The following is a 102,775-nucleotide window of genomic DNA, read 5'->3' as shown; positions in this document are numbered from 1 at the left end:
CCTGAGGTAAGGGTTAATATTAATGACACTGACATTTTCATAACTGTTGCTACTTGTTTCACTTTACTTGAGATAAAAGTTAATATTAATGACACTGTAGTGACACTTAATGACATTTTCATAACTGTTGCTACTTGTTTCACTTGATGTGAGAGGCATTATTAATGACTCTGCTATTAAATCATTTTACAGTGTAATAAAGCTTAATGAAATCTTTATTGTTGGTCCTATTTGTTCCGCTTTATTTCAGTTAAAGGGAAATATTAATGACTGTTTTGTTAAAGCTTTGTACAGTGTAATAACACTTACACTACTATTATGACATATTTATGACATTAGATGACTCTAGGTTAATGTCAAGTTGTCATAACAGAGACATTTTGAATAATGTCAACTTTGTATTAAAAGTGTCATAATTCACCGAATCACACTTTATGACAACAGTCATAAATATTCATGAAGACTTACTCATGTTCATGACAGGTGTTATGTCATGTTTATGACAGTGTCATGACAGTCTTATTCACAACCCATCAAATAAAGTGTTACCAAATAGTGCAATAAAAGTAATTCTTCAACCATTTGTTTTGTTTTTCATCCTCCTAATAAACTGTGAACTGCATAAATAAACTGATCAGATTAGTGGACTTTGTAAGCTTACATTTTGATTATTTACTTGTTATGCAATAAATACAAAATTTATTGTCAGGAAAATAAAAACAAAAACACAAAAGATACACAGTTTGGTAAAGAACCTCTTAATCAATATAGTTTAAGTGCTTCTTCACTTCAAAGTGCATCATTGGAAATCAGGCCACATAGTGTGCAAATATAATTTGCTTGGTCAAACCACATTCTGCTGCTGATGTGACAGGAGACAAGCAGGCTTGCTGTCCCTGCCCTGTAATGGCCTGTAGAGTTCTAGTTTAAGGTCTAATTGACAGAGTCATGTGTTACCTGACAGTATTTTAAAGCAGCACAGAAAGATCCTCCGTGGCTCTCAAGCTAATTTATTAAGCAGTTCATTGAGCACTCTGTTTTGAACTACACAAAAGGGAATGTTTTCTGGCTCAAATTCAAATGTGGGAGAGTTTCCATTTTTTTATTCTGAAAAGGTTTTTTTATTATTATTCTGTCATTTGAGCTGTTCCAAAGACACCATTTTGAGATTCTGTTTTTCTGTTATAATTCAATCTTCATTATGAAACATTGCAAGCGAATGTAGCTCTTCCCCTACATTGCCCAGCTGTTGAGTGTAAAGGAAAATACAGCTAAAGACAATTCTCATTTTCTCACAGTATGTGTACAAAAATATTGGCCAAATAAAATTAAATACATGTTTCTCCAGAACATTGTGGCTCATTGAATTTTGTCTGTTTTCTTTCTTTCCTGTAACCATTGAGAGATGATCTCTCCACCAGCCTTCATTTACTTATGGGATACATGTCTTGTTATAAGTGAAATAGTCTGCCAATAGAACAAACACATTTTCATCAGAATTAAGGAATTATTTACGTAAAACAAGCTCCCATATCTTGCTGTAAAGTTACGTGTAAGTTAGTTTTGTCTTATTTCAACTGTACTGAGAAATTTGCACTAGAAAAAAAAATACTTTGTGCGATTTTGTATTTTTGCAGAGCAGGTTCCAGATTCCTGCCAATTTGATTACAGTATGATTGACAGGCTATTTATATTTGTGCAATATACTGGATTTCCATCAGAAAATAGAATACCTGAATTCATAATACTCTAACCAGCAAATTTGGGATACACAGATGGTGCTGCATAATGATGACAATCACCCTGAATGCTTTTTTTTCTGCAATATTTTATTACAGCCCAGATATCCTGCTGTAGATGGAAGGAAATTATGAATCACATTACATAGCCTACTCCTCTTTCCCAGCACATTTTAAATTATTTTATAAATAAATCCTAAACCAAAGTCTAGATGAAAAAACAATACCTTTGTTTGATTGCTTAATGTCAAAGCATGGTGCAGGAAAACTTGTATTTATATTTTGAGGACAATACGTATTTGAGAGGATATGTGTAACAGCTCAGAAAATTACAGCTGTGGCATTTTACTGTGAACAATTCCTGTTTTAATTTACTGTCACTGAAGCAGCTCCAGGACTGGCTTGTGTTCACAAAGAGAGACTTAACTGTCTTGGATTACACACAAATAACAAGCTGGGATTCTTTTCAGAATTTAATTTAAGAAACTGAAGAGCGACCTAAAGTTCAAGCAAATGAATGAGCGTTAAGCCACAGCACAGCAGCAGATTTCCATTCAGCTCTTTATTGAACAGTATTATGAAGTTTATTTTTCTGAAATGCAAGATGTTTGTGTCTTATGTAAATTAGGATAAGAAAGTGAAACGGTGTGTTGAGATGATACACAAGCTGTGTCTCTTATCTCTGGTCCAGTGCACATACTTCAGCCACATTTGGTTATAATATTACCACAATCAAAATTATATTAGTCGACTGCCTTGTACAGAAGTTAGACGTAGAAACCCAGGAGGATATAGCTTCTGAATTTCAGAAGCACATAAAGATACAATCCATCAGAGCTTGTTTGTTTGCTGCTTAAGTGAATTATTAGAAATCTCTATAAAAACTAGAAAAATGTTTAAAGGAGAGATTTATTAACCCATATGCTACATGACTAATCTATTTTAAGGAATCTGCTTAGCATAGTACTCTGCACAGTGTTTCGCAGAATACATTTGACCTTCATATTATTTCAAAACTAACATCTTTGAAGTTATAATGTATTTCCCTTCCATTCATCAGCTTCGGATCATCAGCTCCTCTTAGAGTGGGTGTCATTTCATACATACATATCCTCCCTTGTTTGCCTACAGGTAGCCTTAAATGCATGCACTCATTTATTATGAATCAAAGCCAGTGTGCGGTAATCTTGTATGCTTCATATCTACATCCCCCATTTCCCACCCCACCCTAGCCACCTAATGGGACAGTTTTGAGCATCTATAAAGAAAAATCTCCATAACACTACCATATATAGAGGGGTGAAAAACAAGTTGTTAGTAAACAAAACCAAGAAGTAAGAAAATAGGCACCCCAACATAATTTTTCATTTTGTATCTTTCATTTCTCATTGTAATAAGTTTAGTGTTATTTCAGTTAGTCCGTGCAATTCTACACATGGCCGCTAGGGGCGCTGACGCGTTGGTGGCCTAGAAAAGATTGAGCACACCAGAAGAATAAATCTTCCTGTTGAAGGTAAAAGGAGCTCAACGTGTGTCTCGTCTTTTCTATATCGCAGGTCAGTAAAAATGTATGTTGATGCATAAGTGTGGTGTCCTTTAAGAGTTTAAGAGGTTATAGACTCGAGAGTCAACTGGTGGGTCACTTTGTGCAGCTTTGGATTGACATTGTTTAGAAAACTGGACGTATTTCTGGAGGCTAACTAATGCTAATGCGAGCGAACATTGTACATACGGTATGTGTTGAGCTAGCTGAGAAACAGTTGAAGGACTATTGAATGCACTTTGAACTTATTATATTTTTCACTTTTGAAACGGTAAAAGACATTTTTCTGGTGTCTTTTCTCTATGGGTTATTTAAAAAAAACACAGAAACAATGTTGTTGTCAAACTCAATGAGTAAATGGTTGCATGAAGAGACAGTATTAACGGAGCAGTTTGTAGTTTTTTTTGTGTAAGAGATAAAATACTGTAATGTTGTTAAAACAGTGGATACAGTTAAAAGCTACATTGCTTAAATATTAAAGTATATGTTGTGCAAAATAAAAATTGTAAAAGCTATTAAAATAGTTAAAAGCAAATCCATATGTTTTTATTTTGACAGTTAAAAGTACAAAAAGTCTGAGGAAAAGGGACAAAATATTTGAGTTAAAACAAAACTAATTGGTTTGGAGAATTAAAAGCTATCTAAAATATTTTGTCATTCAATAAAATTCATGATGGAGCGTGTTAAAATAATTCTCGTTCGGTTTAAAGGGATATTGCAGTCATTTGTAATGTACTGAATCGAAGGGTTGTTTGTTGAAGTTATACAGTGATACCTGAAGTATTTGATATGAAGTATTGCATATGTAGTGTTGTATATGAAGTACGGTAATCACAAGAAGAATAAATCTTCCGGTTGAAGGTAAAAGGAGCTCAACGTGTGTCTCGTCTTTTCTATATCACAGCATCACACGTTGAGGGAAGATCATCTGCTACATTACCCTCAGCCATCCGAGGTTGCAGGGTAACACTTACGACATTAAATCAACAGGATCCAATAAAATATTAACTCTAACTGTCATCAATATTTAAACATTTTATACATGCAATACCCGTATTGTAAGAACAGAAGCACACCATTAAACAAATGCACAGGTGTCTTGTTTTAATGTAAACATGTAGAAGTGCTGCAATTCACTGTTTAAAAGTACCTAAACAAACAGCTGTATGATACTGTTCTTAGAACCGTCTCACTGCCAATGGCTTAAATATACTAAAAGATCTTGATTGCACATGTAATCCAAACTTTAGAAACAGCTTTTTAAACTTCTTCTGGGCCCACAATGGTCATGTTTGATGTCAGCAGTGTTTTTTTTGCTATGTCTGTAAGGTTGCATCTATCTAATTGCTTATTAAAGACACTCATGCTCAAACTACTCATAAAAAAGTAGTATGGCATAATCATATTGCTTTTTTGTAAATGTTCTTTAAGGCCATTTTGTAGAGTGTATTACACAGTCAGCACAAAATTGTAAGCAGAAATGTTTGCTTAGAAATGAAAACACATTGCACTGGATGGGAAATTAACACTATGAATCATGTGAAACTTTCCTCATGCATAAGATATAGGAGTTGTTAAATGATATACATGTACTCCTAAGTAATGCTGAGTCACAAAAAAATAAAAGTTTTATCTGGTTGTATATTTAATGCCTTGCTGCTTCTCCAGACATGCTCTAAACAAGCTGTATGTACTGTACTACTGCATAACTTTAACCCTCTAATTTAATCATTTTGACATTTGAAAGTAATCCAGTCAGTCAGAGGTAGACCGTCAGACATGCAGTTTCTTATCTACAGCAGCATGTGTTCAATCAGCTAACGAGGGTATTGACTTAATGTTCACACTGTTATTAAAGATGGCGGATGTCACTGATTTGTTTAAACAGCAGCAGCGTGGGGGCAGGATTTAATGGCTCCCTGGGTGCATACTTAGTAAAAACTGTCATGGTGCCCAATCTCTCACACCATGCAGTTGCTGATTTGGTTGCACTCTATAAAGATTTGTCATTTACATCAAATGGAATGTAAGCAGGGCATTACTCTACTGCATATTTTCACCTGTACATGTGAAATGTATGTTGTAACGTAAAGGCAAACTAAATCTGTACAGTTCATTTGAGAAGGATGGCAATATTTCATCTTTTAGTTACAGTAGGTACAGAAATATTTGGTTATTTGCACTTTGACTACATTCTTTTAGTAGCCAGAGTTTCAGGTAAAAATCCGTCTGGATTGCATGCCATTTTTCCACATTGTTTACATTATTAGCTACAACAAAGTTCCTTGTTTTTAATGTCTTGTGTCTTTAAATGCACATTATGACTATACCTAGTGAAAGAAACGTTTGATATTCATACACTAAATGAGTCATTTTCATTTAAAAAATTGCTACTATTCATTACAACAGAGTTCTTCTGCTCTAATAATCTAAAAATAGCAAAGACTCTTTTTCATTTTTCTTCCACCAAGTTCTCTGACTTTTGTAATAATGATATCTACACAGACCTGCAAGATTGGAGTCTGCTTGGTTTAAGGAATAGATGGTATGATTTTGTTAAGGTCCAACACTTCTGGTTTAAACCTCATAACACAGAGACAAAATGTCTATCGTCATTAGCCACACTGTAGCATCCTGTTGACAGGCATCTATAAACCACTTAAAGAAATACTAGTTTCTACTTTCTAAGCTCTGCTTCTTGTTGACACTAAAGTTCGGCCCAAACAAAAAATATAACACATACCGTATTTACTGTAGTGTCTTTTACCTTGGCAATCTCTCATCATAATGGCTCAGTTAATCTCAAGCGTTCTCTTTCAGTCGTTCCCACTTAATGGTTTGATAAGATCAGTGCGATGGGATTGATTTTTGCGATTACTGACTTTTACTGTTAATTGAAACAATTGAAATTGAAAGCGTTAAATCTGAAAAGACTGATAAAGTCTGTTTCATGTCTTGGCAGTTGGATAGATAGATGTTGTTGTTGTGTTTAGTTCTTCCTAACTTCAGCTTGTCAGTACTTAAAAACTTGCAAATATCTACACTTAAAAAAGAAAATGGGATAAATTGAAGAGATTACAAATGCTGACAAGGATGTGAAAGCAAAATAAAGCCAGTCTGACAACTGTTCCGGAAGGAAAACTATTTAACAAATGGGACCTGAACTCATCTGGGCCTAAAAATATCAATTACAGTCGGATACATGTTCATAGATAGACAAATAGCAATAAACAAAACAAAACACAAATATCTGCTCCATTCTGTTATGAAACTGGAAGTGAAAGCCCTAGCGTTCCTGCACCTGCAGAACAGACATCACTATTATCACTACTGGCAGCATTCCAGCCAACACCGGCGGGAAATGCAAAAACAACCCAAACAAAAGCTCATCTGGAGCGAAGCTGAATTAAGTCGTCTGGGTAAACAGTATTGGTATGAATTTAAATCTGAAACAATTCACAAAAGGATTTTGACTATTTGGCATACATTATGAAGCATCCTAAAACCAAAATACCTGCCAACATTTATGCAGTTGTGAACCTTCCTAGCTTTTAGCCGAAATGTTAACTTTAGTTTTGAGGTAAATACATTTAATTTAGTCTTTAATCTTGAGGCAAATAGATTTAAAGCTTGAGAAATGTTCAGAAATCTACTGTTTCTTTTTTTACATACTGGAAAGGTAAATAATTCATCATTGATTGATTGGGATAGATTATGAGACTGGATGGGATATGAACAGTAATATAACCTCATTTTACTTAACATCAGTACATTCGGCTGTGTTATCGTTGACCAATATTAGTGAAGAGGAATACACCAGTTGCTGGTATCTTTGGGTGATTGTTATTAACAATGAATTTTGTGTTTTTTCTTGTAAGAATTTGTGCTCAGCAACATAGTAGAGAAGTATTTTCACACAACTTGAGGTTAAGAATATATGGACGATGCTGACAACAGTAATGTGTATGAAACGATTATCGTGAAGTGCTTTCCTCTGTGATCCTATGCACTAAGATTTATGGCGGATAAACAGGTCTCTTTAAACCACCTTTACATATCCACTTTAGGTGTTTATGCTGGCATTCAGGAGACTTTCAAATCCCTTTTGAATGCAAATTCTGCTCAGTTGGAAATGTCAAACGGGTTCCTTTTTAAGCTAGACAGGTAATGTTGAATAAATGGTGACAATAACAACAAGAAATCTGGCTTTAAACAGACTGCGAGAAAAATGATCATTTCAAGTTCCAGAAATATCTGGATCTAAGAATATGTGAAAAGTGTGCTGTCACTCAGAGAACAGCGCACCTGGCTAATGAAAACCCCTATTTCATGATCCCATTTTGCTTTAAGTGCTTTATTCATCTTAGTGTAAACATGTGTTGATGTGTCTCTCCTCTTTGGCGGCGGATGTCTCTCTGAGAGCAGGTGCAGGTCCTGCCAGGATGTGGAGGAGGAGCAGCCGGTGTCTGGAAGAGTTGGATCAAAAGCACAGGGACTCTCACTGATATTTAATACTTTGAGAAACATCCCCGATGTGAGATACCATGGTAACCAACCCAAATCTCACTCATTCCCTGTGCTCATTTTATCTTTTTAACTATTTTTGCCCTCATTAAAAAAACAGTCATGAAAATACCTGAACAATGTAGCACAAGCAACTGGTTAAGAAGCCGTAACAGCCTAATTTTACCGCACTGTATAGGATTGTTGACAAGCCATGCTGATGACAGAGTTCAGATCACGGTCATGTTATTAAAGCAATTTCTGTGGGAGCTGCTCCTTTGCTCCCCTCTTGCTCACTCTTCACTTTCTTCCTTCGCTTTCTTTGATGATAAGCTTAAGTAATATGAAGTTGAAACACAATGCTGTGCTGTCACAGCAGAAATGATGAAAAGAAATGTCAAAAAGGGGCTTTTGGGTCAGATATTTAAATCATATGTGAGATTAGTAAAGGAGATACGCATTTATTTTTTATTGTACATGATATTTTCCCGTGAAGCTGGTGGCTCTGTGTTTTCTGAGCTGCTTCTTGACTGCCTGTCCCTACAAATTGGCTTCAGCCTCAGGATCCTCACTATCCCAGTGACTTTATTTAAAACACAGCAAAGGTAAACAACACAGCAAGAAAATTTAACTGAATGTTACTTAACAGAAACCACCTCCATTTTATCTGTTAAAAATAATGTTTTCTAAATAAAGTTTTGACATTTTGAAGTCATGCTCAAGTTGAAGAGGATGCTTGATGTATGATGTCATGAGCTCATCTCTGACTGCAGTGCCTTGTCTGATAATGCGCAGCATTTCCCAAATGCCTCGCAACATCAAACGCATTTCGACAATCATTCCTGGAGGATTACTGGGTAGCTTAGCTGAGAAATCTGTTCCTTGTTTTGCAGTCTGATAAAATGCAAACAGGATTGTTTACTTTGCAACCATCTAGAAGTGTGAAGGGACACATTTATGACTGGACTGAAATTACAGTGCAGTGAAAAGTATTTCGCACTGACAGATTTCATCTGTTTTAATATTTTATTGCACTTAACTATACAAAATTTAACAAATGTAAAACATGCAAAATGTCCGTGTGAAAAATTAATTGCTGAACTTAAATCTAATTGAAAATGTGGAAAGACTTTCTAGCCAATCATTCACAGTCGGAAATTATGTGGACTGAATTTAAACAATTCTGCAAAGAAAGGTAGGCCAAAATTCTTCCTCAGCAAAGATAATTTACTTTTCATCATTATAGAAATAAACCAATTTGACCAATTGTTGGTTATTTTAACTCTAATGTTGTTTTCATTACTTACCACAAGATAATCCTCCCTTTGTTCTGATGGAAGAACCAAATCTTTTTCCTTCCTCTTGTCCAATATTTCCTGTGTTATATAAGGAAGCAGCATAAGCTGACTGTTCAGAACGAAAGGCTAAACAGATGCTACTAGCATTGCTACATTAAATTAGCTTGACAACACAACGTGTTTATCACATTCACAGAATCTGCAATAATTGTACATTATATTCTGTGAGGAAAATCATGTTAAGTGTATGAGTAAGGAATGTTTTGTTCCTATGATTCCTTCAATGCACCATCTCCAGAATGTAAATATTAAAGCCACAGATACAAATCAGCAGTGGATTTTCACTTTTTCTTCCAATCACACAAGGGTTATTGGACCTAAACTAAGAAAAAATATATCTTCCCAGAAAATGTGTCATGAACAAGTTGTCCAAATCAGGATTCACTATTTTTGCAGAGTAGGAATGTCAAACAAGGAGCACATATTCTTAACCACATAGTCAATAAAAATGAGATAAGAAATTTATTTCAACAAAGAATACACAAGAAAGGTCTTGCTGGCAAAAGTCCATTAACAAAATCCCAAAAGTCCAAACTAAAAGTCCAGTGCAGGCAGAAAACACTGGACTGAAACCTCCATATTTTTTGAGATGTTTCCTTTCTGGCTTCACTCCTTTGAAAACGTCTTCTAAAAAGAGAAGGACGGTCAGCGTACTCATGGATTGGTAAGGGAGAAATTGTTTGGCAAGCTCTGGGTACTTCCTCCCGGGGAAGAAGGCTGGTCTCCACCCTTCCCCTCCCATCGGGTTGCCGATTCTTGATGTTGCTGCTTTCCTGATTCTGTTATGCTCTTCCTCGGATATCAATCATTTTAGCTTTGGCACCTGCATAGTTTAGGAACCATGGCAGTGTCTGGACTCTGTATTTTTAAAATGTCAATACACGGAGCTGAGTCTACAGTAGAGACTGACACTTCATTAATAAAAAAAGATTTCTGTCATGTAGCACTATTTTGGAGGATGAGAGATGACATTTGCTCAACAGAGGAAGAATATCTAGTGATTGAGGAAGGTGCGAACAGCCATGTGGTTAATGTGACCTGCTGCCAGCAATGGAACGAATGCAGGTTGTTGTAGCAAATAAACACAAAGTTTAATAATCTCCTTTGAGCTACTTTTGTTCTGCTCATGTTGCATTTATCTGTCAGCCACACACCTAATCCTGCACATCACTTCACCTGAATAAATCAAATACCTGACTGTTCCTACAGTGAGAGTTAGCAACTGCCAGTGCTTCGGGGAAGGATTTATTGAATTGACAGTTTTTTTGTGTGTTTGGAGCAAAAGAAGACGAATACAGAGCAAAAACTGAGGGAGGCGTCATTTCTCCCATTACACCGCCTTCAGGATGGTCTCAGCTTTTTTACGGTTCACATATCTTTTCTTTCACCAGACTGAATATCACAGATTAGGGCATTTCCCTCTAAACTCACAATCCCACTTGGGGGAAACACCTTACGTAAGGGCACAGATGGACTGTTATGCTCCTGAAAATGAGTCCCATGTGAGCTAAGACATCAAGATCTACTTAATGCAGACTTTCCCCAACCTTTTAATTTCATCCAGTATCTCTCCTTTATATCCAAATCTTGAATATTTCTGTCACTCAGTTGAGTCATTTGTCAAGCTTGCAGGTTGCAGCTGTCCTGAGACCTGGATGGATCTCTTTAAAAACTGAAAACAGTTTCCTTACATCCTCTACTTACTCTGGCCTTGCTTGGAAAGTGTTGACTGCCTGCTGTATTCTGTCACACTTGCTCATTCTGTGTTATGAGGTCATACTGCCACCCTATTATTGCTTCATTCAGTACATGTTTGGATCAAGGTTTCTGATAGAAAAGTCCACTCACAACCTGAAAACATCATTTCTTCAATTCTCTGTTTACAGAAAATTCCTGCTGAATGAGGATTTTGATACAAAGAAAAACACATTTATATTTATTGCTGAGACGGGCTTTAAACTGAATCAGCTTTTTTTGCCCACTTCACTTCACAAACACTTCAGAATGTGAAACATGCACCCAAAACCCCACAGATCCTGGGGGCGCAGTTCTCATCTTGATCTGTAAGATGCTGTGGGAAGATATTGCCAACACATCCTGTGAACAGACAGCCTCTCTGCAGCTTACAGCAGATGCAGAGACATCAAACTGAAAACACTGCTGGGTGTAGCCTATTAAACCTACATTGTGTACTTTAGCTTTTTTATGTCGAACCAGTATGTGCTATCACAGCTGTTTTCCATTTCAGCTGCAGAGAAAGGGACGTTTTGTTGCATAAATGATTAAATGACTTAGATTTCAGGGATGGTATGAGTAGTTCTGGTGTAATTCAGTAATTCAGTTCTGATGTAGTGTTTTATGTTTAGAGTTTGTCCTTGCAACATATTTCCTATAAGTTATTGTCTCTGTTTTGTTCTGTGATGTTTTTGTCCTTGGAGTCCTGATGTAGACAAGTTTCATGACCAGCAATAATTTAGAGCGTCAAATGGACAACCAGCAAGGACAAACATCATCTTCTGTTTACATCAGTGATTCTTTAGGAGCAGTGAAGCTGTGCAATGAAAAGGTTATGTATGAAAGAGCAACATGCACTTTGCAATGGTAATGTCCTGGATGGAAGAGTTGATGTAAAAGTTTAAAAGAAATGCATGCATATCACTTTGACATCACCAGTGAAACTGAGCTTATTCAAGTTCAGTCAGAAAGGATGAAGGAGTTTGACTTACTCAGAGATTCTGTTGGTGCTTCCCTGAACAGCTGAGCTAGGATCTGGAAAGCTTGTCTTTCTCATCATACAAATGACTTCTCAGTGCAACTTTCCTAAGAACAGTTGTAAATAGCATAATGGAAAGGCATTGTTGTGATGACTGATGGAATATCAGGAAGAGAAGGCGCTTCTTAAAGAGACAGAGGCCAATTTCAAGGCATCAAATTGCAAAGTCAAATTTCTTTTAAGTCATATTTGATATATGCAGCAATTTTATAACAACTAAATTTAATGTAGTTACTTTATTGTGCTATAAAATGGCACCATGTGCCTGCAAAACACATGATACCACCTCTTTAAATGCAGCTGCATTCATAAGGAATATGCATTTGTTAGAATCAGTCGAGTCATAAACTACCACAATAAGCTGTCACCTTATTTTCGTCTGATAATTATTTGATTGACAATCTAAAATGTTGCAATTTGAAAAAATCAAAAGAAAATCTGTATAAGGTCAAATCATTTTTCACATCATAAGCATTGAGGCATCTTTCATATTAGGAGTTGGTGAGTAAATGTGCATAAAATAGAAGCAAACATTTCTGTAGTCTGAATATCTCTTTTTACATTTGCCACTCATCCCATACCAAATCCCAATTTCTCTTCTGTCATTCTCCCTCCTCCCACCATCTCTGTCCTCCTGACACACATCATCACCAGCACATAGCAGCTTCTACCCACTACACTCTCATTCTCTCTTACTACATATTCTCTCTGCCTATTGCACTTTGAGTTTGAAGCAGACACACATGCACACACCCCGAGAGAGAAACAGCAGCAATGCACTTGTTTTAATATGTTATTCAAATGAGAAAGCTACAGACGTTAATGTGAGGTGTTCTGGGCGGTTTTCTGCCATGATCCTTTTCTAATCCCAACCCTCCTACTGTGCAGTGAAATAAGTGCTTATGAATTAAATGTGGTCATTAAAAGTAGAGAGTAATGTTACTGTGTAGCTGTGATTCTTCATTTTTACTAGGTTTACATATCCAAAAGAAAGCCAAGCTAGTTTGATGTTAGTCTTATTGTTTGACAGTAAGTGGTTACCACAATTCCAGCTGCAGCGTGCAATCTTTCAGCTCCAAGCAGTCAATTTGTGTTTGGTTTGGTTCACTGTTATTTTTATCTGTTCTTTTAAGTCCTTTAGTTGATTGTTGAATGCTGTGGATCCAACTTCTGTCAGCCAGAGTGTGAGAAAAAAACACCAGAGAAACAGTAAAACATACTACCCTGTCAGAGATTTAATTGAAACATCTCTCTGAAATGGGATGATGGTGTGTAATACGCAGCAGTGCTGAGTCTGAAGTTTTGCCATCATGTTCAGTTGCTCTTGCTGCAAACACCTCAGTTTGACCCAAATGTAAAGCAAAAACATGTCACTTGAGGTAACAGTCAGCATTTGCTGCCACTTTGATGGATGAAAACTTGTTTTTCCCTCCTTTTTAAAAAATGAAATAGTCGAACCATATGAAACCTTTTTCTCCAAAGGTACTTCTATCATACATTGGAGCTAAAACTCTTGTGGGAAGTACAGAGGAGTAAAGTTAATAAGTTGACAGGAGTGGTGGAAGCCGGACTGAGGTCAGAAGTGAGCATTTGTGAGCAGAAATACGCTTTTATGCCAAGAAAGAATACTACAGATGAAATGGAAGGATGCTGAAACAGAAGTACAGAGAAGGATAGAGGAGCTGCATTGCATCTTATTTACAAAAAAGTGCATAACAGGCTGCCAAGAGTGGAGATGTGGTATTACATGAGCAAATATTGCATGTTGGAGTATAGTGCAGAAAATGTATGAGAGTTTTTCGCATCGCGAGACTATACGTTTTGTCTATTTTCTCCAAAAAAATAGCAATGAGAGCATGTATAGAAATGAATTTTCAAATCACGCCACATTCTCCGTTGAGTTTTGGTCTGCATTTGACTGGGTCATTCTTATACAATACTAGTGTAAGTCTGGTATGTTTTGGTTTGTTGTAGTACTGGAAGGTGAACCCAAGTCTAAAACCTTTTACAGCCTCTAACAGTGTTTTTCCCAGGATATCCCTGTGTTTATGTTTCATCTTCTCATAAACTCTGACCAGCTTCTGAAGAGAAACATTCCCACAGCATTATTCTACCCACCCCCATATTTCACCTGAGGTATGCTGTATGCAGTATGTGTTACTTTCTCTTCCACTTCCCAATTGTGTTTTTTTATATTGGTCAATCACAACAAATATTCCACATAATATTCTGAAATTGGTGATTGTTTAGTGATAAAATGTGACAAAGTCACTGCAAGTCAATTAATGAAATGAACATGCAACCAGTAAAATGTGACGCTCGCAGCAATCCTTTCAGCGGAAGCTAAACTGAAAGAAACAAAAACACAAATTGGAGGGATTATGTGTGTTTTTAATAATTCATTTATTCCTCTATTTAGGGAATTTAAGCCCTCTTGCTTTGGTGATGCTTCCACACTCTGAACAGTGTTGTGACTGGGGATTTGAGGTTTGACAAACTTAAAATTGGGTGGAGAATATCAAACACAGAGAAAAACTCAAGGTTAGACCTGATGGATTTTCACTGCCTCATGAGAATATGACTTCCCAGCTTTTCTTTGTTTCAGTTTATTTCCAGCTTTATTAGGAGTTTTTTGCACATTATTAAGTTAAGTTATGGATATTTAGATGTTTCTCTAGACAGAGTGTGATAGGACAACTAAGAACTGTAAAACACAATATTTTTCAGCAGTATCCTTCAAACTGATTGAAGTGCACATTGATGTAGAAATATGAGTCAATCCAGAAATCACCAACCTTGAAAGAATTAACTGCCACATAATGCTTATACAATGTCTTAAGTGTCAGTCACATACTAAAGATCAATTGTAATATCTAAATTCACTGATTCAATTCATATGGATATTTTCCAAAATCTACAACAAATAGCAGAAATTTGGCTTTTCAGTTCTAGACTGCAGTGATTTCCATCCTTAAAACAAACAAAAAATAACATATTTTCCCTTTATGTAAATGTTTCTTTTCTAGAGAGACACGGCTGTCAGAAAGGTTTCTGCAAATCTGTAGTAATATGTACCCTCACTCCAGCAGCAGAAGCACACTTTCCATTTCTCCAGGCTGAGAAAAATTTCAACCTCAACCAATGTAATATACAAGCAATCATCTGAAAGAACAGAGTAGACAGAAGACTGGCTTTGATAGATCATGAAATGTTGAAACAAAAGTCATCATCTGCCTTTTGAAAGTCATTTCTGCAGTTTCAATTGTAAAGGGGGCATTCTCATTTTAAAAAGTGTAGCTGATAGGGCTGTACAGAGAGCTGTGATGGTAATTAGCAGCAGTAAGCTTTTCCCCGAAACCTGCTTAACTGCGCTCGGCTCTGCAGTGTTTGCCGAATCTCTACGCCGTGCAAGTGGGTGGCTGTATTTGCGCTGACGGATCTCGGTGTGTGGGAGACGCGCAAGAGAGTGATTATTTCTGAGAGTCTGTTGGCATTTTGCCTTCCTCCACTTCTTTCTCCTCCTCCTCCAGCGTTACTGTGTATTCCTCCTGGTGTCACAGACCACAGTTCTGCTTGCCAAATGGCCTTGACTGGCTGTGTAATGCTGCAGGCAATCTGCTCTTTATTGCCATGTTTTTGTGTTACACACACAAACACACACCGTTACTCTATATTATGTTTTTTACCACTCTACTTTTAGAAAAATATTGCCCTTCAAGTTTGAACTTTGATGCCAGCATGATTTAAAAGTCAATCATTGCTTGGGTTTACATCAAAAGTTATGATATTGCAACTTAAAAAAAACCCACAGTAACTAAGTTATTGGATTTACCATTATTTTGAGCCCAACAGAAAACAGAGACATCAAAAACTAACAGTGACAAGTCATTAAGGTTTCTCTAAACAGCAAGACTGAAAAATCTGTCAGAGTCGATGGAGAAAGAGTGGAAACTAGAACCGAGTGTTTACGGCTCATTACTTCAGACAGTTTGTGGCTTTGGTGAAGATAGGAGCTGTTTTTATGTCAGAAATGTTCACACAGGCTGTTAGAGATCTTGATCCCCTGTTTCACACCTCAATCCACCATTTCAAATTCCACTCAGGACTCTGTTTGTCTTATCTCTTGTTGGGATAGAGAGGAGTGGGTTTTAATAATAAAAAAGAGCTTTACTTTGGTACCAAGTTTCTATTTATGTGAACATCTCCTTAGTAGTCTGAATCTACACTGGTCAGGCATAATATTAAATGGATAACTCTGATTATGTCTTCATCATGGCACCTGTTAGTCTTTAGCTGTGTTCCCATTGACCATATAATTGCACAGTTTGATATTTAGAAAATAAATATGGTTAATGAAAACATGCCAATTTCAAAAAATGTTTTCTGATAAAAAGTTTGGTGCTGGAATGGAGGTGGTTTTTTGCAAATGGAAACACTTTTTTTCGCATCACATAAGTCAGATGATCAAACAACTGGATGTTGCCACTGACACAAACCACAAAGAAGATGACAGAAAAAAGTTGAAGAATAGAGATGTGGAATGTTTTATAACTTATTGCTTGAACAAAGTTATTCACATGCGATTTTAATTGCGTTTATTGTTTAATGGAAATACCGCAATTGCAAAATTGTTTTGGTTTTTTTTGCTTGTTTTTTTACATAAGTGGAATATCAATTACTTTTGCACACATTTGTAATGGAAACACGGCTATTGGGATGTATTATGAAGCAAGCACGTTTTTTCCTTGTAAATTGAACACAGGTAACTAATTAAAGGGATCCATAGAAGGAACATTTGCTTCGTTTCCATTACAAATGTACGGAAAACTGTTGACATTTTGCTACTGTCAAAAAAAACACGCAACTTTGCAATTCAATAAGTTTGTTAACGCAATAAGTCAGAAAAAAATCCCGCTTCATTATCTTCCAACCATTTCCTGTCATTTTCTTGTTGTTTTTAACCAGTACTAGCACCAACATCCGGTTGTTGATCTCAGGACTCGTGATGCAAAAAGAGTTTCCATTGCAGTTTTGCAAAATACATAGATTTTTGGCTGCAGTTTTGCAGCCAAAAAACTACCGCATCCTAGTGCAAAAACCTTTTACCAAAAATATTGTATTTTCAAAATAGCTGTGTTTCTCTTAAGCAAATGTATTTTTATAATTCAAATTCACATAATTTTCTGATAAATGAAAATGCAGTTTGTGAAGAACTAACATTCTGATCTGGTAGGCAAATGGAGAAGTTAAAGAGGCTGCAAGACGTCTGCCACAAATAAGTAAGAGCAATGAATAGTAAAAACAAAGTTAAAGCCAATACTATACATGTATGGCATGTATTATATTGTGTGTACATTTATACCAACCATCGCCCTTCTGGCATAAAGGCCTGACCAAAGGAGAAGATGGTTTAATATTCATTCTAAGTCCAGCATACCAAACAGAGAGAGGAAGGGCAAGGACAAGGAATGTCAGAGCCAGCATTCAGGATGAAACTCTGAAATCCTGGAGGACATTAGGAAGATGAGCCACAGTGATGAACTGCTAAATGAATGTTTCTGGCAGCAGAAACACAAATCTAAGATACACACAGGACAGTGGACAGCAACATGCTATTCCAATGCCAGACAAAAACTTCAGGTTCTGGTGTCGATGCTACTTCCATTTTCATTTCCATTTCCATTACCAGATGTACAGTATGATAGCTACTCACATACCATCCTCAGGAGATCTTTGGGCAAAATCTACAGAGTGATAATGGTCCATTTTACATGGTCTGAATTTATTTGGATCAGGTTTTCTGTCCAGTTTGTCTCCAGCAGAATCTGGCAGCCTTCATAAATTAACATTCAATCCTTTCCTCTCCATCTGCATAGCAAAAACTCTCTCTTCCCCTTTCTGCAACTCTCTTGTATTGTTTTTACATTTTAATCACTGCTCCTGCATAAGGAATATTAGCTTACATTAAAAATTATGTAATGAGAAAACCAAACTACCGAAGGTCCTTTTCACAATCAGCGCTGTCCAGAGTTCTTCGTCTTTGATTAAGCTCTCATTCAGTTCATCACACAGGATTCTATAGCATTTAGGTCCAGTAAAAATGTAAGGAGATTGATTTAATAAGTTGTAAATCATATTAATGTTGATTTGGTCATATGTTTTAGTTAGAGGTGGAACTCTAAGGGTCTGTAATTATATTGACAAATAAAGCGACATTTTAAATTCAGAAACCCTTTTTGCTGCTAAATTATTGAATAAATAGACATATGAGCTAAACAACAAATATATTTATTGCTTCCAATTGGTTATTAAAGTTATACAACCATCAGATTGTTGCAAAGTGCTATTGTACCCATTCAGCTTTCAAGTGTTTCAAGTCCTGATCACTCATGTAACTTATTTGTCAAAGTAATTCTATAGAAATGCAAAATGAGGATTCTGACAATAGCTTTGGGGACATCTGCTTGCTGCAATATTGAGAGCATTGCACATTGAGATGGTATGTTAGGCTTGAATAGCTTCAGTGATAGGTCAATTTTTTTTAGCACAACTTACACACAGCAACAGTCTTTTCCAGTGTCCTATCGGATTGTTTTGTGAAGCAAAACGCATCTCCCAGTGGGCCAAGAGAAGCAGCTTTGTCATTCATCACTGTTGTTTGTGAATATAAAGGTTCTGACTTGGGTTTTTAGTCATCTTGAAATCTATAAGATTAAATAATAAAAATGAATGTGTTGAAGTACCGGCCATAGTTTTAGATTAGATTGATTTAAACCGAGTGCATCTGAAAGTCTTGATCTCATTGTTTTTTGACCAAAGCACTTGTCTACTAAAGTCCCTGTTACAAGCTCCACATGCGTATATTTTTGATAGTAGGATCAGAAAAAAACTTTTCTCTGGCTTCCCATACAACTAATTGGCATAGATATAACATTTGATGGTTGCTTTGGAAGCTTGCAGCTCTCCAACAGCGATCTTTGGAGATTTGTTTTACCTCTCTACCATCCTCCTCGCTGTGCGTGGTGTCAAGATAAATTTGTGTCCTTGTCCAGCCAAGTGGCCAATAGCTGAAAGAAATAGGCTTCTGTGTCATGTCACATTTAATCAGATCAACAGAAAGACTTCTGAAGTTCCTAGAGACTCTGATCAACTTCCAAAAATGCAAATAAATAATGGTCACTTTAAAGGTTTTTCAAAGGGATTATTGACATACTAATAATTGTGCCACTAGTGGTTTTGTTAAAAGCAATAGTTTCCTAGTGATTATTGTCATCCCAGTTTTCACATTTTTCTGTGTGAGATCATGCTATAAAAGATTAATTTACTTTGAGGATATTTACGCTTGTTTATCTGGGTTACTAAAAAAAATCTGTCCAAAATGTGGAAGAGATTTTAAGAGAGAGAAGAAGTACAAAGACAGTGATGCAACTGCATGGTCAGTTGTAGACCTTGTTTGAAACTGAAGGAGTTCATTAATGAAGGTGCATTCAGAGTAAACACAGGGAGATTCAGGACAGGTCAGAGGTTATGTAGGACGTCAACATGTGGAAACACAACCAAAAGGAGGACATCCATGACAGATTTATCATATTGTGACTCACGCAGGTGCACTGAAAGTCAGCCAGTTGGTTGTTGTCAGCTGGTAAAACCTATTAATCAAGTGCAGGCAACTGTTCAGCAGCAGATTGCTCTGGGGGTTGCCAGTTTTTCCGCTATCATGGTTGCTTATGATCCGAGAAGTAATCAGTCATAGTCGTTCTGTCGACGTGTTCACAATGCCGATCGCGCCTTCATTAGGGTTTTTGATTTCTACACAAGCTGCTGTTCACAGATCTCAAAAGCTCTTCACATGAGACAATAATTCAGGTGCATAGATTTCCAGCAGAAGACGACATTACGCAGCTATGGTTCTCTGCAAAGCGTTCAATAGAAATCTTTCCATTTATGTCATCAGCTGCCTGGTTCATGTTTAATAGATAATGACAACCCAACACATTTATTAATCATTAGCCAGACAAGGCAAACAAACATTGCACCTTATATGCAACTCCCCAATTTTGTTTGGTTGTTCTCACTTTTTTTCAGACATCTTGACCCACTTTAAAAAAAGATGCAAGAGGGAGACATCGTATAATTGGCTGCACAAAGTAGGTCACTGACTGAGCTTTGAAGAGTCCATTTGTGGTGTTTTTTCGAGCCATGAGTAGGAGCATTTCTCCTGCTTTAACTTTCTCAATGTTCTTCCAATCCTTTTCTTTGGCTTTGACTGGGTCGTGTTTTCAAAAGGAAAAAAAGTCATCCAGTGGTTTTCATACGGTTAAGAAAATATCAAGTGCAGAAATCCCTCTGGAAATGAAATCCCAGCAAGAGGGATGCGTGTTAACTTGAAAAACACTGTGAGGAAATCATCTTCAGTGTGGGATAACCGATTAGCGTCGATAATTTGCCTATGTCTGACTGAGGCAAACAGGAAAAAAAAAAATCCTTATGCAACACAGTAGACAAATCTAAATTTGTCCTCTCTCTCTCTCTTTCTCACTGCAGTATATGGTCCTGTTTAAAACAACAGCAGCCAAATCTCACTGTAGTTTTTTTCTTATTTGCAGCATTACACAGAAAAAAAAAACAGCTGCTGTGTCCTGAGGCAGAGTTTGTTCAGAGAGATTACACACTGCACCTCCCTGGCACTTGACAGGGCTTTGTAGTCTCCCACACGTTTCTGGATAATATGGCAGACTTGCTAATCTGACATGGTTTACAGCCCTGACACCTGATCATTGCCAGAATGCTGATAACAAAACGACAGCATCTCGGTGTGAGGGAGACAGACGACGGAAAAGGAAGAGACAATAGATTTGAGAACGGGAGGGAAAAAAACTGCAATGAATCCCCAGGCAGATGGTGCATGCATGATAGATGAGCAATGCAAGGCAATACATTTTACACTTGATCCAAGCTCTAAGACAGAGTCATGCGCGCCATATTGCGTTGAAGTGATAAACCATATGTTTAAATCCAGTTACAAGACCTCGTAAACTTTAGATATTTCAAGCCGTGGAACTTGATAAACTGCAATACAGAAAAAGAAGATTTTATCTCTCAGCTCCAGGCTTGCGACTTTGGGAGATAACTGATTAGGACAGCTTACGATAAGAGCAGTGCAAATAAATTCTCATTGAATTTATTTGCTGCAAGCGATTTGACTCCCGACAGCCTTCTCCGATTCAGAGTAATATATTGAATTATGTGCTCATTTGATTTTGTTTGAAGCTTGCTAATTCCATGTCACTGTGATCCTCTTTTAAAAATGCTGTCAGTGGTTTTACCTGACACTTAAAGGTACATCTGAGGTAATTAGAAAATCATAAAAATGGTTCATCAGTAATTCAAAAGGGAAACTTTTATAATAAACAGATTTGTTGTAAACATACAATGATAAAGCATTTTCTAAGTTTCTTTGGAGAAAGTGAGATTTCTATTACATACAAAAATATTTTTGCATTAAGAAGTGTTACAGCTTCCAAAAGGAGTGGAAGATTATTGCAACACACGCTGGTTGTTCACAGATTGCTATATCCAAGTGTGTCATTGGAAAATTGAGTGGTAAGAAAACGTGTAGAAAAATGCAACTGAAAAAACAACAGCCCTGTGTACACAGTCAGTGAGGAATTTGATGAATCATGTTTTCTACTGGAATGTTTTATCAAGTTTAAAGTCAGCCCAGAAAATGTTAGGGCAGCGCAGACGAAGAGGTGCTAGTTTTATATTACACCAGCCCCTGGCCACGCTGCTAAAAGTTCCAAAACATTCTTTACAAACCATATTCAGTAAAGTCTAGCTTCAGCTTATGGCACTTCAGGAAAAATTATGAACAAATGAACATGATAGAGGTCAAAGTAATATCTGACCACTGAATCTTCCAAAGGGAAGAAGTTTTAATCCACAAACAATAACATCTTGATAGCTAAAATTGCACTTCTTTTCCAGGTGGCTTGTATTTAAGGCTTGATTAATTTGGGTATTTAGCACACACAAATATTTGTTTCCTGCATATTTATTGAACCATTTGTGAAAATAAAAGAGAAACATGAAAATGTTTTGTTATAGCTTGTGTGAAAGCTTGTTGAAAAATACTCACTTTGACTGTAACATCTACAGACCAAGCCAAAAAACTAGAAACCAGGTTTGAAAAGTAAAAAAAATGAACCCATTTATGTGCATAAAAAATATTACTAGTAAGGAAAAAAAGTTAAGTGGGCCCGACAGAAACACAACAGATGAGAGGACGAAATACGTAGCAATACATGATGAGACATTATTGTTGAACATCTAGGGAGAGTTATAATGTGAAAACTGAGAATGCTAAATTCTCTGATTATTTTTTTTAAATTGTGTGAATACATTCATCATGGTGAGATGAAGATTCAGCTCTTTGGCTAATTTGTCAAAAAGTATTTCTAAAAGACTTAAGGTGACGCTGTAAAGTGTCAGATCAGGGTAGCAATCAGCCTGAACATTACAACTTCCTGCTTGGCATTTAATAGATTCATCTTATTCTGCCCGGAAAAACCTGGCTTTTATGCACACTCCCCTAATCAGCCATAGTTTGAATGTCTGGGTTTTCAGAAGGTCATTTCGGAAACTTAATATTAGCCTGCTTTATCCTTTCCAAAGGTAGTTTTGATATGATCGTGATCATTATCCCATTGGAACAGCCAACTGTGTCCAAGTTTCAAACATCTAGCTGTTAATTTGAAGTGAAATTGGAGAATTTGGAGGTAGTCCAAATTCTTCACTATTTCATCCAACATTTGCAATTCACCAGGATGCACAGGAAGAAAATCAACCCATACAGCATGACGTCACTGCCACTGCGAATCAGTTGACTTTGTACTTTAATGTGCTTCTGATCTGTAAAAAAGGAGTTGGTGTTGTAAGCAGAGTGCTTGATTAACACCAAAAAGCAAATATGAAATGTAACGCGCAAGGTCACCTTCATGCTTCTGACCGGTTATATTTGTACAACAAAAACAAGTGATTCTGGTGTTTTAAACCACATCTAATCAACAACAAATAATCTACTTGTTTGAATCTCCACACTAATGTCAGCATATCCTGGTAGATTGTTTTCAATAAACTGGCTGTGCTCATGAATCAGAGTAATTATAATAGATGACAGGTGGGCTTGGCCATTCCTATTTGTGCCTTTTTTTTGGATTATGGCCTCATGCTGATGGAGATGAGTAATGTGTGATTATTGCTCACATCAACAGGGTTATAATTAACAAAGCTTTGTACAGTCACATCCGTCCCTGAATAACTGAAGCCAAATCTGTCACTTCCAGAAGTTTCTCTTAATCCTTGCTCATGATGATTCTGAAGTGTTATGGTTTAATCACAGGATGAGAAAAAATGAGTTGGTCAGGTTGAAAGTAAAATACAAAAACATTTCTTTTGGGAAATTAAATGTAATAAAAATGTATTGCTAACGTAATCAGTTCTGTAAATCTTCCTTTCTGCTTGTTTGCTCTAATCCTACTGATTAAGATGCTATGTGAGAAGGACATGCAGTTATTTAAATATGCTGAAGGTGCAAAGTATATTAGAGGTCAGAGTAAGTCCATTTTTTGAAATATCCCCCAAAGAATTTCTCCCCTATTCCTCCCTCATTAAGAAGGTTTCTGAAGCTGTACGTACTGCATACAAAATCGTCCATTATTTCTGGGGATTTTTACAGCTGACAGAAGCAAACATGTCTTATGTGGAAATGCAGCCAGACAGCTGTATCAGAATTTTAAAACTTAATTGATTGCTTCAAAGTATAATCAGTGATGTCCATGGCCTTTTTTGTACTGGAGGGAGTTAAACAGGGAAGCTTTCATGGTCATTCACCATTTATATGCTATACAGTAAAATAAGAAAAAGTCATTTTTTCCCCATCACAAACTCCACAGAATTCAAGGCAATTCTATTAGATCTACTAAAAGTGGTGCATAAACAGTGGACTGGATTGGTCTTTTTTAACAATAAAAATCAGAAAGGTGCGGTGCAGCCTTTTCTGCTCTGATACCAACACATACTGTATATAGTTCAGTCAATTTCTATTTTACAAAGACAAATGGAGATATTATTCCTCTCCAGATGTACGGAGTTGTTCGAGGCTTACTCCTAAATAAACCCTTTGAATACCAAACGTGATTCTACAAAGAATTGACTCAGAGTAGTTGGATACATATGCATAGATAGTATTTTTGTTCTTTGAACAAACAAGCAACAGAAAACTTAACTTAACTGTTTATTGGTTTTGAGTCCTTTGTTCACATATGTCAATTTTCAGGTGCAGCTACTCAATCACTTGTTAACACAAACAACAATTAATCCAATTACATACCAGCAACTCAAATTTAGTGTTGTCCATATTAAAGGCTGACATTAATTTAAAGAGAGAAAAAAAGGAATACACTGACTTAAATTCCTACTTGTATACCTTAACTCAGCACTACTAATTAAACACTTCCAGTAAAAAAATAATAAGAACAAAAATGTAAAAGACAACAGTAATCTGGATGGGGTGGTGAGTTTATGTGGATTTATCAGAAGGACTATGTAAAGAATGATGACTGAAGCCAATGTAATCTGTGACAGGAATGAACAATGAGCAGGCAGGGTTGGAACAGTCAGAACGAAGAATATAAAGTAATCACAGTAGAAAAAAAGACCTGAGACACAGAAAACCTAAAGTTAAAAGACTGAAAAAGAAAAAAGTTCAACAATCTTATTCTTAAGCAGAGATCAACGTTTGAGTGTTGCCAGTCTGACATAACATGGACACCTGGCAAGACTGGGAGAGAAGCCTGAAGAAAGTACTGCATGGTGATGAGATGATGGATAACAGCTGTGCACGAAAGTCACCAGGGAGCCAGGGTGCCACACCAGAAGAAAGCACACACACACCCACACGCAAGAGGATAAGCAGCAAGATGTGAATGAAAAAGGGGAAAGATCAAGAAGACGAAAAGATCACACAGCTGTTGTAAACATGACAGCAGGAGTCTAGCACAACATAAGATAAGCAAAAATCAAGCAGTGTTCCTTAAGGTTGCAAAAAAGACTTGAAGACAGGTTGCTGAATAACTCCATGAATTTACTTTAATTAAGCTTTCCAAATATTCAGTATTCAACAATCAGTTTTTGTTCCACAGTACAATCAGATTAGCAGCGTTGTCAAGAAGCAAACTACATGTTAGACAACCAATTATTCAGAGTGCACATATATTTAATCAGGAGCACATCTTTCACTTTCTTCCTTCAGTTTATTAAAGCATTTTTAGTATCTCACTTCACTTGCACTACAGAAGCATTGTTGATATATCTTATAAAATCACGATGACGTATACAAAATTTTTCAGCAGTAGTATGGCAATTTAAAAAGATCTCATACTTTTGCAAGGCACAGTAAAATCACTGATAATCAAAAACATTGATTATAGAAAGTCATGACTCATTTATGTATTTTCTGATTATTATTTTTTTTTCCAAATCCTTCCTGTAGGAAGCAGGGAAGCACCTAAAACTGTTTGCTAACCCCCTCCCCCCCAAGTCTTTACATTTTGGTTGTCATGAATCATTAGTCACATAATTGGACACCAGCGTGGTGTTGACTTCTAATTTGGTGACAAAATGTATGATTTTATTGTTTCAGGAGCTGATTAAGAGCACATTGATTCTCCTGGTACGTGTGCTGTAATTAAATCCACTTCACAGATATCCTCGACAAAGACTCTCTCTCCCTCATCTCGTCGCTGTGTGTGTAATTAATCATACTTTTCAGACACGTATGCGATTGCTTTTGCGGGAACATGTCCCTGAATGTGTCTCATCATTTCCTGGCTGAATAAAGGAGGCATGTCACACTCAGAGACCTTGATATTAAATCCGTGCAACACCAGAAGACTTATTTGTTGATGACTTTGAGGATATTTATATCTCATTACAAATTATTTTGGGGTTCTTTGAACAATTTTAGTTGCTCTTAATACCTTGTGGAAAAACACAAATGGTAGTTTTCCTATTAGTTTGCAGAGGAAATTCAGTCTGTGTGTTTCAGGGATGGAAGTTATTTATTTGCAAACCTAAGTCACTGGTTACACATGTAGAAGATGTTCAGATTTTATTCATAGAGGCAAAATTAAATAGAACATATTTGAGATGCAGTGCTACACTGTATTTACAGACATATAGTCATGCTACGCACACTGTATGACTTTAATTGTCCTCAGCACTAATTTATGTTTGTGTTTTTGGCTTTCTCTCTGCCTCATGATGTGTTTATGTTGACAGTAAAGTGACAGAAACGGTGTCATAGATTCTCCCTCATGGTGACACTTTATGCAAAACAGTGTCCTGATTACGGCTCTTAAAGAATGTGGAGCACAAAGTCCCACAACACCGATGAGGCAGACAGAGGAGAGACAGTAAAATAATTCCTGTTTTACTGCAGCATCATCCATCATCCATCGCTCAATGCCAAATTACTTGTTCATCAGACCAAAGTTATGTAATTTGTGATTTTTACCTTCAAAACTAAATTTTTACCATGTAAATGGTTATCTCTCTATACTATACATTACTTTGGTCATCCCTATCATTTTATCTGAGATTTTTAAATAAAGTTGATTAAATAGTTGAACTGAAGTTGAAATAAAGTTGATCTGATTTTAATTTTAAACTACACTTTGCTGTGCTCTATTATTATGAGCTATACTATTGAGGCATTCTAATTGCAATATAATATTCCTGAAGGCAGTTTAACCTGTTTAACACTATCTATCTGTAGATCCAAATGATATATAGAAATTTACAATCATATAATTATTTATTTGACATTATGTAGAAAGGTACACTAACAAAAACACAAGTTTATAAAAGTCTTATCTGTGATCATTCTAATACAATTTTCTGAATTCCTAAATCTAATGTAAATCTACTTTCCTTAATTGAAACAAAAGAGATTTTATAAGTACAGAAAACTGAATAGTCCTGGTAACAAGAAAACTAGAATGAACCAGTTATAAAATGAGGTTAAAAAGATTTTTTATTTGGTTTTGGCTTCACTTGGGATGAAACTACAAGGTTTTAAAGCATCAGTGAAAGAGCAACATCCACTTCATGCAAATGTTGCCTATCTTTGCTCTGCCAAATTCATGAAACTTATTTTCTATCAAAGATCCTCAAAAGAAAACATTTAAGGAGAGTTTTCAATGTTCTAATCTGGATTAAAATGAACCCTGAACCTTCAAATATGTATCCCATGTAACTGTGTATGTATCTTATTGTAACTGTAATAAAGAAAAACTGTATTTTTAAAATATTAAATACTGAGCAAATAGGAGGATACATAGATATTGGTTGGGACCTTAAAACTAAGGTCCCGACTAATAAAACTAATCTGCATAACTTAACACTAAACGAGGCCATCAAAGTTGGATTCAACCTGCATTGCAGCAGTATTGGAACTTAAGAAACTTGTTAAAGCAAATTCATAAAATAAATAAGTTAATGTTATTAGCTATGATTGACATTTAAAGAAAGAAAAAGCAAAAGGAAGGAACAATCAAGCTGGAACTCTTCCGTTTTGCAAAAATGTTTGCAAAAATTCTACTATCCAAGATCACAGTATCTACATTTTTAACGTCAATTTTTAAAAGCTAGCAGATTCTTTACTCTACTCCCCATGCAAATTACTGTGGAGCTGGTTACTATTATCTGGGCCTCATCTGCTCTCTCCTTCTTTAGTTTTCAACACACTCTGAGCTGCCTACGCTGTGTCAGATGCCCTTTGTGTTTGACCCTTTAACTGAGTTGCTGGTTGAGCTCGTCTCTTGGTACTATCTTACTCTTTGTATCAGCTGCTCCCACTCTCACAGAAAGCAGAAGCAACAGCACAAAAAAAAACTTCTTTATGCACCAGAAGTCTTTTTTTAAAGTTGTCTTTGCCCCAAGAGATTACTAATGCAGCAAACTTTTCTGTGCCAGCTCTGAGTGATATAGATACAATATTCACTGAGTTTCTTTCAGTTTGTGCATTCAGTTCTGCTGCTAAGCTCTGTCTCCAAGAATAGTGTTATTTACTCTGGAAGTCTAAGCATGCCTGTTGGGTTGAAATGTTTATTTTATTCTGCTTCTAAATAGTCGACTTTTTAACAAATGCAGAATGTGGTGACTCGGCGCTTCACATTTATATATTTGTGAATAAAATTCTCTATATGTAAAGTTTCTTTAAATTGAGTTGAGTGACCAGGACACTTTACTTCTTTCTAACCCAAAAACATTCAGGGAAACGATGAGTACATGACAAACTGCAGACAGAAGTAAATATCCATACACAATAAGTTCCAGGAAGTTCTGCTCTGACAGCTAAATGCAATAAATGTGCCAAAAACTGCTCAAATGCAAATGCTGTCCAAACAACAGTCTAGGTAGACTGAATAGAAATGATCTTATGGAGCTGACAGTTCTGCAGCCTGAAGCCTTAGTTCTTTACGCCACCAGTGTTGAGAATATTTTTGTGCAGCTCCTCCTGCGTGTTTAGCATTTGAGCTGGGTTGTGTTGTTGTAGAACACCTCCGTACCCTCTCCACTGATATTCCCATCGACATTAGGGCACAGAATATTCAGAATGTTGCCATGGAAACAAAACAGATTTTATCTATTTATTTTTTACAAAGACCAAAACATCAAAATGTACATTTGTCTCAGTGGATTATTGTATTTAACTGCTGTGTTTGTCAAACAAAACAAGCGCGTTCGCTTCGCTAATGTTGTTCCTGTAAACAGTTTGATTTTCTTTCTGGCTTTGTGATGATGACAGGAACTGAATGAGTAATTTTAAGAGGTCACACAAACTGTGTGGTAAAAGTCTTTAAATGTCATGAACCCATTCAAGGAACAAAGTGTGCCACTTTTCATCCATAAACAAACCAATTTAGCTTCAATTTTACCTTCTTATATTATCTCTGTATTAACTGCAAAGCCATTTTTAAACTATTCGGTTCAGGATTTATATATAATTATACACTACCCTTTTATATTCTGTTGAGGGACATTAACATGTCAAGTTTTTGTGCTATATTCGTATATAGCACAAACACAGTCTAGAGTTTACTCCTGCCATTAATTGCCTGAACTAAAGTTATTTTTATTCTCTGGATGATTTACAAAAAGGATGTTACAAAAACTGGATGTCTTTTCAGTACTGATGAAGCAACAAGACAATGATTGAGCAGAGTTACAAAGAAAACATTCAGGTCAGGCTAAAATCTCCCCAAACCTTTTGGGACAATGTGTTGAGGTCTGATTAATGTTAAAATTAACAAATCTAAAAAATTACAATACCAAAAGATTTAATGCTTTGAATTGCATAGCCAGAATCTGGAACACAATTTGACAAAACTGGTTGTGTTACCTGAGGATGCTATAGTTAAATATAAAGTGTAGAATGTGGTTAAAGCTTGGAGATAATGGGAATTACAGTTCCTTCAGGATTTATGTGCCTTCCTGGAAGGACTTTATGGTTATTAAAGGGTTTTAGAGCAGAACAAAAATGAAAAGAATCAGCATCTTAAGTTGATCAAATGACTCACATGTCAATGTTTTAATACTTTCTGAAAGTAAAAGAATCATTATAAATAACCCCACTCTATTTCTGATTGCTTTTCTTTTGCACAACCTTTTTATTAAAATCATCAGACTGATATAAGTTTTATTCTCGACGCTTCAAGATACTGTTTCATGATACACAAATCTTTTCTTGGAAGATAAAAAAAGTGCTATTTCTTTTTCTTACAAAGACCTTTTTATTATAGAACAAATCCCTTTACTTGGTCCCTGAATAGCCTTAATAATGCCAAAGCTTTCAGTGTGTATGTGCATAACTACTGTATATGATTAAACAAAGTTGGAGCGGACGAAGACAGAGCTCAGGGATGAACAAGCGACGGATCAAATGTGGAAATATTTACAAAGCGGAGCGAGCGATGAAGGATGTGACAGGAAGGGAGAAAAGGAAAAGGAGGAGGGGGATGAAAACAGGAAAATGTGATGAGGGAACCAATTATACAGTACATGGTGCACTGCTATTTCCTCCAACAATTAAAATGGATTTGTCTTTGAGCAACTTCTGCTAAGACGATCAGTTAATCCCCGATAAATAAGGTCCAGTAAAAAACTTCTCACACTTAGTTTTAATGACCTAGCTCAGCAAAACAACCAACATAAACAGGAAAACATAACATCAGACCAATCTGACACCTTTTTTTCCTCAACTCTGCTAATGACCTAGAATGCAGCATAGAAAATATGACTGGAGCAATAACTGAAAAAGGCACTTTTGAGACATATTACATGGCTTCCTCTGTGTTTGCAGCAATATCTCCCATAAAAAGGTTCAATATGAACAAAACAGAGGGAAGAAACCTCACATGGAAAGACAAGGTAATCTCACTGCCTCTTGACATCTGTTCCCGTGAATGGGTTGCAAACAAGCCACTGACACTTTACCCCAGATACTATGGTCCCCTCTGGCAACAGCGTCTGTCTAATGAGGGTTTTCTGTAGCTCCTGTGGAGCCAGACACAACGACGCTTTGATAGAGGTTTCCTCAGAAGCTGCTGCCTAATGAGGATAAAAGAGCTTGAACAAAAAAATTAAACACACTATTGTGGAGGAAATTTTCAACAACTTCTTCTGCAATTACTCTGCCAGGATGTATCAAGTTTCAGTCTTTGTTAAAAAAAAAAAGTTGAGTTTTGGACACTTTGCCTGGATTCCATATTTAAAACTGTTGCCTCCATCTAGTCTAGTTTAACACACATATTTGCAACAAGTTGGCATTTTCAAGCTGGCAAAAGTCATATGGTATCACTTGGGGTAAACTAAGAAACATCTGTTCTCTAATGAACACCATTATGTACAATCCTTCAAATTCAATTAAAAACTACATTATTATTCCCACAAAGAAATTAGATGTTGTGTTTTCATTAAATAAGAAATACAATAAGAAATCACATGTGAATAAGTTTGTTCAGGAGATAAACCACTGAAAACCATGATGTGCCAACTAAACAAAAAGAATAAATAAATAAGATCCTCCAACTACTACATGTGATCTTGTTCTTCGAGGTTTGCGCCAGTAGCAGCATCTGGTTGTTGATCACGTGACTCGTGGGATGTGAAAATTTTTTTTTTTTCTGTTATAGCTTTTTGAAATAACTGGCTCCTCCTAGCGCCAAAACCTTTATTGATTGGTGGTTTCATTAAACAAATTAATTTTCGAAATGTCAAATTGCAGGATCATATGCTCACTGGAAATGTAGCTTGTGAATCCTAGAGGTTTTTTATCTCCTCTACCAGCCTGGTCCTTATATTTGATGGTAGAAACCCTCTTTCAGCCTAGTGGCAAGAGGCTGAGGGATTTGGGGTTGTGTGTCACAACACATTTACAGATGGAGGGGCAGAAAGTCATGTATTACTAATTAAACATTCCAAGAAACTCTGATCAACTTAAAAAGATAAAGGAAAAATTACAACCTGATCACTTTAAGCCCCATTTGGTTCAAAAACCTTATTTATACCAAAGAGAAAAATCTTTTTGCAGTTAGGCCCGTTACTTCAGTGAACAAAGTAAAATAAAAGTCCTCTCAAACATCAATCTATAAGCATTATAGCATTATAGCATGCAAGCTGCACAGGCTGCATAATCAGTGCCAGTGAAGTTTTCATGCGTCACTAGCTGAAAATTAGGTTTGTTAAAAACAATTATTTCTTAAGCCTTCATATTTTTCCCACCTAATAAACATTCTCAAATAAAGGTAAAATTTTTCCAAATGTTTTAGCGTGAGATCATGCTCTTACTATAACAGATAAATTCATTCATTCGTTCACTTTTCACACATTATTACCAGTGGTGCCAATAGAAGTGGCAGGCAGAGTATGGTGATAAAACAAAGGATGAAGAACAGTTCTCCCAAATGAACAGAGTCCACGCTTATCATCCCAGTTAATGATATACCCACTGTAAGGAGAGGACCCAGAAAATGATCCATAAAATCATGGATGGCATGAAAATGATTCAGTTCTGTTAATCACGCAGCAGTCAACATGTTTTATTTCCAAGCCTAGCAAATTTTTCTCAAACTTTGTGGATTCTTGCTTTGTGTAAAAACTGTAGGATATGAGAAGGTTTTAAAATAAGATTTTTTAAATCAGATAAAAATGATCCCATCATGGTTAAAGAATATTTCATAGATTTTCTAGATGGTTGCAATACTTTTGCAAGGAACTGTGTTAGTATTAGTCCAATACTAACACAATAATTATTAGTTCAATAATTATTGAACTAATACTAATAATATTGAACGTTGCTTATTCGAGGCGCTAAAAATCCCAACATTGTTCCTTCAACAGGAAAAATTGAAGCACAATTGTTACACATGTTTTCGTTTATCTCTCCAAATCTTTCCTTCTTCCAGGATGAGAAAGAAATCTGTTGACCTGTGTTGCCTTCTGTTTCATATCCACAGAACAAAAAACTCCATTGTTGATTACATGGAAACACGCAGTCTGAATGAGGGATTTCTTCATCTTTCTCTCCTAGTTGGGATGAACACGGGCACCTTGCAGCTGATTGAAACCCTCTTTTATAAATTGATGAGTTATTTGAATAGGTTGTAGTTGTCACAGTGTTGCATAATGCATGGCTATGCTCATCTACAGCAACAAATAACACTGAGTATCCACCGGCAGCTCTGCGGTTTCATCTTAGATAAATAGAAACAATAATGACAATGTTCTGAACGGCAGCTGAGCCAGTCGGAATTTCAAAATGGATTTTTTTAACCCTTTTTAAGCATCTTCATCAGATCAGCTAGTCCAGCCACTTGTTTCCCACACGATGTAAGTAATGGATGACCCTTTAAGAGCTTGAGATCATTGGACAAATGTGTGAAAGTGCTGCTCCCAGGAACAATTTTTAATCTGGCCTTTGCAGATGACCCATGTCTAAAATGTTGGAACTCAGCGCAGATAAATCATGCATAAAACTTTTGCACGGTCATCTAATCCTGAGAGCAAAAGGCTTTTGTTAAAAGCAGCAGCAGCAGATGAATGAGGGCTCAGGTGGAATACCCCTGCAGGATTCGGACGTGACAGGAAGAGATACAAGGCGGGCAATGCATCGTGAGCAGGCCTGTCGATAGAGGGAAATGGTTGTGAGCTGGAAACCCTTCAGGTCCCCACCTGCTCCCTGCTCTACACATGCATGACATCAAGGCACCAGCACCCCTCGTAAAACTTTCCTAGTGACTCCACAATGCAACACAGAACAAGTATAACGATTTCTACAAGGCACAATAAATCAAAGCGCTTCACACCACGAAACTATTAACCTCTCAGACTATGGAGTTGTAAATTTTAACTATTGGAACTGAAATGCATCACTTTTATGGGTGCAAACAACAACAAACTGAACAGGAGTGTTAACTGGTTGGGAAAAACCGTTTGCTGAATTCGGTTCTTTTTCAATCTTTTAGTCTGTGAGCTCCAAGTGCTCACAGACTCAGCACCTGATAAGCAGGTGCTTATTGCCTATTGCCCTCCAGGAAAGGCCAATAAGTTCCTTCCCTGGAACCTGTTGCCCATTGGGGGCAATAAGTACCAGGGAAGGAGTCGTCACAAGAGCCAGTTAGCCAATCAGAGATGGACATTAAACAATGTGGATGTTTTGCCACATTGTTTGAGTTAAAGGAGGAATGAGTTACATTTTTCATTCTCTCCATCACATTCTTTAATCGAGAGAAAGAGCAAAATAGTCAATCTCTGACTAAATAGAATATCAAATCTTGGATTGTTTTCACATTCATGATTGATAATTATTAATCATTCCACTGCTAAAATTAACATAAACAAATAAAAAAATGTTCAAAAAACACACTGAACAAAAAAAAAAAATTGTTTGATTTTTTTAGAGGAAAAAAAATCAAAACAACATCCAAAATTACTTTCTTCATCCAAAATTACTATGCTTGTGTATAACTTGCAACAGCTTGATAATTGAGTCATACCTTCAACCTCTTCAAGTTTAATCCATCCTTGGGTTTAATTTCCAGATGCATGAAGTTGCCATTTAGCTTAAATGCAGTTATAAATACCATAACTGTCATGAAGTGTGAGTTTGAGACAGGAGGTGGGAGCACGGATCATGTTGAAAGTTTAATGAAAAAAGATGAGAAACTTGCGAAAAATAATCACAGAGCGGTAAAGAAGAACAAAAACCATAAACCCAAGAAAAATGCCAACAGGAAATTTTTCTTTTCAAAGAAACATGGAAAATAACAGGGTATAATAAGAGGGACCGGCAAGGAGTATGAGCAAGAGAAAGGTTTAAATAGTGTAAGGGAGAATGCTGGAACAAAAGACCTGGGATGATTAGCTAGCAGGTTGCAGGTGTGAGGAGAGAGAGAGAGAGGAAATGGCACAGGGGGCGAGGGAAAGTATGCAAGGGACTAGGAAATGAATCTGACACTAAAGAATAGAATACAATTAAACTAGAGTAACAAGGAATAGCTGGAGACAAGGAATAACCATAACTAGAAACACTAAGGAGTGAACTAAAATGCAAACAAAACTGATCTAATCAAAGAAAAAGATTAAGGATCACAGAATAATCAAACTAGAATGAAATAATCAAAACACCAAAACAACCCATGGCTAGACTAACTATAATAATGTCTAACCATCATAACATTCAAGAAGAAGAGAGATTAAATGTCTCAGATTTTAGTAATGTTGGTGCAAATGTGTGTATGAACTCCACAATAATGGCTCAAGACCTTCTGAAGAAGTAAGTTGAAGCTGGAGTTCATTACAGAGTTAATTACTGTTGGCAAATTAATTCAGGGAAAAGACTGAATGGTCACTGATGGTCACTGATGGTCTATGCATTTTAAGATACAAAAGCAGCAGAATTTCTTGCTGCAAAAGATATTGAAGAAACTTCTCGAAGCATCAGCCAGGATATTAAAGCTTAGCAATGAATGGGTAGCTGCAGAAACTGAGCATGTGTTCTGATTAGCTACAAAGTGGTTTCAGGACCCAGTCAAGCTGAAATTTATGACACGTTTCTGGTAGAACAGATTATGCAGGGAGTTCTATGAAATGTCAAGAAATGTACACATTTGATTTGAATCAAAAATCATATCAAAAATATGTTTCTCTTGACATTCTGGCATTTTGAGTTTATTCTGATTTAATGTCTGACAGCACTGAAATGTCTGTACAAATATGAGTAGCTACACATTTCTTTACAGAGCAGAAGTTTTAGACAGCTTCAGCAGCGTAAGAGCAGTTGACAGTTATATAGGGGATGCATGCATGGTATGCATGTGGTTGAATCATCGTGTCATGAAATGTCCTTGCATGTGGGGCAAACAAATGTCATAGTAGTGCATTGTTAGCACCAGTCTGTAAGTAAGTGCTGATTTCATTGTGGCTCTGTGTCTTGTGACCTCCAGCCATGGTTTTGAGTCTTGGACTTCGCGTGACGACACTGCCTTCCGCCCTGCTCTCATATCCAGGATTCCCACTGATGCCTGTTTTAGACATCGTCCTCGCAATGCAAATCAAATTTACATACACATCAGTGATCTGCATATGTGTCCAGTCGTGTCCACACCGAGCCATTCCTTTTGGATGCTTATCTCTCTTCTCCAGTTAGTTTGCAAAAATGTACGGTTTCAAAGAACTCACTATCTTGCCCAGCCATGCTTGGAGTGAATGGCTGTTTGCTAACATAGGGAAAACCACCCACAGAGGCATTCTTATGCTCTGCACACACACCCACGTCCTACAATTAAAACCCACATGTGGACCAAAATCAGCTTCTGCCTGACTGACCGCTCCTCTCTCCCCTTTTGGGCATCCAGGATGGGAATGTAAACGGCTCATCAACACAGGAATGACTGTCAAGCTCTCTGAGATCACATTCTCCATCTTGACATGTAAAACCTCAGTGTACTTCCTGGAGTTTTAAAGCAATCGAACTGCCATTGTGTGAGGGTGAACAGAAAGAGTAATAGCTTTAAGAGGTGCTGCGGAGCGTGAAACGTGCACTGACACGATTATTGTCACTTGATTTCTTCAAAGACTAAAATAGAAAGGGGAGGTTAACACGCAGCTCACCATGTGTTATATGTCAGATCTGATCTCTGTGATTTAAATATGTGACTGGCCGTGGAAGGTTTTTGTCACCAATAGTCCATTTGAAGCAGCAATAACAAAAGAAGACAGGGGTTTCATCAGTTTCATACTGTAATCAGAGGGCGTAGAAAAGGTGAAAGCATCATGTTTTTTGGAATTCAACACATGCGGATTTGGAGACTCCAAATCAGCTTCGACTACTTGGCGTGCGTCATTGCGCAGCGGCGCGTCCAGCTCACGGTGGTTAACGGGAATCTGCTGACAGGGCACAACCAGTTGTTTGTGCAGGCATATGTTTGCGCGGATCAGCAGGTGCTACCTTAGAAAAAAGATCAAATACGTGTATGGAAGTGGAGATTTCAGCCGCGGCGAATTGAGGGAGAACTCTTTCATCGAAGGACTCTAATTTCCAGGATGCGCTGACGGACGCGTGTGTGACATGATCGTGGCGATAGATCGGATCAGGTAAATTCAGTTTCCACTTTCGCTATGTTTGGTAGATTTTTAAAAAATCAAATAATGGGTATATATGTTTTATATGTGCTGCTGCTCTTTTATTTTTTGGAGACGTTTAATTGTTTTGGTGCCCCTCTTACCAGCGCAGCGCATCTTTGAAAGGAGCGTCCTGAACCCACAGCGCGCTGATTAAATAAACTTTGATGTGCAGAAACGATTTTTTTCAGTTATGCAATCTCCAAAATATCCATACATATGGATCCATGTTGCATCCATATCTGTATCAACAATAATTACGTGAAATATGCCTGCATGCATGCAATTCGCTGCACATCCTTGATGCCCGAGCTCTTGCACCTGTGCGTAAAACCCTGTTTATTTATGTTGATGAAGGTTAAAGGCTTAACAAGCTTTTTCCTTGTCGGAAAACCCTAAAATAGTAAATTGAGGACATCCCCTTCAGGGACTTCAAATAAAAACTCCAGTTCCTGTAAAATGCATTCATTTATTCCAACTGTGATGCTCAGAAAGCAAACTGTCATCCGTAATTGTGCTTGGGAGCAGATAAAAAAACACCCCAAGAAAAATAACTAAAAGCTTAAAATCAGGGGAAAAAACCATTTAATGAACCCTAAAGGTATGATACTGTCCGGTTGTGAATTTACAGCAGCTGGCTCCAGAAATTTATCAGGGCTTTCCAGTGTGTCCTGGGGGCATTTTAGAAAACTAGTCCAGTCATTTCAATTAAACAGTGAATATCGAAGCTCATGTCTCATTTGGTCATATTTTACCCAGCAGCTGTGCTTCAAATAAAAACAGTTAAGCTATGGAGTCAAAAGACAAATGCCCCCAGATATGGAAGATTTCCACTGCCATAAAAATATGTAATTAAAATGTTGCTAATGCTCCATGAAGCCTTATGGTGCATTTTCCCTCTAATTTCATAATCTATATTTACCACTGAGATAATGTCTGTAATCAGTGGAACAAGTGCAGATTGTGAGGCACACTTAATTGAAGAACTGTTTTTTTCTTCTTCACAGTCCTTGGGCATGAACTGCCAGCTGTCTCTCAGAGTGCAGGTCAGCCATCACAAGAAAAAGAGGAAGAGGGAATTAGATTTAGGGAAATAGAGTTGAGGAGATAATGAAAAGGGCTCCGTGTTATCATCAAAACACCAGAGCTGGGAGCGTTTTCCTCTCCATCGTTACTGGACAAAAGAAAAGGCTTCCTATACTCTGAAAAATATGAAATAAACTGAAACAGTTAAGTAGAAGAATGCTTTCCTACTGATTAAGAGTGTCTCTGTACACATGTGCATGCACCCTTCTTTAATTTTAATGCAGATCTTGAACTTTAAGTCTTAGCACAAAATGAGAAATGAAACAATTTCAAAACTTTTGACATCTTTAAGATCACATAATATGACCTGTACAACTTAAAAAAAACCTAATTATTTGGGATAAAAACATTAAGAAATAAAATGATTGTACACGCTTAAACTACTACTCTTTAATATTTGATTTAAATTAATTAATCTTTCTTTCTCAGTAGGACTCACAACATACCACATCTTAACAGGGCAATATTTGCTTATTCTACCTTGAAAAAGTTTTCCAAATCCCTCAGATTGTGAGGTAATTTCTTAGCTACAGCTCTATTTAGATGATCCCACTTATTTTCCATCAGATGCACTTATGGACTTTGACTAGACCTGTGCAAATCTTAAATTATTTTTGCCAATTTGCTTAGATTCACTATTAGGCTGAAAAATAAAAACCCCGCTCTAAAAGTTTTGTGTTCAAACTGACTGGTTGCTAGAACTATTCATAAATTTAATAGCATCAACCAAAACCCTAGTTTTATATAAATCAACACAGATCATGATGCTGCCACCACCATTTTCACTGTGGGCTCTTTTAGTCATGCCTCAGTGTTGCTTTGTGCAAAAAAGAAAAAAAAACTCATGGAATTGTAGCCCACAGATTTAAGTTTGGTTTCAACAGACAGTAAGACATTTTCTCTCAAAGTTTTGGAAGATTTTAGATGGGATTTGGATATTTATCTTTGGATGAAACTGTACTCTTTAGTCCACACAGATGGAGAATAAAGAAGGATGCAGAACACATCCAGTCATTGATGGACATTCTTTTAGGTTCAATTTTTTCATCAATTTTGGAAAACATCCAGTTTTTGTAATGTCCCGGTTTTACTATTTTTTTCCAATCATAAGTGATTATTTTCACAGTGGCATGGAATAAATATACACTGGTGTGTATTTTTTTTCTGCTCTTCTCCTGACTGATACCAATGTGACCATTTGATCCTTTACAACCTTCAACTTCTACAAACAATGGCTTTAGTAAATAATGGAAATAAAGAAAGACCAAACAAAAACCCTATTGGATAGAATAACGTTGTTTATGTGGCTCAGATTCACTAATATTGATAGCTTGAAGTCAAGAACACGAAACACGGAACTGAATCAGAAGGTGTCCAATTTTTGGCTCCTTTTTATGATCGGTTTGGTGCTGAAACAAGTGTTTGAAATTGTCCCTCATGGTTTATTTTTATCACAAAAACTTTTCAGTGATCAAACACTAAATCCATGCGTAGGACTGAATAGATATAGAAAATGGATGAACTCATACTGTTCAAGCTTATTTCATCATGGCAGCATCTGTGCCACTCACTGGTCTGGGACCTTGCTTTGACTCACTGGCACAGTGTCATGCATCTTCATTAATGCGGTCTGATGGCAGAGGTCCTATGGTACTGTCCCGTCATTGGCTGTCACATTGTTCTATTGTGTCTCAAGTGCAACCAGTTTTCCTCTGGCATCTTATTCGTTTGGTAAGAATGTGGCAAACTGTGACCAAGGGTGAGATTTGTAAGGACTCTAAATCTTTTATTAGTGGACTGTAAGAGACGGACCTGCTTTCATTTGCCAATATTTCTCTAACTGAATCCATAAATGTATTGTCAGCAAAGCATCTAGTAAACAGCTTGCCAATGTTTTTGTATCCCACAGTATAGTATTGGATTATATTTCAAAAACAACTTATTCTTGTCAGATTTAGTGACGTCTGAAAGGGGAAGAAGTGCAGTTGGAGACGTTAGTGTGAGTCAGCTTCTGTAGGATTTCAAACAACTTTTGAAAGTTTCAGTTGGAATCTCTCCAGAATAGAAAACAACCGACAATCTGAAATTCTTAAATAGGCAACATTCTCCACGCATATCAGCACCGCCTCGAAAAGACTTGTAAAACAACTTATGTTTTTGCAGAATCATAATCTAACTCTAGGTGAAAATCAACTTCATATTAAGAAAAACTGTTTTATTAAATTATTTTTGCCACACTTTTTGTCCTCTCTTGTGTAACACCTTTTGGCTGAAGCAAATTATCTGCACCCAGTTTTCATCCTAAATTATCTCACAATGTTTCCATAGACGCAGAGAGAGGGATCTTTGAACCACTCCTTTTTGCAGTTTCTCTAGATCATCCAATCTTTTCTTAGAGCTTTTCTTTAGATTACTTTTTGCTATTACGTCAGACACAGCTGGAGCATTTCCTCCAGATATGCTCAATTTTAGTCTCATCTGAAAAACAAACACTTCCACTTGGATTGCCAGATGTGTTTAACAAACAGGTAAAAAAAACATTCCTCCCAAACAACCAGCTGACCTGTGGATGACCTTTTGTTATCTTCAAGTTGGCACTTTTTGAGATTCGTCCTTTGTTTCATATCTCAGCACCCTGCTCCCTGTATGTGGTAATAACCTTTTGTCCTCATCCCACCTTCTTCTTTATCGTCAGGTCAAATCTGAAATTTGTGCTACATCCCAGCATCATTCTTTACAGACATTTTGTACACAAACACAAACGGAGTCAAAAGATAGAGTTAATGTTCCATGTTCAGTTTCGGGATTGATTAATGTACAAAAGTGTAATCTTTTAGATCACAGCTCTAACTGTAACTATGGGCAAGTTTAGGTAAGCAGCTACTTTCTTGTAGCCAACTCTTCTTTTATGAAGAATATTTATTTTGTTTGAAGGACATGTTCTTCTATATTTTCCATTTCGAATAATGGTTCAGAAATAAACCTCACCCTTATACAACAAGGAAGCATGAAGCTGTGGTTTAATAATCAAAAGCTTACTCTTACATTTAAACAGTAATGCATAAGATAAATTACTCAGTTACGTCCTTCAATTGACCTCTGGAGATTGGTACCAAACCCCAATGACTCTGCAAGAATAAGCAGGTGTAGATAATAGACAAATATCAGTTGTATTTATTGTCAAGAAAATCCGAGCTCATCCCACTTCCCCATGCTGGAGATTTTAGTTTAACAGTAATAATAAATAAAGTTATCTTTAAAATGAATCACTCAAGTGACATCAAGGCCCAACAGTAGACTTAGGTGTCAATAAAATAAATCTGGTTGTGTGTGTTGTTTTTGTCTCATGCAAACTTTGCTTTAATTCTACTTTTTTCTATCTAATCATAAGAAATCATAGTCAGACAGAGAGAGTCATTAAACAGGAAAAGCAGGTTTCCTGGAAAAAGAGGAAGTTTCCAGCCTGCAGATTTATAAAAAATAGCTGAGACTATTCCTTATCTCAAAGGTTAAAGTTTTAAAGAATGAAATCTAAACATTTTGAGTAATTTGATAAGATTCAAAGTAAAATACTTATATTAATATTGGTTTACTTGTAATAATATTTACACGTACATTTGTGAGAACACTTACAAGAAAAACAAGTAACTGTAACTTTGGTATCAAATAATTAGAATCATGGATTATTCTTGGTTTCTTTTCGGAAAACATCTGTAATAACTCACATTAGGATTATAATGCGAGTAAGTTATGGTTATAAAATTATAAATGAATGATAAATCAGAGAAGCTAAAGAAAATAAATGTGATATAAATGTGATTTTGACATTAAACTTGAAATGGTGTAAAAGGTGTAACTGCAATTAAACATCACTGATATGTTGGAGGTAGAGAGTAGGTGAAAGGTGAAAGGCAAGGAACTAACAGGAGAGCAGAGATGATCAACGCCTTATTTAGAGGAAAGGTTGTGCAGGCAAGGGACATATGAGGTTGAGCAACCCTGAGACATTAGCACAGACATTAGGACATAATGTCTGTAAGACAGTGATGGATATGAGATCATCTGTCTGAGCAGTCAGAAACCCTATAAAAGGTGGGTGCAAAAGAGGAACCTTTTGTTGGATCCTCCGGGCAGCTTCGAGCCAAGAGATGGACAAAGAACTCTGCAGCTGAAGAAGAGCCGGGGCCACAGAGCCGAAGACTGTCCTACTCATGGAGACCAACCCGTCAGGCCCGCAACATGTGGCTTCGAATCGCACTTCTCTCATCGGCTGGGTTCAGACCCCAAAGACAAAGATGAAGACAAAGGCAAAGACAAAGAAGAAGAACTGGTGCCTTTTTTCCTGCCAGCACCAAGTCCTGTGTGACCTCACCATCCATGCGGAGAAGAAGCTCATCAGACCTGCGGAGATCCCTGCCTTCATCGATCAACATCTTCCTCCTGCTGCAACATCTTCTTCATCATCAGGCCAGGTCTGGGGTTCGAAACGTCAAACTCCGTCCGTCTCTCTCAAAGGTTCCCTTTTTTTTAGTTCTCAGTATCAGCAGTAGGGAAAGATAGACTAGATGATTGATTTTACTTATTTGATTATTTCTGCTACTGAATTAAGCTGTACTGACCCTTGCAAAAATGCTTTACTAATAAAATATTTAGCATAAAGAAAATCTAAAAGATGTTGTGGACATTCAGTTAATGAGTCACCTTAAAGTTCTTTGATGGTTGTAAAATAGCTGTGATGTTTGATTCTGGAGAGGAAAAAGTTTAAAATGTTTTTAGGTTGCTGGTAGCCCAAATTTAAAACGTCATCCTTGGGACTCGCCCGAGTCACTAAAACCTACCTGGTTCAATAACAAATGCAAGTTGTAAAATAGAGAACGAGCGACCGTTAACAGGTGTGCTCTGTGAAACTAGTTGGCTGTAGGCTGCTCAGTCTGGCTAATTCACAGGGGGAAGAAGGGTGGGACACCTGGATGTAGGCCGTCAGATAACCAGGCGAATCGTTTCTCGAAACCAGCTTAAACAGAGTTTACTTCAGTTCTGGACAGGGTAAATCCCAGCAGATTTAGGAAACTCAATTAACCCGTTAGAAGGAGAGCTGGTAGCACATCTCCCCTCTCAGAAGAGGAAGCAGAGAGTGAGAGAGTAGAGACAGAAAGGAGGGGGGGGGGGGGGGTGTTGCGCAACAACATTATTTACTGGTAATTATTAAAGTTGCCAATAAGTGTGGTGAATGTGATTTTGTTTAAGACAATTATTTAAGGAATACATGTCTTAACACTAAATTCTGGATTTAATGGTTGTAAATTTATACTAATCAGTGTTTGTTTTTAGAATTTATCACAACTACATGTTTACAATCAAAACCATCTTTTTTAAAATCACACTCTCCTCCATCATTGCTGCCTTGCTGCCAATCCCCACCACACCGAGTCTGTTTAGGTTGCTCAGAGTAATAATCATGCAGAGTGATGAACAACAAACCTATCTGCTATCCAGAGAAATTGATGTCAGGTGGAGTCTGATTGGATGCTTCTACCTACTAATAAAACAGCTGCAGTTCCTTGCAAAAATATTCACACCACTCTGAGTATTTTCATAAACCTCTATGTCAGGGGTCTTCAGATCCAGGTCTATTGGGCCGGTCCTGCAACCTTTAGATGTGTCTCAGCTTCAACACCCCAGAGTCAAATAATGATGCTGTTAGCAGGACTCTGGAGAACTGACTGCACACTGAGGAGGTGATTCAGTCGTTTGATTCAGGTGTGTTGGACCAGGGATGAAGCCAGGCCTGGATTTGAAGACACCTGTTATATGTGCTTTACTTGATTTTGATTAAGTCATAGTTACTATTCCTTTAAAAACTGCTCAGGTTCAGTCAGAATGGATTATCAGAACGGCTTTGTCAAATTTGAACATGGGCTGGAACTACCAGTCTTGAGAGATTTAGTCAGAATACACTTATCTTAAAAGCCCCAATTAGTGATCTTAACAACCCTATTAGTGTCATTGTTCTGAATAAAACTAAAAGTCTGATGTGTCCAAACTACATTGAGACCTGAAACATCATCGAACAAGAGAATAATTGCAGTTACTTCTGTATTTTGCTCTGTCCACCTTTCCATCAACTCTAAGCTGTTTCCCTGCCTCTGTGAAAGATTTGCACACCTGGAGCATAATGTTGCTTCCATGGTGTGCCATCATTGAGAAAAGGGTTTTTCAATGTTCCATATTTAATGTTTTGCATGTAGGTCTCATTGCTTTCAGTTTTGGTTTTATCTGACCTTCGTACCTTTTTTTGCTAATCTTTAAACTGGACTTATTAAAGTTTTTTTTTTTAAACAGTTCACCAGTCTTGCAACCCTTTTTTTGTGTAAAATTAACATTGTTAACTTTTATATTGATGGTGTTTATTCACAGAACAGCTGTATTCATACTGAGATTAAACTACAAACAGGTGGGCTTGGGTTATTCAGTAGTTTTTATTTAGAGATATCAAATCAAAAATGTCTTAGTGCAACTCCCACCACCAAGAATTCAGTTGGAAATTTTATTATGTTAATTTATCACAAAAAATCCCTACAGAATTATTTCATCAGAATAATTCTGACTAAATAAGGTGACAAAATATAAAGCATTCAGGATTATGAACTGCAAGTTCAAATAATATCTTTTGTTTCTTTGAGATCTCACATTGATGGTTTTTGAAAAATAAAAAGTGAACATATGTGACCCCAAGTATGAGTCTGATGACAGAATTTTACACCAAAATATGTTGTTTATGATCTGGCAGAACCCATAAAGAGCCGACGATAACACAACCACTGACAGACTGGTGACTGAGATGAAACTAGTCCTCCACACAGCGATGTGCTCCATTACTTTGTTTCATCCCTCGCACATTAGTGATTCTTTTAGAGCTATTTTGGTTTCAGTGTACTTGTAGATTCTCTGAAGAAATCTTTAACACCCGAAGGAAAAGGGAGCAGTGAAGCAAAAAAATTCAGTAAGAAAAGATGCATTAGCTTTACATTTAAGATGCACACGATGCATTCGTTTTTTATTTTGTAATGTATATTTTGCAACAAAGTTTCTCTTGCAACGAGTGACTGGTGTGTTGCAGAACTGGTAACTGATTAAACAGTTGTATGGTGAAAGAAAGCTAAATCTGCATTGGTATAAAAAATGTTTACATTGAGGGAGAGGCTTGTAGTGTTGAAATTATTCATCTAACATAATCATAAAATTTCCCTAATTACAAAACTCATTACAAACAGTAAAAGCTGTTTGATGATGCATTGTGACATTAGTGTATTTGCATGAATAATTTCAGACAAATAATTTACTGCAAGTCAAGCCTTTTGTTTTGTGGATTAAAGAATCTAAAAATAAAAAACACCACAGTAAATGGTCAACAGGTTTATAGTTATAGTTTGAAATCAAATTTATTGACACAGGCAAATTTGTGTCTTTTTTGTTTCATGTGAAATGATTTGAATAAATAAAGCAAAATGGCATCCCTTAATATTTACTTTACATTTCACAAGATTTTTTTTTTCTAATTTATTTAGTTAAACACTTCATGTTATTTAACAAATGAAGAAGTGCATAGACAATAGCAGCTTAATATGTATTTAATATGTCAACTATAGGTTCTCTTAATTTAATTTGTTGTGGCAGCACCTTTTGCTGCAATCACTGCCAACATGTGATCACTGTAGTGCGTATTTTCCAGGTAGTTTGCCAAATCTTTACAAACTGTTTCTGATTTGAATGAAGGTGTTTTTAAATTGCAATTTCCAGAGCTTGCAAAAGTAAGCAATATAATTAAACAACCTAGGGTTACATTTTGTCTTTGGTCATGACTGTTGGCTGAAGTCCAGTAAACACTGTGGTTTGAATTTGTCCTTTAACTGGTGGGTTGCCAGTTACAACCTCTGCTCTGCATGTAGTTCAACATCTCATTTTACAGTTAATCCTCAAATAGAAACAGAGAAAAAGAAAATGATTCAAAAGTAATTTAGCTTTGTTCCTCATCCAATATTCATTGAAAAATATCTCATTAGCAAATATGGACTTCTCCAGTATTTAAGAAACACAACTGCTAAGTGTCAACAGTAACTTTAGTCTTAAACTGGTGTTTTTCATAGAAACAAAACAAGGATCAGGAAAAAAAATATATATATAAAAGTGGGCAGGAGAGCAACTAGTGTTTGTAGACAAAATGTTAAAATGAAGTAGTGTGTGCCGCTTTGTTAATAACTTCAGTACAGATGAAGCTTGGTTTCAATTAGGTGAAAGGAAACCAACCAATCGTTATGCCTCTGCCTGCCTGCATCTGTTTGCTGTCATTTGTTGCATCATGCTGCGTTAGGTTATGATGCTGCATGGATTTCAAGGACATGTTGATCTAATATCTTTATTAAAAACAAAATAGTTTCTGATTATTTGCATTCACTCTGTTTTGATGGGATGCCCACTCAGTTTTAGTGCCACATTAATCTCTGAGCTGATCCTGCTGCTGTGAGTTATTAAGGTTTTAAATCATAAAGACAGCAGTGGATTTGTACTTTGTGTTTTCTCGCAGCCAGAGTTTGCTTATTGCGGTCAATATTTGTAAATAATAAATTGGATTCATGCGTCCAAAAAGATTTGTAATAGTCAGACAACAGAAGTAATAAAACCATGGTTACAATGGAAAATTATTTTCTTTTTTTTTGTTTTCATATAGAATTAGTTTCAAGACATACAGTACATTGCATTCAATAAATGCTGTGCAAAAAAACAAAACAAAAAAACAAGCAAATGCAATTTGTGGAGACATTGCAGTGGGACTACATTTCCCAGATGTCTCCTAACCTGTGTGTGTAGAGTTCTGACTTCTGCACACACTCATCATAGACATGTTGTATCATTACTATTATTATTATTCTTTTATTATTTAATTTTATTGATTTATTGGAACCATCATTTTGCTGGGGGACTGGAAGGATGATATTTTTGAAGAAAAAACAATAGCTGAACAAGTTTCAGTTTATAGTGTATTTTCTTTAATCTGTACAAAGTAAAAATAATGTACGGTTAGATATGAATATATACATCCAGTAATATTTGCTCAAAAGTATCTTAGCAAATTGCACCATGAATAAACATTGTTTTGGTTAAACTAGGTGTTTGTTCCAGCAGGACCATGATCCAAAAAACTAATCACACCTGGTTTTGAAACAGGCAAAGGTGGCAAATTCCTATCCTTAAAGTCAACTCTATTGAAAATTGTTTGGCTAAGCTCAAAAGCATAATCTGTAGTTAAATAGTCTCCCAGAATTTTTGACTATAAAAAGCATATTGGTTGTTTCTTAAAGAGCAATAAGATTAAGATATTTTTAAAGTGAGTTGAAAGGTAAGCCATGAAATAATTTTTATCTTGACTATCACCTTACATTACCACACAAATCTATGCAGTGTGTTCTTCTGGTGTAAAAAATAGTCAAGATATGAATGAGTTAAAACAAAGTATCTGGTTTTCTGTGAATTTATTGCTATCATTTTGTGTTAGAGTCTGTGCAATCTTTGCTAGACATCACCAATTGTAATGCTTTTCTTTGCTAAATTGGAGCGGCTGGTTAATCAAAAAATATTTGTCACAGCAAGGCACACATTTCTCTGCTGAGATTAGAAAAAGTCACAGTTATTTCTGCTGCTAAACCACAGCACATAGTTATTACCCTAATGGAACGCCACCATAATCAGCGTAATTAGTCACACCTGTGCTTGCCCAGCTATGAGATCCTAATGACCGCTTCCAAAATCTTCCCATTTACAAAGCAATGTTCTCCATTCATTTCTAACAGTTTGTTTAAAAATCTAAATAGTAAATGAGCTGCAGGCTCAAATTTAAAGTTGCAGAGAAACAGTCTAAATTTTCATCATATTATTAATTTTTATTTGTTTTGTAGTAAAATCAAAAGTGAAAATTGTCTTATGTAATTTCTCACTCACGAGGAATTAACAGTAAATTAAAACAGAGAAACCGTAAAACACAGAGATTCAGTTTAATACGTTCTGATTCTAGTCATAATCTATACAAAAGGAGAGAAGATTCAAAAATCTTCTCAGAGATCATCTTCACCGAAAAATGACATATTCCTGAAGTTATGCAGGTCAAAGCAGAGAGGGAAATAAATTTAGGATTGGGAGACATTTGGTTTGGACGAGCACCTTGAATGCCACATGCAGCTGATGTGACTAATGCAAGATGCCTTGAAAAATAACCTAAAAAGCAATAAAGGAGAGAGTATCCAAATAATTAGATGAAGTGACTCAGCTCTGCCTGACATATCAGTTTTATATTTGCTTGTGCCCTTTTCAAGTCGGCTTAAAATCACCCTGCAGACAGCTGACTTTGGAGAACTGTTTCCCATCTTCCCACATTAAAGTGTCCCTTGATCAGGATAACCACTTTGCATAGGGACAGAGCAATAGCCTTTTTTATGAAATAAATATTTTCAAATGCTCTACTCCAGGTGATGGAAGGCTGTTTGTTTTTGTGTTTTTTTTCATCTCTCCAGCTGAAAGAGGTCCAGTTTCCTCTTGCAGGTTTGTTAAAACACATTTTTGAAAAGTTGAAGATTTGTGAGACATCAAGCCCTGTCACGTATTTAAACTATGCATGTCATTTATGATGTGCCTTGTTCAGTTATATTACAAGTGTTTACAAATTAAGTGTGTAAAATATAGAGTAATACATTAACATAACAGTGCTCCCAAGATATCACCTTAATGATTTTGTATTTTCAATTGATCAGCCATTCATCTTTGACTGAAAGTCCAAAGCTGATTTGAATTAAGTGAATGTTGATTAGAGCAGACAGTGGCTATATAGTATAGCCTAATCTAATCTAACATAGCTCAGCCTAGCATAGCATAGCATAGCAAAAATTAAGCTGAAAAATCCAAATAACTTTTATGTAAATTCTGTTAGTCATTTGAGATCCATCTGCTTAGTGCAGAGTAACTTTTAAAATTACTCTGGACTCTTTAAAGATTTTTATAATTCAAAAATGAAAACTATTACAATCAAATCATCCTCAACGTTTTCCACATCTAATACAAGACTTATCCTTCACAATACGATTCAAAAACAACCAAATATTTTTGAAGGACATTCCAAAAATCTGGTTGCAAAACTGTGGATGTCGCTGGACCCTAAGTTTGTTACTGCATCTTATGATGGAACTTTAAAATTGTGTCTTCTTCGTCAGGGCCGTCTGACATCTTGACTTTATTTTTACACCTCTACCTTGAATATGTTCTCCAAACCCCTCTGGTTGGGGGTAAGCAAATTTTCAGCAGTGCAAACAGTGTCTGCATAGTGCAGTATGAAAAATAAATATCTGCTCATGTGTAGCACATGTGTAAAGTCTGTGCTTTTACGTGCAATACACATTGCAAGAAAGAAAGAGAAAACATAAAAACTTAATTGGTGGCAGTCTGCTCAGAGATCAAATTTTGTATTATAAAGTGCAAGATGTGTAGAAAAGTGAAGGTGAAGTGTTTTATATCTACGTATCTTCCATCACTGAAGTGCAAAGCAGATACACAACAGTGTGACTGGGGTTTAAGAAAACAGACAAGCTCGAATTAACCATACCTTTCTGAATACCCCATCCATCAAACTGAAAGTTAATCTATATCATTTTTATATAATAACATACATTATTTATTTCATTTGCACATTTGGTGTGAGAGTTTAGGATTCTATTTTATGCGTACATTTTGATTGAGGACACAGTCTTGTTTGAAGGCTTTGTGTGATTTATATGCACCTGTCAAAAGATCACAAAGTTATTTAAAGTAGATGGCAGATGGATCCAATTACTGGTGAGGGGGAAACAGTGTTGTATTCATTACTCTCTGACCTCTCAAATCAGTTCACTGAGGTTTTGAGATTGGAGTCACAAACTTTGCTTCATGCAGCACTTTGAAAGGAGTTTTGTCTCGACCGCTTATACATGGATTACAGGGGCTTATGCACGGATTACAGTGGCACAACCAAAAAGTGAAACTAAAAAACAAGGCAAGATGAATTTTACATAACAGTCGCTCTCAAAAAGCTGGCCCTTATGATTATTGCTTTTTGGTTTTGCACGCATTCATCTTATTATTCATCTAAGTTATATAATTTAAAGTTCACGCGCAGCATTACCCATTTCCAAGCATGCACTTTCATTTGTAGCCTACTTAAAAAAAAAATGTTTTCACTAATTGTAGTGGTGTAAGTAGCTGCTCTCTGTAATGGCGCTGTGTCAGGAACATTGCTGAATTCCCAGAAGTCATTTGCTGTAAATTTACAGAGCTGATTACCTCAGTTACTGGTTCTACTCAGTGTTTCCTTTCCTCTGGTCCTCTGATGAATGGCCCAGGTTTGCATTCATTGACAAAGCAGTTTTACTTTGAAAAATGATCTACTCTCTACTAACTTCTAAAATGGTTTTAATCTGAAACCTAAGCTGTACAAAGACATTTAACAGAATTGAAACTGGCAATGCTAAAAAGGAAAAGCTTTGAGTGAACTGCTATGTGTCCCCTCACTTATTACATTTAAGATGGAAAATAGCTGCCAGCTGCTGCTAATTACATCACTTTATTAAGTGATCATCATCTCTGTGACAAATTTTAAAACCAGGAATTTTGCCAGTTTTCTGATCTGCATAATCTGACGGAGAGTTGATACAACATCAAGGTGGAAATACATCAACAATGATCTCAGAGAAGCAAATGGTAATGCAATCTGTAAAAAAGTATAATCTCATTTCCAAACTATTTGAAGTCCATCAATCTGCATTAACATGAGTATTTTTATTTATTTTTTTTTTACAAATGCAAAAAAAAAAAAAAAGTAAGACAGTGCCAATCTTTTCTGGATGGATCTGTAAATAAAAACCATCAGGAGTTGAAATGAGAAGTATTTTATCTCTTATTCTTTAATTAAAGGAGACAAATATAGAGAAGTTTAACCATAATGAGCAACAACATGTTTTTGAAAACCAAACTTGAGTCAAATGTAAGTCCATCTGTCAGCAGGATAAAGCAATCCTAAACAGGGTCGTCAATAATCTCAGAGTGGAAAATCTAGAACAGAGCGGAGAGGAAGAAATAACATTGGATTAAGGTGTTCCAGTGGCCCAGTCAAAGTCCAGACTATCCTAGAAGGTTGTAGTAGAACCAAAAGAGAGCTATTGAGAATCAATTACCTGCAAATCCTAATGAACCGAAGCAACATGGTTAGGTTTCCATTTCAACACATCTAAATTAAATGATTCTGTCATTAGCAGGTCTCTATTAGACTGTAACTAAATGCTCAGGAGATAATTCAGACATTTTATTCCACCCTCCATTGTGGATAAATTAAAATAATTTTGCAAAAAATGTCAGGAAACTTTAAAGGGAGCAAATGCTCTTTTTCAGTTCTCATGCATCAGAATATAATTTCTGTGATCTTTAATGTGAAACCTTTGAACATAGGCTACAAAGTGATGATTCTGGCCCTTTAAATAGCTCATCAGGTCATTGCAAAGTGCTGTAATTTGACAGCTGGGTCACTTCCAGGCAAATGTGAATGATTCAGCCTTTTAAAGCCGTGCTAAGCTGCAAATATACAGTAATTCATGCTTCCGTCTGCTGGTGCCAAAGTCAATGTTTTGCATTGTAAAAATTAACATTTATAAAATCTAATACTAATGTTTTACATACAAACCAGAATGTTCGACATGGTGTTAACAGGAGCCAAGTCTTTTATGTGTTTTTTTAATTAAACTATGTATCTAGGCCCACATCATGTTAAATAATTCTGCTAAATTCCCCCAACTCTTACCACTCCATAATTGCTCTGATTTACAGCCCAGAGTTTACTACAGTGTTTACACACCAGTGCAAAAAGTCCAGAAAACATTTTACATAAACTGAATATTATATGTACCCTTATTTTTTTTGTTCATTTATTTAGCATAAATCGTTCTCAAGTGGAGATTGCATGACTGTAAACTGAAAAGTGAACATTTCACTGTACAGGAAAAGAGTCAGACAGTCCTGCACACTGAAAGGACATAAATGAATGTTCACTAGATTGTGAATATTATATTTAAGTTGTGAGTTTGTACATTTTGGTGAAATGTAATACTTCAGAGATTTCTCTTCATTGTTTCTAAAAAAAATAATAATAAAAAAATCAAAATATCTGTAAAACATTTTCAAAGTTATGTCTTAATTTGTAAAAAAAAAAAAAAAAGCAACAACTGGTCATGTCTGGAATAAAGGAGATGGAGTTATTTGAAACAGAGATTTACACATATTTCCACAAAAACTGGAAACACAGAAACAACAATTTGATTCTTACAGAAAGAAAATTTTGGATTAAAAAAGCAAGATCACAAAATAAAATATTTTATCTACTGTCTGCTCTTCTCCATGGCCTTTCTGCCAGCACAAGCTGACTGCAGCCTGATTTTCTATGAGGTTTAATAAAGTTACAAACAGTGACGCGATGTGTGGTTCAGTCCTCTGGAGATGGATGTGTAAACATTCAAAACCTAAAATAGAAGCTTATATTTAAATTTTGACCTTAACTGAAACATTGTTATGTTACAAGCTTTTATTCATTCTTTAATAAATTACATATTGTTCAAAAAATATCTTCACACGAAAAACAGAAGAATATTTTAAATAAGTTCAAATTTGTCTTTTATTAAAATTCAAACTTGTGTATGATCTTACCTTTATTTCCATATGAAGTCCTTGCATCTGCCCTTAAACCACAAATAAATTCATTCTTGTTTGCCTTCATTTTTAAAAGTCTGGCTGCTTCAATGAGTGGAGATTCTGGCCAAGAGAGTCGCTCTGGATTGGTCCCATTCCAACTCAGTGTTTTCAGTCTCTTTAGTGTGTAGAAGAAGAACCGTTGTTTGCCATTCTTGGTATTTTATTTATCATAATAAAATGTAGTCACCAGCTACCAAGGCTTTTTATTTAAATGTCCAAATATTTTAAAGAAACAAATCTAAAGATCAAACCTATTAAAGATGCAAAAATGCAGTCATTACTATAAAATTTTAATAGTACGTTTGGAGAAACAACAAGTTGTGGACTTGCCAGTTTTATTTGTATATTTTATACATAATTAATTTACACAACATACTCATAAATTATTCTCTCTTTTTCCTTTTGCATCTGCAGCCCAGTGTAGACCTGCAGGGAGGAGGACAGACAAACAACCAAGCCTGCACAAATTCTTACTTCGTTTGAAAATAAAGTCACATATTACCATGCAAATTTTAAATAAGACCGTATCGTTATGGTTTCACCTTGCACCTATTTTTGAATTAGGTCGTTTTGCCACAAAAAAATTAATTAGCAATATGATTCTTTATATTATTTTTATCAGCTTTCATGGGTGAATTAAAACAGTGAAAAATCTGAAAACAGCTTAATTTCTCATCATTTTTGTTTCATAAACATCTGTAATGTGTCTTTAAATTATGTCTATATATTTGTGACAAAATTTGACAGTTCCAAAGATTCTGTGTCAAACTCTGTATGATACAGTGTCAAATGTGTAAAGAATGACTTTCTGGATATCTCTGTGGAGCGTCCCACAGAGATATGTAGCAGACGCACAATCATATGACAGAGTCACATCACTGTCAGTCCTGCTAATGACTCAGTACTAAAGTTTTATTTCTGCTTCACAATATTTTTTTCTTGATTCCAGCTTTCCATCCATCTGTTGGCTCTCAGCTTTTAAGTCTTTCTGGCCTCTAAGGGTTTTTCTCTCCGTTTCTGCTTTTATCTTACTGAAGGTAGAAACTGGGAGCATGGGAATATATGCAACAAGAGCCCCCGCCCAGAAGGGAAGCACATTTATTACTTCCCAGCCAAGTCTTGAGCTCAGTGCCAGTGTTAAAGTTGGGGTGAAGTCTTTAACGAGGTCATTATGTTGTTGACAGCGTGTCCCCGAGGTGAATCATCACTGCTACTTTCTGCCGCGTGATTTTTTAAAGCCACTGGAGAGACTGTGCTCCATTTCAACGTCTGTGAAAGAACCCAAAGTCACAGAGAAACAGTCGTTGCCTTGGAGACCTATCTAAGTAGATAATATTCGTGAAACTTTGGATCTTTAAGATTCAAAATAGGAAATGGGACACAGACCATCTGCAGTAGTGGTCTGGTAGCTATAGGTCTGCTGGAACTTCATTTAAATGCAACAAATTATGCAGTTGCCAGTGACGGTTACGATCCTGTCCCCTCAAATAACCGTTCTTTGTGTTTTCTCATTGCAGATAAATTCAACCAGGCGTCTTCCCTCCTTTGCAGCCATGGCTCACTCCGTGTCTGGAGGGACTGTGCTCACTATCCTCCTCATTAGCAGGTAAGGCTGCAAATAGATAAGAGAAATATAACCAGTGGGATGAACCGCCACAATGCTATATTAAGAGCCAGGGAGCATAATCAAGTCATGTCAGATTGTTATTTGGTACAATGCCAAAGATTGTAATGCAGAGAGCCGAGGAGGAGATAGAGGCATAGTCATGTGGTTTCATTTTCCCTTGAACCATCAACGCTCAGCATAGACTCCTCATGCATCAGGCAAGAAGAAGCCTTGAAATTCCACTGCCACATTTATGACACTGCTGAGCAGAACTGATGAGGAAGGATCCAGCACTACATGCATCTATCACTGAATACAATTGGGGTTATAATCCCCGCTGAGGTCATAAGGAGAGAGTGATTGGATGTTTTGGTGCACATTTGCCTGCTACTGTGAGGAGCCGCCTCTCCTGTATGCATTGTATTTTCCAGGCACAGAGTGCACCTTCCTCACTGAAGATAAGGCAAGTCGTCTGGTTCTCACTGAATTTTCCCTGTGTAGCACAGCCTTTCTTTGCACAATCAGATGTGGTGTTATGCTTGTTTCTGCCGCACAAGCATGTCATCAAATGTTGTGTGCACGTGAACTCTTCAGAGATGTGATGAATTAATTTTGCATGTGTATTAGGTGACAAGGAGAAGTAGAGAAATTGAGAGGGATTGTGAGTCTTCAGTCTGGTTCCTGATATCCGAGACCAGATTTTAGGCCCTGCCTGGACTGCTCTTTCATTTGGGTCATGTTCAGTGTTGTATAGTAACGAAGTAAAAATACTTCACTACTTTACTTAAGTACATTTTGGAGTACTTCATACTTTCCTGGAGTATGAAAATGTTTGATGACTTTCACTTTTACTTCACTATATTTCCGAACTCAATTGCGTACTTTTACTCCGATACATTTTCAATGTGTGGTTTAGTTACTCGTTACAAAAAAGCGAGAGAGAGAAACGAAGTGTTTTGACCCCACCTACTGATTAGCAAGCAGGCTACCGAACAAAGTCGTAGCCTGCTTGCCTGGCTTGTTCATCACCTCCAATAGGATACACCTGTTTCGCTTCTCCCATTGTTGGGGAAATCAGAAATCGGAACACCTTGCATCGGGTGGGACGAACAGAGAAGAGTGCTGCCCGCACTGACGCGGCTCAGGGATTACGTGACACGCAGCGCCGTGCCCTATAATCCACTGTAAACTATGTAATGTGTTTTGAGGCAATTGACCAAAATCCCGGACAATTTTTAAATTCCCCCCGGACATCTTTTTAGGTCTGAAAAGTAGGACATGTCCGGGAAAAAGAGGACGTCTGGTCACCCTAGTTCAATGGGGGACAGAAGCCATAGCGATAGCAATTTAGACTAAATTTAACGAATATAGGAAAGGCATGCAAGTTCAAAACCACAAACCATTAACATGTGCTACTCTTTAAAACTGGAACAATTTATTAGCAGGTTTCATTTTGCCTGCACTTGGTTGGGTACATTATTTTAAGTTTATTTGACAAGTTTACCAAGATATAAGAAATGTCATTCAAACTTGCCTTGTTTTACTTTTTACTTGTACTTTTCATTACATTACTTGAGTACATCCATTTTTACAGTAATTTCCATACTTAAGTACAAGAAGTTTCAGATACTTTAAGACTTTTACTCAAGTAACATTTCAGTCAGTGACTTCGACTTTTACCAAAGTCGTATTTTGGAGAGGTACTTGTACTTTTACTTGACTCTGAGATTCCAGTACTTTATACAACACTGGTCATGTTCTGAGTAAATCTTCTGTGCTCCAGTTGTTTGTAACCCTTGAATATTCCACTTTAGCAGTAGGACAACACTTATAACATTTGACAAGGTTCAGACAAATATCTCTGCAAAAAACCAACATTTTTAGTATTTTTGGTCTAGTTTCTAGTGCATAATAACTTAGTGCACCAGAAATAAGTCAAAATTAAGTTACAAGTAATTTAACACAAGAGCTGGATCTAATCCAATAATTCCTTAATATTGTTACAAAAGTAGCAGTTCCACTACCAGGTTATTTCACTTACTGGAAAAATGTCATATTTGTGGGTATAAGTCCAGTAAAACTCATGATTAACTTCCTGGTTTCAGACAATTTAACACGGTTTGTTTTGTTAAATGTATTAGGAAGAAAAAAAACCTAAAAATAACTAATAAATTAAATTTTAAGTTCCCTCACTATAAAACACATTATTTACTCAAGATGGATTTTGTCTCAGAGGAACTGCTCAGCAAGATGCATTAATCAAAAGTAAAATCAAAAAGTAAACAAATTAGTTATGCACAGTGGTGCTCTGGTGTAAGGAGAAGTTGGTATACTTTTCATTTCTGCCCCAGTTTTATTTTTAAGCAGATTTTTTTTTTTTTTTTTTTTTAAAGGCCAATACTTTAAATAGTTAAATGACAGAAAGCTACAGAGCACAGTAACCCAATGCTGACTGACAGGATATCTTAAATATCATTTAATCTTAAGAAGTACTAATCAAATGCAGAAAAAGCTACAATATTTTAATGGTTTCTCAATAGGTAGTTGTGTCTATACATTCTGCCACAGCCAGCTCTTTGAGAACATTCATGATCTTGATGTGGGCCAAAATGAAAATGAGTTTGAGACTCCTGTCTTAAGATGAGCTCGTCCAGCCAATCAAAGATCCCCATTCAGCCAACTGCAGTATGAACAAGTTTAAAGTTGCAAGTCTCACAAATGCAGAAATGTCAACTCTGCCTCTCCCAGAGAATATTGGCAGACCACTTTGGTGCTCAGCTCTGAATCCTTCGATAGCTTTACTGTGATCAGCGGAGAGCTCTACGCTTTGCAAGGAGAATTTAAATGCAGCGCAGCTTGAGGAGAGAAAACAAAAGTGACATTGGAGAAGGGAAGAAGCAAGCCAATACAAACTTTACAGGCTTAAAGCTGCAGCAAAGTAAAGCGTGTATGACCATGGCATGAAATGTGTGGAGTGGATGTTTTCTTTTAATGCTCAGGATGCAAGATGCCACGGATTAAAGGAATGTTTCCCGATGCTTCAATGTCAGTCAAGTCTCAGATTCTTTCATCTGCTCTTCTTTTCACTGACACACTCTCGATTGTTCTATCCCAGAGTACAAACAACAAAATTGAAGAGGACAGGTAAAAGATCACATCTCAAGAAGGTGAATAAAGTCTGTCACCTGAGAAAGTTGGACTCAGCTTTGACGCATTAAAACAGGTTAAAAGATTCTTCATTTAACGCAACAAAGTGATGGTGGCGGAAACTTCCTCATAAATTGTTTAAAAGTAATGTCTTTCATAACTCATATTGTTAAAACAGATCAAAAGAAAGTTAAAAATTCAAAGTTTAAGCAAGAAATTAAAAATTCATGAAGTGAGTCAAATGTATGAGAGAAAAGAGCATCAGAAATGTTCCCTTTAGCAGTAAATCTAATAACTGGCCCACTGGGCCTTAAAGAAACAACATAAATCATATGATTGCTTTTAAAAAAGAGGCAAATTTTTGTCCCTGTTGTGACTCCACATGTCTCCTGAAGGAGTGTGCTTACAGAGCAGTGTAGTTCATTTGGAGTGCTGTCAGCTTTTTGTTGTTTGTATTGGTTAAATGCTTGCAATCCTTCTTTCTGCATGGTAATATTGAGCCAGATGGAGAGCTACGTGGACCGATGTACCAAACCCTAATCTGACGGCTTTTGGAGCTCATTCACTTTCAATTTTGTTGTAATCTGGCACTAAATAAATAAATAAAACAATCAATAACAGCTTTTGTAGACAAATTTATCCAAGTCTGCGTGTCACATTTGATGTGATACATCATCATCTGCTGTTTTCATTCAAAATAGCTTGGATATATAAAGAACATTTCTTCCGCATAGTGGATAAAGAGCATATATTAAACTTTAAATGCATTTTCAAAAACATTTCAACTGCTGTTAATGTATTCTTTTCATCATCAGAGTTGGAGCCAATCTGCAAGCATAAATAAATTATAGGATTACCTTAATTTCCCCAGAGTCTGCTAAGGTATTGGTTGCATAGGCGGTCTTAACCCAAATGCAAGAAAAGTGTAAAACATACCAGATTTCTTCTTTTTTTTATGTTGTAGACCAGAGGTTTTCAACCAGCCCCTGAAGGGCCCACTGCCCTCCAATTTTTACTTGTTTCACTGTTTCCATACACCTAATTTAAATAAATGGATGATTAACAGCCTTCTACAGCACTGGAGGCAACGCAATCATTTGATTCAGGTGTGATGAAGCAGAGAAAAATCTAAAATATAGAGAACTCTGGGTCCAGTTTTAAATCCCTGCTGCAGACTTCTAGTTTAAATGTGCACGGTGTTGTTTTTGAAGATCTGTAATGTTGTTCTTGTGCCAAACATACCTTTTAGAAAATAACTTTTCAAACTAAAACTTCTCCCATGAGGATTTAGGGCATTTTATTGGATTTTTTTCTTTAAATCACAAAGACTAAGTTTCCTTCTTAAGTGTATCAGCAAATGTTACAAAGGCTTGGTCATTAACCGTTCATTTGATTCACCTGCGTTGGAGCAGAGACGCATCTAAATGTTGCTTAGTGTCACTCAAACACTGGAGTTGCAGACCTGTGCTGTAGTGCATTTAAAAATGCATTTCTTAAGAGAACTTTTGTTGCATAATCTTCTTAACTTCAAAACAGTGAGCTGTATATCAAGATAGTGTGGATTCTGAGGTAATTTGAGTAGGGAGGTAAGTGAAATGCGGATTCACAAGGTGCTTTATCACAATGGTTTTAAAGGGTGTTCCTCAAGTGAACTGATTTGGACAAGTTAATGCTCCAGGGCTCTCGCTATTGTCACATCACTGATTCCAACACTTAAAAGAAGATAACATCACTGAAGTTAGACATGAAGCCAGAGCCTATTTAAAGCTTGAAGGGAAGGCAACACAGCTTTAATACTGACTTCAGTCTCCATGTTAAAACTTCTTAGAAATGCAAACACAACTTTTTCAGTTTAAAAATCTACCAGTGAACCTGTTGTTACCTAAAAACTCCAATCATAAACTTAATATCCAATATTTTTTACCTACAAATATGGGTGACAGTTGGGGAGTTAATTTTATATTTCAGCTGCAGGATTCACAAATTCTAAATGTTTTTTTAAATCCTTTCCAATTCTGCTTTGTCTGTTTTTCTGTCAAATGGATACAGGAGCGAGATGAGAATGAATTGAGCTAATCAGCCTCCATTAGAAATCAATACTGCATTCAGTGACGTTAGACAGATTTCCACTTGGATTCTTAGAAACTGCTTCCAGGTGTTTGATTGTGGTCAAGTTTTCCCTGAAATCCTGAAAGCTTTTCCTGTAAATTACAAACTTTATCAAAAGCAAGGTTGACTAATTTTAAACTCTCATTTGTGGCTGTAACTGTCCCCATGCATTTACTACAGCATAAGATCAAGATCTGTTTTCTGTCTTTTTGAAAAAGACTTGATGGAGCTGCTTGTACGGTTGCAGGTTTTCACTTGGTTGAGCACAACTCTGTGTTTTGTGATGTGGTTTTGATTTATGCTCTGGAGGGGAATATCACTGGCTTGTCTCAAGTCAGCTTTCTGACTTTGTTGGAGTCAGATCAACAGAGATGAGCTTTTGATCATAACTTTCCTGACAGCTAAATAATGAGGAGGCTTTCATTCTTGCAAAACTAATCAAAGTTTCACATTATATTGACAGTTTTTTGCTTTTAAACTGAAAACTTTTCTTATGTGAGTTTAATTCTTTTTCCTGGCCTGTGGAGAAACTTGTTTTATATTTTTGCAATCTTTACTCTGTGTTTTTCCCCCTTCTTGTTTACACTTGGTGAATAGTTTCACATTAGTTGAATGTTCTTTTGGTGTTCAGGTCTGAAGGATGTTTTGTCTCGTTTGACCTTTGTTGTTGACATATTCCAGCCACACTTTTCAGATATTTTAAAAAATAGATTGAAAAACAAGTTTAATTTCACAATTATTCTCTATTTTAGATTGTTCTAGAAAACATTGCATTTTGTGGTCGTAACGTGTCAAAATGTGAAAAACTTCAATGGAAATGAATACTTCTGTAAACCCTTGCATATATGTGTCTTCCATTCCACATGAGATGCAGCCATTAAGCTTTCACCGTCAGATTTTCTCCACTGTTTCCCTTTGCACACTGCTTTATCACAGCACTTCTTTCAGTGACGCCTTGGGTATGACTTCTCTATCCTTAAACCACATTCATGTGAAGTTCTCAATGAGAAGGCTGCACATCAGAGTCTTTATCCTCACCATGCTGAGTTGCAGCTTGCTTTCACTCCCATCACTTGGGACCAGTACAATCATTTGTAAAACCGCCAGTGGATTTGTTCGTCTATATAAAACTGCATTTTGTTAGCCATTCCCCATTGAAATCAATGTCCCATTTAAAAGAGCAACCACAGCCAGTAGCAGACATAGCGACAGATATAAAGTCAGGGACAGTTTTGAGTAGATTATACTTGTGTGGGTTTTGGTGGTAGTTGTGTACACTCATGTAGCTGCTCTGCCTTGCACATTATTCCCCTCTGAGCAGAAATGTTTTGATAATCCCAGCATTCCCAGGGATTTTATTTTTGACGGCCAATTCAGCTTCTTATTGGTAATTCAGCTTCCTGTTGTTAAAATTCAGTGCTAAAACCAACTGCCGATTGAGATTTGTTGCGCTAGGATTAAAACTGAACTAAAACAACTAAACCTTTTAAAATCATTGAGTTAGTGTACACCAGTTTCACCTGCTTAGTACAGCTGAGGAAAAAGTGATTTTAGTTTTGGTGGCACTGTTGTGCAGAATCAAATGTGCTGATAAAATGTATTGCACTTTTCCCACATTCAAAGGATGTTGTAGATACATCAGAGTAGTAGTACCATTTTTTATATCCAAAGTTGAAATCTGTAAGAAAAAAATTCTTGTCTGGTTCACAAGAAGTTAAAATAATCAGCCAATTTTTAAATGCTTAGATGATAAAAATGTATTTGTATAACGGGTTTAACCATACAGTGTGACTCAGTATTAAGCAACATAACACAAAAATAAATTACAGTCACCAGAATCTAGATGTCAGACAGGAACTCTTGCAAAACCTGTTGAGAACACACCTGAGTTCAGAGTTAACAAACATGGCAGGCCGCTGGGAAGACGCATTGGCAATAACTTGTGGACTTTATTTAACCATTTACCACAGAAGTTAATGATTACTTTTGACAAAAATCCTAAGTAGGAAAACCTAAAATTCTGGCATCATTCAGTTATTTCTACTCTAGTTCTATTGTGATGCACGGTCAGTTATGGTTGGCATCAGTTTCTTAAAATACACAGTTGTCTTGTAGCTCACACCTAAAACAGGTCTGATATATTAAATTAATACTATTTTAAAGTAAATACTCTGGTCTCTGTTTCAGTTACACCTTGCTAGTACCAGGTTAGAATCCCTTTTGCCTTTAGAGCTGCATTGATTCTTTGTGCCAAAGACTCAAAAAGGGCCCATATTAACATCATAGTATCATGCAGTTGATGTGGATCTGTCATATGAACATTTATTCTCCTGTTTCATCATATCTCCAAGGTTTTCTATTAGAGTAGTTAAGGCCACGAGCCTGAATTGCTGATACAAGGCAGGACAGATTCATGCTGTAATGTTGTTCACAACAAATCTGACCCTACTATCGCGATGTTACAGCTGAAAGCAAGATTCATTAGATCTGGAAACATTTTCCTAATTTGCCATTTTCTAATTTGGATGAACCAGTGTGAATTGCATAGCCTTATTTTTCTCTTCTCAGCTGAGTGGCTGCTGGTGTGAGCCTTTGCTGAAGCAGCCCTTGCAGGATTTGACAGTTTGGAGTCAGAGATGGTTTTTCGTGTACTTTGGTTGAAATAAGTGATATGATTTGAACAGCCAGTCTGCTCTTTTTACTCAGTCCTCAAAGGTAAAGACAGTGCTTTCATCCACATAACTGTCACTTAGAGGTTATTATGTTCTTTAACCATTTTCTGTTAAGGATTAAGAAAAGAAGTGTGCACCGATTAATAAATCCTATCTTTAGGGAAGGTTTTATGTATCCAAAAATATTAACACAAATCTACTTTGTCTAATGTTTACAAATCAGAATAAATTTGTGCCTGTTTGTGTTTCTTAAAAGTATTTTCTTCAAAAAGTATTTAAATCTATTCCATTAAACATTTCCCCTGATGATATGAAACGACGCTAGCAGAGAAGCAGAGTGTACTCTGGACAGACGGTGAGTCTTTCATGACACTAACAGAGAGGGACAGACAGAGGCAAGGCACGCTAGCACGCTTACCCAAAGAAAAATAATAAACCAATTAATTAAACTAGGAGGCTTTTTCACTGTGAGAGTAAACCAGAACATCTAAGCCCCACTTTGCTAACAATTAGACTTGTTTCAGCTTCATGTAATCCATACATGAAAAGGATATTAATTGAGTTTGTCCTGTTTGTAGTGGTCGTGGTACCAAATGATCTCCTTGTGCGTGAGCCTGTATAACTGACATCAGAAAGGTGGATACAGAACTCGTGCTCTTTCGTTGAGCATAACATATTCACATGAAGTAATGTCTGGAAGTGTAGGTTAATGAATAATGGAGACATGCGTGTCCCATGCAGGGTCGTAACATTTTCTCTATGTAAGGATGTCACTTGCATAGCATGGTAAAACTTCAAAGCATTAGTTTTAGAGAGAGATGGTTATAGATGGTCATTTTTGCCTTGTCTAGTTGTTTTGTTTGTTTTTTTCAAGAACAAAGTCAGATTGATTACTTTTCCTCAGAATTCTGACTTAAATCTAAAAAAATCTGACATTTTTCTGACTTTTGGTCTCTGAAGATTAAAGTCAGAATTCTGAGATTAAAATCAGATTTTGTTTTTTCAAGTGGTCCTAATCTTTTTCTGTAGAATGTTAACATGTTTGCATGACAGAAGAAATGAACAGGACCAAGAGTAGAGTGTTGATTGATCTATCTGGACAATTATTTGACAAGAGAACCAAGTAAGTTGGTTGGTTTGCATGGAAGTCCAGGAAGAAGTAGGTGAAGTAGGTATTTTGCAGGAAAATAGGGGTCCTGAGTACACAGAAATCATCTGCAAAAATAATGCAAATATTTGCTGATACCATGACACTTTAAAAAATTGTTCAGTCAGCTATGATCCCAACTAAGATTCTGCATTGCTTGAAATACCATTGTCAGAGAGTCCAGAATGGGTCACATCCTGGGTCACAAAGAGGTTAAATAAGAGGAAAGCAGTGGCCAGTACTGCAGCTCTCTGTGTGCCGCTGGGCTCTGACAAAGAGCTCACAGCCACATCAGCACCCAGTGGTACAGCCAGGCTGATTTGGATCAGCCAGAGGTATCTGCTGCAAGCTAGAAAAAAATATCTCATTCAGGGAAATCAGGCAGATGTACATTTTGTGAACAATGTAAGATGCAATTATGACATCCAAATTAGATGATATTAGATTATTAGGCATATCAGGTGATGTATGAAGCCAGTGTTCACAATGAATGAAATCCAGAGTTCCTGTTTAAAAACGGAAACAAATATGACAAATACATATGTGCTAATATTAGTTAGCTTATATAATTTTTCAGGCTTTTTGACAAACATCAGTCACTGAACATTTTCTCTAACCGCCAAGCATATAGGTGGCATCATGGTGAAAACTACTTTGATGACTGCTCTGAATTTTTTTAGCTCCTTAGGCTGAATGAACCTTAAATGTGAAGGAATTGTTAATAAAACATTGGTTTCTGTTGCACTAAGAATCTTAAAGGAATATTTTGTTTTAGGGGATATACTTGTAAGTAATCAGTCCTTCTACGCTTTATTAATGAAAATAACAAACATAAATGACTCAAAATGTCTCTCTTTACTTTCTGTACATGATTCAGCTTCTCAATGTTATTCTAATTTAACTATGCACTTGTATGTTCTTGTAATTTCTGCCCTGTTTCTTTGAATACGGGGCTGATCTATGAATAAAATAATAAAAAATTTCAAGAACCATAATCAACTCAGAAAATTAGAAGATTTTCCAGATGCTGTGGTAAATAAAATCTTCATTCTCCTAAAATTGGCACTGAAATTCAGTATTTAACTCCTAAAAAGGGAGTGCTCACCATGTAACAAAAAACTAAAACTCTGTTTTTAGGCTTCTGTTCCTAATTTAGATAAGAAATTGAACTTTGACATAAAAAATTGACCTTCTAGGCCTACAGTATATTGAATGTACAGTGCATGGAAAGCTCCAAGGATCATCTTACAATGCAACGCAACAAGGCTGGAACCACTGATAATGCCCCTCTAACCCAGACAAGGCTTTGTAGTATCTTTTAATTAATATCAAGCAGATATCGTATTCTAGTCTTCCTTTGAGGTCCTAAATCAGAGGTTGTGTCAAGCAAAATTTAATAAAGCAGCACATGTTCATGATCACAGAGTTTCATTTTGTTTCTTCGTCAAAAACAGAACAGCTCACTCAAGGCTAAACAGCACATAAAGTCCAGTGCTTTGGTTCTGTTTGACATCAAGCCTTTATAGCCTTTATTACCAAATGATCTCAGGATAACAGCAAAGATCCCTGGTGTGACTGAATCGCTAACTAATGGTTCAGAAAGCTGGAGCAGAAAAACCTACAGCAGAAATATCTGACTTCCATGATTATATAACATTTAAATTATTCTGCTTGGTTTTACTACATATAACTGTAACTAAGTCTCTCTTCATCCTGTACATTGGATGTATTTAGATTATTTTTTCAATCTATAAAATAATGAAAGTCACTAAAATCTTTAGGTAAAAGAATCTTAAAGTTTTTTTAGTCCATCAAACCACAGGAAATATCTCCAAAATGGAAATGTTTTCTCCCTGGTTGTTTTTGTTAACTGCAACCTGGTTTTTTATGCTGGTTTTTATTTTTTTATTATGTCAACTGGATCTTCCTCTTGGAGTGGCCATTTAGTCCATGTCAGGAAAGAACTAGTTTCACTGTGGATCAAACCAGCCTGTTCATAAGGTCTTTTACTTTTCTTTTGTGGTTAATTCTTTCGTTTCACTCCAAAGCATGTTGATCTCTGAGACACAGAACCCGTCTACTTTCTAAACGATATGGTGGCAGGATATTCCCAGAACGTGTATGCTTGTGTGTAACTAGGTGACATCTTTATACCAAAGTGTAATACAAACCTGTGGAAGTCCACAATTATTTTCCTGATATCTCACATAAATTCCATTTTTTAAGGATTTCATACAAAGAAGCAGCATGTTTGAAGTGTTACCTTGAAATATATCCACAGAAATTAATTTATTACATAATAAAGTTCTGAATTTGAAGAAAATGGAGAATATTTTGATTAATCTAATTAGCCTGATGTCTCAAAATTTCTTCCTTAATTCCATGCCAGACAGTTAGCAGTAAAGTATATCTGTGTTTCCGGACCTGTTTGTTTTGGATGTGCCCCACTGGACACCCAATGGCTGCTGGAGAAACAAGGAAGAGAGCACATAAGAGATGAATAGATGATCTCGCCTTAAGAGATAAATTCCAAGGAGTGTAGCCTGAATAGTATACCTATTTTCATCCCTGCTCTATAATCATCTGAGTCTCCAATATCAAATATTCTTGACTATTTACATGATCTTAACAAAGGCAAGGCCATTTTATTTGTATAGTACATTTTCAGCAATAAGGCTATTCAAAGTGCTTTACATGATTAGAATAAAAATAAAACATCAATCAAGCAGAAGACAACCAACAAAAAAAAAAAAATATTCCAGTGACAAAGTAAAGGAGAAAGATGACAGGTTTAAAAACAGACTACACTTTATGGTGTTCCAGTTTTTATTAATCAAAGGCAGCTCTAAACAAAGAGCTTTTTTAACTTTGAAAGAGGAAAACTCTTAACTTCAGATCAAAAATAATGCTGCTGTCTAAATAAAAAGATTTGTTTGTTTTAGTTTACCTTTTTTTATTTATTTTTTGCTTAAAATATTAGTGAGAAGCTTTTTCTCCATAACATGCCCTCTTATCATTCTTATCATTTTACGTAATACTGTATCTTGTCTGTCTGTGGTGGACACAAATTTGACTTTCCCTTCTCGTTTCCGGGGTCAGTAGTCTTCATGACATGTCTTTCCCAATTACTCCTGAAAAGTCTTCCGTGGTTGAAGTTTCCTTTGAAAAAAGCTGGTTGGTTATAATAGGCCTCCAAAAAGGAAATTAGACTTTAGATTATATTCCACATCGTGGGGGCACATACTAAGAAATTAATGACTGTCTTTGCCTTTTAGGAAGATGCCCCAAAAAGTCACTTTTGATGAAACCGAGGATAATGATCCCAGCTTCTTAACTAATTCACCAAAATGAAACTTTTGAGGGTCCTGCTTGGCTCCTTTGGTGGTTTAGGCCTGACTAAATACTCTTTCATCCTAGAATCTGTAAAAGTTTCTTCCTTAGTCTACAAATTCTTTAAACTAAGTAGAGATTTTATGTGGATGACTGAACTTTTTTTTGAGTTTCTATTTGCAAGTCACAGAATTTCCTTTCTTTGTTGCATAGCTCAGTTTTTGTCAGATTATTGCATTTTGCATGTTGAAAATAGAATTTTTTATTGTTCTTTTAACTGAATTATGATGGCATTCATCACATTGTGACTTTGCTCATTTAGACATTGCTAACTTTCTTGGTTTTTTTCACTTTATACCAGTGTGGTGCTGAGTAAAACTATGCTGACTCCTCTCTCACTGTTATCATGTGCAGGGATGTTTAATAAAGATGCATTCATTTCGCACCTACGTGTCTGTTCCATCGAGCATACAAATAAAAACACAGCTAATTATCCTGCTAGAATTTTTATGGATGGGTACTTTCCTCATTACTAATTGCTCTTTTGCCTTGAAATTGAGATGAAAATGTTCCAGCAGTGAACACAGATTACCTTTGAGGCCATTTGGTGAAATTGCTAAATGAAAAGGCTGCAACAACAAAGCGTGCAGAATGCAAACTGCAAAATTAGATCAGTCTGTGACTGGAGGATTTCAGAAAAATCCTCAAAATGAGGCTACTAGTTAGCTGGATAGATGGGATAAAATGTGTAGGGAAGAAACCTGATATGAGCAAGAGACCCTGGCCTAGTCCAAGTCAAATCTCTCCAAGTCAATCTTTACAGCACTATTTTAAGTCTAAATTTCTTTTGGTTTCACTATTTAAATTAACATCAAAAACTCAAGTTCCCATTTCTACTTTAAGTTAAAAGCATCGGATGCCAAACTTACAACTGCTACAAAATACATCTGGAAGTAAATATTGCTTTCACCTTCTTACATATTATCTCATGTAACGCATGGTCGTAAATTACCATTCACACCATCAAGGCCAGCTAAATTACAATCTTTCAGATGATTTTGCAGTTTTCCCCCCAAACAAAACATCCAGCTCATTCCAGTCGATGTTTTGAACAAGCCACAGTTTTGTTTCTCTCAAAGCTCTTGTTCATCCCTGCAGTATTTATCAAAGTACCAGCAGTCAGAGTGAGGTGTTCACTCCAGTTTCAGAAGCAGATATTTAAACTTTATGTGACAGAAAACACATTATAGTTTGTTGCAGAAATGGTAGAGCAGCTGCACAGCAGATTGTGATGAAAATGAGTGAGACAGAACTATTGTGTCTTTTCTTATGTAATAATCCAAGATGCAGCTGTGAATATAACTGTAAATGTATTATAGAGTTGTTTACCGTACACTTTGCTGTCACCAACAAACGTATCAGTGTCAGCAGACATTTTAGGTATGGCTTAAGAATTGAAGTAGAACTTTTATGAAGCAGTAAATAAATACTTCCTCTTTTGTCATGGTACTGCAAATCAGAAGCATATACAGACAAGGCACATCCTCACTTCAGCGCTCAGGGGGAAAATTGAATGTAAAAGAAATGCTGGGCAACCTCTGAGTTTCTATTCAAGACTAGACCGCAGTTTTGTGAATATAACACTCCAATTAAACCAGACAGTTTTCATTCTGGGTTTTCTGATATCATTCCAGAGCCACAAGGTGCATAGCTCTCAGAAGTCAAAGTTTCCTCATGTCTGGTAGGCATTTTTCCTAAAAGCCATTTTAATTTGCATTCGTGTTTTGCAGTGTGTGGAAATTGCATTATCTCGCCGCACTGGGCACAATTTTCTTTAGCATTAATGAAAGGAACAGGAGACCTCTTGCTGGTATGACTACCAGCAAGCCGCTTGGGTTGAAGTCATTGAGGAGACAGTTCACATATTCAGTCAATTACTCACAAGGGATTCCTAGAAAGTTAGCTGGAAAGAGTTGGAGGTGAGCCACAGCAAGATAACAAAATCTGACTTAGTCAGGCTGAGTTACCAGCAAAACTGGCAGATGACTTACATGGCCACTTTGTTAGGTACACACACTGAAATGTTCCCTGCACACTTTTAACAAAGTCCAGACAGTAGGGTCACAATTTGGGATAAACAAAATGAATGCAAAGATCCATCCTGCGTGTAGTACTGACATCAATTGTGCATAATTTAAATGCCATGAGCCTATTTGAGTTGGGATTTATTTAACCATTCAGAGATTTATAAACTAACAAACATATTTAAAGTTCGTTCTCTGAGCTGCAGGATGTCAGAGTAAGAATTTTAGAACTGTTGTGTTCTCTGTATTCCTGGTTTTAGTGAGAACATGAGCAGCAAAAAAACAAACAAAAAAACCAGCAACAATTTAACCAGCTTGCTGTCCAATTTAAGATTCTATTCAAATTCACAGAACTTTGTTGCTGTAACTGGATAAAGTGGTCATGAAGGAGTTGATAGTGCAAATCTGTATGTGTTAAGATGATGTGAAGATGCCTCAGTTAGGAAACATTAAAATGCATAGGTAGTTGATTACCACAATAGTGGAATATCTTTGCTGATTATATTTGATGTTAGAGGCCAATAAAGAGGCTGAAAATAGAAGCAGCATATGCATGGAGAATAAAGAGCCTTTCAAATTATAGGGAGGAGTCCAGCTCTCAAAGAAATGCTGCTAAAACAAATGCTATAGGAGTATCTTTCTGCTTTTGTTACCTACTGCACAGAATAGTGGGAAAAATAACAGAATTTATAGAAATCTCTCTTTACTTTCTTCATTATCGGGAAGTTGCGCTGCAATGAAAGGACATTTTGTAATTTTGAATGAAAATCTAAACATTTGTAAGAAAATAAATGATATAAACTATCCTTGACACTCATCATGCATCTTCAAACCTCCAATGTTACCATGCAAAACAAAGACGTATAAAAATAAGATCTACAAACAATGTCACCGTCCGTCGTCTCCTGGTTGTCTGAGATCAGGTAGATGAGGTAACAGATAATTTAGCAATCCTTTTTTCCTATGAGACTCTCCAGCTAATCCTGGAAAAAGGATTCTTGGGCCAGAGTGGTTATATAATCCCTTGGATTATATTATCAAACTCCAGGTCATTTGCCCAGAAAGTCCAGTTTGTTTAGGGAGGTGTGAATGTGTAATCAAACTCTGAAGAGACCTTTGTCTCAGTTCGGATGAAGCGAACTCTTGTGTGGTTCGGATGCTTATGTGAACACCAAGCAGGAAGCGCAGGGGATTCTGGGTAAATGCATCTAAAATAAATGAGTTGCAAGACAAATGACTCATGGTCTTTTCCAAAAGCAAAATCCTACAACCGCTAAAATTGGACACTCCATCTTTTATTACTTTTTATGAAGGAGGAAGTTTCACTTATGTCTTTTTACAAGATTTACATGACGTTTCCTTCAGTAATTCTTGATGCAGCGCCACCACAGGCGAGGAGGTTTTTTTTAAAGAGTTTGGATCGTTTGACAGAGCAGTGTGAATGTGAACAGCACCAGCTGAAAATGTAAAAAATGTTGCAATTTTGGTCCCCAATCAAATTCCGCACTACGAGGTGTGAAAAACATAATCATAGACGTAGACGTGCCTGTACACCTCTTTACACCACTTTTGTTTAATAAACATCAGAATCAAGCAAAGAAAGACAGAACCAGGACAGGTAAAAAAAATGAATGCATTTTAAACACAGCAAAAAATACACATTTTGGAAATTTCCGCTGTTGTTTTAGGAACATGTCTGACCCTGGATATTGACAATTTTCTGCAACTCAAACAACATTATCTCATTTTAACTAAAAATATACAGTTCTCATAGCATGACCTTTTAGGTTTGTCATTCTGCTATTGTGTTTGTCTCGCTTTCCAATTAGAAAGCTAACTGGCTCCTATATGCAATATTTTCAGCAAACTTGTCATCAGGTTCATAGTCAGTGGACTATTCTGCTCTTCATATTTTCATACCTTCTATTTCCCAATCCAAATAGATTTAAAATTGACACTGCAAATTACCGACATGAACATTATGCCTGCAGTAAAATCGAAGGAGAGATTTTTTCTACACTAATTACCTCAGCTCCTTATTTTTGTTCCTGGTTTCTCTTTCTCTGAGTTTGTTTTTTTTTCCCAATTAGGGCAGAGTTACATAAACAGTTTGAATAGATACAGTAAAATGAATTTCATGCATAAATATGTCTGCATTTCATTTAGGTTTTTGTACCATGGACACTATTTTACGTTATCCCACCACTCAGAGGTTTCAGCATAATTTACAACCTAACAGCTAAATTTGGTTTAAATTTCCACAGAACTGAATGGAGGCTAAATGTACAACTTAAAAAGTATTTCTATTAGTAAGTGATCTTACTTTTTCCTCTCCCATATTGTGATTCTGTAATTTACTGTCAGAATAAATCCAGCTGTTTAAGAAAATTTGTAAGGAAACAGTAGATTCATACACAGAAGACAAAACTGTAGTGGTTAGTACAACAAGAGGTCATAAAACAATATCCCAACCTTTGAACCTCTTGCCGAGCATCATTCAATCCATTATCTGAAATTAAAAATGGTGTGACATAACTGCAAATCTACCAAGACTTGGCTGTCCACCCATTTACTCTACAAACCTAATGTTTACTAACAAGCATCACGAGGATATTGTTGAAAAGGAGCAATATGTAATGTTGGAAGTTTGCTACAATGCATGTAAAGGAAACAGCAACCATGGGAAAGAAGGTGTTCCACTCAAAAAGGACCCAAATTGAACTTTGGCCTATATATTAAATATTGCGTGTGGTGAAAAGCTGTGTGTGTGTGCGTGTGGTTATACAACCATGGTGGTGCCGCACTAAGCTGCTGCATGCTTTACTTTAACAGGGACGTGGAAGCTGTCAGAGTTGATGGGAAGATGAATGGAGCAAAATGTGTCACAGTTTTAGAAAAGGACGTCTTAGTTGCCACAAAAGACTCAAGACTTGGGTTAAAGTTCACCTTCCAGTTGGGCAATAACCATAAGCATACAACTAGAGATACAGAGAAATTGATACTCAGAGCTTAGAATGGCTCAGTCTAATTTCAGACCTACATTTACTTATAAAACCTCAATTTTCAGATTTGCTTTTGTGAAAAATGCCCATTGAATGTAAAAATGTTTAAAGGGATTTAAAGCTTCTTGAAAGGTTCTGATTTTTGATTGTTTCACATACAGTAAATATGTGAAACTGTTGCTTCTTTGCTGTTTATTTGATCTTATTTTCTCTGCCCAGACTAATATCTTTACATGAATCCTACTTTCTCAAACTGGCGAAGGGAAGGCGTGTGTTTCTACTTGTGTGCATTTTGCTTTTAATCTCAACCCAGATGTAAGGATCTATGATCTTTTATGACATAAGGCTTTTTGTTTCTTGTGTCAAATCTTTTTCTTAGGCTCCTCTAACTTGAGGGGACAGATGAAGACTGAAAATGTTCTTTATTTGGTCGAGGGGAGTTCTGCTACTCTCCCATGTGGAGGAGCTTAGGGAGCTCACTGGCATAGCATGAAAGGGAGAAACAGCTGCTTTTATGCACACAAGCCTACTACATAAACTCAGGAGGGCTTCTTGTTGTGGAGCCTGGTTGCCTGTCTCTGTGTGTGAAATGGCTGAAAGGTTTGAGGAAGGCTTGAAAGTCCCTTCACAGCAGAATACAATCTCAATATATGAGAGCAATGGCAGTTTTCCCCACAATGCCATTGCACAGTAGCAAAATCAAATATTCTCTTTAAAAGAAGAAAAAAAAACTTTAATAGCATTTAATGGGTAAAGTGCTCAGGATGAATGAAACTCTTCTGCACACCTGCAGGTTTAAGCTAATAATATGTTTTACCTGCCACCCCCAGTGGTCTGCCAAAAGACAAGAGATGCCTCCTCTTTCCTGCAACCAGCTGTCAAGGAAATAACAAGGGTGATCTACACTTGAAACCCTGGGAAGGAAGTGTAACTTTAGCCATGAACAGTGAGAAAATTAACATGTTTTTTTTTTTTTTTGATTTATGGTGCAAATAAAATCAAATGTTTGAATTTGAAATGGTGGTGAAAAGTGGTAGCAGTAGCTTCTTTTCTGTTAGGCTTAACATTTCACAATTTGATATTTTGGAAATAAATTTCCTTAATGTAAACACGGCAATTTTGAAGAAACTTGTTTTTGGCTGATGTAACCGGATGTCACTACTGGCAATGCAGACAATGGCAGGAAGTGGTATGAGGATGATGATTTTTTAATGATTTACTGAGTGCAGAAACATTTTCACTTGTGATTTTAATAGCATTTCTTTTTTAAATGGAAACACCGCAATTGCAAAATTGTGTTCTTTTCAACTGCAGTGGAATATCAGCAAAGTTTTTGACAAATTTGTAACGAAAACTCAAATTTTGCTTACAAAGCAAGGGTACTAAGGTGAGCATAGCACTTACAAAACTAAAGAATCATTTGCTGCTAACTGATATATTAATAAGTATTGAGACAGATTTAATTCAAGGCTGGTTTTAGCCTCTAAAATGCTTCCTGGATCAGATGTTAAACTGAGGCTCTTTAAGGGGTTACACTTCCCTCTACTGGAAGTTCATCAGCCAAAACAAATGTTGCACATTTGGATAATAAAACACAGAATGGACAGTCTGTATAAAAAAAAGAAGCAGTCTGGAGTTCATTGGAGAAAGTTGGGTGTCAGCAGGAAGGAAATACAAATCATCCTTCCATTCATTTGTTGTCTATACCTGCTTATTCTTGCAGGGAAAATACAGAACATCTATCTGTAATATGGTTTAAGCAGGGCTGAAGGTCATGCTGCTTCAAAGATAAATGAGTAGCGAACTCAGTGCATTAAGAAGTAGGTTATAGAGCACCAAAAAGCTTTAGCAGCAACAGGAAGGCTGACTAAAGAAAGTATTTTCATTGTTTTCAGCTTTCAGTTTCTATTTCCCAGGGATTGTGTGAGATTTGGAAAAGCTGGCTGACTATTGAAATACTTTGACACAACATAAGGATACAATCTCTAAAACCTAACAGGGAGACTGCAGTTACATACAAATACACTAGTACCTCATCTGTATTTTCTATCTTTTCAGACTATTCCTTTATAGTCATTTATTTTCTATTGTTGTGGCCCCAAACCAATTCTAATATTGAAGATGAAAAATATTAGTATCTGCACAAATTTAAATTCAGATATGAGGATTAGAACTGTGATTAAAAATGTTGACATACTGTAAATGCTTTGTTAAAAGTGCAAATCTCATTTTGTCAAAAGTGTAGAAATGAAATGTGCTCTTAGTGAAGGAATTTGGACACATTATGCTAGTGAATGGACCTTTGTCCCATTTCTTTGACTCCTGCAGGCGATCTCTAAGCTGGAAATTTGGACACACTGAAAAGAAAGAAGAAAAAATATATTAAAACAACATTTGGTAGGATGTTTAACTCAGTTTCTTTGTACATATTTCAAAAGGGAATATTAAATTAATTTACTCCCTGAGCAAACAGAAAATCCACATGTTGCTCTCCTCTGTGGGGTTTGGGTTTTAAAGCTTACAATTGGCCTGGGGGATTTGGAGAGCTCAGGGGAGCAAACCAAGGGATCCTGCAGAAGCAAAGAATGACATGAATCACTGAAATAAGGAATAGGAGTGAGAAGCGGGTTTGAGTCAAGCCTGCTGCTGAGTGGGCGGAAGAGTGGCGGAAAAAGAGTTAGAAAGGGGTCCACTGAGAGTGTTACTCAGCTCTCTGCAGGGGTTATGCTCAACTGAATTAATTTGTTGTGAAATGTGCAAGCCGGGCCCGGACCCATGACTTGTGTGCATTGGAAACAGAGAGGACGAGGAAGCGGATGGGTAGACTGATATGTTGGGAGGCTACGTCATGGAACTGAATGTAAAAAAGCAAATTCTGCTGCAGGGTTCAGTCCTTCTGACCCGACTACACCATCACGATGTATTACTTTGTCTGAACCCATTTTTCTGCCCTTACATTTACATCAAAATGCAAAACACATTAGCATAAGCAACCATCCATGGAATATGAATGAAGATTGGGGCTAAACTGGTTGGGTTCACATTTGTCTTTCCATTGGTCATATTTCATGTTGCACAATGTTGCTCCCATAAAATGTCAAAGCCGTCACAGATATCAAAGTTGACAGATACAGAAGGAATATCAGTGCAAGGAAAACAACTATTGAACACTTCAGCATGTAGTCCATAGGTAAAGTTGTGTGTAATATAGGGAAAGTTACAGGGAGTAAACATAGATCATATAAAAAAAAATTGTGCAAAAAGTCATGGAGAGCCAAGACATGTCAGTATTTAGAAAGTGAAACCATGCTAGTTAATAGTACCTAGTTTAATCATTAATTTAAGGACAATGTACCACAGAAAAAGGATCTCAAGATGAATAAATAACAATGAATACAATGGGATTGTTGCAAAGCCTCTTTTGCACAACTTATGAATTTCAGTGAACACCATTTGGGCCATGATCTGGAGATGAAACGATTTTAATTTCATCAGAATCCAACCTTCACCAGGTGATTCCCACAACACTTCTGACAAAAGAAAGTGGTTTAAAGAGCTGAGCCAAAGACGACTTGCACATTGCTGCAGAATGACCTAAGATTCACAAGTCTAAGTTTTCCATAAAATCATCATGAGGTGTTCTCTATCACACTAATCTTTATGAATGTTCGTCACACAAGACTCTACTGCAGTAGAGTCAGACGAGGGAAAGGAGAGGCAGGAACTCAGGGCACAGAAACCGGTTCGTAAAAGAAGAGAACTAGGGAGAAATGTTGAATATTTACTGGCAGGAGCATTTGAACACTATAGAGCTATTGTCTTGAGCACTACCTACCAAAGCAATACCAGGATGACCGGTCAGAATTAAATGCAGGTACTTGTTTTTAAAGAGCAGTTCCAGTTATTCAGAGGCGAGTACTAGTACATTTGATCTGCCTCCAGTAATTGACATTTAGAGATCTTTCTTGCTACTTTTATGTGCCTATTCTAAGCTATGACCCAGAACTCAATGTTTGTATCAAAACCACTGTTGAATGGTACCTTTACACCCCTACCATAATATTAGTCTTTATATGTAAATGATGTATAATTGAAATTTTTTGGGGTCCAATTTATGTTTGTGATTTTTCTTGTAGACACTGCATTGCTGAGGGGTTTTTTTTCTCGTTAATTAGAACCACTTTTCACTAAAATAACACATTTATGCATTATTTAAGCAGTGGGATAGAAAAAGGAATAGAGGGGAGATATGAGAGAGAAATTCAACAAAGAAAATGGAAGTGAGTGAGTATCCAAAGGGCTTATTAGTCACTGATCCTGACAAACTAGGACAGAATAAACGCTGCTTCCTGTTCTCACTTCCTCCTCCACCTAGCTCGATTGTATGTGACTGGCCGATTATCATATTAAAGCTGCTGTTTTCTCACAAAGACATCCATTTATTCTAATAATGTTATCACTTCCAAGGTCATGGCAGATGAACCCTAAGAAATCAACTGGAGTGATGAAACACTGATGCTCCTCTTGACATCCAACTGTTGAGCCCACACTGATGCTAGCTCCCGCTGTCAAAAATGCTTAACTCTCAGGAAAATGACTTCATATTTTTTATTCCAGCTGTGTAAATGAAATCTAATTACTGTGTTTTACTAAAATGATTTTTCGTGTTTATGAAGAGAATGAAGTCTATTTTGAGTTGCACTAAATAGATGCTGCCAATGTATAAATGGTACTTGGACAGAAAATTGCATCCAAAACTCCAACGCGATGATCTTCAACCTACATAGTCTTTCACTTAAAAGAAGTTCTGAAAAACAGCTTGCATGCAACTACCTTTGTATAATCAGACAATTATTAAAATACAGAGATGGTGCCAAATTATTTACCGTCTCAAGAAAAACGAATGGTGCTCCTGGATTGGCTAACGCTGATAGCTAGTTTGTAACACCAGCTAGCAGTGTGCAAAGTTGCATTGCTTCTAGGTATTTAGCTTCCCACACTTCATTTTCTTTCAAATGTTTTAGATTTCATCTTTGAAATTTTTTTATCCAGAAAACTGTTTTTGGCACTTTTTTCATAGTCAGCAATACTGCACCAAGTCCAGTATCTGCACCTGGATCCTTTTAATTTCTTCTAAGTGCTTCTTATTTGGTCTTTGTAAAACAAACCAGTAAATTTATTTAGATCAGGGGTGTCCAGAGTCTGACCACCAGGGCTGGCATCCTGTATGTTTTGGTACCTGGTGGTATTCTTTACCTCCTCAGCATGTCAGTGTTCTGCTGAGGCCTGCTAACGAGCCATCATTTGATCCAGGTGTCCTGAAGCAGGGAGAAAACTAAAATATGCAGGACAGGGGTCCTTGAGGACTAACTTTGGGCCCTTGGTAACCTTAGAAAGTCGGAGGCTCTAGTCTAGTGGCTGTGGAACAGTGGCATCTTGTTATTCTTGATAGGCACCACAGTGTGCAGGTTGTGGGTCTGCAAAAAAACCCCACAGCCTATGACACGCACGTGTCATAGTGCGTGCTCCCATCACCATCAGGGGTGAGGGAACCTGCTCTACATGAATATGAATGGTATTTGTTGTGAGTGCACATGCTTGAGAGAATACAAATCATTACTTTATGTTTGACTCAATCTGTGTTGCTGCTCAGACAGAACAATCTCAGATTAGTTGCTTGTATTGAAAGAAATCATGAATTCTTGGAGTGTTTTGGAAATCTGCTTTGCTTTCCCTGTTTCTTCTGCTTCTTTTTTTATTTTCAGGGCTCAGTGGTTAGCAACTGTTTGGCAGGTTGGAAAGCTCAAGTCTCATTCTGCAGGTGAAGGTTTAGACAGCCAAAGGTTTGAGTCTGGGGATTTACTGAGATGGACAGAATGAGAGGAGAAGTGAGATCTTTGTAGACATTCTGCTAAAAAAATAGGCGGCTGCATTCCATTATCTGACAACCGTGGTTTATCATCCATTGTAAAGTGTGTTATGTGGTAGCACCCTCAATTATGTTTCTGTTTGTGTTATTTAAATGTGATTTATAATGACTTTATGTAAAACAAAAACTATAAATCTGTATAGACTCGGACCTCTTTAGTGGCATACATATATATTTAGTTTGCATTTTTCACCTTCATGTCTGTTATTACAAACACACACATGCATTTGTGTGGGGAGACGTGGGGGTCAAACAGGGTGACCCAGATTGATTTGACGAGAAGCAGAATGCAGTCAGCACCATTACTAACACGGCGTCTCCATCCAAAAGAGCTGCCATCAGAAACAACAGGCTGCCAGCCATGTGAGTGTGACTTTATGCAGCATAGCATCAGTCTGTCAAGGTGCAGGAACCCCCCATCTCAGCTGATTTGACACAGTCAGGTGAAACAAGTCGAGCTTTCTGGCAAAAAGTTTTTTGTTTTTCTTTTTCTGTGTTTTTCCTTCACTGTGAATTCAAACCTGGGTTTAAAGATTCAGGCGTCCAGTTCAGGAAAAAAAACAAAACAAAAAACAAGCAAAATATAAAAACAGGGAGGTAAAGGAGCCATGCCTAAGAAAAATAAAAACTTCCTGTTGTCATTCAGAGTGATAGGAATTGGATATTTCCCCCCCCTTTTTTTTCACAAGTGTGTTTTATGTGAGTTTAGAAGGACAGAGACACAGTTATGTTTGGAAAAAAAAGTCAAAGAAAACAGGTTGGAATAAATACCTGCAAACAAAACAATTCTCCCAAAAATAAAAGTGGGAAAACAAGCAGGCAGGTGAAGAGGCTGCCAAATCTGGCAGGCAAACAAACTGAAAAGGACTGAAAAGCAATATATATATACACAGAGAGAGAGTGGGAGAGTGGGTGATGAGACACAGAAGGCTTCAATTGGGACAAAACATAACAATACAGTGGTGAAAAACAACAAAAAATAGAGAAAAATATTCTATTGAAAAAAATATGGGAAAAGAGAGAGTGAGAAGCATGAGCAGTTAGAGATTGATTCTGAACATGCCTCTTTTATTTTTAAATATTGCATGTGATTTTGGGAGATTAGAAATGTTCACATTATTTATCATTAACAAAAATTCCCTTTTTGTAATATGAATTGTGAATTATTGTAACAATGATCAAACTGAGGCGGTAGAGTTGGTCTCCATTGTTCAGTGCCTTGTTCATCAAGGCTGGTTTGCCGTAGCTGGATGCCCAACTTTCTGATTCAAAACTGATCCTCTGAGAGAATTTCTCGATGTTATATTAATGAAAATCGAGGCTGACAGTTAATTCGCCCCCCTTAAGGTCCACTTACCCTTTTCTTCTTGATTTGAAAATTGTTGTGCTGCACTGAGAGATGGCGATGTACAGTGGTGCAGAATCAGAGCCTGCAAAGGCAGCCATTCCTATCGTAAAAAAAACAGAATAACACTGTCACAAAACATTTCTGAGCACAAGGCTCTTTTTATGGTTTTATATTGTCAACAGCCATTCTGAGATCAGAAAAAGGCTGCAGCAGATTTCCATTTGTGCTTCTGACTCTGGGTGATTCTATATCGCTGATGGCCAAGAGTGACAGTGATGATACATCAGCAGAAAGCTGTGAATATGTGCAATTAACAGCTATTGAGCAGAATATGTAATTATTTCAAAGTATCTTTGGATTGCAACGGTTCCCTGGCTCAGGCCTTCCTTTTCCATTAAAGCTTCTTTTATTATGCTGATTTGCAGAAAAACCATTTCATTCTGATTGTTTGGCATGAATTTTTATTTCTGTTATGCCCCCCCCCCCTTTCCCCCTCCAACCCATCACTGCTCATTGTTCTTCTTTAAAAAAAACAACAACAACATTTAGTCAGTTTATAAAAATCCAAGTTTGTAACATTTAATTAATATACTCTGTTAGAAAAAAATAATAAATTCTCCTAAAACCTTTTTTGGATTAGAAATATTAACGGAAATGAACTGATAATGTCACAAAAATGTCTTCAATTTAGTCAGATTAATTAAATTATAGCATTTAATTAATCATTTGAATTTATCTCTTAGACTGCAACCCACTTCCTCCATTATTATTATTATTATTATTATTATTATTATTATTATTATAGTCACAGTTCTCTAAATCAAATTAGAATAAAAACCTGACCTGACTGAGAAAAATGGATGTCATTTTTGGATTCAACGGTGCAAAATGGTCCTAATTCAATTGAAAAAACATAGACAAGTTCCAAAAATTATTTTGTAGCCCAGTGTAATAAATCTTCTGATTTTGAAAACTGTGCTACTTTTATTGTTTTGTGTTCATTCTGCCTGCAGTTTTCACGGCAGCATGTGAACGAGGAAGTCCACAGTAAATGGTCAACCTTACTTCACGTCTCCCTCTTTCGTTTGCTGTGGTTTAACTCGGTGTTTAGTCAGAGGTGTTACACCCTTGATGAGAACACTACAAAGACATTATTAAACATCTCTGACATATTTTCCTCATTTTTGTGGCATTTTGCAAATTGAAATAATTTTGACAATTTTATCCAACCAAAAGCAACCGGGGTTTGGTTTGATTTAACCTCAGACAGTGAGAAACCAAAGCTGCACTTGTCTTTATTGGGTGTATGTAAACTTCTGGTGCAGGTGTTTTAGATGTCGTTCTGGGTTGTTCGTACAGGAGTCACTTTCCAGATGCATAAATGTTAACGACCTTGTGAATTTCTTCATATCAGAACACGGTGTGTTGCTTCTTGAGATCTTTCAGCCTACTTCATGTTGCCAGACAAGACCTGTTTGTGTGATTCTTGATTCCCCAGGTCAGACAGTGACTGGATGTAACTGGTTAAAACTGAGCTTTCAAAAGATTTTATTACTGGTAATCCATAATTTACTTGCTCATGTAGAGCTAAGTTGGAAACGCATTACACAATCTAGTCCATGCATCACTGAGCAAAACATTCAGTGGGATTATTTAGACCAAACAGTTTTCTAGCCTTCTGATGTGTTACAAGAAAAACAGAAAAGCATCTTATAGCATTATAAAGAAAGTTTAGGATTTACACTAGTAGAGTGTACAATACCAATATTTTTTATGTTTTTAGTTTGATATATCATAACTGTGACCTTCAGGTGTTTGTGTGGTTTATCTTTGAATTATTTTTGCTAAAACGATGGACAAAAATGATAGGTTTCTACAAAATACTTTAATAATATATTTCATTGCATGCTAAATAGACAGGATAGTGAACCAAAACAAATGTGTGCGTATGTTTCGTAAATTAAAGCAGTGCAAAAAGTGATCATTTGACAGCTAATCAAAACAATGTTTTTGAGGTAGAGTTGAGAAACTACAACAAAAAGTTTTAAGTAAATGTTCAAGAGGGAATCTGAAACTGAAGCAGAAACCTATACTGATTTTGTACCAATATTATTCATATTTTAGATCAATCTGTCCACCTCTGTATGAAAGACATTACATCATGTTTTCAGTCTGTCTGCATATCTCAAGTTTTCTCAAGAGTTGAGGAGCATAGAAGCTAATGCTAGGTCCTCTTTTCCAGTTGAACTGAAGTTGATTTTTGACTGAATAAGCTAATAGATTATTAGAGCCACATAAACACATTTTCTCACAGCACTAAGATTGTATGAAAAATTACTTTATGGTACAGATTGCTTGATGATTGCATCTTTTTGTATCCAGAAAGGTTTGAAAATAAAAACAATTGAAACATGTAAGAGTCTGAGGAGACAAACGGCCAAAATGAGCTCTCATCTTTAAACACGCACACAATAATACAACAAGGGAGTTGGTAGTTTCTCCAATGCATGGATCCAAAGTACTTCTAACATGTTATTGTAGTTCTTTCTTTTTATGAAATCTCCAGCATCCAAATACCAGCTCTACAAAAAGACGGTTTCTTATATTAATGTGTTGAAATTGTGGGGCTTTAACTGTAGAGACATGCACCTATTGATAAAAAGGACTCCAATGAATGTGGAATAGGGGTTACAAAACACTCATGATGATAATAACCATATTTCTAGGGTTACGTCCACAGAAGGATGATTGGTATTTTACTGACAATGGCCACCATTTACTGGCACAATATTGTTCAGTTTCTTTTGCTAACTTATACAGCTTAAAATGCAGATTGATTTTTATTGATTTCTGGTATTAACATTATCTGAATGATTCTTTTTGCTGTAAATGATTGCAACAATATTTACATGCAGTATTAATGATTGTATTGATTTTTTAAATATCATCAATGAAAATAAGAGCTTCAATTCCTGCACGTAGAACCATATCTTCTCACAAAAAAGAATGAACATTTAACCATCAGTTTAGTTTTTCACATCAGTAGGTCTATTTTTTCATCTCTCTGATTGTTGTTGGTTTTTCTTTGCATTTCTACTCAGAAATCTGTAAAGTCATAACTGTTTCTATGCACACCGTCCTAAAACATACTTGAAAAATTTTTTTTTTCTTCTGGGTATCTTGCACAAACAACAATAATATGCAGATGTTAGTTGTATTTATGTTTAAATGTTCATATGATTTTTCTGTGGGTTATACATTGTATTGCCACTTTGTACACTTTGAACAAAGTGTGACTACGTCTGACCCAAAGGTATCTGGATTTTTATCTGGTCATCCACAAACTAACAAAATACATACAGATCTAAACTGATGCAGTGAAGTAAGGCAGCAGGAGTGTGAGATATTTTTGCCCCTTATGTTTGGATATAGACTGTATTTCAAAATGATCAGAATAAGCTTTGCATCAAAGAGTAACAAAAAAAAAATGCTGCTAATAGAGTGCTGTATCCCAGTATGGTACTGGAATGCTAAGTGGAAGGAAAAAGTATGCTAAGCACAGGTGCACCTTGGGAGGATTGTTGAACCCCTTCCACTGTGAAGGGAAGTTACACAAGGCGTGATTTGGGGCTGCACAGTGCATGGTCTCAGCTTTTGGTAAGAAAACGTTTCCAATTTGAAAATAAAGTTTTCTTGATATGTATTTTACTTAATATGAATAAAGGTTTGAATCTAAGTAAAATTTTACTCTAAGTTATTAAGATATGACTGTAAATTCTTTGGAACTTTTTTGCCATATCGTTTTCTTATGGCACTTCATTCATCGTTCCAGACAATATTTGTATGTACTTCTCCTTTCAGGGTCATGGTGGATAAAGTTTACATGCACATTTAGAAGCAAAGCAAACAATCACTGCAATTTGCGGATGACAGCCGTTGAAATCATATGGGATTTAATTACATCAATTAATTTGTAAAGCTTTCATACATTACAGCATATTCACTCTAAATGCACATGACTCACATAGGGGTTGATATTAAAGAGCTCCAAACATCGTACCCATTTTAAGGCTTGCTCTCCTCCTCTCATACGCCACTACATCGGCTCACAAGTGACATGGGGGACTGCTGCCAGTGTGGGGAGATGAATGTTTTTTTAGCTTGCGCACATGACCTGATCTGTCTTGCTTCAGCTTCTCTTACATCATGGCACGTGCCGCAGGGTTTTTTTTCTCTTCAGAGCAGCTCTGTATTTAGGGTGTGATTTACACTCAAACATATATATACAGACACACACACACACACACGCACACCCCCACCGCTTGGGAACGTTCCCCTGCTTCAAATTGCAAGCAATATTATCATCTTCCTACACTTCAATGTGCCTTTAAGGATAGCATTCAGGGAGGAAAGTGGAACAAAAAAAAAACTCATGAAAGGAACCATATAAAAGACAAAAATGGACAGAAAAACAGACCAAGGCCAGGGAATAATTTATATTAAATTATATTTGCCTGAAGATATTTATTTTTTATTCTTAGCATGTCCTCCATTTCAGTGATGCCATTTTAATCTGCAGCTCAGCAGCCCTTTAAGTCTGGCAGTGGAACTCAGTCGACACCCTACGGATTCGTCAAAGAAGAATCCACCTGCAGAGAGGAGGAGAACTGAGAGCTGTCGTTTATTTCAGCCTGTCTCTGTCTCTGTCTCTGTCTTTGTTCTCAGGTTGTTAGAAAACACGCTGCTCAACGCAGAAGTGAAGGAAGGAGAGATTCTGCCTCCTACCATTCAGAGGCTGATGAAAGGATACAACAAGTATCTCAGGCCTTTCTTTGACAGTAAGGAAACAGCACAGACATGCAGATGTGGAAATGACAAAACAGTCAGAGGATGGTGGTGTAATGGAGAATGGGAAGAGTTCAAATTGTGGAATTGTGCTTGCATGTCCTTGCTGAATATTTCATTGCCTCCATTCATACACTCAAATGTAATTGAATTCTTTGAAATACAGGTGTAAAGAAAAGAGAATGCATTAAAATGGAAACACGCAGAGAAAGGTACTGGCTTTGCAGATAAAAATGTGTGAAATGATTTAAAGGGGCAGTATTATGTAAAATTGTCTTTTTTGAGCTTTGCGTCATGTTATAATATTATTCCCTCACCAAAATCATAGCTGGAGTGTTGCCTTGGTCTTTTCATGCATGTTTGAGAAATCCTTTAATCTCTCGTGGCAACCAATGGGACTCCCTTTTCTCCTTCAGACTAGCTAGCAGCAATTATCAAACATCTGGTGGAACTGAGCATCTACTGTGCTTATTATATGAGTTACTTCTCAGTGCATCACTGCTAGAATTGTTGTTAAAGGGTTAACAGAGGAGCAATGTTGTGATGACTTCCTGAAGGCGAAGTTTCAGAATGAGCAGGAGCTTCCTACAATTCCAAGGTGTTAAATTACAGTCATATTTTAAGTCATATTTGATATATGTAGCATTTTTACAACTGAAGTTAAGATAGTTACTTGATTGTGCTTTAAAATGTCTCCAGAAAACACAATACTGCCCTTTCAAAATAAATGTATTTATTAACGAAGCCTTGTCAGACACTTAAAACTTTAGATAATTCCAACCTTTATTGAAAATTGACATTTTCACTGATAGTTGGCATCACAGATAGAGAAAAGACATATTTATAGACCAACCTTTTTGGAATAGTGTTCTATTTTGACACTACAGACTTAAGGCTTGATTTGGCATATTTTTTTTAGGTATGTTTCATGGCCTTCTCTTTGAAGGCCATAATAATTTGCCACTATCTTCCAAACACATTTGACAGAAACACTTGCAAACCCGTCGAAGTATTAATGTCAATATTGTCTAAATGTTTAGCAATAGTTTTACCTTTGTTTTTAAGATGGTCCTGTGACGGTGGGAATGAGTTTGGACATCGCTAGCATTGACACCATTTCTGAGATTAACATGGTAAGACACTCACTCTATAATGAATACATTAGTTATTTAGTATTACATGCAAACATTTGATGGATTGTTGTGGACATTATTGCTTTGTGTTGTTTCACTGTGTCGTAAATTAAATTAACTGCAATGAACCAACAAAGTGGTGGATCCACCATGCTGGCTTTTTTTAGATTTAAGACTTCAGTAGTTTCTAGGTAGTTATACATTTTGGATTTAAATGCACACTTTTGCATTCAAACCAACTATTACAATGACATTTATGCAAAAATCAAGCAATCAATCAAAATTATATGTGTGGTGATAAAGAAAAACTCATAGAAACATGATGTCTCTCTGGACAACAGAGACTATAACTGAAGACTACCTTCCAACAAGCAACGCTAAGCATAAACCCAGAGCTACAGTGTAATAGTTTACGTTAAAGTGTATATTCATGTGTTGAAATGACCCAGTCTAAGTTCAGACTTACATTGTATTGAAAATATGTTACATGGTTTGAATATGGTTGTTCTAAGATCCAGTCTGACATTGAATTGTTTTGCAAGAAAAAAATAAATTGACCAAATATGCGATAAGTGGGGCTGAATAGATATGGGAACTACAATTTTCAGATTTCCATCTGTTAAATAAAAAAATAAAAGGAAATATTGCATCCTTTACTTTAGTTATGTGAAGTAAACGTGTTCGCACTCAGTCAGTGTTTTGCACAGAAAGTTGGTCTTGTTTTTCAAAAACCCGAGCAGACCTGCTGATTTGAGGCCATGCTGTTAATAATTGTGGCCCCAGGCACAGAGGGCCTCCAGGAACCGATTTCATCCACACAAATCAAGCAGCCAACATGACTGTCAGCCTGTTAATGACATGCCTGTTAAAAGTGTCTGATGAACTTGTTCTCCCAATTCTTGCAGGACTACACGGCCACCATATTTCTCCGCCAGCGCTGGACGGATGAGCGCTTGGTGTTTGAGGGCAACAAGAGCCTGAGCCTCGACGGGCGCCTGGTGGAGCTTCTCTGGGTGCCGGACACTTTTATTGTTGACTCCAAAAAATCCTTCCTGCATGATATCACCGTGGAGAACAGACTGATCCGCATCTTCCCCAATGGGACCGTCCTTTATGCTCTGAGGTGGGCTAACAAAGAAGCATTGTTGGTCATTTGTTTTGTTTCGTTTTTTCCTTCTTCTTCTGCTCCAGCAGATAATAGAAAAGTAGGCCAGGGAATCAAGAAGAAACAGGCTGAGGGAGGAAGCGTGGGCTGAATTTGAGATTATGTGATTGCAACACTGGGAGTTATATCACTCTATTACTCGACTATTGGATTGTCTGAGTCCAGAAGCTCTTGATGTGTGGATAGTGTGAGCATCACCAAGTCCAGTTTGGATGTGTAGCGCAGATATTGTGTTGTATGAATGACAAGCCTTTGGCAGTTTTTGCCATTCTTATTAAATATTCTAAGCCAAGTACATGTTGTACATTTTCCAGTTATATTTGATGTGTGAGTGTCAACACTACATTCATGATGTTCTGAATTGCACTATAGGAGAAAGAAAGTACACCATGTTTCTAATTCTAGAGTCTTATGTATCAAGAAATGCTAAGAAAGCAATCTGATTATTTGAGTTCAACTTTAGATATAAAAAAACACAAAGAATTTTATACTTTGATTAGTGACTATAAACACAAAGGGACTATGAGAAAGCTATTGATCGAAAGATAAGTACAATGTTTATTTTAGGAATTGCTGTGCAGTTCAGTTTAAATCCAATAAGAGCATTTTACTTTTCTTCCTGTATCTTCCTGAAAAGATGCACTTAGTTTCACAAGAAGCTTTTTCCTTTTGTCTTTGTTTAATTCATAATTATACTGAAAACATGCAGTGAATCTTTAGGTACTGGAGGTTAGATTTAAATAAGAATTGTGTTAAAAAGATCATTTTTGTCATGCTCTGATACTTAAACCATGAGAATCATAAAGGGATTAAATTTCTATTTCCCAATACTGCAGATATAGAAATGATCAACAAAATGCAACAGTTCTGACTTCAGTTTTGACTTAGTCATACATGTTATAAATACACAGAAAACAAAAAATGCAAAAGTTGGTTGGCGAGTAGGGGGGCGTGTGTGTGTGTGTGTGTGTGTGCAGGCATGGGGGGCTGGGGGTGTGCGCATGTGTGTGTGTTTGAATGGTTTACCCAGGTCTCTCAACATTATTCCTGCGCACCAAACCTTATCTTCAAAAACAGAAAATGTTAACGTTTCCCGTCAAAGTTTTGATCAGTGTTTTCATTCTTGAGACCCGTGTGCACTGAGGACAAGATGACTCCATTTGAAACCTGATCGATACTCGTCTCCGTCTGGCTTCAGGGGCCATTGCTTTTACACAGGAAACCGTGCTCTCGCTGCACCTCAGTGTGACACAGGGAGTGTTGAGGGAAAAGGAGCTCAGCAGTACCAGCAAAAATGAAACAAGCAAAAAGAAAAAAAGGAAAGAAAAGGAAGTCAGGAGAAGCATGGCAACCTCTGGGGATTCAAGCTGTGAAAGGGGACAGAGCGAGGTGAGAAATGTATGATGCTGGAGGAAAGAGGAAAAAAGGACAGCTGTGCTAAGTGTTCCACTGCTGGCCAGGAGGGAAAGAGCTACAAATGTCAGAGTGGTTGTAGGGAAACTCCCAGCATTTAAATGTGAAGGATTTTAACAAGGCTCTGGGTCCCTTTCTTAGATCATGTATGTCCTTTTATATACTGTGGTAAAATACTGATAAACATTAAGTTAAAGATAAACCAACTTTCATCACAATAAAATCTTATGATGGGACATGGATGATGAAAGTCAAAGTGAAGAATTGATTTGCAGTGGGAATAGCAGAAAGTTTCTTTTAAATCACTGGAGTTTTCACTGATTAATGCCATTATTTACTGGTCAGTCCTTCATTGCAGTAACAGAATTTTGCTCTGAACAACATCTAATATGCATATTATAATCTATTATGCTGAAAAATTATCAGAATAAAAAAGTAGCTTTAAATCTAGATGATGAGTGTTAATAACTTAGAAATATATCAGTAATTTATTGCTATATAAATAGCATCGCCCGTTGTTATAAAAAGCTTGGTCGAGTAACAACTATTAAAATTCTCTTGTCTTCTCCATTTTAAGGCTATTTAGTCTGAGATAATTTGCCTCTCTTTCAGTTTTTCTTAATTATTTTTTTAACCAATTAAAAGTTGCTGAACATCTGGGCCAAATGAAAAAATATACCTTTAAACCATGTGGATCGTTGCAGGGTGTGGCATTAGTGAGTTTCTAAAAAGACAATTACATTTTACTTGGTATTCTAGTTTCACCACTGAATATTTGCGCTGTGAAAGGGAGAATTTTTTTTAACTTTCTGTGTAAGATGATTTAATAAAATATTGATGTATTTTCAGGCTTTTTGCACATTTTTACCTGAGATGCCAGTACATATAGCATATGGCTCTGAATGCAGTTATTTCTGAAAGAAAAGATGAAAAATGAAGGCCTCCAGAAATGATGCGTCATGGCTGCGTTATGTCATCCATCGCAGTGCCTCAACGCCTAATAATTACAGATCTTAGTAGCTGTATAACATCTCTGTGGTAACATATTTATAAATGCCTGAGGAATGCCTAATGTGGCTGATATGACTAATGTGATCTGCTTGTTACTGCTATATAATTAGGATCAATTTGGTGATTTTGTGGGTTTTTTTATTAATGTTTTGTAAAATTACATTGTGCTTTGAATTTTATACATTTTGCTAACATGCCATGGGATTCATTTCTCATTCATTGCATCTCACACTTTTCATGTTCTGTGGTAAGAATGAGAGCCTTTGATGAGTTTATAACTGATTAGTGACACCAACTACCATCCCATCAAAGGTAAATGTAAATATGGATTCCAATAAGGGAAAAAAAACAATTCTCTTTTTTCTTCAGGATCACCACTACTGTGGCATGTAACATGGATCTGACGAAGTACCCCATGGACAAGCAGACCTGCACGTTACAACTAGAGAGCTGTAAGGACACTTCACTCTTTGTTAAGAAAATTTGAGCCATGCTTCTTGAAGCAGGGGCAGAAAGTTGGTGGGTGGGTGTGATTTCAAGTGAATGTGATCAAAACGAGGGATCAAACGCATCACTTTCTCTCATCTTCTACATCGCTTGCAAAAGCAAGTGCAGTCTTTGCCCGTGTGTGTGCAAAAAAACAAAAACAAAAAAGCCCCACTGATGTCACAGTGCATCAGAAACTGGGACATTTTAGGTAAAAATGGAATAATCTGTTGTGTTTGGCAGTGGAACAGCCGACTCCGATTAAAAAAACCCCAAACAAACACAAAGCCAGAGAGTTGTGCTTGAAAATGATCTACTTTGTTAGTGAAGAGTTGCTGAGAAGAAAAAGTACAAGCTACACACTTTCTGTGAAGCTTTAAACTTTAAACTTTGACAGAGTGTAAGGCTTTTATGTTACTTTAACACGGATAAAGCACAAAGAGTGTCTATCCAGCCACACCTTCACTGCCTTGCAGAGGAGTGTGTTCTCACATTTTGTCCTGTTTCAAACACAAACCTCAATGTACTTCACTCAGGCTTTCTGTGACAGACCAAACAAAGAACAACATAATCCTCCGTAAGTGGAACGATCAGTAGACACGGTTTTGAAACTTCTGAAAGTATGGGATGCATTTTTGTATTCAACTCCCCTCTGTGCTGATAGCCTCACATATCATACGGTGCTTCCCCGTCTTCTGCCTTAGAGATAAGGCGAGGAGGGAGCTCAGTGTAGAGCTGCTTCGTTTCTGCACCAAGCATAGCATGGTGCTGTGGGGCTGGTTTGCATAAATTGAAATATGCATAATTTTTAATTTATGCGTGTTGCATGAGGGCCAGAAAGTTGTGTGTTTGTCTCTGAAAACACTTTCTTTCATGTTTTGATGTGAAATAAGCATACCAACGCCAGAACAAAAGCAAAATATGTGTTGCTATCTTTAGTTAGTGAGAGTATTGTTATCTACAGTGAAATGTATCCTGAACCAAACCGGTCTGAAAAGCCACTTTGAGTGGAAGAAGCCATTACTTCAGAAGCAACACGAGAAGCTGGATTAAAGTTTGCCAATGTGCTCAGGTATAAATTATTCTCTTTGGGTGCACCATCATCCATCCTACGATCCAACTTATACAGTTCAAAAAGCAATTCTGCCTCATATTTGTGAAACATCTGTAAACTTCTAAATTTGAAGAAAGTTTTATACTGCAAAAACACAAATTCTTACCAAGTACATTTGGTCTGGTTTGCAATTCAATTACTTTAGTATATGAGAAATAAGACAAAACTAAATTACTAGTAACTTTTAAGCAAGATATAGAAGCTTTGTTTAAGTCAATAATTTCTTAATATTGATGAAAAATTATTAGTTCTAAATGTCTTGTTAGGAGTGAAATAATCTGCCTGTGGAACTGGCACTTTTTTTCAATGTTAAGAAATTATTTACTTAAAACAAGCTCTTAAATCTTGCTGAAAAGTTACTAGCAAGTTAGTTTATTATTTTTCAGGTGTGCAAACATACTTGGTAAAATTTTGCAGAATAACAGTTCTTGGAAAAAAAAAATCTTCCTCTTATTATTCTAGCATTTACCAAAAAATAAAAATAATCAAATATGTTACCCTAACTGATTTATAACAGGAACAGTTTGGTCTAATTATATTTGTCTGTATATTAGATATGTTTTTTTATGTGGGGTCATGAAGTAAAGTAAAGAGTACCTGAAATATAAAAGTTATTATGATTGAAAGAAGGTGTATTCTTTGGTGACATGGTGGATATAATATGTTATACATCTTCCTCCACTTTCTATTCCCAGCTGGCTTTAGATTTTTTTTTTTTTTTCTGTAAAATGACAGCCAGCCAGGCTAGGCTCAGTCTGATCTCTGCCAGAAGACAACCAAAACCTAAGCTCCACACAAAACCTTTACCTCAAGCTCCAGTGCCACTTAGCTGACAGAAAGACATTTAAAGGATAAAGTCAGTTAACCGAGAGGTGAGGGTTCTTCTTCTGGACCTTCAATAATTCTTGGCTAAATATCTTTTTCTTATCTTTTCCTCCCTCCTCTCAATTCTGTTTCTATCCCTTCCTGATATTCAGTTTCTTTTCTGTATTACATCCTGTCCTCCTCTAGCTGTCCCGGTGTCTCTTTATGAAAATGTATATCCAAGGATTTATTTCTTTTAAAGCCGTGCCAGAATTGGATCCTCTGCGCAGGAGGAGGCTTTAAAGGCAGAGCTGTTGTGGGAGTGTGTGGGGTGTTTAAATTAGGATGCAGTAAAATATTTAGTGCTTCTTGGCAGCGACAGACATAAAAAAAAGTGCCATTCTTTTGTAGTGCTTGAAATAAAATGTCGGTGCTGGATGGCACCTTTTGCAAAGTCTTTTGTTAGAATGTGGAACTGAGGGGCTGACTTTTCCACGCCAACGTTTAACTTCCTGTGTCGTGCCAATGCTGCAGGTCAAAAAACGGATCAGTTCTTCCTATAAGAATCACGGTTAGCGACAAAACTGGGATTTGTTGAAGGCATCAAAGTCAACCGTATCCCACATTTAACTGCTTATCAGGGTTCATGGGATCAATCCATGACTTTGGGTTAAGTGAGGTGAAGACTCTAGCAACACTTGAAATACTGAGGAACCAAGTTTATTAACGGACCAACTGGTTTCAGCTTCATCTTTTTATATGGGTTAGTACAGGGTGAATGGTGAGAAATGAAGCATAATTTCTGACAGGAGATGACAGGGGTTCAAACTACAATTCTTATTCTCTTACTCCCTCTGCAGATACATTTGGAAAATGCATCTGAGACTTTTAACCTCATTAAATAAGCAAGTCTGGCTTTTAGAACTGAAAATCAACCACATGATGATTCCTATATCCTTACAATATTAGACGTATATGCTGCTACAGTAAACTCTTTCACACGACTGTGTTCTCTTTGATCATCTGATTTTTTCAGGCCTCCTTTGAACAATAATTAATTGGGTTATCTCAGTTCTCCAGTGCGCTGTGTTATATGTATGGCTTGTCTTTTTGTGTTATGCTACGAGGTAAGAGTGATTCTCCTCACCAGAATCTTGTCGCACTCTTTTGCTATCTTCTTTGATTAAGTGAAGGAACAGAAGTACAGTCACTTGCATACGCATAATTTTTAACGTTTTCACACTCTGTCACATTACAACCACAAACTCCAATGCTTGTATGTTATTTAAATTTAAGGAAAGATATCACAGGAAAGATGTAATTCACAATTGTAAAGTAGAAGAAAAAGTGCACATTATTTTTAAAGAACTAAAAAAAAAAAAAAAAAAATCTGAAAAGTGTGGCATGCATGTGTATTCTATACCCCATGATTCAGTGCTTGCAGAACCATATTAAGGGGTATTTCTGTGCTCTGCATTTCTAGAGACTAAACTTTTTTCCTACTTGTCTTTACAAAAAAGATTAAACTGAGTCAGATTGGAACCAGTGTCGCAATAATTTGCAGTCACATTTTGGTCTGAACTTTGGCTAGGACATTCTGAAACATGAATAACCTTTCATCTAAATCATTCCAGTGTAGTTCTGGTTGCATGTTTAGGTTTATTGAAATATAAACTTCCACCTGACCTGCTGCTAATGTAAGATACGATGTTGCTTTAAAAGTAAAAAAAAAACAAACACACCTATCTTCTTCTTTCCACTTCACACTTTGTGTTATCCTGTTACATAGCTTCCAATAAATCCAGTTGTAATGTGACAAAATGGCTTGATGGGTCTCCGTCACATGGCTGATCACTTGCATGAAATTCTGCGACAAAAACAAAACTCTTGGTATTGATGATACATTTTTAGACAAACTGATGGGAGAGAGAGGATGCAATTGACAGAAGGCAAATGAAAACATTTAAGCACCAATTAAGTATGTTTAGAACTCTTATAGATTCACTTTTAAATGTTAAATTGAGGTCTGGTGTTTTAGCACTTCATTTTGCTTCCCTCGAACGTCTTTCTTGTTGCAGATATTTAGCATTATGCCCAGTTTACCAGGCCCCCACTGTGAAGCTCCATTCCTAAACAACCGAGTCTTAATAAGATCAGAACATTGCACAGCTATTAGCCTTTAACATTTCCTGCTGTTTCTCTCATTGAAACTTCAGACTTTAGCAAAGGAAACATCAGTTATTCTGTTGCTATAAAATCCACAGCTGTAGCACTGATTTGGTGCTCATGTGTGCATGTTTATGGGTTTGTTCCACATTTCAAAAGGAACTCCAGTTATTTAGGTGCAAATAAACACATTCTTTCACATTACAAAGTGCAAACTAACTTATTTATTTATTTATTTATTTATTTATTTATTTATGTGAATTTGTGGAACAAGTCATCAGATAGGAAAGGAAAGAGACATTCGATGATGTAATATTCCAGCTCATACATAACAACACAGAAACACATCACACATTGTAGCCAAAGAGATTAGCAATAACGTCATAAAACAAAGAATAAAAACAAAGGATTAAAACTTGGTCTGACTACATTCTATAGACACAAACTTAAAAGAAAAGATTTCATCTCTTTACTCTTTTTCAGGGGGCTACAACATCAACGACGTCATGTTTTACTGGACCCGAGGAAATGAGTCGGTCAGTGGCTTAGACACCCTCCAACTGGCTCAGTACACCGTAGAGGACCACTACACATCTGCCTCAGAAGCTGTCTATGAAACAGGTGAGAATGAAGACTAAATATTTGACTTGAGTTTGGCTTAAAAGAAGTGCCTTATCTTTGAATATTTAGAATTGTACCATTTAGGTAAATTTATGCCACTTCTGCTAAACTCAACTGTGCTGGAAATTGGCATCTACATTTTTTCTTTTATTCTTATTTCTTAATTTTTCTCTCTTCCCTTGAAGGCCGTTACCCGAGGCTGGTTTTCCACTTCGAGCTGAAGAGGAGCATTCTGTATTTCATCCTGGAGACTTATGTCCCCTCCAGCTTGCTGGTGGTCCTCTCATGGGTGTCCTTCTGGATTTCCTTATCCTCTGTTCCAGCTCGAATTTGCATAGGTATTCATCAGTTTGCTATAGTGCATCAAATCTGACTCAAGAATATTTTTCTATTACTTGGTTTAGGTTTTGATCTCAAAAATCTTTCTAAATTGATTTTGTTTGAGCTAAGCAGTGAACTTCCAACCCTGAAACCCACCTGACTGCACTCATTCTAACCTTTAAAAACTGCCAGAATATTAATCATTGAAGCACATGACAGTTAGCTCAATTTTTCATGATGTCTGTATTTGGTCCTCGTTCCCTGTGAATCATTGGTATTATTTTTTAGAGAATCTCATTAGATTTTTTTTTTTACTCTAGTCTTGTTATTTGAAATTTTACGGCCATGTAAAAAATAAACTTTACACAAATAAAGTTTATTTATTTATTTTTAGTTTTTTGTCTCGTTGGTGTTATTGAACATGATCCAGATGAACAGCTGAAGGTTGGGGAAGTGGGATGGCGCCATCACAATCAAGCCAGTTTTCAATCCATCTTGCTTGTTTGCTATAATGAGCTAAATTATCTGTTTAATGTTTTATCCACTGACCACCTTAATTCTCTTTAACACTTTGTAAATTGTCCAAATTGCAGAGTTTAGAAAATTAAACTATAATTACCATAATCCTCTCATGATTGAGTGTTGACTAGACACTGTAGAATATCTCTATGCAATCTTGAGAAAATGTCTTAGAACTGCTAAACACCAGATGAATTTTTCTAGATGCCATCGCTTTTTGCCACTCCGTCATTAACATTTCGTCAGTATTTATATATAATTAAAATTTTGAGATTAAACTTTTATAAATGAATTTGAGTTTACTTATTCAGGAACATTAACTGCATAAAACTCCATTGTACCAGATTTAGCCCCTGGCTTTTTTTTTCTTACATTTGACTAAAACCTTTACATTGCTGGTGTTAAATGTTTTGCATATTTTAAAAAGAGAAACCACACACCAGTAGATTGCGCCTTTCCAGGATTTTTTTTTCATGAAACGCAAAGTCTAGACTAGAGCAAAACAGAAAAAAGCATTGTGTAGACATTTTCCTAAACAAATCTATACTCGTTGCTTTTAGAATAAATCTATAAGGTAACAAATGTGGAAAGAGGACAGTTAATACTTTCAGATGCAATACTAAGTGGTTTTCAGAAATGTTCAGACCAACGTTTTAGTCATTGAAAGTGAATTTATTTATTTTTGGCTGTTAGAATTTTTGGGGTTTGAATCAGTCATTGAACAACAACATGTTTATCACATATCTCTATAGACCAATGCTGAGTTTATTGTTTGACAGGAGTGACCACAGTCCTGACTATGACCACGCTGATGATGGGAGCCCGGACATCGCTGCCCAATGCCAACTGCTTCATCAAGGCCATTGATGTCTACTTGGGAATCTGCTTTAGCTTCATCTTTGGAGCTCTTATTGAGTACGCCGTGGCCCACTTCTGCACTCTAACTCATGCTGATGCTCACATGTTGATGGTGAGACTCTGCTATATATTTAAAAGCATTGTTGTTAATATTCAATATCATACAACACCGTCTGCAATTATTGGCACTCCTGGAAAAGAGACTAAAAAATAAAAAATAATATTTCAAGTATTTAAATAGTAGTGAAAAAGATATCTCATATTAAACAATAATTGGGACAAAATTAAAATAGCAATAACTTATGGAGCCTTTGCTGTTTCTTTTTGCTCAGTCTTTCGACATCATCTGTACTGGAAACTTATGCTCTTGTATTTTCAGCTCATCACATGTTTTCAGCTCACCATCATCTCAGGCGTCTGAGATGATGTGGAAAAATCATAATTGGTGATTGGCCCAACTGGACGGTGATTTGCTCAGAAACTATCTTAATCTGACTTTACCAAAGCATTTAGGAAGTTCAGGAAATATTCTTTTTGTTGTATGTTTGAAAGGTTAAAAGGTTTTTTATACATCTTTACTGTGCCAATAAATGTGAAGGATGGTGTAACTCTCATCATCCTAGTCATTGTGTTTGCCGTAATGATTATCATCTTCGTTGTAATAATCATGTTTATGAACCGTCCAACCGCTTATCAAGTTTCTAATCCGTCTTGTGTTTCCATCTGACCTTTGTCCTGCAGTATGGCCACCACATGTACGACATGGACGACGAAATGAACGGCATCGTCACCACCATTTCCACTCACGCCAACAGAGCCAAGAGACGCAAGGAGCCCGCCGTCACTTCCCCGCCGGCTCCTGCCTCGGCAGAACTCAGCGTCAGCCCCTCCAGTCCTTCAGGCAGTGAGCCCAAGCCTGAAGTGTCCCCTCCAGAACCCACCAACTGGTGCCTCACCACTCTTGCCACACTGCGCAAAATCCTCCGCTTTATAAGCTGCTGTCACATCGAGAACCCCCACCACATAGACAACTACTCCCGAGTTACGTTCCCCCTTTCTTTCGTCTTTGTCAACCTACTCTACTGGACATATTATCTGTACTTCTAGTATTGGCTTTAGAGCGGCAGTGTGTCTCTGAGAGTGTAAGGCAAAGACTGTATGTAGACAAGAAGTGTATTTTACTGTATGTATGTACAGAAAGCATTAACAAGGTGTGTTCTGAGATGGGTTTATACCGTCTCTACATTTGGTTTCATAAGCAAAGTAGCAAACTCGAATGAGACCATTGTTTTTATTTATCTATTTATTTATTTAGTTATTTAATTAATAAAGGTAGAATTGCAGCTTCATTTTGAATAATAAAACAGGTGCATCTCAGTAAATTAGAATATTATTGATAGTTGAAATAGCAGTCCGGTGAAAAGTATCCCCATTTTTACAATATAAATGCTCAATAATTGGTTGCTGCTCGGCACGGCATGGAAACTCGTTCTCTTAATGACATCCTTTAACTACTCTGATTGTTGGCTCTGGTGTCGTTTGTCTTCTTCTTGACAATACTTCATAGATTCTGTATTAGGATTACGTTAGGATAGTTTGCTGGAAATCTAAATAAGGATCTCCATATTGTTTGTCATCAGAGGGAAGCATAAGGAGCTCTAAATGTTGGTTGTTGCTCTGAAGGCTTGGTAAAACAGGGTGGAACAACACCGGCAGATGTTATTTTTTCCAAAATCAGTGAAATTTCCACAGTCAGTTTTATGAAGAGCTCCGCTAAAAAAACCCGGCTGCACCTTTACTTTTTTCCTTCCACACAACTTTCCAGTAAAATACTAACATACAAAACTCAACCAACGTGATAATAGCAAATTTTTATTTCTTGCAAATTAGAAGTCTTTGCCTTGATTGTCAAGGCTGATATTTTTTAGATTCTAGCTATGTTTTCTGTGATTGGTCTGATGTAATATTCAAATTTCTGCAAAATTAAATTTGGAGTTTTTATTAGCTGTAATCAAAATGAACAGAAATGACTAGAAATATACCACTGCATGTAGTAACATTATATTACGTACAGGTTTTTAATGATATTTTAATTTACTTAGATTCACCAGTATACTTTTCATTCCTGTTTTTCTAAATAAATCAGTTATTTTGCTAAAAAGAAACGACCAGCTTTAATCAGAGAACATAGGGTCTGAACAGTTCTACCAATTGAAAAGCAGGAAAAGCTATTGCATTATTTCTACTTGAGATATATTCATTTTAAGATGGAGCTGTGATTTAAGGCTTGGTGACAGATTTCACAAGGGCTGTTATGTGAGAGCAAATTCCCACAGCACTTTGATTTTCTGCTGTGATGGACTGATCATCGATATTTTATAACTTCATCTTCTATTTTCTGGAACATTTAGGAGGAAGTCGAGAAAAAAAACAAATGGCAGCTGTGAGGTGAAAAAGACCCATCATAGAGTGTGTTAAAAAGAAAAAAACTCTAAACCTTTCTCCAAATGGATGATCACTCCTGCCAGAGCTGGAAAAATCTTTTTCTCTGTCACTCTGTGAGTTGCTTTTTTTAAAACTAAGTAGTAAGGTTCTGTTTGCTTGCATTTTTTGTTTTTTATTGAGAATATGAATATATATAGTGGCCTTTAATCATTTATAAACCAATTTTATTACAGTAATCATTATATGAGTCTGAAGCCCCCTGTATCCACTCCCTATTAAGAAATTGCACATTCTGAATTTTATGAACACAGTACATGTTATTAAATAACACAAAACATAAAAAGAAACTGTAAAAAATGGTCCATCCTAAAATACCAGAGGTATAAAGAAATTATGTGCCATAAATGGTAAATAAATATGCCAAACTTAAAAAAGACACCAGCTTCATATACAAATGGTACAGGATTTTTCTGGATTTTTTTTAAAAGTCTGTCTCTCACAATACAGACCTCTCCATTCTTTGAAAGTGGAAAAATGTTAAAAAATGGAGCCGTCTCAAATACTTTTCCTCTCACTGTATATATCAAACCATTTCCGAAGTAGTATCTAAGTATCAAAAATGGGTTTTTTGGGGGGATATTTAATTATCATAGAACATATTATTATCAACACTGCCTGCTCATGTGATGTTGTGGTAAATTACAATCTTGTCTCCTGAGACTCGCCTTAAATTTAACTAAATTTCCCCACTGAGGGGGAAAAGGAAACATTATTCTCTTCTTAATCAACTCTGTGGTATGAAATAAACCTGACAAAGACAGAAAAACAAATCATTATCACCATATCATAAACTCTGGATGTAGATAGTTAAGCTTTTATTAATTCACACTGTGGTGTCAATGCCCACAGAGCAGGGGTAACAGATTAGACATGTGGATGTGCAGGACTGCCACACTTTAAAGTACAGTGAGATAGTGAGCGATACATTATTTATGCAGTATTTCTCTCTGTGGCTTCAGCAATTGTTTCTCAGTAGTAGTATCCAAGCTTTGCGGAATGGGAATGAAATGGCCAAAATAAATAAAGAGGATGGAAGCCTCTGTGCACTGTGAAAACGAAAACAAAACAGCATGGCATTTCTTGGTTTTCATGATTCAACTTTTACAAAGAAGGGAGAAATCCCATCCCAGTAAATGCTAACATAACCATGATGGGGCAGCAAGTGGCTATAATGTCTTTATTACATTTTAAAAGCCATAAAAAGCATTCTAAGTGTAGCCAGTGATTGTGTTTTTGCAGCAACTTCACATAAAAAAACAATAGGAAACCACTGTGTCCACTGAACACACATTGAAGTGTAATGATGACAAGGTCAGAACAAAATATAGGACAAAAGTACACCCTTCAGGCATAACATTTTTGTCACTGTGTGCCCACAGTTGATGTGTTTCAAAGAGGAAAATGGGCAAACATTAGGATTTGAGTTTATAGTGGCCTTGTGACTGGGTTAGAGCATCCAATAACCCTGTCTGCAGTGGTCAGTCTCTATTTAAAGTGGTTCAAGGAAGGAGAAGTTGTGACTCTGTGACAGGGTCATTCATGTACAGGCTGTCCTCTGGATAGACTGGATCTATCCAACAGAAAAGCCACTGCTGACCAAATTGCAGATTAATTTAATACTAGTTCTGATAGAAGGGGGAAAGAATACACAGACCCTCATAGTGTGTTGCCCTGCTGACTCCTGTTCAGTGCAGAAATAACCAACAATCTGATGAATTAAATTGTCTTTCACAATCCATGAATGGCCAGGCGAACGTGCGTTGGCTATCTGGGGAACACAAAGCACCAGGAAGCGCTACAAAAAGAAGGCAAGTCGCATTAGCATGATAATGACAATGTTATGCTGCAAAATGTCTCCGCAGATGTTACTTTGACTTTGACGCCACCTACCCAAGCATTGTTATAGATCATGTACACCCATTTATGGAAGCAGTGCAGTTGTCTGAATGTACCTTCTTTGTTTGAGGAACACAACAGCGTGTTTGAGGTGTTGACTTGGCCTTCAAATCTCCCAAATCTAAATCCATTGGACTGACATGAACCCATAAAGTTTCAGCTAACAGGACTTAGAGGACATGCTTCTAACATTTTACAAGATGCTGCAGACCTTCAGCGTTGTAGAGCAGCCCAAGCCTCAACGAGTCAACAGTATTTGGCTGGTGATCACAATGATATGCTTGATCTTGTTCTCTTTGAAAGAAGAACAATTTTATAATTCTGTTAGGGAGCATAAAATATAATATATTTTTTTTAACTTTAACTTCGTTTACTTTTGAAATTTATCTTTGGGCTTTCAGTTTTCCCTCTGACTAAGTTATAAGTTATATAAGTGACCTCCACCACATTATAATCTGGACAACAGGTGTAAAATATACCCGATTTCACAATGCCTTGGTTTGTTTGCTCACAGGAATTTGAGCCAAAGAAGATGCTTTCATTATTCTTAGTTTTCCCTTTAGTGTCAAATGCTTAAAGTGCTTTGCTGAAAAGAATCTACCATGATTGTTTTTGTCACTAGAGAATACATAAACTGCGTGTTGTAGGCGAGCAGATGAAAACAACAACAGTCAGACCACAGGAGTCAGCTGAACTAAAGAGATGCATGTTTATTTATTGCCGTTTACTCAGTATTACTGTGAAAAACTCAAAGTTGGTGAATTAAAACCACAGTTCATTTTTAAAGAACTAATTTTGGGTTTGTCAAAAGGAGAGCTAAACAGTCAATGTACAGTAATGACCTGCTTTAGCTCCATGGTTTTCACTGTCTGCCGTCTACAGACAAACATTTCAATTATTTCTTCTGCCTGATGTTCTATGAAAAATAGGATCTTTTTAGTTTGTATTTTCCTTTCTGCATGGTTTTAGGTGTACCTTTTTTCCTTCTACATTCTTTTATTTTGTCTAACACACAGAATTGGTCACTGTAAAAAGCTAATTGTGAGGACTGGGTTCGTAGAAAGCTCATCACCAAACATGAGATTTAAAATTTTGAAAATTAAAATTTTCAGACCCTTCCACCAAACTGTGAGTGACATCTTCTCTGTGGATGTTGGAAAACATTTACTTTTTATATTTAATATCATCATTATTACTTTGCTAAGCTAGTTAAGCTTAACATATGCATGTAAATGTGGAACCAAAGAGCCACAACACCGAGAACACCGATCCAGTCATATTTTAAAAACACACTGAATGAACATTGTTTTGGACATTGAATGCTGAAGGACGTCAGTGGGACATTGGAGGGATATATTTAAAGGATAATGGAAAATAGAGACCTTTCATCCTCCAGTGTGGGGGATCTGTCAGTTATAAACTATCAACTGAGAGGACAACTTTACTTTACGGGACATTTTCTTGTCAAATGTATTTATACACAATAGTAACATCCAGTTGCTCTATCTACTGTAAATAAACAATACCACTATGCATGTTTATCTGGTGTATGAATGTGAATAATAGCAATAAAAAGGTTTAATGTGGTATTTGTTGATGCGTTGCCAATTTTGTTTGAAGGTGTTTAAGAAGCTTTTCATCACCTGACAGGAGTCCTAAGAGCTGAAGAACCGACTTATCCTTCAAAAAGGATGAAGATACAGCTTGTAATTTTAATAAAGGAACATTAAAAGACTGGTAATAATCATTACTATTTTGTTAATACTTTTATCAATGAGGAGATAAAAAAAGAAAATACTTTATTGTGCATATCTGTTTAGAAAGGAATAAAAACTGAATGGATACTTAGTTCTAATTCTCAAGCAATGCTCCAAATTGACCACAGATCCTGATGAGGTGAAAGAACAATAGTTAAACAAGTGATCATAAGGCCTCTGTGATACATTTTTTGTTTTTTCTGAATATCGCTCGATTCCAAATGCAAAGTGAGGAAGTGTCAGTACATTCCATCCCATGCTAGGAGAGACAAACACTGTTGCTAGTCTCAAAGTAACCACTGGGCAAACAGACTGACTGGTGGAAATGATTTCTACTTGGGGAGAGATGGAGAAAATTAAAAATGACAAATTGAGCAGCTGCCTCTGACACATTATGGGCCCTTTGTCTTCCTGTGCTGATTGGACGGTTGTATGCTGGAAGCAAATGAACAAAATGTGGTTCCGAAACATTAAATTCCTAATCATTCTCTCTCTTTCCTTCTTTTTCCTCTTCCTCAAAATGATGTTAGGTGTTAGAGCTCAGAATATTAGGTTATAAAATCTGTTCTTTAAAACTATGAGAGATCCTTAACCTTGTGATTAAACTTTTAATCAGTTGAGATAATAATTTGAAACCTCGATTCACTTTTCATAAAACTTTCTCTTTATCTCTGTTTTATCGTGTTTTAGGCCTTTTCTGTCAGAAATTATTTGTACAAACAATATTAAAATAAATATAATCCTTGATTATACTATTAATTCCTCTTGTTCTGTCTTTATTATACATGCATGAAGTGTCATTTCTTTTAGCAATACTAAATAAATCATAATTTCATGCATTCATCTCCTAAAGCAGCTTGTCCTTGCAGGGTTGTGTGCAAGTTAGCTTGAAAGAGTAATTAGTTAAAAATTACTGATTACTTCCCTCAAGAAAATGATCTGGTTACTTTACTAATTATTAATTTGCTAAAGTAATTAGTTATTTAATTACTCAATAAACAAGTTATGCACAACCTGAATGTACTTTTCAGCCTTAATCTATTCTTTCTACATATTCAATCATTTACAATATAATCAAATTAAATCGTCTCTTTTTAAAACTTGATTTGTTTCATTCTTTTAACTTTATGCGCAATGCATCACCAAAAATTCTTTTAGAACAATGTTGTTAAATATTTAAAACAATTATCTACGTATTGCACTATATTTTAAGAAAATCCTGTCTTT

At 36.5% G+C, this 102,775-nt stretch overlaps 1 protein-coding gene across 1 annotated transcript; it reads left to right on the top strand.

Moving 5' to 3' along the window:
- The first annotated feature begins 36,081 nt into the window (after positions 1-36,081).
- LOC116713483 (gamma-aminobutyric acid receptor subunit pi) lies at positions 36,082-101,380 on the top strand. The gene is made up of 10 exons (XM_032553660.1): positions 36,082-36,633; positions 54,078-54,166; positions 83,660-83,772; positions 84,845-84,912; positions 85,818-86,035; positions 88,871-88,953; positions 93,555-93,692; positions 93,878-94,030; positions 95,312-95,502; positions 96,132-101,380. The coding sequence occupies exons 2-10, from the start codon at positions 54,114-54,116 to the stop codon at positions 96,495-96,497; spliced, it is 1,383 nt and encodes a 460-aa protein (XP_032409551.1). The 5' UTR covers positions 36,082-36,633; positions 54,078-54,113; the 3' UTR covers positions 96,498-101,380.
- Positions 101,381-102,775: the final 1,395 nt, after the last annotated feature.

The sequence above is a fragment of the Xiphophorus hellerii genome, chromosome 22 (genome assembly GCF_003331165.1).
Source record: "Xiphophorus hellerii strain 12219 chromosome 22, Xiphophorus_hellerii-4.1, whole genome shotgun sequence".
NCBI classification, from domain to species: Eukaryota; Metazoa; Chordata; class Actinopteri; order Cyprinodontiformes; family Poeciliidae; genus Xiphophorus; species Xiphophorus hellerii.
Note: the sequence above shows the minus strand (reverse complement) of the source record. Positions and strands in the feature narration are given on the sequence as shown.

Coding starts and splice junctions, on each gene's coding strand:
- LOC116713483 (XM_032553660.1), top strand. CDS start 54,114: ATGGCTCACTCCGTGTCTGGAGGGACTGTGCTCACTATCCTCCTCATT. Junction 54,167..83,659: donor ACTATCCTCCTCATTAGCAG/GTAAGGCTGCAA, acceptor CTTTGTTCTCAG/GTTGTTAGAAAACACGCTGC. Junction 86,036..88,870: donor ACCGTCCTTTATGCTCTGAG/GTGGGCTAACAA, acceptor TTTTTTCTTCAG/GATCACCACTACTGTGGCAT.